This window comes from Hibiscus syriacus, unplaced genomic scaffold, assembly GCF_006381635.1.
Source record: "Hibiscus syriacus cultivar Baekdansim isolate YM2019G1 unplaced genomic scaffold, ASM638163v2 tig00111276_pilon, whole genome shotgun sequence".
In the NCBI taxonomy this organism is placed as follows: domain Eukaryota; kingdom Viridiplantae; phylum Streptophyta; class Magnoliopsida; order Malvales; family Malvaceae; genus Hibiscus; species Hibiscus syriacus.
In genome coordinates, this window is record NW_024063043.1 from 778,945 (window position 1) to 900,840 (window position 121,896).

Genomic DNA, 121,896 nt, shown 5'->3' on the forward strand with positions numbered 1-121,896 from the left:
CGAATTATAAAAAAATAATATAAAATGGAATCAAGTGATTGTGACGGTGCCATTTGAATTTGCACATTCAAATTAGCTAATTTCGTTTCGTACAGTATATATATGTATATATATTAAGGGTGCGTTTGGTTCACGGAATGTAAGATTACCAGTGGGAATAAAAGATTACCAGGGAATATGATTATTGGAATGTTGTATTTTGTGTTTGGTTGGTTTAGCAGGAATGTAAGATTACCGTGTTTGGTTAAAGGAATAAAAGATTATTGAAATGTATATTTAACCAAATTGTCCTTATTATATATTTGTATAATATTACAAATTGTAAAATATTTATATATTTTCTTTAAAAAATTAAATTCATAATATTTATATAATTTTTTTTTACAAAATTAAAAATATAAAAAAGGTTTAATGAAAGGGTAAAAAAAACTTTAACCCCTGAACTTCATATAAAATTTTAATTATAGATTTTTTTTGTAAATCTAAAATAATTTAAGGATAAATTTGTAATTTAACCTTCGTAGAATTTTTATTATTCAATGACAGAAGAATGATATTTTTGAGAAAAAAAAAATTAAGGGCATTTTAGTCCAAAACGCTGGTAATGTTACAATACCTAAGGGAAGGGAGGTAATGACATTCCCGGTAATATACCCCAAAAAATCTACTACTGGTAATAAAACATTACCGGGAATGAGATTCCCGGCCAACCAAACATGGGAATCCTATAATCCTTGAACCAAACACCCCCTAAGGGTGATAAATCTAACGAAGGGACGATTAAATAATATGCATCGGTTAAGATTTATTAAACCATGAATCATTTCGATGTAAGAAGTGAATCCAAATCACCTCGACATCAATCGAATTACATTGGACCTAATACTTGTTGGGACATGGAAAGAGTGTTTCTCGTTAAATAAGCGGATTTCAAATTTTCTAAGTGTGTGTCTTTTTCCCATCAATGTATAAATATTATCAAATTACGTTTGTAGGATATTAGTGTATATGTGTCTCTTTCCCTTGATTTAGAGTTAAATTAATTATTTGTATATTCGTAAGTCCGTATAGTTTAATAAGAGTATATTTTCTCATGTTAGTGTTTCATAAATTTTTTAAATTAATAATTGTTATGTTTGACGTTTGGGTGAAAATATGAAGCATGGTTAAATTATTTATATGTCCATAGAAGCATGTGGTGTTGATTGTTATAATATGAAATTCTAAATTGTTAAGGCTTGTTATATCTTGTGGTGGATATATTAATTTATATATGTTGAAACTTGAAATGCATACATATATATCAGAGTTTGGGGATGTAGATTAGAGTTTTAATTATTGGAGTCGTTGTTAATGGAGTATCGAGGGTTATGAGATTGTATTTTATTAACGGAGTCGTTGTTGTTAGAGATGCTACCAGAGATATTGATAAATTTAAATTACATAAGTGTTGGATGTGGTGTTTTGGTAATGTTTGTTAAATGCATAATTGCTCATATATGAAGTTCATCATATATTTCTTATATGATATCATCATATATATTTCGACTGTAGGGTCCATATATATTTCAAACAAGTAATAAAATTTGTAACAAAACACACATTTAATCATGATAGCATAAATATCAAGATGTGTTATTTTGATATTATATTATGTGTATTCATAGAACCTTATTGTACTGTAGCTTGGGCAGTTCGTGGAGCACTGTTGTTGTAGGACTTCCAACATCTCCTTCAAAGTATTGTACTGTAGTTTTAGTGGGCATGTGTATTCATAGAACTTTACTTATGCATTTGAGTTATAAATATCAAGATGTATTATTTTAATTTTAAATTATGTATCATGGAGTTTTGGTTTGTAAAATATTTTAATAATTGTTTTATATGTTGTAAGATATCATTAAGTATGTTTTATAAGAAAATGAATAGATTCCGAAATTTAATTAAGAGTGTTACACTTTTCGTGAGGAGAGAGAGAGAGAGAGAGAGAGAGAGAGAGAGAGGGGAGAGAGAGAGAGAGAGAGAGGGAGAGAGAGAGGGAGAGAGAGCGAGAGAGAGAGAGAGGGAGAGAGAGAGAGAGAGAGGGAGGGAGAGGGAGGGAGAGAGAAGTTGCGACTGAAAATAGGCTAAGAATTCTGGAAAAATTAAGACAGGGGAAATTTGATTTAGTTAAAAATAATTAAGTCATTTAAATTCCTTGAATTCTTCTTTCTTAATACGTACAGGGAAATCTAGGATCGTAAACGAGCTGAGTTGAATTTGAGTATTGTTAAGTTTGACTCGATTCAAAAATTTTGCAATGGGATTCAAATTAGCTCAAAACTCACGAGCCTAAAATTTTTAAGCTCGACTCGAGCTTGAAACAATGAATTAAAACTCATAAATGCACGGAAAAGCTCGAAATAAAAAAATTCTTAAATTTAACTAGACCGAAGTTTAAACTCAAACTTGACATGAACCTTAAATATATGAAAACTTTATATTGCATTTAAAAAATCTGCACATAAATGCTAATATTAATATTATTAAAATTTATATTTTTAAAAATAAAATCTTAATGTATTATATTTTCGAGTTGCTCGTGAGTCTTTCGAGTCAAATATCAAGTAATTCGTTTTAACTCGTTAAGAACTCGAGTCGTGTTCATTCCAATTGAGTATTTATCGAACTTTGACTAAGTCAATCTCGAATAACTCATGATCTGTCTCGAAATTTACAATCCTACGGAAATCCATTGGTTTGCACTACACTAACTGTTTAGACCCGCTTCTCCTATCTAGCACCTCAGTTTGGATCTATAAGTTTAATTAAATATAATAACTTATAAATAAGGGTAAGAAGATTTTCATAACAAATGTGAGATATTTCTTCTTTACGTGACCAACATTTTTCTATTCATGTAAAAAAAATAAAGGAAGAAGTAATAGAGAAATAAAATATAATTTAAATCTGATATTTTGAAATTTGAAATTTGCTTAGTTATGATCTTATAAAGCATTGTACACAAACTGATTAGTCGAAATTGTGTTATCCTCGTAGGAACTTCCACTTTAGGAATTAACACTAAAAGTGTTCTATTTGCCCATTTGTCTAGAACCTCCCTTTCGGAAAAAAAAATCTTTCACAAATTGGAACACACAGCACCAACCAATTTTTTTTTATAGAACTCAGCCTGATATCCAGTCTTCTTCCCCACAGTCTAACTATGAGCGAAGTTGATAGTTTCTCGTCTATGGATTGATGAACCCTATCTGAGAACCTTATCTCTGGTATGTTACCATCTATATCAAGATGAATATCCTCTTCTGTCAACTCCACATCCAAATCGCTAATGAAATCCTCCTTTGGAGTGGCCCCTAGGTCTCTAGCAACCATGTCTTAGAACGAAGGTTTGGTTTTCCTGCACTCATTTCATTCATCACCGCTTCCCCTGCAAGGCCGAACTCATCTGATTCTTGATTCATACTCTCTCCGCCCACATCATTCATAACAATGTTTGTTCCTTCTGGTTCTGACACCATCGAAGCTCCCCCATCCTTCTGTGGTTTCTTCCCGAAAGGGTTGGGAGTCACCGTTATCTTATCACTGGCTCGCTTCAGGGTCAGTAGTACCGAAACCATAACCATTCCATCCGACGGCTGGCTCATCAGATTAAAAGGAACGCTAACAATAGATTGTTGGGAAATAAACGAGTAAACAAGTAATTTCACTATAACCAGATTAGTGAGAATGTGAAATAAAAATGGAAAAAACAATACCCGAAATTGATAACGGAGTTCAGCCAATTATGTCTACGTCTCCGGACTGCTGCAGATCTTTTACTAAGAGAGAAAATTTATAGGTGTTTACAAAACACTCACTACTCACAAGAAAGCTCTCTAGTATTGGGAAAAAGAAATGATTTGGGATGATTTTGAAGCTAAATGGGCTAGGGTATTTATAGTTGAAGCTTAGGGACTAATCTTGTAAATACCCTAAAATGCAATGACTAAAGTTATAATTACCCCAAAAAAATTCAACAAAACATTTATGGCACCGAATTCGGTGCACCCCTTAGCAGCCATACATGTTGAGCCGCACATGTTGACTTTGAGTATTTTTACTCTAGCATGCCAACTGAAGCTGAACACAACTTCAGTTTTTCCGTGGTCACCGTCTTTGTCAACATGTCTGCCGGATTTTGAGCTCCACTAATCTTTTCAAGTTTCAAAATCCCATCTTTCAGAAGAGACCGGATAAAATGATATCGTAATTGTATGTGCTTCGTCCTGGAATGAAAGGATGAATTCTTTGCTAGATGGATAGCACTTTGACTGTCGCAATACAAAACAGTGTTTTCTTATTTCTTGCCTAACTCTTCCAAGAAACTTTGGAGCCAAACCATCTCCTTGCTGGCTTCCGTAACAGCGACATATTCTGCTTCAGTTGTGGAGAGAGCAACTATCTTCTGTAGTTGAGAAACCCAACTCACTGCGGTTCCTCCTAGAGTATAGACATACCCTATAGTGCTTCTTCTGATGTCAACATTTCCGGCTATGTCAGCATCTACATAGCATGTTAGTATTGTATCTCTACCTTTGAAACAAAGTATTTTGTTTGTAGTACCCTGCAGATATCTGAGGATCCATTTGACAGCTTCCCATTGTACCTTGCCTGGATTATTCATGTACCTGCTAACAACTCCCACTGCATGAGCAATATCTGGTCTGGTAAAAACCATGACATGCAGCAGACTTTCAATTGCTGAGGCATACGACACATTCACCATGTGTGCACGTTCTTCCTCCGTCTTTGGTGACTGTTCTTTGGAGAGTCTAAAGTGAACACTTAAAGGTGTACTTACTGGTTTAGCATCTTGCATGTTGAACCTGGAAAGTACTTTGTTGATGTACTCAGCATGTGATAACATCAAAGTCCCCGACTTTGTGTCTCTCTTAATCCTCATTCCAAGAATCTGCTTTACAGCGCCCAGATCCTTTATAGCAAACTGCTTCGACAATTCTTGATTCAAGTGTATAATCTCTTGCATGTCTGAGCATGCAACGAGCATGTCATCAACGTACAATAATAATATAATGAAGTTGTTGTCGAACCTCTTGATGTAGCAACAATGATCTTCTTAGCACCTGGTAAAAGCACTGCTACTCATGAAGCTACCGAACTTCTTGTACCACTGTCTAGGAGATTGTTTTAAACCATACAAACTCTTCTTCAAACTGCATACCAGGTTTTTGTTTGCTGCCATAGATTTCTTCCTCAAAATCAACATGAAGGAAAGCTATATTTACATCTAACTGCTCAAGTTGTAAATTCTCTGCAGCTACAATTTTCAACATCAGTCTGATTGTAGACAATTTTACGACTGGAGAGAAAATTTCATTATAGTCAATACCTTCTTTTTGCTGAAAACCTTTGACAACCAATCTTGCTTTGTAGCGTTTGCTCCCATCGTGCTCTTCTTTGATCATGTAAATCCACTTGTTATGAAGCGCTTTCTTTCCTGGTGGTAATTCAGCTCATTCCCACATCTGATTTAACATAAGCGAGTCCATCTTATCTTTCATGGAAGACTCCCACTTGACTGAATACTCCATCTGCATTGCTTCATCATAACACTCTGGTTCACCATTGTCAGTCAACAAGAAGTAGTACAAAGAAGGCGAATAACGCTGGGTAGGTTTAGGAATTCTGGAGGAACGACTTAGTTCTAGTGTGTCTGGTTCTTCTTGAACTGTTTCAGGACTGATCTGAACATCATTTCCAGAAATCTCCTCGAACTCAGCAAATTCCTTTGTTTCATCTTCGGTATTGGAGTTACTTGATTCTATGGTTGACCTGTCTTTGTACATCACATTCTCATTAAAAATGGCATCTCTACTTTTGATGATCTTCCAATTTTCGTAGTCCCAAAACCGGTAACCGAACTCATCACCACCATAACCAACAAAGACACATTTGTTGGACTTGGCATCAAGTTTACTTCTTTCAGCAGAGTTTATGTGTACATAAGAAATACAACCAAACACTCTTAAGTGTGAAAGGTTTATTTCTTTCTTTCTTTAAAATTCTACTGGTATTCCACCATCCAAGGGAACTGAGGGCCCACGGTTGATCAGGTAAGTTACCGTGTTGATAGCTTCAGCCCATAGCATTTTGGGCAAGCCGACATGTATCCTCATACTTCTGGCACGTTCATTAAGAGTTCTATTCATGTGCTCTGTTACGCCATTCTTCAATGGTGTCATGAGAACTATTATCTCCATCTTTATAACCCCCTTAGACCGATGCGGATAACCCGATCCGATCTGGAGTGTCACATTAGGGCCACCGGAGTGACCCACTGTAAAAATAGCAAAAAAATTAAAACTTTTATTAAAACATGTAAACTCATAAAATCATTTATCAATATGCAGAAATAGAATAGATTTTCAGACTCGTATATAAAACAAAATACAATTACATGCTCCCTAATCACATGTACAATACTCTGCAAGCAACCCCGGAAGAACTTCTTTACTGATGTTGATAGATGAACTGGTACGATTCTTTTAACCTAAAAAGGTGAGTAACAGAGTGAGATTTGAAAAGCTCAATAATACAGAACTACCAGATGATACTGAAGAACGTACAGATACAGATAAACAACTATTTCCTTATTAATTTCGAACATCCATAGATTTTTATGTTGAGCGGAGATCCTACTGTATTTCAGGTAGTAACAAACAGTGAGCTTTCAGTTCAGAGAAATAATTCGAATGACTGAGTTCAGGAGATCAGAATAGGTTATCTAGTGTGTTCCTGTAAAACTAGTAAAAAGATACAGATCTTTTAAAACATATATATATATATATACCCCCTCCGTCACGTACAAAATGTGTAGGTTCCCCAGAACCATACAACCCCGTCACGTCCAGTAAGGCCCTGAGCACACAGCCGAGGAACCGGTAAGTAAGGCCCTGAGCACACAGCCTAGAAGCCTCCAGGTATACTTCCTCCAACATTACCCCCATGTAAAACATGTCCGTCCGTAAACGGATAAATCAAAAATCAAAACATAATCCAGGTCAAATATGAGATCAAAATCCAGGTCAAGTATTAGATCAGAATCCAAGTCAAATATCATATCAGAATCCATGTCAGATATCAGATCAAATCCATGTCAAGTATCATATCAGAATTCAAATTGAAAATCAGATAAAATATTCATGTGAGTAGGGAACACACCAGAATTTACAGATATTATTCAAAGATATTGGATAATCTTAACAGGTAGAGGAAAATGGATCTTCAGTATACCGATAGAATATCGAAATTCAGAATCACTATTGGAAGAGTTCAATAACTGACGGAATCATCAGTTATTCAGAATATGACTTGAGCTAGTAAGGAAGAAATGAAGATTCAGGACATTTACAGTCTATGTCGATTAATCAGATTGTCTAACAACTCCAGATGAATAGCCCCCAGAACTAATATTTGCCAACTTGTCAATTCATTAATCTTCCAGGGTATTTACTCTTTAATACCAAATATTTTTATCCATAGATTATCTTATGAATCACACTGAACAGATCTTAAGGAGACGATCATATATTCTAATGGTCTTTGTTTCATTTCCATGTTTCAACTATACCAGAAAATACTGGCGTACTTGATTTATGGTTCATAATTCATAGGGATGATACATCACGTAAGTTCATCCGATTTTTCAGGCTATTATAATCTCTTACTTAATCCACAGTCCTTGAAGTTACCTAGTTCATTTAGCAGTCAAGTCTATTTCAGTTACTTCAGAATTTTACAGAGTAATTCAGACATTTCTGAATTTCATATACATATTGTACTTCCGTTGAATTCAATTTGGTCTTCGTGGTTGAGTTGTCGAACAAATATTCAATTCTTAGTACTGAATACGATCTAGAGTTGAGCTAAGCTGAATACTTCCAAAATCATTATGCTAAACTTGAGAAGACGAACATACATTCAAATGAAACCTATGTCTTTCAGGTACTGACGTATCATTACGATTGATTGGCTCACTTAAGTTATTCCATAACTTTTAAGGGTAGTACAACACCCATATTTACTTGGATTCCTTAATTAATCCAAAACATCTGCTTAGTCTAAGCCATAAGGGTATCTTAGTCTTCTGGTGTTCAATTTTATTCCATTCATTTCAAAGCTCAAGGATATCCAGTCATTCCTGAGCTTGGTGATATTCTTGGGTCATTTTCATTCCAAAGGTATTTTGGTCATTTTACATATTCAGAGTATTTAAATCATTTCCTTCCGTCTGATCTTATTATTTAATTCCAACTTATCATTTACTTAGTTCTTTCAAACAATTCTGACAAAAGAGCACCCTCGATAAATTATTCTTCAGGTATTTGCTCATAACTCAGAGATTTACGGATTATCAGGAATTTTCTGTATAAATGTATGAACTTAACGATGAAACTAGAAATTCATCGTTTTAGGCATGACTTCTTAATTATTTTTCCATTCAGGGTCAATTCGAGTTATTTTTCCCTCTCAAGGGTAATATCGTAATTTCTTAACCATATAATTTCGGTATTAAAAGTCTTAACAAGAATAATTATAATTTAGAGATTCTAGGGTTAATCGCTTTTCCGGATAATCTCTAAACTTTAAATTATTCATTAACAAACCTCTTATCCAACTTCCAGTGTCAATTCTTGTCTTTTTACAACATAAGGATATTTTCATAATTTTACTCAATCGAAATATTCTCATAATTTATCATCCAAGTACCTTTAATGAGATAAATATAATTTACATATTCAAGATTGATTCCTTTATCACTCAATAACAGAATTTGTAATTCAATAGAGTCTTAACTAATTTATCACTTAAACTGTATTCGGTTCGAATCCATCCATAATCAAACAGACATAATAGACCAATCATATATATGTCCATACATTTATACATTATCAACATGTTCCATAAAGCATAAAGAGGTAGTAATGTATTACTTCGGTTTCTGTGCCATACTGATCGACCATAAAAATTCCATTCGAACGCCCTCAATCTTGAAATTAACTTCCAATAATTCCTCAAATACATAACAATAGAAGTTTCATCAAAAACGGGCCTTAATTCCCAAAAATAGATCGAATAGGGTGATTAATCAGTGAAAACCAACTTATCGAGTTCGAATTTGGTGAAACGAACCCCAAAAACAGATTTAGGACGTCAAAAAATGTCAGAATAGGTATACCCGGTCAAAGGTCGTTCAACGCCCGATCAACACCGGTCAAAGTTCTGGTTAACAGTGGTCAACGCCGGTCAATGGTCAACAGTCGACCGTTTTACACAAATATCACCTAACCGTAATTAATTACAAAATTATCCACCTTCTACAAATATTTACAAAACTAACACCCAAGTTTTTACACAAATAACACTCAAACAGAAATTAATTACAAAATTAACACGATGCGGCCAAACGATGCCCACTCTCAGGGGGTGGCGCGTGTGACGTGTGAATAGTGATTCGGTGTCGAAAAATTCCCGGAAAAATTTCTAAAAATTATTTTAAGTGATTTTGAGGTACTTACAAAGCTCAGTTCATAATTTTGAATGGTGGAAAGCTCGATTTCAACAAATCCAAAACTTTGACCGCTTCACCTCCTCACGCATAGCCGCTGACGGAGACAAGGAGGACACCGACAGACTCGAAACAAAATGGTGCGGGAGGTTTCGAAAACAGATGGCCAGATCGTCGTGAATCGACGAAAAACCAACAGAAATCAAGTTAAAACCGATGATACTTCCAACTGAAATTAACGACGAACGATGATGATTCACGATGAAAGGCTTGAGAGGTTTTGTTCATCGGTCGACAATGAACATGATGGTGGTTTCGGTTCTTCGATCGGAGGTCGGACGATGAGTAGATCGGAGTTGAAAGAAGGGTTGAGGGGAAGAGAAAAACTGGGAAAAATGCAATCTGTAACTAGAGGAGAGAGTTTATAATTCTCTCCTAAAGAAAAATAATTAAACTATGAGTTTAGCCACTGAACTTCCTGCACTTCTTAAAATAGTCTGACAACTTTACGATTTTACAAATTAATCCTCAATTTTCTTCCAAAATACCAATTAAATCTAATACTTTATAATTTCTAAAATTTAACCCCTAAATTGGGGTGTTACAATCTTGATCTCATTGTTTGCGCAGAAATATCTGAATCTTCTATTTTTGTACTCTCATCCATTATCAGACCTCAACCGCTTGACTTTCAAACCAGTTTCATTTTCCACCATGGTCTTCCATTTTCTGAATGTATCAAAGACTTCTGATTTCTTCTTCAGAAATAAACCTACACCTTACTTGTAGAATCATCGATGAAGGTGACATAATATAGTGGCCTGCAGGAGATGGAACTGGAGATGGTCCCCATACATCAGTATGAACCAACTCTAACTTTTCTGCCCTGGGTGTCTTGCCAATCTTTGTAAAACTGACTTTCTTTTATTTGCCAAAGATGCAATCCTCGCATAGTCCGACATCTACCCTCTTTAGATCCGGCAGCTTCCCTTTTGATAAAAATGTCTTCATCAATTTCTCGCTCATATGGCCAAGCTTTTAGTGCCATAGGTTTGATTTTCCATCAGCATCTGCTACTGTAATTATATTCTCTAAATTTGAGGTTACATAGAGAGTATCAGTCTTCTTACCACAAGCAATGACGAGTGCTCATTTGGTAATATTCCATTCACATCTTGAAAAGGTTGTGTTATATCCTTCTCCATCAAGCTGTCCTACAAAAATCAAATTTCTTTTGAGGCCAGAAATATGTCTCACTCCTTTCAGCGTCCAAGTGGTCTGGTTTGACAACTTTAATCGGATGTCTCCTTTTCCGACGATCTTCAAGGTTTCATCATCAGCTAGATGAACCCTCCCAAAATTACTACTGATATAGTTCTCCATGATTTCTTGGCATGGGGTGGAGTGAAAAGATGCCCCTGAATCCAAGATCCATGATTCAATCGGACTATTGACGCTTAGAATCATGGCATCACCTGTCTCCTCTGTCATGTTGGCAGATTCATGTGCATTAGTATCTTTTTTCAGTACTCAGCAATCTCTTTTAAAGTGACCATTCTTGCCACAATTATAACAGGTAAAATCTTTCTTTCCTGTTTTTGATTTGCCCCTTCTGGATTTCGATCTGCCACGATTTAAATTTCTTTCTGAAGTTCTCTCTCTAAACTCGGTGTGCAAGGCTGATGAGGTTGATGCTTCACCCGATTCTCTCCGTCGAATTTCTTCGCTCAATACCAGATCCCGAACATCATCTAATTTTAATTTGTTGTTTTCTGACGAGCTGCTGACTGCTGTAACAGTAGCATTCCAACTGTCTGGTAGAGATGATAAGAGAATTAAAGCTCGAACTTCATCATCGAATTCAATTTCCACGGAACTCAACTGAGTTGTGATTGTGTTGAGTTCATTCAAGTGTTGAGTCATTAATGTCCCTTCTGCCATCCGCAAATTGAATAATCGCCTCATTAAGTGCACTTTGTTTGAGGCCGATGACTTCTCATACATAATGTAGAGAGCCACCATAAGACCCGCCGTGGTCTTTTCCTTTGCTATGTTGAAAGTAACATTGTAGGATAACGTCAGTCAAATAACTCCGAGGGCTTGTATGTCGAGAAGAACTCAGTCTTTATTCTTCATGCCCTCTAGTTGCTTTCCTAAGAGAGGTTGATATAAATTTTTTTTGTTACATAAAATCTTCAATATGTATCTTCCAAAAGTCAAAGTCCGCACCATCGAACTTCTCAATTTTCACCTTCCCTTCGTCTGCAGCCACCGCTCCCACTCGAATCTGGCTTCGTTTGGATCGTTTCTGACAATTCTTGCGAACCACCGTATATTATAACACATCCGTCGATAAATTCGTATCGCCAACAAAATTTACTAATCACTATTTACGTGAATAGTAATGAATAGTAACCCCGCAAAAAATTGACAAAATTCACAACCAAAAGCTTTGATACCAGTTGTTGGGAAATAAACGAGTAAACAAGTAATTTCACTATAACCAGATTAGTGAGAATACGAAATAAAAACGAAAAAATAATACCCGAAATTGATATCGGAGTTCAGTCAATTATGCATACGTCTCCGGACTGCTGCAAATCTTTTACTAAGAGAGAAAATTTGCAGGTGTTTACATAACACTTACTACTCATAAGCAAGCTCTCTAGTATTGAGAGAAAGAAACGATTTGGGATGATTTTGAAGCTAAATGAGCTAGGGTATTTATAGTTGAAGCTTAGGGATTAATCTTATAAATACCCTAAAAAATACAATGACTAAAATTACAATTACCCAAAAAAAAATTAACAAAACATTTATGGCACCGAATTCTGACATCACTTTTTAAATTCTTCTTTATTATAATTCTTTAGTGTCATTGTTTGTATATAGTATTAGTAATTATCTCACGCGTAGAATATTATTATTTTTTAATTCAAAATTTTTAAATCTTCTTGTTAAAATGTTTATACTCAAATTATTAGTTTATTAAATCTTAATCTTACAACTTGTATATTGGAATTTAGCATATTAAAAAAGATATATTTATTTGCGGGTAATATGGTAAATCAATTTGCTAGCATATGGCCAACCTTTTTATGCATTCACAGACGAAATTTTGGGTGTATATTGATGAATTTTGGAACCTGAATAAATCATTATGCAACACAAATATTAATTTTGTTTAGGGTTTCACTTAATTTATTGTTAGAATGTTGGAATTTTTTTTGGTGACAAAAACATATGCGTACGATAGTATTTATTTATTTATTTATTTATTTTGTGACTATATTTCTCAAAAAAATTGACTAAAATAATTATTTTGGTTACATACTACAATAAAAAATTTCAAATTATTATATGTAAGAAACTTTGTTTTATTTAATTATTAAAAAATAAGAATCAAATACAAAGAATATTTGTCAAGAATATATAATATTCTTCTGTTAATCCCATTGAAAACACATGCATATCAAATCCAACTCATCCCAACTAAATACCAATCTCACGTTTAATCATGTTCCAGATTTAATTTTTTTTAATGAAATTAAAAAATTTCTTATTGAAAAATATTATAGTATATTCTTCCGGCGTAGCAATCTGGGAGGGCATGATCCCCAAACATATATCCTTCAGAGCCCATGCGTGTCAATTGAGACGATTGTATGCCTTGAAGCTCATGGAAATAACTGCCTCACCTACTTGAAATTAATAAGCATGTAATTTTATTATTATTACTATTATTTTATTTGACCTATTAAATTAAATTTCACATATTTTCTTAGGGATACACTTATCCCTAGGAGCTTAGTGCATCCACCCCTCTAGAGATTTTGAAAGAAAGAAAGAAAGAGCCTCCTCATGTAGTCTATCGTCATCATAACACCAGAACTCATCACAAATATTAACAGCATAGATTTTGTTAAAGTTTCGTCGAGTCATGGTATTACAGTGAAAATATCTTGTATTTCGGTCATTCTGTTCAATCCATTCATTACGGAACTTCTGTTTCCAATGCAATTCTTCCTGCTCAAGAATCTTTTCCATTATGCTTTTAGATAAATTTCAATACCATATAATGCCTCATGCCAGATTCACAAGCAAGTTTCTGGATATCTTCAATGTGACGGATTTAGTCTAAATAAGTACTTCCTAACCAACCATTCTTTTTCCTTGATAGAAATATAACCGATAATCAAAAGGCGAATACACTAAGTCCCATAAGAGTCAAGTGTATTCCTATTATTTTAAAAAAAATATTAAATTTAGTTTAATATGTTAAGAAAAAAAAAAGAAAAAAATATTTTTTTTGCATCCCAGTTACTTTTAAAAAAAATTAAAATTTTAATCTTAAATTTTTTAGAACTGTCATTGCAGGTAATACTATTATTGCACATGAACTTATCCATTCTATGTGATGTAAGACGGGAAGAAAAGGGTGAATGACTATTAAGATAGAACTTACAAACCTTACAGTTTTATCTCTACTGTGTTAATCTTGTTCATCCTATGATCAATGTGGTCCAACAGATGCCATAAATACCCAATGAGATTGCAATGCTTCAAATTATTTGATTGAGAAAAAAGTGGAATCTGTGAACCCCAACAATCTGCCACATCAATCTATATTTTCCCCTCGATGGGGGGGTTCTTTTAAAGTAGATTTGTGGGAAGCAGTTGAGATTTTGCATGTTGCCCAACCCCCTCAAAATCTTTCACCTTTTCTACATTTTATCGACATTTACTGACACGTGGCTTAAGATTAAGATAGATAGTATGAAGGAGATGACGTCTAAAGGTATTGTATTGTAATTAAACCAAGGCTAGCTGAACTTGGTAAGCTACTACTTCCACGTGGGCCATTCAAAACTCTCCACGTATATGATCCCGAACGTTGACATCTCCAAGTTGATAAGGTCATGGGACAATGTTTGACACATTCTTTCCTTTTTTTTTTTTTTCTAAATTTCATAAAAGAAAAAAAATGTACAAAGATAGTTAATATGTTTGGGAAGTGAATAAAGTAAATTGAGAATGTTTCTCTCATAATAAATTTTCTATAAAACTCGATTAAATATAATTGATTAAAAAAATTAATTAGTGCAGTAATCTAATTAAAGAACCTAAGCTTCAGGTCAAATAGTTTACAGTGGTTAACGAAGGAATTAATGCAATGGGAAAGTGGTTGACTTTTGACGAGCCGATAGCCAATTGAAATCGAAGAAGAGAGTGGTTAATGGAATGCACGAGCTTCATCACTTTGCATTGTACATAAGCAAAACTCTCCCATTGTCCAACGCATCAGCTTGTACTATGACCAGCTATCATATTGCTTAGCTATCACATAGCCTCACTACCCTATTTAAACCCAACCCCTGCTTCGATTCCCCATCGGAGAACTATCTTCCACAAACCAACAATGTCAACCACTTTCTTATTCATCATGTTTTTCTTCTACATCTTCCTTCTTTTATCTCCCTCATCTCGGATAACCAGATCGAGTTCTGGAATTGTAGCTGCAAGTGCCACGAGACCATTAGTATCCAAAGCTCAAGATTTGGTCACATTCTATCTAAAACCTGGAATGGAACATGGTTTTCATAAACAAGACGTGAAGGGTTGCTTGCCTAAAGGGTTTCATCGTACATCATCACCTAGTCGGTATATAAATGATCGTACTTTCAATTTGACAATATGTTCAATGACTTCATATGTTTCGACCAGACCATGAGAAATTTGATCATATATGAAGTTCGTTCGTGTTGGGTATAGTATATACATAGTGTCCTTCAAACTAACTATATATGTAGGTAGATGATGAAGTTTAAAGGTTATGTAAGGAAGAAATTAACGGAGATGTAACTCTGTGTATGTATGTATGTATATATATATATATATATATATATGATGAATGATATGGTAGGGAATAAGAAATCAATTTGTTTGAATTTCTATCATCACTATTCTTTCAATTGGTATTAATCAAATTATATAGAAATATTTGTTATATCCCTCATGATTTATCCAAGAGTTGATTCATGTATTGAGTCATGTGAAAGAAGAAAATATTTCCAGTTCAGATAGGCTTGAATAGGTATTGATTACTCACTAAAAATTTTCAATAAAATTGAATGTCAAATTAAACAAATATATCTAAATATGTGTTCACGTTGGACATAATTAATTTATTAAGAAGGATAAAAGTTAAGAACTAATTAGTTCTTTAATCTTCAATACAACTAGCAGTTGTTGGCCTCTGGAGGTTGATGGTAGACTTGTATTCCAATAAGGTATTTGTACTGTATTTTTTGTTAATATAATCCTATTTAAATTGTTATATGTTAAAATAAAAATTAGTACTTCAATTATTCATCCTATGTGTTGATATCTGTATCTATATCTAACTAACCCTCCCTGAAAATTCCTGAAACCTTTTAGAAATAAATCCAGCATCTACTCCAATGATTTCTCAGCGCTTCTCCTCACGATTCTCCCCTTTTCTCAAAACCTTGATTAATTCCAATTTTCCAGAACACAATTCTGGTTTTTTTCTGCAACCTGTTTGAAAATTCCATGTTCAAGCTGTGATGGGTTTCCTTCGAAGTGAAAATCAATGGGCTTGGAGAGATGAAGAGTTGGATGATGCGCAGTTGACAGTAGAACAGCTGCAAATTTGTTGCGAGTCAGTTTTATATGGATTTCTCTGTTTTTTTTTTTGGTTGAATTCCATAAAATTAGATTTTGCAGAAAAATTGTGAATGCTTTGTTGAAAATCTGATTTCTTATTATCTTTTCTCATCCGCTATTTCTTATTATGTTTGGAACCAGAATTATGTTCATTGGAAAGAGCTTTCAAGTCCTTTCACTTTTGGTGCCAAGAATAGTAAGATTATTGTGACAACCTGTGATGATAATGTAGCAGCAATCGTGAGGAACGTTCCGACTTATTATCTTGATGTCTTATCAGATGATGATTGTTGGAAGTTGTTTGTAAATCATGCATTTGATGCTACCAGCCCCAGCAAACATCCAAATATGATGGAAATCGGTAAAGCGATCGTTAATAGATGCAATGGTCTCCCTTTGGCTGCAAAAACACTTGGAGGTCTTCTGCGTTGTAAATTAGACCCTGATGATTGGAGTAAACTATTACATAGCAACTTTTGGGACATACTACCAGATGATGCATCCAATATTCTTCCGGCATTTAGATTGAGTTACTATTATCTTCCTTCACATTTGAAACGTTGTTTTGCGTATTATTCTATTTTTCCTAAAGATTATGAATTCCATAAAGAAGAGCTCATTCATTTATGAATGGCTGAAGGTCTTTTAGAGTTTTCCAAAAACAATGGTGATGCAGAAGATCGAGGTAACGAGTACTTCAGAGATTTGAGATTGAGGTCATTTTTCAACAATGGAAGGGGAAGAAAAGTGGTTTTGTCATACATGATCTAATTAGTGACTTGGCTAAATCCATCACTGGAGAATTTGTTTGCAGATTGGAAGGTAGTGGTGGTTCATGTGAAGTAATTGAAAGGGCTCGTCACCTGTCCTGTGTCCAAGAAAATATGATGTGCGAAAGAAATTCAAGAGATTACCTGAAGGTGGTGGTGGTTATGTGAAAAAACTCGTCATTTATCCAATGTCCAAGAAGAATATGATGTGCAAAAGAAATTTGAGGCTTTACCTAAAGCAAAAGGTTAAGGCAAAAGGTTTAAGTACATTCCTAAACATGAGGTCTTCTTATGCTAGCAATGTGCTAATTCATGATTTGCTGGTTAAATCAAGCTTTCGAGTGCTTTCTTTGGCCAAGTACGAAAATATCGGTGAATTACCAGAAGAAATTGGTAATCTGAAGCATCTGCGAAGTCTGGATCTCTCAGAAACATCGATTAGAAGGTTGCCGAACTCTTTGAGTACACTGTATAATTTGCAAACTTTAACGTTGGTTAAATTCAAAAACCTTGATGAGACATGGAGTAATTTGCAAACTTTAACGTTGGATCTCTCAAATGTCGTATCTTTGGAGTTATGGAATTGTAAATTTTGCATTTCCTTGCCATCACTTGGGCAATTATAATCTCTCAAATCTCTCCTTATTTCTAGGTTCAGCGGAGTGGTAACAGTGGGTGATGAGTTCTACGGGAATGGGCACGCTTCAGATAAATCATTTGGATCTCTTGAAATTCTATGCTTTGAGGATATGGCAGAGTGGGAAGAATGGTTTTGTTCGAGTGATGAAGTTTTCTCTCTTTTGCAAGAGCTGTTCCTAAGAAGCTGTTCCAAGATTGTGAGAAGCTTGGAGGCTCGCTTCCAACAGCACCAAGCCTTTTCAAACTAAAGTTAGAAAAATGCAATGCATTGCAATTGGAGCCATTGCCCTGCCGGCTTCGAGAGTTGGTGATCATAGATTCAAATATTGACAGTTCCATATTGGAACAGATGTTGCAACAATGCACTCATCTTGAAAAGTTGTCCATGCGGGATTGTTCTGGTATCGCATCCCTTCCCGACTCTAGTGTGCCTATTAGGCTGAAGCAATTGTGCATCATAAGCTGCAAAGTCTTGAATTGTTCCAAATCCTTGTTGTTTACATCCCTTAAATCCTTGCAGATAAGAAGCAAGAAGTGTCATCCGCTAGAATCTTTCCCATTAGGATCATTCCCTATGTTAAATAATGTTTCTTTCTAGGGATGTGAAGACTTGAACTTCATTTGTGCTTCAAAGGACTCTCACCAGCAGCATCTAGCAAGCCTCAGTTCTTTGAGTATACATTCGTGCCAAGATTTTATATCTTTTCAAACCCAAGGCGGATTGCTCATCACGAATTTGACCAAACTTCGTCTTTGGGATTGTCCAAGTTTAAAATCATTGCCAGAGCAAATGCAGTCCGTCTTCCCATCCCTTGTGATGTTGGCAATAGGAGATTGTCAGAAATAGTCATTTCCAGAAGAAGGTTTGCCCTCCAAATTAAAATACATCACTATCTTCGGAAGTGATAAGATCATTGCGGGGTTGGTCGCGAAAAGGGAACGTTGTTTGCAAACACACCCTTCACTTACATATTTCGAAGTCTCAGATACAGAGTTAGAGATGAAGAGTTTTCCGGATGAAAATCTGCCCTCTTCGCTTACATCTCTCACTATCTCTGATCTTCCAAATCTTAAGTCTTTGGACTTTAAGGGCTTTCAACACCTCACATCCCTTCAACGATTGTATATCTACCATTGTCCAAAGCTCCAAGCGCCAACAAAGATGCTCCCACGTTCTCTTTTGTATCTCTTCATTGTGACTTGTCCATTGCTGAAGGAACATTGCCAGGAGGAGAAGGGAAAAGATTGGCACAACATTTCCCATATCCTTGTCATTAAAATTGACAATGAAGTCATTCTATAGAAGGGACAGTTGAGTAGTTGACTGAGGATAGGAATGCCTAAATGAGTCCCTTACCATCCTCACGCAGGTATTCCCTTCATTTTCCTTAACCATCCATTTCTGTTTTTACTTCCGTTACTCAAGGTTTGACTTGTGCATTTTTTTTTCTCTTGATTGAGTTAGATATGCAACTTTTGTGTTTTTCCTGGAAACCACCAATAAAACCAAAAAATCATTCACCTTAGCTTCTCTCCATCCCTCAGAACTTTGACAAATTCCAATTTTCTTGGGGACAACTCTCCTTTTTTTCAGCACCTTTTTTGAAAATCCCATCTTCCAGCTTTGATGGGTTTTTTCTGAAGAGAAAACATTGGTTTTGATGAGAAATTAATGGGTTTGTGGGGTGGGGGAATTTGGAATCATTAGTGCTTGGAGAGGAGGAGGGAATTTGGAACAGTTGGATGTTGCGCCATTGACAGTTGAATTGCGGCAAATTTCCAGTGAGAGTCAATTTGATAGAGTCATTGCTGAAGCTCAACAACTTGAGGAGTCTTAGATTATTCTTTGGTTTGATTATTCTTTGATTTGATATGAATTTGTATGCTTTATTTTGTCGTTTGATGCATCGGAGAAAGAGTTTAATTTTTCCGGCCAACGCACGAAAGGCTTTGTTGAGAATCGGATTTCTTTATAGGCTTAATATCAAAATAAGTGCTCAAACTATATCGTTTTTTTCAAATAGATGCATAAACTAATTTTCGTCACATTCAGATGTCTAACTTTATAAACGTTACTTATTTAGGTGTCTTGGCTGGTAACGGTGTTAATTTCCCGTTAAAAGACACATTTCACAACTTGGTAATTTTAAAATTTTTATTTAAAATTAAAAAAATTAAAATTATATATTTAAAAAAAACACAAATTTTGAAATAAATTCAAAACTTTGAAAACCTCCATTTTAACCCCTAAACCCACATCATCCATCGACGAAGTTCCACCCGACCTCCCCTCCTCTCGGCAACCAAAACTCCCATGAAATCATGATCGGTCGACAGCTTATCTACAATGAATCAACGTTTTAAATTGCTCGAACGCTAGAATTAAAATTGCGATTCCACGTGATTCATACGGCCAATCGACGAAAAATATGACAGTGTATGTGTAGGAGGATGGTAGGGACTATGTCGATGGCGGTGGTCGTGGTCAGAAAGGGCAGCAACGGCGGATTAAGGTTATGATTTGGGATTTTTGGGTTGTTTTATAATATAAGAAAAGTTAGTATTTTTTATAATTATCATAATATTTTTACTATTTTTATTTTAAAAGATTCATAATCACCAGATTATGACACGTATCACTTAACGGTGGAAATTAGCGCCGTTGACGACCCGAGCACCTAAATAGGTAATGATCGTAACGTTAGGCACCTGGATGAGAAGAAAATTAGTTTAGGTACCTATTTGGGAAAATTGGTATAGTTTGGGTACTTATTTTGGAATTAATCCTTTCCCATTTAATGTTATCATTCTAAGCATTGAGATTTCGAGTTTGATCAAAGTTGTTTTAGAGATCCATTGAGCATTGAAATTAATTTCCAAAAAGTCTTTCTCGTTGTAGAATCCAGATCAACATGTTTTAGCGTTCCATTTTCTTATTGATATTTCGAGTTTGATCCTAAAACAAAGTAGATTGAACTTGAAGGATGGCAAGCTGGTGCAGAGAATGTATATATTTGAAGCCGAAATTGGAAAAATTGGCAGCTGATTACTATCCGAGGTTAGATAAGTTCCTTTTTAAACTCTGACACTATTAGTCCGGTCTATCACAACGAACCTAGCGTGGTTCCCTTGTGTGTCAAATCATTCTGGTTTGTCATTTGAATTCTGCATTTTTCTTGAAATACTCATGGTGTACATTCAAATATGGATATGTAAAAATGACCTTCCAAAGACTTCTGAATATCCTTTAAATGCTTAGAAAAACTTTGGAAAACTGAATATTTCCATGTTGGACACATTCAACATCTGGAACGTGTAACTATAAATGCATCTATGTTCCTACATGTGTAGTTGGACGTATAACCCCTTTTTTGTTATTAACTTTTTCATCTGTCAAAAGGAGTGTACTTGGGAGATTTTTGGCTCAAGTTGATAGAGAGATTTAGGAGATCAACCTCATGCATCTCATTGCAAAATCCATAAGCTGTATACAAGTGTTTCTCCCTGTTGTGGCTTTAATTTGAAGTCCATTGGGGGATATGAATCTTTTCCTACCATTCATTAAGACCATGATCTCTCGACTCGTTTAGTGTAGAAAGAGTTGTTTTCTTCATCATTCCATGGAACTATGTAACTAAAAATGTCATCAATAGTTTACAGCTAGTTTGAAGGAATTCAGCATCTCATGATGTTCATATGCTCGGCTCCTTTCTTCTAATCCTTGTTACTACGGATGACAGATGACGGAGTCGAGCAGCCGCTTTTCTGAATTCTTATCATTTCTTCATCTGATACTCCAACTTCAATTTTCTTGAAATACTTGTGCCTAACACATTTTCGGATACAAATATGAGGATATGATACTCCAAAGACCTTTAGAATATATGAAAAGGCTTAGAAGAAATTGTATGCACGTGTATCGTACATGTGCATGTATCTGATACTCTTAAACAGAGAAAGAAAAGCATCTAACATACAGTTACCCTATCCTTGAATCTTGAGATTTTTATTTTATTTTATGTTTTTGCACTTCCCACTATTGGATCTCTTCTAATACACGCATGATCTGCTATATTTATATAGTTATGAGTTTATGATTGAGCTGAACTGATTATTCCTTTATGCATGTTTCGATTCAACGTCAACTCTCCAGAAAAGGCTAATAATACAGGTTAGTATCATTTCTTTGGAAAACATAATTTCTACATTCAAGCTGTTCATTTTTTTCAACCCATATTCTTCAGTGCTACAACTACAAGTACATGAAAAAATTGAACACAAAAACTGCATATCGGACGCATGCTTGTATCTGGTAATGGTGCACTTTGATAGTTTGATTTGCTTACAGTGTTGGTCGCACTTGTTTTCAACTGATAATGGTTTTAGTATTACAGTTACGAAGAGAGCAAGAAACAGGCTGAGGCGATTAGTGGCCACAGAGCATATTTGGTTGTTAATGATTGATAGAAAATGAATGTACCTCGTGAGTTTTAAGGACATTTTTTCTGTCTCTATTAACCTTTCATGTTCAGATATAAGATTTAGCGGATCATGATTACATTTGCATGCCTCCAGAATTCAATTACTTTGTAAGAATAAATAAATAAATAAATAAACAGAAGGAATCAGAGAACCACAACGAACTTACAATGAAGATGCTATGCTGTTAAACTACTTCCCTAACACCAATTGGAAAATTAGAAAATAAAGTAAAAGGGTTTCGAAAAGGTCACATATATACACACATGAAAATTGCATGTACAAAGAAAAAAAGAATAGTTAGTTGCACCTTTCTCCAAGGTACTACTAGCAAAAGCAGACTAAAGCCATCCCCAAAGGAAATCTACAACCTTTTGAAAGAGACCAGAAGCCATATAAAATGCCCTTTGGAAGAGGTTTATATCTAAATTTATGGTCGACATGGTTAGCCATCCTCCCTTCAAAGTATCCACCATTTTTTCCTTTTCTTGCTCTCTAGCATCGGTTGTTCTGGACATTAGACGTAAAACGTAAAATATTGTGTCAATGGGCCATGATTTGTAAATAACTCCGCTCAATATGAATATGAATATGATAATAAGTTAATAACTACATGATCTTGTATGATGAGAAAAAATAAATCTTGAATACTAGTACATGTCTGGCACGGTTGAGAACACCAACTTCTTTTCTTTTTTTTTGAAGTTTTTCAGGATACTTGGGGTGATTATACCTTATACCCATGTCCGAATATTAGGTATCCTACTCGGGTTAAATTAAGAATCACAATGAAGTTCAAATAGATGCATGTTGATGTGTTTAGGGTTACCTTCTTCAGGATAAATCGAATTATAGTGCACCTCAGCCCAGAAACTCAAGAAAATAACTGCAAAATCACCACACACAAACAAGCAAAATGGAAGTGAGTATTAAGTGAAGTACACACAAAATCAAACATCCAGAACGGCCATGTTAGACAAATATAGCACTACGTAATCCAATTCTACAAGGTGGAGTTCCTCGATGGTGCTATTCTCAGTCCTAGATTCATGATGGAAATCTCTAAACAACTACACAGTACTATAATTTACAGCAAATGCAGACAACTCAAAAATACTATTTTACACAAATTCAAGGAGTACAAATGGATCATGGTGTGAGAAAGAAAATCTCACAAAACTGCATACAAATGTAGTTTATATAAAGATCAGTAAGATTAAGGATCCACGAATTCCACAACCAATGCCGTTCACTAAGAGAGAACACTTGTATACTTTTCTTTTACATATCTGAATTTGTGGTTTTTCGTTTTTATACAGCAGAAAATATTGTATGTGCAAGAAACAAGTATTATAACCTGAATATTTCCCTTGAAATTTTAAAAACCAATGCCTGAACATCTTACCTATAAGAACCATGATCTAATTATATTATTACCACTTCCAATAATAAACCCAATAAAAAGATAGGGATGTAAAGCATTGAGATCTTACTTCGTTCAGACTTTGGATGATGTGGAAGGATCTCAATATAGCATGTATCCTTAAAGGAAGTTAATACAAATATCTTTACGCCATACTGCAATCAAACAGAAAATTTACATTAGTTATCTATTAAATGGTCCAGACCAGAATATACAAAACTGTTATTGCAAAAACATTCCAAGATATGAAATGTTAAGTCTTAATTTTATTTACATATATCTGTAAAAATCGCTCTTCATAGAAACTCGTCAAGCATACCGTGCATGAAGCTACAAACTAAATCATTTCACAATTAGTAATTGCAAAAATAAATAAATAAATAAATAAATAAAGTCCAATACTTTCTACAATAGAACTTTAAATTGCATGGTATATTTTATACTATGGGATATATTTTATTACCCAAGCTTGAAAGCCTTAAGAATCTAACGAATAGGAATGAGACACAAAATAAATTACTTGGATTCAGGTGTGTCTAACATGGGTATGCGTCCAACACAAGCATATACAATTTTTTCGAAGATTTCCATGTATTCGGATAGTCCTTGGAGGTTGGATACGGATGTTGGACTCAGGTGTATGTCTAACATGGGTATGTGTCCAACACAGATGTGTTCAATTTTTTCCAAGATTCCCATATACTCTAAGAGACCTTGGAAGTTGGACACAGGTGTCAGACATTGGAATTTCAAGAAAAATAAAGACTTGGAGTAACATAGTCCACAAATTGTGACCATTTTCATCTATTTAGACAATGTGAACAAAACTTTGCTCTCAGATAATTTTCCTTGTGATAACTGAGTTCACCAGCACAGGTACATGTAAGTATTTCTTTCAGAAGCTAAACATCCATATAGAACTGAAGTGGAAAATATTCATAAAACGTTGTGTAAAAGAAAAAAACATTTCACATACTAACGAAGTTTAAGCCTTATGGTGGTACAAAAGTTATGGTATAGATTCAAGTCCTTGCAATTCAACAGTCTCTTGGAAAAAAGTAGTAAAACCACGTTAGAAATTAGAGAGTTTGGTCATTGACATACCAAATCTGCAGCTGCTTGCAAGGTAACGTGATCACCCCATTCACCATTCCTGCTTCATCAATGGAAATAACTATACTAAGCATGAAAGTGTTCTTAGAAAGTTTTCTAGTCAAATCATAGAACGGAAATGAATTTTTTACTTGCTCATTTTCTTCAAATAGTCACCATAAGCCATTGGAACATAACCCCCGTAAATCTCTGAATTCGATGTAAGCTAATGAAATCAACATATCACGAGAGTAAAAAAAACATAAGACCAACAGGTTGAACCATGCGCCAAAGAAACTAAATTAGCTAAAATAAAGTGGAACTTACAAAAAAGCCAACCAACCTGGTAAACAACTTGCTGCCTCACAAACTTGTGGTGATCTTGAGAACGGTAAAGTTGATCTGATAATGAACGAAACTGGAACATATGAAATAAGAAAAGTTACTTAAGGTAATAACAAAGTGGTCTAATAAAAACTACAAGGCTACGCAGTCTTAACTAAATTTTGTAAAATGGTGTATCAATTCAATTTTGCTTTAATAAAAGTTAAGCATCAATCACTGACGATATTCTAGAGAACATAAGCCCTCAACAGAGTTTCATAACTAAATTTTGTAAAATGGTGTATCAGTTCAATTGGAAAATAAAGCCAAATTAAATGGAACCGAGAACTGCAAACTAATTCCTCTAAATATATATATATATATATATATTTCCATGTGCTTCAGTTTGTTGGATGCATAATCTGAGTAACTAATGACCAGAAGAATCACCATACTTATTGTGCAAGGTTTTAAAACACATAAAAGCTTTTCAACCAAATAGAAAAGAATCAGTGAGGAAGACAAATGAAAAGGATTTTTCCACATTTCATTACTTTAGAAGTCCATACAAACTTGGGGCCAAACTATTCACATTTCAATACTGAGCATTTTTACCACATCCACTAAGTTATGAACTGTAAAATGATTGCTAGAAGACCTGATTTCCATCATCCTATAATAACTCTAAGCAGACACTACAGAATTACCATGAATATTACAAACAGTGAAGTACTGCAAGAAATTCATGTTATATCTATTAGCACAATAGGTTTTCAAAAGAATCTACATCCAATATGTTCATATGCCTTATTAAGGCCCCTTTCAACCAATATGTTTATGTGTGGGGATCTATATCTCACAAATTCAGAAGAGAAAGCACCTGTTCATACTATTATCCAGTACTACATATCTTTCTACCGGACAAATAAAATGAAAACCAACCTGACAGTTACCGTCTCCTTGAACCTTATTCTCAACCAGACCATACAACTGCAACCTGAATGGTAAAACAATTAATCCTAAATTAAAATGCTATTAAAACATAACATTTATAAAATCAGAAAAAAATTGACCTAATAAATTTACTGCAAAAGTATTTCTTTTAAGAAAATGGAGAAAAAAACAAAATGAACCATTTTGGTAAAACAACTTAATCAATAACATGTTGGCTAAAGATACTACCGAAAAAATGATTGAGGGAAGGGGAAAAATAATTACTAAAATGGACCAATACAAGAGTTGGAACATTTTACAAAATTACAATAAAAAACCCCTAACAAATAAATTTATAATCCTACTATTTTAAAAGAAAAAAGGAATAAGGTGCAAAGGGCCCCTCCATCAATGGAAAATAGTTAGGGTGATGAAATTTATTTGCCACAAAATAATAGTTTAAAAAAAATAGATATGCCATTAACTACATAAAGGAAATTTTCAAGCCGAACCTATTAAGCAGCCTTTGATGGTCTGAAGTTTCTTCATCAACTGATGGTATTTCTCCATTAATTTTAGGTACATGCTGGACAATGCAAATCGTCAAAGTTTATACAAAGGAAATATATCATATGAGTTAATTTCAGCACGTGATAAACAGTGATCTTTCCATTTCCACAACATTGTGTACCACAAATCATACACCAACTTAAATATAGATTTCATAACATTCATCAGAAAATTTGGTAACCAATTTGCAAAATTGCAATCATCATTAAACTAAACATGTTATACACATGTTTTTTCAATAAACAATAGAGAAAAAGAAACAAATGGGCAAATCCTAACTAAAAAACACAATGACTGCAACAAAATTATAATAAATATAAAATCAACTAGAGATTGAAAGAGAATCCCAATAAATAACAAAACCTTCCAAGACTGTACTTACAGGAATAGCAACCATGTCATTCAACCTCTTCTCTACTTGACCATCGAGAACAGATGACTGATCGATTATATCAATACACAACATGTCTTCACCTTGACAAATTTTGTCTCCCATGCCAGAGTCACCACCTTGTTCGCAACTACTAATTATAGGATCATCTAAATCCGACTTTCCATGATTAACTTCATTTCCACGTCTTTGGTTAAGATCTTCTATGATTTTCTGCCCACGTTCATGATCTATACAATAGCACCATTTGTACATTAATAAAAGCCAATACAAGCATTGAGTCAGAATGCCAACTTCAGAAGTTCCAACTACCAGAACTATGTTGTCTTCCGGGAATAACATTCCAATCTTGAGCAAGAATGGAATCTTGGCTAAGATTGTTAAATCCAGATGCCTCTGCAGCAGCAAGTCGCGAAAGTTCCTCTTGAAGGGCATGTGCGATAACCACATCATTCTCCACATTTACATGTTCAGGTTCAGGTTCTTGATAACCCTCTCTAATATATCCAGTTTGACTATCGTCTTTGTCATACTGCATGACACTTCCACTGGCACCAGAATGGCCAAATACACAAACTTGTAGATCTTGGAGACCCCATCGAACAACGTCAGGATCTATATCACATGTAATCATTATTAAATTTATAAGACAACACCATCCACGTTCCTAACTGAATGTGTAGACTCCACAAAAGGAATTCTGCAGACAAGAACATAAAAGTAAATTAATCACAATTAGCACATGATAATATAACCATACAATAACAACAATAATAATATGCAAAATGTCCAAAGAAACTAGCATAGAAATTTCTTAAAATAGATTCTGGAAGAACACAATAACCTAAACCTAGAAAACAGAGAGAGTAATCATTCACGTGAGAACAAAAAGACCAAAAAGAAAACAAAAACCAAATTCCATATTCCAATTTCTTAAAAAAGGCTTATGGTTTTACAGATATAACAATCACAACAAATATCGTTACAACAAAAATTCTATAACATGATATAGTTGATTTGAATTAAGTTGCAACAACCGATATCCAGTAAAAAATTCCTCATATTACTTAAAAAGAACCAGTGAAAATTAACATATACAATGAATATCAATATCAAACAGTTTATATTTTCACTGTCTTTGTATTAGACTATATTTTAATCTCATTCAACAACTCATTGTGATGAATGAAATTTTAAATCCAGATTCATGTCTCCATTTCAATTACAATAATGAGATTATATATAATCTAATCGATAAATTTTTTTTCTTACATTTGGTTCTAGATTCTTTTCATTTCTCACAATCTTGTTCATCATTATTTTCCTCACATCTTTATATTATATAAGTTTTAAAATTAACAAGAGACAAATAAATTCCACCAGATTTTCTGATATTTTTCTTGAACCGATTCTTTCACAGATCATTGAATAAAATATCATTAATTTTCCTTACATATCTCTAAATATAGCATGCTTCAAAGGTTCCTATATACAATCACTCTTTTCTCATGCCTTCAGAAATCCAGTTCATCTTCTAAGTTTCCATGAAAAGTAACGAATATTTCCAATATCGGAGATTTTAAGGGATATTTAAAATATATAAAATAGAACAATGTATGAACAACAAATCAGGAAAAACTACATGGTGAAATTAGGGATTTTAAAAAAAAATCAGGAAATCAGGAAAAAGATAAATAATTGATTACAATCCTACCTGAAGAGGTTGAAGAGATTGTAAGCCTGGAGGAGAAGCCAAAGCCGAAGCCGAGACCTTTATACTTATCTTCTATTGCTTTACCCACCCTTGGGTAAACTGCAGGTTTGGTACCTAAACTTTATTTTGTTTCAAAACCATATCTAACATTTAGTTTAGGTTTCATTTTCGTACCAGTCATTAAAATCTTAACATAATTGTTGTTCGTGGAATTTTTATGGGTATATTATATCATTCATTACTCAACTAGCTTCTTATTCCTATTCTGGTCACTAAAGTTTAAATATTTTAATTTAACTACACAACTTTCAATTTTCTCATATTTTAATCACTCTAGTTTATTTTATTAATAATTTTGTGACATTAAATTTTTATTATTATTTTATTTATATATAATTAAAATAAAAAAATTTGAAAGTTAGAGTGATTAAATTAAGATTAATTAGTAATTAAATTAAAAAATTTAAACTTTAATAACCAAAATAGGGGCGATAAAATAGTTGAGTGATGAATAATGTAATTTTCCCATAATAAAGTGCCACGCCCAATAGTTTCGTTAAATTTTTAACGGCAAGGTACCAAAACGGAAAAAAAAGTAAATATTAAGTATGATTTTGAAAAGAAACGAAAGTTTAGATATCAAAACAAGATAAAAGTATTAGTTTAGGTACTAAACATGTAGTTTACTATTTATTTTTTAGGTTAAATTACACCACAGGTTATTAGTAAAATTATAGATGACACATTATATTTTAAAGGTTATAAACGGGTCATTGATTGTAACAAATTAGTTATTTTAATGTTAAATAAGTAAAGGATGTTAATTTTTTAGTTGAAATTAAAAAATTTGAAGGCTTTCTAACGACAAAATAAATTAATTATAATCGATTAATTGAATGATTTGTTCGTAAATATTTTGAAGGCTTTCTAACTTTTTTCTTTTATTGGAATTATTGAGAAATCTAAATTTTAATTTGGAGATCCTAATATAATAATTGGATTATTATATAGTTTTAATAAGCGTGCTTTTGCATCAGTCTTTATTATTTAAAGCATTACATTATTTAATGTATGTTTTTCAAATTTCCACTCTAAAAATATATTATATTTTAACGATTTTTTATATGATTATAAAAATATCCGCAACCTCTTTCAAATTTATATTAGTCAGATTGATTCAACTTGGATAATGATTTAATTATAAAATATGAATAAATTCTAATATTTTAAACGAAGGTTTCAAAACTCAAACAAATAAAAATGATATTTACCATACAAACCTAATCCAATGAAGAAAAGCAACGTTGAAAACTAAATACACCTAAAACACAACAAACAACGTGTGAACAACTTGGTACTTAATTCTTGGCTTATTCCGCTGTTCCTTGCCATCTTTCCAACCAAAAGCAAAACTTGAGGCGATTGTCAAGCAATTATTAAAGAATTGGTGGTCCATGTGTTACTTATTGTCTTCCATGGGAAACTTGGTAATAAAGGAATGTTTAAAAAGGGAATTCCGTGACGCATTGCATTACATGCCTTTTGTTATACTATTCTAACTTATCACGCATGATGTCTGCAAATCTACCTGTGGACTCTTTACTGGTCTGACTCTTGTGATTGGTCAAATTGGGGCGGTTCGTTTATACCTACAAGATAAAGCTACCTGTCCATGATCCATCGGAAAAGTAAAACACAAATTGGGTATTGGTTTCTGTTACAATTTCGGAATTCTGGTGAAAGGCTACAAGATTTGGCAAACAGGGAGTCGTACAACTCGGTTTGAAAAATACCATCTTGATATCGACTTCTAATCTTCAATGGCGTTTCCTCCTCCATCCGACTGTTTTTCTTGCTCTTGTTGCTCTGTAAAACAAAATATTTGACACCACTGGACGTTAAGTAATCAGACTCAGACAATTACAGGATAGCACATGATCCCAGAAGTTCAACTATTCAAGTATAAATAAAGGACTATGTCCATGGGGTCTGGGGAATGTCCCAATGTACCCAGCTATGTTGTCCCAACTCTTTTTTCTTTAGGTATGGGATATAATCTCCAAGGATCCTCCAAATATGTGGGATATCATGAAAAGAATCTAACATTACCCGTATCAGATTCATATCCATATCCGAATAAATTGGGCCCACAACCTTCCCCCCGTCTGCAAAAGAGGATGTTTCCGGGTTTGACCCCATGATTAAGCGTATAACACCAGACCATTACACTGTTAAACCATATAACTAAATGTGAAAACTAAAACTAAAAAACACACCAACTTCCTTTATATATATATATATGTATGTGTGTGCATTTCACATGGTACACAACTCTTTAACTGGCAATAAGCTATATTACTAGGGTGTGAATGTTAGAATACAAGTATTTATCCATGGGTATCTTCGATTTTATTTTCAAACTTTTACACGTAATTGGATGGTCAATTGGTCATATCCCCATCCATGTCCAAAAATGTGTCCAACATAAGTGTCAGCTGATATATGATGAATCCGATCAAACGGCATAGGTAATCAGACTTTAAAGCAGATTCGGAGCATGAATCTCATTTTTTTGGCTAATATTAAGGTTCCCATGAAAATTGAATCTAATTTGAATAGTCTGTATGTGTAGAAGAAATAGGTCGATTTGCTTACCCATAAGTTTGAATATTGCCTTCTGTGTGCGCCTTTCAAGCTTATCGAGCTTCTTCTGGACATCCCTTCGAAGATCCCAGTTTGGTTTCTTGGGACCAATGTTGACAAATGGATCCTACACCATTTGATCCACAATTAGAACAAACAGAAAGAAACACCGTTTGGTTAAACATGATATTGACAATAAACAAGCACCTCTTTTTCTTCAGGTGCTGGAGGTGCTGCTGCAACAGGGTCTTCAAACTTCAGCAGCACGGGAGGAGCAACCTTACCATCCTGAAGCTGTTTATCATGAGGTTAGTAATTTCGGAACTTCATGCTAGGGTTACTGCATAACAAAAAGACAAGGTACGCATGTTAATGATGACAATTGTCCGTGAAAGAGAAACAAGCAGAGATCCAAGTCAACAAACATTCTATAACTTTATGCTGAAAACTCTATGGTATGAAAAAAGACCAGCAGCGAAGTTGTACGTTTTGATGATCAGAATTTTTGGTTCAAGGAAAGTAAACAGATAGCCCTCTTAATATAAGTTATGTGATTCATCTTGGTACAAGTAGTAAACAACAAATACCTAAAATATATTGAGATCTACGAGTAGGCCGGAAAGTGGAAGGAATTAAGGAAGAACACTGTTGTTCATTTTTCAGGAAGGCAATGAAGAACAAGGGTTACACGTCTCAAGAATACCTTACAATCCCACATTTGTTCAACTTGCAAAAGCTGAGATGACATGAATGGATAGGATCATTGCCCTCATCCTTAATTTTCCTTTCAACTTATACAACTTTGGTTCAACGGAAAAATCAGAAGGATACAAAAATTTTCAGCAGAACTTTATGTTAACCTCGTTCCTACCACACTAGAAAGCATATCCCTTGGAATAAAAATTCCCCGGTCCGCCCAACTTCTCATCCTTCTTAACAAGCAAAGCCTCTTAGAAACAGAGGCAATCCGGGGTCCTTTCCACCACACAACCAAAAGCCTTCCTGACCTTCCTCTTTTTCCAAATTATCCGTAAAAAAGGAAACACTAGCATCTCCTTGCTGGTCTAATTCTGAAAAAGGACACCCAAAACCAGCAAGCAGCTTCATGCGGAAATAATTTTTCACACAAAGTCCTATTTGGTGCAAGCAAGCGACCAATCCATACCCCAATATCTTAGTACTTGAATGCATATTTTATTTAACACTCCAAGGTGTGTTTGTGCGTGTATAAAACAAAATTTTAAAGAAAAAAATAACAATCCAACATAATCAAGACTAATGAAGTTGAAATTGAGAGAACTGTTGAGGCTCAAGTTTCTAGCATACTGTTTCTACTCAGCTCGAATCATTTAAACCCTAGGTATATTAGTCAATTTTAAATATGAAACATGATATTCCTATACCCTTAGTCCAAAACAACCATATTTCACAAGATAAACAAAACCCATCATTAAACCAATGGTTAAAACATAGTTAATATTAAATTTATGCTCAATAAAAAAGGAGAACGAAAAAAATCAATTTCTGGGTTGGAAATTAAACAAAATATGTAAGCTTTCATGCTATTCCTGTGCATGTTGTACAAAACAGCCATATCTCCACAAGATAAACAAAACCCATTATTATAGCATAATGCATACTAATTTTATGTTGATAAACAAAGAAAAACGGAAAAAATAAATAAGACGTTTTAGTTTCATCCGTTTGATTCTCAGCAGCTTCAATAGAATCTTCATCTGGGGCATTCAATAGTTCCTGAGCTGCTTTAAGAGCCTTAAGCCTCTCTCGACGTGACGCAGCTGCTTGTTCTATCGACTCCTCTTCCTTAGCCATATCTCGTCGTTTTCAGTGAAGTCGAGCTGGGGTTTCTCTTATATAAATGGGGGATTACTTGATTTTAACTTCTTAGCGAGTTTTCTTGGACCTTTAAACCATTTCAAATACTAAAATCGAGAGTGTGAATTTCATTTTCATTACTTGATCGGTCAATGAATTTTCTCCTGCAAAGAAAACCTTTAACCTCTAAAAAAACCTAATTTATCCATTACAAATTTAAATATTTTTTATATTCTTTTTTAATAAGTAAAAGCAAAATAATATACACGAACGTTAAGTTTTTTTTATTTATTTAGAAGGGTTATAAAATAATATTTATTTAAATATTCTTAATCATTTAAACATAAATGTTTAAATATATTAATAAACAACATACTTAAATTTAGGACATCTAAAAATAAAAATCATTCATTTTAACCAATGGTATTGTGCTAGGTAATATCATAATTCAAATTAATTGATACAATGGGAAGTGTCTTTTTTTTAAATATACAATTTTCTTTAAAAAAAAATAGAATAGTAAAATGAAAGGTTTTTTTTCATATTTAGATGATATAATATTAAAATTAGTCCTCAATATTTATTAAAATAATTATTTTGGTCTCTATTTTTTTTTAGTATTTTAGAATTTTATTTTAGGGCAAAAGGCCTACAACATTTTACTAAATAGTCACTTTAACCCTTATTCTTTTATTTTGAAATATTTTGATCCTCAAAATTTCATTTTAAGATAAAATCCTATTTTTTGTATTAATCATTTGTTAATTAATAGTTTTCATCTATGGATAAGTCTTTTTGTCTCCAAAATAAAATATTGGAGGTCAAAATATTTTAAAAAGAATAATGATTAAAATAATTATTTTGATAAATGTTGGAGGTTAATTTTGATGCTATGCCTTTTTTGATATCTAAATAGAAATTATAAAAAAAATCAAATTCTGTCAAAAAAAAATAAAAAATAAAAAATAAAAAAGAAGAAGAGAAAATTCAAGGAGTTGAGAAAAAATAGTTCAATTTTTAGAAGATATAAAAATATCTTATCTCAATGGTTTTTACCAAGATTGTAAGAATTCAACCAAATGCAAACCACGGTCTGTTAACAAGTTCTCACAATGTTCGGCTACCATGTTCGCCAAATCAAACATCCATTATCCCCACTTATCACATCAAAAAACCTTCTTTTCCAGCCATCTCTTTTCGATATATTCGAACTCTTCGAATCCAATTGAGGGCTCACCATATCACTTGATTCAACAATCATGTTCACCATTTCCATAACTTCACTCATTTTGGGACGTAGTTTGGGTTGACGAGCCAAGCATTTGTTAGCCACAGCAGCAAGTTTATGAGCTGACTTGATCGAATACTTGCCATTGAGCCTAGGGTCGATGATCAGCCTGAACTTTTTTAGATCGGAGATGTGTGGTCGGACCCATTCCAAGAGCTTTTCTTCACCTTTGGGGCGGTTCCTATCCAATGGACACCTTCCGGTTATGAGTTCGTAAAGGAAAACTCCATAGCTCCAAACGTCACTTTTGACCGTGAGGCGTCCGGTTTGAATGTACTCAGGCGCTGCATATCCAATGGTTCCCACAACCTGCTCAGCAAAGTGCACCAACTGATACATCCGCGAAGAAAAACTACAATGTTAAAAACATAATTTATAGCAACTTTGAACCTACTGCAGTTGAGACGTGGCTTAATCCATCTGAAGGTCCCAATCTGGCTAACCCGAAATCTGAAAGCTTTGAATTCCAATTTTCATCCAAAAGAATATTTGACGACTTGAAATCTCTGAAGATTATCTGTAGCGATCATAAAATAAAATTCTTTGAAACAGAGGTCATACAAATATCTCATTTACACCTTAGTTCAGTCTATTTGCATTATACAACCTTTAAGAGTACCTGAAAATCCATTCCTTCATGGAGGAATGCTAAGCCTCGAGCAGCATCCCGGGCGATTGTCAACCTGGTTGCCCAAGGAAGAGTTGTTTGAAACCGAGTTGACAAATGATCCTGCACACTCCTGTTGGGCATATATTCATATATCAGTAGTCTCTGTATTCCTCTTTCATCATCCTCTGCACAGTAACCCAATAATTTCACCAGATTTTGGTGCTCAACTACCCCTAACACATTCACTTCAGTCACCCATTCTTTGTGCCCCTGCGAACATGAAGTGGAAACAAATTTGACAACCATATGTTACATAAAAGAACATACAACATGAATAATTTCTTTTCTCAGTATGAGATATTATCTGCTTCCGACATCAAAGGACTGTTGTTTGTCCTTCACGTGTCGATCATGGAGGTCTAAATTGTTGGCTTCTCGGTACAGAATAAAGCCTATGTGAAATGAATGGTACATCATGCACAGAAATGAAGACAAATTTGCAGGCATGTTATCCATAAAGAATTCGCCCCGAACTAGAGCTTCTATCGAAGTATCAGAAGCCGTTTTTGTTACCAGTGGTTAAAAATTCAGGAAGCTGACCTGAAACCCTCTTCGGTTGAGCTGTTTAACAGCAATGTCGATTTTCTTGTGGGAATCTTCTGAGTTTCGGATTGTACCCCTATAAACACAACCAAACCCGCCTTCACCAATCATCAGGGATAGACTAAAGTTCTTTGTTGCAGTCTTCAACTCCGAGAACATGAACTCTCTGAGATTACTTTGTCTTTGAGACATAACAGCAAACGAGTTCTTGGTGGAAGAATTTGAGCTAAAATCCGAGACATTCCTGGAACTAGACTCCGACCCAGATTTTCCCATTTCGTTTTCGGTTGTCATGGAAACAGATGTGGAAGATTGCATTGAAACCGACTTAGTAGTTTTTGGTTCACCATTCTTCACTTTACTATTGAAATAGAAACACTTCATTGCCGCAAAGAATCGAACAGCTTCACTGCAATATTCACAATATCTACAAGGAATTAGTTTCGGTGGAGCAAAACAACCTTATCAATGCAAACTAAACTTTCCAGCTAATATTCATAACATGAGACAAAACAGCCTTATCAACTCAAACGACGTTAGCCTTACAAGTCAAACATGGCAGCTAAATACCATTGTTCTTTGTCTGCATTTCTTCTTCTTTTTTCCCAACAAGACTCCATAAAAAAATCTTCATCTTTGACACAAAATAATCAAAACCCAATCGCCATATCCACAACTAAATTGTAGCAAAGCCTCAAATGGGACCAATTTCTAGTGCAATAAGTTTTCAAACACCCAACAAACCAGTAAACCATGAAAAATATGTAAATTCTTACATCTGCAGTAAAGATATTCAGCAACATTTTGAACTATAAAAGACCAAAAATAACAATTGAAGACACTTTTGTGAAAAAATTCAAGAAAGAACTCACCTTTTAATAATGTTTCAAACAAACAAAAAATCAATAACAAAGTAGTCAAATTTACTGGTTCTGATGTTATACAAATACCCAGAAATCCGAAAAAAAGAAGAAGGTAAAATTAAGAACAATGATCTAATAGCTTACCAACCAAGAACCATCCACAGAATATAAGAAGCACCAAAATCAGATTATGGTATTATGTCTAGGAATTCAAGAACAATGCAGTTAAAGTGGGAAAAATGAAAAGATTTGGTTGTCATCTTCAAAAAAAGGATTTTGAACCAATTGAAGAGAATTCAATTCATCCAACGCATATTCGAATATATATATATATATATATATATATATATATATATATATATATAGTATAATTCTTTGAACATAAATATATAAGACACGTACCATCTAGAATACAATAAAGCATAGGGAAAAATATGTAAATAGTCCCCTTTGTTTTTAGTTTGGTCGACTTTGGTCACTAATTTTTTAATTAAGTGTTTTTGGTCTCATACATTATCGATACGTTCGATTTAAGTCCCTCGGAGGTTTAACAGATGTGTGACATGCCAATTATAAGATAATAAAAAATTCCACATTCACCAGCTGTGTACATTTTATTCTTCCTCTCATTTCTTCTCCTTCATCTATTATTATTTTCTTTTTATTCCTCTGCACATGGGTATAAAAATAAAAAAAAATAGTTTTTAGCTCATTTATCTCCCCTCTCAAAATTAGAAGAGAGAGAAGCTTTAGAATCTCGTTAGTTATCCGTCTCTCACCACTGACGTTAGGCATCGCTGACAACCATTTGCCACTGCCCTCTACGTGTATCTTCTTCTTCTTTCACATTAAACCACACATGACCGACCATTTCAATTCTACAAACTCATTTCTGATCTTTTAGTGTTTTACCTCGTCCTCCATCCGATGTTAGAAATCCAACACAACCCTCGCCTTGCCCATAAGCTTCCACGGTAACCCATTTAATAGCAACATTACCTGCCTCATTAGGAGACCTCAATCGTCGCCCCATGGCTGCAGTGATTGAGTGTTGGTCCAGTCGAGCCACCACCGCCATCACCACTGATGACGACATGGTTGAGTAGGCTTTCATACGCTCTAATGATCGATTCGAAGACACCTCTACCTCCTGATGGAAAATGAGTGAATTTATTGATGGGTTTAATATTTAAATTAAACTCATATTCCTTTTAATATTGCAAATTAAGATATATTCTTTTATTTGAATATTAGTAGGATAATTATTCTTTTAAATATGTCAAATTAATAGGTATTTATTATATATTTAACTTTGAATATTAAAAGATAATTATATACTTTGAATATTTCAAATTAAAATAATGTCTATTTAAATTTGAATAATAAAAGGAGTTTAAATCTTTTGGATATTTCAAATTAAAAGATAACATTATATGTTTAAATTTGAATATTAAGAGATATTTAATTGGAGTAAATCTCTCCTGAAAATCCCCTATAAATAGATAACTAATCTTCCAGGTTTTACACATCTCAGAATCCAAGAACTTCATAAATCTTGAAAAAATATTTTTCTATCGTTAGTTTTCGGTGATAGACAAAGTCAAGAAGTAATTTGTGATCTCGAAAGTTGTGCAACTATTCAAAGATCATCTAGTTGTTGTATCATGGGAGACAGACGACCAATGATCTCAAGCACCAAAGGAATGGCCGAAAATCTGTCTTAAGGAAACTGTGTAGCGACATGCCTCAACTGTTTCCGATCAAAAGAACAATCAAGGGAAGAGTATTTTTCTTTCAAGTTATTTTTATTTATTTATTAAGAAGTTTAATCTGGTTCATTTTATCTTCTCAGGTGTAATTATGGTCTCGGATTGTTATAATTCTTACAATCCTAAGACAAGTAAACTCATTATTTATCATTAATTAGGTATAATGATATTTTATAGTTATTATCATTATATTATTTTTATATATCATTCTCGGATTAATGACTTTTGTCAAACAATCTTAAGACAAATTCTAATCTTATTTTTTTCGAGATGATATAGATTTGTTTCAGTTTAATCCTTGTTGTATACAAGGGACGTGCCAGAAATTCGAAAGAACAAATATTGAGCCAAAATTAAGAGGAATTTGCGCAAACGATAAGTTTCCTTCAATTCTGAATTCTGAATTCTAAAATCTTTTGTGTTTAATTTTTTTGTGGGACATGTTTCCACCAATTACTGTGTAGGAATTCAAATAATTAAGTTTCAAAATCTTTGCAAGGTCTTTGTGGTTGCGCACTTTGTGAGGGCACATATTGAGTTTTGATAGTTCAAGTTTTTATTGATAATGATGAAATCAATCAGGTAGGTGAAATTTTAATATTTCCTTATAATATGAGGTGATTCGAAACTCTTTCTTCTACCTTTCTTTAATATGAAACGGTTCAGATATCATGGTGAAAATGAGATAGCAAATAAATTTGTTTCGGGATTTATCCTGTTGTTTTAACGGGTTTGGAAAAATCTCAGAGTTGACAAATCTGTTCAACAGAAATTGTCGTGAAAGTAACGTTACTAATTTTGTTTCAAAACGTTGTTTCTGTACGATAACAAAATCGAAAATAAACAAGAATCACTTTTATGTTTATTAGAATCTTTGATTTCATGTTGGAAATCAATTGAGGTTTTAATTCTGTTGTCTAACAGAATTACTTGATTACTATTTATAATAGAAAACATTTGAAAGTAACAATTTTGTTACTCATTTAGTTTGTAACTAAATTTTTTTGGGAGAATAAACCAGAATTTACTTTTGGTTTATTGTTGGAATTATTATTAATTCTAATTTCGTGTGCTAAACGAAATCATGATTTTCGATGGCCATGAGTCACAATGAGAAACCTTTAAAATTCTCTTAACATAAGATGTTATTTTATTTGGTAAATTAGACCAAATATCAGATGATCCTTCTATTATTAGAGATGATGAGGTAAACGTTGTTTCCATATTTATTGATGTTAAAGCTTGGGAGTATTCTAACTTCCTCTATTGAAAATATATCCTAAATGAATTATCGAATACACAATATAAAGTGTATATTATCCATAAGATGTATAAAATAATGGATGACTTTAGACCATAAATACGAAATAGAAGATGCTGACACTAAGTAAGTTTTAGAGGTCAAGTTCTTAAAATTCGTAATAATAGCACAAACGATGAGAATAAATATTTCATTACCTCTATTAATATAGCAAAAGTATTGCTATGTGTATTTGCTAAAAGAGCAAAAGCGAATTTATAGAGAAAATTATTTTATGTAAATATGAAGTTGAAAACCAACTTAAAAGATTAAGATGGTAAAAAGTGATTGTGCACAAACATGATATTACTCATGAAGTGACATCACTATATTCTCCTAAAGTAAACGTAGTAGCAAAGTGGAACAATTGAACAATGAACGCAATGCTAAGAAGTTATGAGTTGTCACAAAACATGTAAGGGAGAGAGAAGTTGTTTTGTCAACTAATAACCTTTTAAATAAGGTCCCTAGGAAAGTGAAAAAACACCATATGGGTTATGAAAAGATTGGAAACCTGTGTCATACAAACACTTGAAAATGTGTGGGTCTCTTGAGAAGGTAATTGTCATATTACCAAAATAAATGAAAATAAATCCTAAATGATGGATTGTATTTTCATTGACTATCCTACTATCTTAGAATGATAGATCGATGCTAGTTGGAATTTGATATTTAAAATATCAATGGCACAAGTGAATATGTTTCATATTGGAAAGAAAAAGTGATATGGAAATCCTTAAGAAAATGGTTAAACCAGATTCATAGTGAAATCTGAGTTTGAAGCTCTAGACAGGTCTGAGTTATCTATGTTAATTTTGTAAGATCAAAGGATAAAATTGTGGAACCACTAACCAAAGGGTTAAATTGAGATCAAGTTAAGAAAACATCTAAAGGAATGTGACTAAAACCCATGAAATTTAAAGGCTTTATGTGAAGGAAAACCCTACCTTGTTGACTGGAGATCCCAAGATCTAGGTTCAAAGGGACAACCTAATTTCATAAACCGTGTACGGTCACTATGAGATTTTTTTCCCCAATTTCATTCATATGATGTAAACAGTGATCAAAGTGGTATATGATAAGCAAAGCTTTTAATGATCATTGTGTGCTTCGGTGAGCCGAGCAACATAAGTCACCTATGTGAGAGTGAAGTGGGGCCGCTTCAAGAAGACCATTGGGCATAGTTCTTTCAAACACTTGCAGAACTAGACGATGTCCATGGCTTTAAGGACATACCCATGAGAACTAAATTCTTGTCAGATAGGTAGTCGTGTAAAGTATGTCATCGTTTACATAAACGAAAAAACAGTTCAAAGACATCGTTTACAACTATCGATCGTAGAGGCTATCACCACATTGAGTCAAAATGTTTTTGATAAAATCATCAATTTCATTCATATGGGGGATTGTTGGAAAATGAATGAATTTATTGATGGATTTAATATTTAAATTAAATTCATATTCCTTTTAAATATTGCAAATTAAGAGATATTCTTTTATTTAAATATTAGTAGATAATTATTCTTTTAAATATGTCAAATTAATAGGTATTTATTATCTATTTAACATTGAATATTAAAAGATAATTATATACTTTGAATATTTCAAATTAAAATAATATCTATTTAAATTTGAATAAAAAAATGAGTTTAAATCTTTTGGATATTTCAAATTAAAAGATAATATTATATGTTTAAATTTGAATATTAAAACATATTTAGTTGGAGTAAATCTCTCCTGAAAATCCCTTATAAATAGATAACTAATCTTCCAGGTTTTACACATCTCAGAATTCAAGAACTTCATAAATTTTGAAAAAAATTATTTTTCTCTCCTTAGTTTTTCCGGTGATAGAAAAAGTCAAGAAGTAGTTTGTGATCTTCGAAAGTTGTGCTACTGTTCGAAGATCATCTAGTTATTGTATCATGGGAGACATATGACCAACGATCTCAAGCACTAAAGGAGTGACTGAAAATTTGTCTTAAGGAAACTGTGTAGTGACAAGCCTCAACTGTTTCCGATCAAAAGATTAATCAAAGAAAGAGTATTTTTCTTTCAAGTTATTATTTATTTATTTATTAAGAAGTTAATACGGTTCGTTTTATTTTCTCAGGTGTGATTATGATCTCGGATTGTTATAATTCTTACAATCCTAAACCAAGTAAACTCATTCTTTATCATTAATTAGGTATAATGATATTTTATAATTATTGTCATTATATTATTTTTCTATATCATTATTGGATTAACGACTTTTATCCAACGCCTTTTTCTTCTCCAATGCTACTTTCGCCATGCTCGAAGCTCTATCCACCATTATAATGTTGGTGAGAGTTTCCTTTCAGTTATGGGTTTTATTTTTCTTGGCTTCTAAACAGTAAAAATTTGAGTTTCTGATTATATTTTATTATTATGATGCTAATATGTTGTTATTTCTTCTCCCCAATTTTGTTGTATAAATAACACAACTATAAGTGTAACATCCTCAATACCGGGTTAGTGACTAAATTGTAAAACTTTAGAATTTAGTGACTAGAGTAGAATAATTGAATAGTTCAAGGACTTATATGAGAAATGTTGTGTAGAATTAAATTATAAAGAAGAAAGAATTGAATGACAAAATGGTCATTTGAAAGGAAAATAATTAAATTTGGTTATGGATTATATTAATCCACATGGAGTAAAGGGGGAAACACACAAAAGTTTCTAGAGTTCTCATCTTCTTCATCTTCCTTCTTACGTGAGAATCAAGCAAAAGGTGAGATTTCTTGTTAGTTAATTTCTTGTTGAATTTAAGGTTGGTTTATGATCATTAGAAGATAATTAAGCTTAAGGGAAGCTTAATTTGTTTTAAAACAACAAGATGAGAGGAATAGGAAGGATTAAAGAAAGGAAGTGAATAAGTGAAATCTTGGTAGAAAGATGTAAATTAGATTTCCAGACCAAATTTGACTTGTCATTAATCTAATTAAGGAGTATGAAGTGTTAGAATTATATTTAGAACATGTTGAAATTTGAGTATGATTCTTGAATTCTATGTAGAGGATTGGATTTTGAAGTTAAGAATGTATTGAATGACTAGAAAATAAGTTAAGTATAGGTAGATGAGTTAATGATATAAAAAAGGTTGAAATATGACACAATTGAGCTAGAATGAAGTGATTTTCATGCTAAAAATGTGGTTTTTGGGTTAGGGGTATCGGTACCCATTCAACAGGTACCGATACCTCAAGAGTAAAATTAAAGAAGGAATTCAAGGGGTATCGATGCCTTGAAGGACAGTATCGATACCCTCTTTTAACGATAATTTATCGAATGTAATTTAGGTACTGATACCTTAAGGGAGGTATCGATACTAGGGTGATATCAAATGTAAATTAGGAACCGATACCTGTATGGGTATCAATACCCTCAGCTAAGGTGGTACCGGTACCCTATAGTGGGTATCGATACATCTTCAAATGGAAATTTAAAATAGACTTTTCCTTTAGTATAAGAAATGAAAGATTAGAGTATAACAGTTAAAATACTGATTTATATATCAATGTATGATTATGTAGATATTGAACGTAACCCTGTTCTGGAACAATCAAAGAATTAAAAACGGTCGAGAGAGAGAAAAAGTGCTAGAATCAAGCCAGGCTAAGGTGAGTGCATACCCCAGATAGAGTTGTATGGAGATAATACTTGTGATAAGTTTATCTTTTATAGTTGAATTTATGATTTTATATTCATGTACATGTATATATATATATATATATATATTAAAAATTCAATTTCAAGAACTGTTGGACAAAGAATTTATTAGACCAAGTGTATCACAGTGGGAGCTCCAATTTTGTTTGTCAAGAAGAAAGATGGTTCAATGCGTCTCTGTATTGATTATAGGCAGCTCAATAAAGTGATCATCAAGAACAAATATCCCCTTCCTCGAATCAACGATTTATTTGGCCAGTTAGAGGGAGCTTCAGTGTTCTCGAAGATTGATTTATGTTCTGGTTATCATCAATTGAAGATTCAAGATAATGATAATCTAAAGACGACATTTAGAACGAGGTATGGTCACTATGAGTTTATCGTGATGCCTTACGAATGCACCGACTGCTTTCATGAACTTGATGAACAGAATATTCCAACCCTATTTTGATCAGTTCGTAGTGGTGTTCATTGATGATATTTTGGTGTATTCGAAGTCAGAAGAAGAACATAATACACATTTGAAGATAGTTTTGCAGATTTTACGAGATAAGGAGTTATATGCTAAATTATCTAAATGTGAATTCTGGTTGAATGAAGTGACATTCCTTGGACATGTAATTTCTGCAGAAGGAATTTGAGTGGATCCCCAAAAGATTAAGGCTATTTTGGGGTGGGAAGTTCCAAAGAATGTGTCAGAAGTTTAAAGTTTTCTGGGGTTAGCTGGTTATTATCGAATGTTCGTTAAAAACTTTTCGATGGTAGCGTTACCCCTAACTAAGTTATTGAGGAAAGAGGTAAAATTTTCTTGCACTCCGGAATACCAAGAGAGTTTTGAAAGGTTAAAGAAGATTTTGATAGAAGCTCCAGTCTTGGTTCAACTCGAATCTGGCAAGAATTTTGTAATATATAGTGATGCGTCCCATAACAGTTTGGGATGCATATTGATGCAAGAGGGTAAAGTAGTGGCTTATGCGTTGAGATAATTAAAATCGTATGAGAAAAACTATCCAACGCACGATCTTGAGATGGTTGCAGTAGTGTTCGCTCTTAAGATCCGGCGTCATTACTTGTATGGTGAAAGATGCTACTTGTATACGGATCATAAGAGTTTGAAATATTTGATGATTCAGAAGGAGTTGAACTTAAGACAAAGAAGATTGATGGAATTTCTCAAATATTACGATGTAGTGATTGATTTCTATCCAAGAAATACAAATGTGGTAACGGATTTCTTAAGTCGGAAAACGTTTACAGCCTTGCGAGCTTTAGATGTCAGACTATCGTTAAGTGGAGATGGTGAAATATGTACGGAGTTGACTATCAAGCCATCATGGCTAGATTGAATTAAAGAATTGCAAGCAAAAGATGAAAAGTGTCTGAAGAATCTACAACAAGTAAAGAACGAAGAGATAAAAGATTATGAGATCAAGTCTGATGTGAACTTGTATTATCAAGGGAGATTGGTAATTCTGGATGATGATGAGTTAAAGGAAGAATTATTATTGGAAGCTCATTGTAGTCCATTCACTATGCATCCAGGAGGTAACAAGATGTATATGGACCTCAAGAGTCGATATTGGTGGCCTGGAATGAAGAGGAATATTATGGAATTCGTATCCAAATGTTTGACCTGCCAGTAAGTCAAAGCTGAGCATCAGGTTCCGTCAGGACTGTTGTAACCAATGTCTATTCCTCAGTTGAAATGGGAGAACGTAACAATGGATTTTGTAACGGGGTTGCCTTTAACTCCTAACAAAAGTGATTCAAAATGGGTGATTTTAGACAGATTGACTAAGTCAGCTCATTTCATTCCAGTGCGAGATGATTTCTCCATGGATAAATATGTTGAGTTATATATTAGAGAGATTATTAGTTTGCATGGAGTGTCTATTTCCATAGTTTATGATCGAGACCCTCGATTTACTTCGAGATTCTGGAAGACCATGCATGGAGCGTTAGGCACTCGAATGAACTTCAGCACATCATTTCATCCTCAGACAGATGGACAGCCTGAGCATACTATCTAAATCCTAGAGGATATGTTGAGAGCTTATGTAATCGAGTTCAAAGGATCTTGGGAAAGATATTTACCACTTGTCGAATTCGCTTACAACAATAGTTACCAGTCAAGTATCAAAATGACACCCTATTAAGCTCTTTATGTAAGAAGATGGCGTACGCCCTTGAATTGGTTCGAGCTTAAAGATAGAGAAGTCCTCAGTCCTGAGTTGATTCAGGAAGTGGAAGAAATATCCAAGTGATTCAGAGTAATCTCAAAGCAGCAGCTAATCGACAGAAGTCCTATGCAGATCTGAAGAAGAATGAGATAAAATATCACATTGGAGACAAAGTGTTTTTAAAAGTATCTCATTGGAAGAAGGTTTTGAGGTTAGGACATAAGGAAAAACTTAGTCCCAGGTTTATTGGACCTTATGAGATCATTAAGAGAGTTGGAGCAGTGACATATTAATTAGCTTTGCCACCTGAAATGGAGAAGATACACGATGTCTTTCATGTCTCAATGCTTCAGAAGTATTGATCTGATCCTTCCCATATCATGTCACCGGAAGAGATTGAGGTTCAACCGGATTTGACTTATGAGGAAGAACCGGTCCAAATCTTAGCCCACGATGTGGAGGAATCACAAGGTATAGGAAGCAACGTGGGAGCGTGAAGAGGACATGAGGAAGCAGTACCTCCCATCTTTTTGCGCAATGAAAATTTGAGGACGAATTTTCTTAAAGGGGGATATTTGTAACATCCTCAATATCGAGTTAGTGACTAAATTATAAAACTTTAGAATTTGGTGACTAGAGTAGAACAATTGAATAGTTCAAGGACTTATATGAGAAATGTTGTGTAAGATTAAATTATAAAGAAGAAAGAATTAAAGGACAAAATGGTAATTTACAAGGAAAATAATTAAATTTGGTTATGGATTATATTAACCCACGTGGACTGAAGAGGAAAACACACAAGTTTCCAGAGTTCTCCTCTTCTTCATCTTCCTTCGTATGTGAGAATCAAGCCAAAGGTGAGATTTCTTGTTAGTTAATTTCTTGTTGAATTTAAGGTTGGTTTATGATCATTAGATGATAATTAAGCTTAAGGGAAACTTAATTTGTTTTAAAACAACAAGATGAGAGGAATAGGAAGGATTAAAGAAAGGTAGTGAATAAGTGAAATCCTGGTAGAAATATGTTAATTAGATTTCTTGACCAAATTTGACTTGTCATCAATCTTAAGGAGTATGAAGTGTTAGAATTGGATTTAGAACATGTTGAAATTTGAGAATGATTCTTGAATTCTATGTAGAGGATTGGATTTTGAAGTTAAGAATGTATTGAATGAGTAGAAAATAAGTTAAGTATGGGTAGATGAGTTAATGATATAAAAAGGGTTGAAATATGACACAATTGAGCTAGAATGAAGTGATTTTCGTACTAATAATGTGGTTTTTGGGTTAGGGGGTATCGGTACCCATTCAACAGGTACCGATACCTCAAGAATAAAATTAAAGAAGAAATTCAAGGGGTACCAATACCTTGAAGGACAGTATCGATACCCTATTTGAAAGATAATTTATCGAATATAATTTATCGAATATATCAATGTATGATTATGTAGATATTGAACGTAACCCTATTCTGGAACAATCGAAGAATTAGAAACGGTCGAGAGAGAGAGAAAGTGTTAGAATCAAGCAAGGCTAAGGTGAGTGCATACCCCAGATAGAGTTGTATGGAGATAAGACTTGCGATAAGTCTATCTCTTATAGTTGAATTTATGATTTTATATTCATGTACATGTATATATATATATATATATATTAAAAATTCAATTTCAAGAACTGTTGGACAAAGAATTTATTAGACCAAGTGTATCACCGTGGGAGCTCTAATTTGGTTTATCAAGAAGAAAGATGGTTCAATGCATCTCTGCATTGATTATAGGCAGCTCAATAAAGTGACCATCAAGAACAAATATCCCTTTCCCCGAATCAACAATTTATTTGGCCAGTTAGAGGGAGCTTCAGTGTTCTCGAAGATTGATTTATGTTCCGGTTATCATCAATTGAAGATTCAAGATAAAGATAATCTAACGACGACATTTAGAACGAGGTATGGTCACTATGAGTTTATCGTGATGCCTTAAGAATACACCGGCTTCTTTCATGGACTTGATGAACAGAATATTCCAACCCTATTTGGATCAATTCGTAGTGGTGTTCATTGATGATATTTTGGTGTATTCGAAGTCAGAAGAAGAGCATAATACACATTTGAAGATAGTTTTGCAGATTTTACGAGATAAGAAGCTATATGCTAAATTATCTAAATATGAATTCTGGTTGAATGAAGTGACATTCCTTGGACATGTAATTTCTGCAGAAGGAATTCGAGTGGATCCCCAAAAGATTAAGGCTATTTTTGAGTGGGAAGTTCCAAAGAATGTGTTAGAAGTTCGAAGTTTTCTGGGGTTAGTTGGTTATTATCGAAGGTTCGTTAAAAACTTTTCGATGGTAGTGTTACCCCTAACTAAGTTATTGAGGAAAGAGGTAAAATTTGCTTACACTCCGGAGTGCCAAAAGAGTTTTGAAAGGTTAAAGAAGATTTTGATAGAAGCTCCAGTCTTGGTTCAACCCGAATCTGGCAAGAATTTTGTAATATATAGTGATGCGTCCCATAACGGTTTGGGATGCATATTGATGCAAGAGGGTAAAGTAGTGGCTTATGCGTTGAGATAATTAAAATCGCATGAGAAAAACTATCCAACGCATGATCTTGAGATGGCTGCAGTAGTTTTCGCTCTTAAGATCCGACGTCATTACTTGTATGGTGAAAGATGCTACTTGTATACGAATCATAAGAGTTTGAAATATTTGATGACTAAGAAGGAGTTGAATTTAAGACAAAGAAAATGGATGGAATTTCTCAAAGATTATGATGTAGTGATTGATTTCTATCTAAGAAAAACAAATGTGGTAGCGGATTCCTTAAGTCGGAAAATGTTTGCAGCCTTGCGAGCTTTAGATGACAGACTATCGTTAAGTAGAGATGGTGCAATATGTGCGAAGTTGACTATCCAAATGTTTGACCTGCCAGCAAGTCAAAGCTGAGCATCAAGTTCCGTCAGGATTGTTGCAACCAATGTGTATTCCTCAGTGGAAATGGGAGAACGTAACGATGGATTTTGTAACGGGGTTGCCTTTAACTCATAACAAAAGAGATTCAATATGGGTGATTTTAGACAGATTGACTAAGTTAGCTCATTTCATTCCAGTGCGAGCTGATTTCTCCATGGATAAATATGATGAGTTACATATTAAAGAGATTATTAGTTTGCATGGAGTGTTATTTCCATAGTTTCTGATCGAGACCCTTGATTTACTTCGAGATTCTGGAAGACCTTGCATGGAGCGTTAGGCACTCGAATGAACTTCAGCACATCATTTCATCCTCAGACAGATGGACAGTCTGAGCAGACTATCTAAATCCTGGAGGATATGTTGAGAGCTTATGTAATCGAGTTCAAAGGAGCTTGGGAAAGATATTTACCACTTGCCGAATTTGCTTACAACAATAGTTACTAGTCAAGTATCAAAATGGCGCCCTATGAAGCTCTTTATGGAAGAAGATGTCGTACGCCCCTTAATTGGTTCGAACTTAAAGATAGAGAAGTCCTCGGTCCTGAGTTGATTCAGGAAGTGGAAGAAAAGGTCCAAGTGATTTAGAGTAATCTCAAAGCAGCGACTAATCGACAGAAATCCTATACAGATCTAAAGAAGGATGAGATAATATATCATATTGGAGTCAAAGAGTTTTTAAAAGTATCTCCTTGGAAGAATGTTTTGAGGTTTAGACGTAAGGGAAAACTTAGTCCCAGGTTTATTGGACCTTATGAGATCATTAATAGAGTTGGAGCAGTGACATATTAATTAGCTTTGCCACCTGAAATGGAGAAGATACACGATGTCTTTCATGTCTCAATGCTTCGAAAGTATCGATCTGATCCTTCACATATCGTGTCACCGGAAGAGATTGAGATTCAACTGGATTTGACTTATGAGGAAGAAGCGGTCCAAATCTTAGCTCACGAGGTTAAGCAACTAAGAAACAAGATTATTCCATTAGTCAAAGTCTTGTGGAGAAATCACAAGGTAGAGGAAGCAACGTGCGAGAGTGAAGAGGACATGAGGAAGCAGTACCCCCATCGTTTTGCGCAATGAAAATTCGAGGATGAATTTTCTTATAGGAGAGATTTGTAACATGCTTAATATCGGGTTAGTGACTAAATTATAAAACTTTAGAATTTGGTGACTAGTGTAAAATAATTAAATAGCTCAAAGACTTATATGAGAAATATTATGTAGGATTAAATTATAAAAAAGAAAGAATTGAAGGATAAAATGGTCATTTGCAAGGAAAATAATTAAATTTAGTTATGGATTATATTAACCCACGTGGAGTGAATGAGAAAACACACAAGTTTCCAGAGTTCTCCTCTTCTTCATCTTCCTTCGTACGTGAGAATCAAGCCAAAGGTGAGATTTCTTGTTAGTTAATTTCTTGTTGAATTTAAGGTTGATTTATGATCATTAGATGATAATTAAGCTTAAGGGAAGCTTAATTTGTTTTAAAACAACAAGATGAAAGGAATAGGAAGGATTAAAGAAAGATTTTAATTAGATTTCCAGACCAAATTTGACTTGTCATCAATCTAATTAAGGAGTATGAAGTGTTCAGAATGTATTGAATGAGTAGAAAGTAAGTTAAGTATGGGTAGGTGAGTTAATGATATAAAAGGGGTTGAAATATGACACATTTGAAGTGATTTTCGTGATAAAAATGTGGTTTCTGGGTTAGAGGGTATCGGTACCCATTCAACAAGTACCGATACCTCAAGAGTAAAATTAAAGAAGAAATTCAAGGGTTACTGATACCTTGAAGGATAGTATCGATACCCTCTTTGAACGATAATTTATCGAATGTAATTTAGGTATCGATACCTTAAGGGAGGTATCGATACCAGGGTGATATCGAATGTAAATTAGGTACTGATACCCGTATGGGTATCGATACCCTCGCTAGGGTGGTACCGATACCCTATAGTGGGTATTGATACCTCTTCAAATGGAAATTTAAAATAAATTTTTCCTTTAGTATAAGAAATGAAAGATTAGAGTATAATAATTAAAATAATGATTTATATTTTAATATATGATTATGTAGATATTGAACGTAACCCTGTTCTGAAATAATCGAATAATTAAAAATGGTCGAGAGAGAGAGAAAGTGTTAGAATCAAGCAAGGCTAAGGTGAGTGCATACCCCATATAGAGTTGTATGGAGATAAGACTTGCGATAAGTCTATCTCTTATAGTTAACTTTATGATTTTATATTCATGTACATGTATATATATATTATGGTTATAGTGATTCCATGCATAATTCATCCATGCCTTAATATGAGATTATATGAATGGATGTCATTATAAGAGAATCAATCTAGATTTGTGAAATAATTGAAGTGATCATATATATGCATGTGAAGTGAATTATGTGCTTATATGAAAAGTGATAAAAGAGATATGAAAATGAGAAATGTATTCATATTTAAACCCATGTTATTTAATATAAGAGCTGTAGGCATAATTGGCATGCCAAGAGTCGTGGGATTATCAATGGTCCTTCGGGACATAGTGGTTCTTCAGGACATAGTGGTCCTTCAGGACAAATATTCAGTGCCCCTAGTGGGAATTTATTCGAGCTGTGGTGACAACATTCGTGCACAACCTCAGTGTATTCACGTACATTATGTTCTCAATAATGTACATGGGCATCCAAAGATAAATTGAATGAAAATTATTATAAGAAGTTAAAGTTTAATTATGCATATCATAATTATATATGTCATAGTTTATTAAATATATGTACATTGCAATGTTATTATGAATTGATAATAGTGCATGTTCATGAATCTATTATTATATGTTCATTTTATGCCTCACTAAAGTCTGTGACTTAGCGTGTAAGTGATTTACACGTAGGTACTAAGGAACCAGAAGATCAGAATTAGGAGTGGCAAGGACAACATCACTACTAGAAGATCATATCAGAAGTAATTGGCAAAGTATGTGTTTTGTTGTATTTAGTGTGTTGGCATGTAAACAATTTGTTAATTACGAATGTTCTGATCGATTTTGTATTGATCTGGTTAAACTTTTGTAAATGAACACTTTTTATTTTAATGAAAGTTTAAAATTTCTTTGATAATCTTTAAGAGTCAAAGTTTGAAAAGTCAATGTGACACCTCAGACTCGTATTCGGGTCTGGTACGGGTAGGGAGTGTTACAATAGGCTCTCTCTATATATATATACACACACTAAACTTATAATTTAGCATAGTTCATGTCAACGGTGAAAGGGATGGAGATTTCAAATATATAGTTTGTTTTACATTGTTTTGTTTGTGGGAAGAAAGAGAATAATAAGAGACACTTAAGGGAGGAGGAGCATTTCAAATAGTTTGTTTTGCATGATTTTTTCTGTGGGAAGAAGAAAGAAAAAAAGAAAATCAAATTGTCGTCAAAGGGCTTAATTAAATAAAGAGTGTGAAACGAAAAAAAAAACGAGATTGAAGCGAAAAAATGGAAAAATGGATATCATGGGATTTTAAGAAGAATAAGGTAAACTTTTTGGATTTTTTTATTTTTAATAAATTTTTATTTCCACGTCATTTAAAGGTAATTTGTATGGATTTCTTTATTATTTTTAAATTATCAAATCAGACTTCTGCTAATGAGTTAATAGAAGTTAAAGGCCGAGGGACTTGAATTGGATGGACCGATAACACTAAGGACCAAGTGCACTTAATTAAAAATTGGTGACCAAAATCGATTAGATAAAAAACAAAGAGAACTATTGGTATAGTTTACCCTAAAACATATTATTTGTAGTCTTTTCTATGGCAAAAAGGTAGTTTAGAAGGTGGAAGCCATTAACATTGCTTAAAGCTGTTGGCTTGAATTGTTGAATACTTTATTTGCACTATAAATTCAAGGGTAAATTACATGTTTATTCATTGCATTTTATTTTCTTTCATATTTTATTCACCGTACTTTTAATTTTTTCAATTTACTCATTGAACTTTAGACATTGAACTTTTTTTGTCACTCGACCGTTTACTCAGTAACAGGGTGTTTACGTGGCTTATTTTTATAATAAAACATTCCACATGTTTATTCACTGAACTTTATCATCTCTCTTATTTCATTCACTGTACTTTTAATTTTTTTAATTTTAATTTAATGCCGTTAGAAATTTAACGGTCGAGTGATCAAAAAAGTTTAACGTCTAAAGTTCAGTAAACAAATTGAAAAAATTGAAAGTATAATGAGTAAAATAAGAGAGAATAAAATTTAGTGAGTAAACGTGTAATATATCCTAAATTCAAAAGTGGATGCAAAAAGAAAAATCATAAGTCAAGATTTATAAAAATCTTCTTGCTGTGTAAGCATAAGCTGTAGTAAACAATCATTTTGATATGAGGGAAAGTCAATGCGTCATTGATTAGGATTTCTATGATTGTTTTGAGTTTCATAATTAAACATTTTCTCCAACCCATGTCATGTTCATATTCATATCTGCTCATTTTTTTTTATTGTTTTTTATATTTTAATTAACATAATTCTCAGCTTTAGATAGCAATAAATAATGTTGTAAGATGGTAAATATTTTGGTTTAATCAGTAGTATACACGGCATTGATCGATTATTTTGAATTGAAACAATTTATTATGAGACAAACATTTCAACTCAATTTATTCTATTCATAAATATCAAAATTTAAACTCCTAACTTTATTTAAAACCTACTATAACGACTCATTGTTGGTGTATAATGAATATTTTAATTCGTGGAAATATGATTCACGAAGCTCAACTGGCAACAGAACTATTCAAAAGGACATAAAAATCTCTATAATATTAATTACTACATTTTATTGCACTCGGAATTAGCTTTCGTAGGAAATCAAACATCAGCTGCTAATAATTTATTGGGATTCAGTTTGAATAGAAATTAGAATTATTTGATCACTTTGAGTTAGATTATTCCGAAATATTGAATGAATTAGATTTGAATATTTTAGTGTTTAATTTGAATCAATTAAGTTTAAGAAATTTGCTGTTAATCTTTAAAATCGTATTTTTTTTTATAAAACTAGTAAGTTTTATTAAAATAAAAATATATAGAAGTACAATAAATGTTTACAACACAATCGTATCTTAAACACATAATAAGGTATTTTATTATAATCATTAACACAATATACGAGTCACATAAGATCATACAATGACCATGTAAGGAAAATATTAAAAATCTAACCAAAAATACTCGAACAAAGATAATTACAAAACAAATAAATCTGACTGCATCGATAACGAACCATAAAAGGAGATGTAAACTACTGAAAGACCACTGACAAACCATATATCATAGTCGAGCGACATGAGAAAAGTATTAACGAAATCAACTGCATATCCTAATCTAATCCAAGGGTCGAAAGCAGGGAAGATCATCAAGATATAACAAATAAGTGTTATCTTGATCATTCAAGACGTCGTCAAATACTAAAATCCAACAATGAGAAAAAAAGATAAAAACATAAAGAATGTCCAAACAAATAAAAAATTGATAAAAAATAGAAGAAAATATGTCATAAAAACATAGAACAACGTGTCATAAATGTAAAAATATGAAAATTAAAAATAAAAAAAGAAGCAAAGAAATAATATGAGAAAATAAGTAAAAATAATAAGTACTGGCGGTCAAAGCGAACACTAAGATTGGTGTCATCTTCGGTCAAGTGAAAATAAAAAGAACGAGCGACGCAAAGGAAAAAAATATAGGAAATGAGTAGTGAGGAGGTGCTGGATATTACGAGCTTTAAGATAGGCCAACTACCGGTTCATTTAGTGCTATGATTGTTGTTTGTAATTTAAAATAGAGTTCGATTTGATTAAAAAACTCACGAGCTTAAAATTTTCAAGTTCGACTCGAACTCGAAACCATAAATTAAAGCTCTAAAAGCTCAAAATGAAAAAAAAAATTAAACTTAACTCAATTGAAGTAGCTCGTTTCGGCTCGTTAAGAACTAGAGTCGAGTCCATGCAAATTGAATATTAATTAAACTTTGACCGAATCAATCTCAATTAACTCACAATCTGTCTCGTCTCATTTACAATACTCCTATCTTTATAAATATATCTAAATATACATCAAATATAAATATTAAATATGAATATTTAAAGAAAAATAAGGAACGGAACAATGTAAAAGTAAACCATTATTGATAAGTGCTCTGCTTTTGAGGTTTCTAATTTTGATAAGTTGAGATATAAGAGTTATTTATTTTTCGCTTTTCTATTTTGACATTTCATGAATCCTCTAAGCAATAGATATTTTGTATTACTGTGAATATTACAAGGCTTAAATAAAAGTACCTAAATTTATGCTTTCACGAATAGGTTTCTAAAGTTTTTTTTGTATTACTGTGAATATTACAAGGCTTAAATATAAAATAAGTACCTAAATTGTATTGCTTTTCACGAATAGGTTTCTAAAGTATTTTTTTAATTTATCCTGGTGACTAACATTATAAATGTTACCATTTAGGTGTCCATATCGTCAATGACGTTAATTCCCTCTGTTAAGTGACACATGTCACGCTCTAGTAAATTTAAAATAAATTTTTAAAATTAAAAATATATTATATTGATAAAAAAACCCTATTTTTTTCTAATTTTGAAAAAAACCAAAATCCCTAAAATCTCCAAATCCTAACTCCAACCCTAACTCCATTGTTATTTCCGGCCACGGCCGCAACCTCCGACACCTCTCTTGCCATTTCATAGTCATATGTTGCATTCCTTATTGTGGAGTCATTGTGGTCTTCTCCATGGTCATCGTTTGTCGAGTTCATCAGAGGGATTTCGTCGCTTTTATGGCGATTGTTTGTCAGGGAACAGGTCTTCGGTGGAGGCACAATCAGGTGGAAGTCCAATAAATGACAACGACATCGAGGGGCTGTAGAGGACATGGTTTTAGGGACTAGATTTAGGGTTTTTAAATTTTGGGGAGGTTTTTAAGATATTTGAAAATTTTGAGTTTTTAAATATATATTTTTAAGTTTTTTTAAAAATAAAACTTTTAAAAAATACCAGAACATGACATGTGTGACTTAACAGAGAAAATTAACGTCGTTGATGACCCAAACACCTAAAATGGTAACGTTTGAAACTTTAGATATCAGGATGAGTCAAAAATACTTTAAGAACATATTCGTGAAATGTAACACCCTAATTCGGACTAACCCAAATGTCGAACGATTAAAGTATCACTGGGACCACCGAAGTGGCTAACCCAAAGATTTTCTTTTAAAAACAACATTAAAATCATACCGAGCAATCTTGACTGTAATATCATCCCATTAAAAAGAAACGAGAAGATAGTAACAGAGTTAAAGTTTACAACGAGAAGCTCCCAAATACATCCCAAGTAACATCATAATATTTAAAACAAAATAGAGTTACAACTGAATACAAGAAGGTCTATGAATAATATATGCCCTCTAAACAAACGCAAGACGTACTCTGATTGCTCGACAAGTCTAAAACCACTGGTGATGATAATGTTCCTCGCGATATCTCCTAAGAACCTGTGCATGGAAACACGTTCCAAACGTTGAGCTTACGAGCTCAGTGTCGCAATAATAATTGTACAATACTACATGCATTCACTATATGAGCATGCTAGTGGCATGGGTACAAGCATATAAGAACACTAACATACAAAGTTGAGGTAGGCATCATGGTGTGGTTGGAGGGTCTGCATCTCGGGACACACACTCCTCTAGCTTACCTATAATACCCTTGGGTCTCTGGAGTTAGATCAAGAACTACATTAGAAACGTACACCCGACTAGCTTACTCCTGATAGTCTTGGTGCATCTGCGCTCAGCCATCAACTGAATTGTCTTGGCACTAGCTAAGATATATCCGGATATTTCTAACAAACAAGGCGATCATCATACTACTAAAGTAACTCAGGTGTCCTGACTATTTCCCAAGCATCACATAATGGTTAATTTTATTTAATTGGTATCGTTTCTTGTTGTAATTGTATTCATTATGGTTCTCGCTTATACTTTTATTTAGTGATATTCTGGTGTTATTAGACCCCTTTTCCCCAACCCTTTGATCAGTTGGGTTTCTTACCCAAACCAGTATGTTGGTACCGATACTAAGCCCTTTAGCATTGATATTAACACCTGAGGATTGATACCCTATAACACTCATAACTCGTATACGTATCAAAATACGAGTTAAAAATGTTATCTTAACATATAGACATTGGTTGTACAAAAACCCTTTAAATTTTTTTCATTATAAAATATTCCTTTTTCAACATTAAAATTTTTAGTTTAATCGCGTAAAATCATAAAAAATAATTTATCATTTAAAACAAATTCATTTTTAGGCAGTTCAGTGTTGTTTCATAAACTATATAAAATTGCATAAACTCTGCTTAATTTAAAAATCATTTAAAATATAGTATTATATAGATATCATCATTCATTCATACTTTTAGATATAATTAAAGTTGGCTAAAATAAGTTGGCTAAAATAAGATAGTCCTAATTTAATATTACAGATCATTCTAAATAAATCTGATAAAGTAAACTAACTAATTTAATATACGTGCCACTATTAAGTCAAAGGTAAGGTGTTTTACTGATATTGATAATAGATACGATTTTCTGAAGAGATGCTCGAGAGTCTCATCACTTCATGTTCTTTTCTCTATTTGAACCTACGCATGAAAATCATCACGCGCTAAGTAAAACTTAGTGAGACAGTAGTAGTTCAAGGTGAGATAAAACAATTAAAATAACATAAATGCAAAAAAAAATAATAGAAACTTAAATAAAATCTTTAAAATTTTCAAACAGATTGTTCAAGCAGATTCTTCATCGTAAACCTGAAAATCATCATCATTTCATGATTTTATCGAAATCATGGTAAACGTTATCATATAAAATATTCTTATCACATTCCTTTCCTCTTAGATGTATCTCATAATTTTCATATTTCATTTCCATGACTCAATGCATAGTTAAGAGAATACAAGGTACGTACGTGAGTGGAACATAAGGTGCACACTAGGTACTTCACGGTGCCAAATCATCATCATCATAATATGCACTCCAAGTGCAACTCATAACTTATACACCAACGATGCAATACATAATGTACACGAATGTACCATAACTTTACTCAACTTAATGGCATGTCAAATGTATCTACGACTCTCGATTAAACATGCAATGAGTTTTCATATCATATCATATTCATTTAATAATCAACATTTTCAAATCATGATTATTTCTATCGATCAACATAAAAACATAACTTGGGCAGTTCATACCCAAAAATAATTCAAGTAACATTTATAAAATCATCGAAAAAAATATTCCATTCATAAAAATATTCAGATCATTCTTTAGAATCACTTTAGAAAATTCATTTGAATATCTTTTCAAAAGATGTCATATAAAAACATTTTGAGTAATTTCATACTTAAAAATAATAATAATTCATTAATGTTAATAATTCATTTATATAACATTATGGAAATATTTTGTACTTAAAATAAAACCGTACTTTAATAATAATTCGAGGTTGACTTATCACAAGTCTTTCTCAATCAAAAATAAATAAATAAATTGCACTCACATTTGCCTCACTACCGAATCTTTTCTATAATATCCTTTTACTCAGATGCTTTACCTTTCGTTTTCGAGTCACTGAGAGCATAAGATTTGTCGTAATCTGTACAACATCATATACATGAAACCATTTTCAAACTATATGTTACTATTCCACTAACATAATCTAATCTCGATAAAATAAATTCTATAAAGCATAATCGATACTAAATCGATATAAAACTAAATCACAATTCCATCATAATTTCAAACTTTTCAAAATAGCTATTTGGTTCCATAAATGTTCATTTCCATCATCAACCCTTCAACTTTCACAAACTTTACATTCAAATCACTATTATGAATTCTTTTTAGAATTCACATCAACTTTTCCATTTAATTCACAAGGTCCTTCATCATCATGGTTACTTCAATTTAAATACTAAAATTTTCCAACACATAAATAATATCCAATCCAACACTTTAACATTCTAACACTTATAGTTTCATCCTAAATTTTCTTAACCTTTTCGAATTCAACCACCAACTTTACCAAATTTACAAATTGGGTCCCAAATAAATACTTAACTTGAAATTCAACATTCAAGTAATAATTTCCAGACTAGCAAAATGATTCTTTTACTATATCAAGGTTCCAAATTGATCCAATTCAATCTCCAAAGCATATAGAACACATCTAATATCAATTCTAGACCGTAGGGAATTTTTTTCAATATTTTTCCCATAATTTCCCCTTATGGTTGAATGTCCTTAGTAACTAGGGTAAACTTTTCTTTCAATTTCAAACATCAATTCAACCTCTAAACAACATTTCCATGAAATTCTCTTAATTTCATCATATGATAAATGCCATAATTATCATGCCAAAATGATAAAGTTATCTCATTTCAAACAGTTAAGATAGCATATAACATAAGAGTATCATAAAATACTTAACTTATCTCAATTTCTTATTCTGACAGTTTGCATTATCCTCAAAGAAATATTATTTTGTATTAATCTGGGCACTCAAAAATTATTCCCTTTTTTGAGCAAATTTTCTAATCCAATTTACACTTCTTCTAGATCAACTTGTACAATTTATGACAATTTTTCTAATCCAGCTTACAAAATCTGTTTTGAGCAGAATCTGCTATCTCAATTTCTAACCTATCATCGGTTAAAAACCCATATCTTTTTATATACACTTCCAAATTAATAGCCGCTTGTTTTATACAAAACTAGACTGGCGTATAAATCTAACGTTATAAGAATCATCTTCTATTGATTTCTATATAATTTATGGTGATTTTCCAAAGCTATTGATAACAGATTTCATTATTTTACATCTTTAGCTTTATGCTTGCTTGATTCATGACAACTTTGATAGTTGGACTAGTAAGGCATCTTGAACTATCCCAAAACCCACATGATACACCAAATGCTATTGTTCCCAAAAACATTAGAACTCCTGAATTAAGAGGTTTGCGCGGGACAATTATACGAATGCAAACAGTGAAAATCCAGCTACAACTTGCAACTTATAAAAAAAAGGTACTCTTCCGCAATATACTACAGTTAAACACTCAGTACTTGGCATTGCTCAAAACCCTACATGCAATCAGTTTTCCTACTAGATGGCTCTCAAGAGATCGTATCCTATGATGCAGACCACCTTTTATTTTATTGTTATTGTTACTTTTTTTTTTTAATATTTCATTACTGGCATAAACCACTACTGCCCTTCAACAATTCTTTGTCAACCCACATGCTAATTTCTTCAGTGTTAACAAAACGAAGAAAAAAAATTACTGACAGATTACAGAGACACTTAAACTAATTTATTAATAGAGAACCACTATAAAATAGATTTCATGTCCATAAACGTCGGGTAAAAGTAATTCAAGAACACCATGCTCTTTGTCCTGATAAACATATGACCTTTTTGATGGCTTTATATTCGTTAGTCCTTAGTAAATAAATTCATAAAATTAGTTTACTATCCTTCATGGGAGTTTCACCTTATTAAGATGTTTTACATGGGGAAAACCCAACTTGGTTCTGGTTTCAATCTTAATATTCAGTCATGTTGCTCACTAGAAACCTCAATTATTATAAGATCAATAAGCTAATCATCGATTTCACTAAAATAATTCTTACCTTTGGGAGACTTCACGTGCATGGAGAAGAGAAAGATGGCCCTCTTGATTTTTCTCAAGAAAAATCTACTAACACTTGTCTTATAATTAGTTTTTAATGAATTAAAAAATCATTTGTGCAAAAAGACCATTTTACCCTTAAAATATCATGATAATTACCACCATACCATTATTATGACATCATCTTCCCTACATAGTTTTCAAAGTCAAATATGAATAGACCTCGAAAACTTGACACGAACCCGACCCGAACCGATTTACCTAATCCAATACTCTATATTAACCCAAATATGATAATTAAATTTGATTTGATACCCGACTCATACCCGATCCAAACCATACCCGACCCAAAATTTAGCGAAACCGAAATTAACCTGAACCGAAAGAAATCTGAACTGAATTTTAACCCAATCCAAAAATAACCCAAACTAAATTTAACCCTATCCAAAAGCAACCTAAATAGAAATTAATCTGAATTGAATAATAAATTAATTTAAATAAAAATGATAATTTATTAAAAATGTTAGATTTATAATAAAAATAATAGGAAGTTTACTTATGTTATTACATGCGAGGAATATAAAAGTAAGAATCTAATTGTAAGATTGAAAATAATAATAAATAAAGTTTACTTACTTACTTGTAATAAAAATATTATATTTATAATAAAAATAATAGAAAACAACTAAAACAAAGGAAATAATGATTTATAATAAAAATAATATAAAGTTTATTTATGTTACGACTAAAACTTAACAATAAAGTTATGTATTGTTTTTTAAAATTTAATAAAAGTTTTAAATTTATAATTGGAAATAAAAAATTTATTTCTTTATCAAATAGTTCTCATTATAAATTTTTCATATAAGATCAATAGAAAATTTTGATAACAAATTCTAACACGCATTATAGGATTGTATTTGTGCCAAATTATCAATTTATCATCTCTAAATGTTTATTTAATTCAAAATATTAAGTGATTGAGAATTGAAATTAGACCTAAATGATGAGATTAACAAACAAGAAGAAATAATTTTTACAATAATAAATCAATAATTCTATATATAATTGATTAAACTCATAATCAATTCAACCCGAATTCACATGATCTAAAAGTTAACCTAAATCGAAAATCAATCGATCCAATATTGACCGACCCAAAAATCAATCGATCCAATATTGATTCGAATGGAAAAACAACCAATCCGATAATCATCTGACTCAAAAATTGACCTGCCCCGATACCTGACTCGATCCGTTCTATTATACACCTAAATCCGACCCAGATCCGATCCAAATCCGACCCGAATAAAATTAAAACGATTATAATCTAAACACGAAATAACTCGACTCAAAATGACCCAACTCAAATCCGATCTAAATGGCCCGTTTTCCACCTCTAATTTCAAAATATGGCATTACACCCATGGCTTATTGGAAATATGCTTGTAGGCAATAACCCGTGATGGAATAACATTGACTTTGCAAAATATGACATAATGACTCCATTGGAATAGGCTTGTAGGACTTAATGACTTGTAAGCAGGGCCGGATCTGAGTATAGTTTGGTCTAGGACGAAATAAAAGAAAATAGTTTTTATTTATGTTCTTTATTTTTTGATTTAAGATAAAATAAAAGAAATGAACTCTTATTTATGTGATATTAACATACATAGCTTAAATATTATTATAAAAAATATTATGAGCCTTGGGCGGGCGCCCCTCCTACCCCGGCCCAGGGCCGGCCCTGCTTGTAGGAATACAATTTTGTAATGAGCCAAGTTGAATAACTTTCAGGAATATATTTTGGCAACAAGCCATTGATAGGTAATCGCATTGACCTTGGTCAAGTTGTTCTTCCATTTTTTTCTCGTTGTAGTGTTCATAACCCGATCTTCTTTTGCTGGTTGCTTTTTCATTAATGTTATTAGAAATCTCGATTGGTAGAGCACAATGCTCTTAATCTTGGGGTCGTAGGATCAAGTCTCACGGTAGACAATTCATAATTCGGAGGTCTTTCACTGAAGCTGCTCTCAACCTGGTGTTAGGAGCAGCCTACTATCCTACCTCCCCTTACTCCATTACATATGAGAATAAAGGTCAACTAATTTTTTTTATTAGAAATCTCGATATGAATTTGAAGCTTTTCGTAGTCCCTTTTACCTTTATGAATGACCTTTAAGGTTTCTATCTTGGAGACCATATAAGCAAAAATGAAATCCATCTTAATGATGCTTACATCTCTCTCGTTGTCTGGAAATGCAAGGCCCTACTCCATTCTAGTTAGACCATGGCTGTTTCAAATTTAACAAAAACAGCTGGCATTTCTCCCCCATCCTGAGTTTCACCCTCCATTTTCTCTCTCCAAAGTTAAATACTTTATTAGATAACAAGGGGGAAAAGATACGTTTAAAAATGGTAGAATAATATTTTTCTTTTATGGGTGTTTCGTTTATCTTTTTTATTTTTATTGATCAGAGGTGACATCAATTTTAATATTAATTATCGACCATTCATATTTTTTATTATCTTTTTTATATCATATCTTTATTTTTTTTTGAATTTTTATTTTCAATAAGTCTGTTTATATTGTACGTTTTCATCTGTATTTATAGTAAGTTCTATTGTGTTTTTTGGCATTTTTTTTGTTCTTTGGTCTTTTTTTCATTTATATTTTTAAGAGTTGATTTGACATTGTTACGATTGATCAAGATGACGCTTATCTGATATTTTGTTGATCTTCCATGCTTTGGACATTCAGATTGAATTTAGATACCCATTTTATGTTCGTGGATAGTTTTTCACATCGCTCAAGTCTGATTTGCAGTTTATTGGTGATCTTTCAATAGTTTGATCTCCTTTTGTGCTTCATTTGCCGATGCGATTAGATTTATTTGTATCTATCTTTGTTTGAGTTTCTTGGTTAGATTAATCTTTTATTGTATGGTTTTTATGCGATCTTAAGTTGTTAATTTTATTTCAATGATTATAATAAATTTTTTTAGTTACATATTTAATTTATAATTATTATTGTAAATTTTTATTATAATTTAAGATAATTCTTATTTTGAATAAAATTAATTGGATGTATCAAAAAAATTATTTAACAAAACTCAAAGAAATTAATATAAAATTAGGAACAAATACGAAACATCTATACAATTCAAGCCCGAAGGAAACACAAATTTGGATTGGCGAATTAGGCAAAGTTGATTATAATATTTCTATCCAAGTTTTCTCTGTTTCAATACAATGACACCTCATTGACGTGTTTTAACTACTTAGAACAGCTTGAAAGGAAAAAAGAAACAGGCGAAAATGGCGAAGCAGCAGCTTGGCATGCTTCGTTTACTTCATATTCTTCATCATCTTCTTTTGCAAGGAATCCCATGGTACCTGTTGGATTTTTTCTTTCATTTTCACCCAGATTCCACACTTTATCTTCGGTTTTTCCTTCACTTTCCATCAAACCAAAAAGACCCAACAACTCTTTTCAAGGTAATTCCTTTACCTTGTTTTACCTACCTCCTAGATTGATTGTATCTTTCTGGGGGCTCGCTTTGTTTTCCTTATTTGTTTGCATTTTTTTAAAAAGTTTTTTGTATTAATTATTATTTTTTGGTTATTGTAATGGTTTTTGAATTGGGTAGTTTTAAACTTTTAATTTACAAGTAGTGAGATTATTGAGCGATGTCGAATTTAATACATTTTTGTTAAATACAAAGGAAAAGTTTTGAATTCTTTTTAAGTTTTTCATCAGATTGTAGTGGATGTTCCACTGGTTAGTTAAATTCACAAATAATAAAATTTTATGTAATATGAAGTATGTAAGCTATTGAGAATTGTTGTAGATATAAAATTGAAAAGGTTGTTAAAAACAAGCTAAGGAAATGATAGTTTTAGTGGATAAGAGGAGTACATTACGGGAAATTGAAAGATGATGATAGGATACTTCATATTATTTTAATTTTCTTCATGAATTTGGAGATCCTTGGAGGGTGATACCCTTTTGCTAGCATCTGGAAATGTGTTGGAGACAGATACTTACAATAAAATAATGAAGAATTGGAGCAAATGTCACAAAAAAATGAAGAGTCACAGCAACATAGAAAGAAAGTCAGTTCATTCTTGCTGGAATGCTTTTGGTGAATACATTTTTGTAGTTAAAAGTCTTTTCCCCCCTGAAATTTTATAGGAGGCAATAAGATGACAGTTGAAATTCTTTTTATGAGATGTTTCTTAGTGTTTTAGGGAATTGTGTTCAATGGAGTAGTGCATCAGGCCCGTGTTATCATGACTCCTCATTTTCATGAAATATTTGTGCTTGAAACGTTCAAACACGGTGTTGGATGAGTTCCTTCAAATATATGGAAAAACTCAAAATTTGAGCATACCAGTATTAAACATATAACTGAATCCAATACTCACTCGTCTCGAGTCTGAGCAAAGCAGTTTTAGGTCACCATGACATTTTCCTTGGATTAAACCTAGCTTATGGCTGCTGAATGATTCATCTCAATACTTTTTGTGGCAGTGAGATCTGTGGCTGCTCCTGCAGAAGATATTGCAGGATTTGACGAAATGGATTCCGGGACCGAATGCAAGTATTATATGTTAGGTGGCAAGGGTGGTGTAGGGAAAACAAGTTGTGCAGCTTCTCTAGCAGTTAAATTCGCCAATAATGGACACCATACTTTGGTGGTTTCGACTGATCCGGCTCATTCATTGAGTGATTCTTTTGCTCAGGTTTAACCCACTACCTTGTTTTTTGTTTCGTTGCTTTCAATCCTACGATTATCTTCGTTTGTGCTCAGTCTATGTGTTTATCTTTGATATAGGATTTGACTGGAGGGATGCTAATACCGGTTGAAGGACCTGATTTTCCGTTGTTTGCTCTTGAGGTACATGGAATAAACTTCCTGAATGTCTGTTAATTTTTCTTTGGGACGTTATTTTGTGTTTGTTGCACGTAATCCTTGAGATCATGTATTCCATTGGAGACAGCTATCTGTGAGCTATTATTTTGATGGTTTTTTATTGACTTCTATGCTCTGTAAATGTATGTTAAATTTATAGCTTTGTCACAGATAAACCCGGAGAAGGCTAGGGAAGAGTTTCGAGATGCAAGCAAGAATAGTGGTGGAACTGGGGTCAAAGAATTCATGGATGGCATGGGTCTTGGGATGCTTGTAGAACAGGTGAAGCTTTATTTACTAATTTTGCTCTGTGTAATGCACTAATGCCATGTATGGCTTCACTGTTTAAGTTTTGGCCATTCATCTTTTAAATAAGCTAACTTTCTTCTAAATGGCCAATGCATCATTTTGTGTTTCATGCGGAAGACACTCACAGCACGCATGCCTGTATGTACCCATGCTCATACTCATGCATATGCTGAGACATGAAACCAAATTAACATTGCCAAGTATACAATGCTAACCATAGGAGAAATGAGAAAATTTTGCTGCATGAATTTCCTGATTGTATGTGGGTCGTAATCCTTAACGTAAGCTGCTTTTTCCTATGGTCTCTGTAGACAACCGTTTTTGTCCGGGATCCAGACCCGGTTACAACACCACAACCGAGCTGCCCACGTGAAATCTGCAACAAATCCACCAAATTCAAAGAATCATTCATCCACCGAAAGTTTAAGCAATTTTCCAAGTCAAAAGCAAAATACCTAATCCATTACCTACCCTCACTATTCCTACCTAATGATGCAACAAATGAAGAAAAAAGGGAAAAAGATAAAATGACATTCAATGATAAAATGGAGATGCAATTATGAGAGACCATAGACAGAGAGGAGGCCAAAACGTGAGAGGGAGAAAAAAAAAATAGAAAACAACACTTCTCGTAATCTGTCGGATTCTCGCCGGAGATCAGGATCTCCGATCAATATTCTGAACAGTCAAAAGTTGCGGAAGGCCATCACGAACAACATATTGAAAAATCAGGACGATCAGACGGTGGACGGTGACGGATCGGAGAAAACAAATCCGGGCGGTTTTTAGCCTCTTGCCGGTGATCGGAATATTTGATCAATATTCCGAACGATCAAAAGTTGCGGAAGGCCATCACGAACAACATATTGAAAAATCAGGACGATCAGACGGTGGAAGGTGACGGATCGGAGAAAACAAATCCGGGCAGTTTTTAGCCTCTTGCCGGTTATCAGAATCTTTGATCAATATTTCAAACAGTCAAAAGTTGCGGAAGGCCATCACGAACAACATATTGAAAAATCAGGACGATCGGACGGTGGACGGTGATGGATCGGAGAAAATAAATCCGGACGGTTTTTAGCCTCTTGCCGGTGATCGGAATCTGCGATCAATATTCCGAACGGTGAAAAGTTGCGCGATACCAACACAAACAACCTATTGAAAAATCAGGTCAATCGGACGGTGGATGACGGCAGATCAAAGAAAATACATCCGGACGGTTATCTTTGTATCTTTTCTGATTTTCACACTTTAATTTCTGTTATTTTATTTTAGCCTTTTATTTTCTGTTTTTACCATTTTAATCCTTAAGGTTCATGTTTTGCGCTTGGGTCATTTTCCATATGAGTCATTTTCATTTGCAGCTTAATACATTTTAGTCCTTAAATAGGTGTTTTTGTGTTTCTGATTTCGTCTCCATATTTTACGCGTATTCAATTTTAGTCCTGAGTGGTATTGTATTTAGCTTCTGTTCTTTATACATTGAACTGTTAATTTTCGCATGTTTCATTTTAGTCCCTAGGTCGAAGTTTGCATGTTTTTAATTCTGTCTATTTATTTTATGGTTCATTTAATTTTCGTCCTAGTATTGATTTGTTTATTTTCTGTTGTTTAGATATTTGACCTTCATATTTTTGCATGTTGCACTTTAGTCATGAGTGTGTTGGGATTTATTTTGTTTTTAGTCCCCTGCAATAGGAATAGTTTCATTTCAGTTCTTAGTATTTAATATGGTATAATACTAGCATTTCTACCTTAATTCGTATTTTATTTATAATTAGGTTATTAAAGTTTTATTTGATATCATTTAGTCCTCGTTTTAATAAATATATTTATTTTCTGAAATTTATAATTTGTTGCATTATGTTTTCGTTTGTTTTGTTTAGGTCATATTTGTTCATTAAATATAACTATGTATATAGTATATATTTTTAGTTATAAAATGTGTATATAATTTTTATGGAAATGTCACATTGCATGATATTTTAAAATATTGGTTTAATTAATTTTTATATGACATCATTTTAGTATGGTTTGCATGTTAGCCTCACGTGCATAAACTCAATGTATTTACATAATTTAATTAAAGGTAATATCTTTTTAATTTAAAATTATTTTAAGTGAGTTGTCTTAACTGATTAGATATCCGCTTTTGATAATTTTAAATTAAAAGTATATTCCATCAGTGACACCTAAGAAATTAATTTATCGCTTTTAAAATTTGGGAACGGAAGAAAAAGAAATATTCGGCTATTTAAATTTATCGAGAAAAGATAGTTAGAACTTATCTAAGATCTGGTCTCGATATTTGTAAATAATCGAATATTCTTTATCTTTCTAAAGGCCTGGTAATTTTAATTCAATCTATTTTGGGTGCTTTTGAATTTTGTAAAATTCATGTGGTGTTTTGTCGGGGATCATAAATCAAATTAAACTCGAATTTGTAAATTTCATTGCAAAGACATTAATTAATCGACAAGTACCGATTTAGGGCGCTGTGGGGGTGCTAATCCTTCCCCACACGTAACCGACTCCCGAACTCGAATTTTGGTAATGCAGACCTAAATTTGTTGTTTTAATTAAAATTAATTTTTTTTATTTAAAATGGCAAAACATTTTTGGGTGCCCAATCACACCCTAATCAAAGATTGGTGGCGACTCTTCGAACCCGTATTTTTATCGTGAATGAATTCCCAAATTTTTGAAACAAGAGGTTTTCTAAAATCACATTGTTTTTAATTAAAATTCAATCGTAAAGAGAATAATTAAAAATTGGTGTGGTTTCCAAAATCTCACCCGGGACAAAAACCGTTTCGACAGCTTGGCGACTCTGCTGGGGACCTTCTTTTAGAGAGTCAGGCCTATAGTCGGTTAATTAAGTGTCTTTGCAATTGAAAGTTATAAATTCGCTATAATTTGGTTTTTGATCCCCTGTTTGATTTTAATTTGATTAATCAATAAATAGTTGTACTGATCTGTTTGTTAATGGTTTCAGATTAATTGTGTTGAAAGAGGATTGATCTTTTAAGTATTTTGAGAATATGTGTTGTTTTATTTTTGCTTTTCCTCACACATTGCACAGCTGCATTTACATAACATGAGCTAAAACCCCGCTCCGTCCTATTTAAGTAGGAGTGAGAGGCTACTCCCTCGTGAGGTTTTCACTTCCGCATGGGATAGTGGATCACTTCTGGAGCTCACGCCTTATGGTCCTCGTGATGGTATTCACCTCCGCATGGACATAAGGAGGTGTGTTCCCTCGAAATTGAACTCGGTCCCAAAAGCCTGTGATGGGCCAGGATTGAGGGTTCGACAGCCCAAGGGGGCACCGACAAGGACAATTCGAGAACCTAATGCTTTAGAACCAAACCCAACATGTAGTGAACATAGAGCTTGAACTTAGGTTGAGCCTAACCCGAACCTTAAGAGTTCCGTGAGGAGTGTACACAAGGAAAAGTTTTCGAGTCATTTATTTTCGCTTTTTGAATAAATGTATGTGAACTAGAAATCATGCGGTTAGGTATATTTTCTCGAACAAAGCATGCGAACTAGAAATCATGCGGTTATGTTTATTTTCTCGAACAAGCATGCGAATTAGATATCATGCGATTAGGTTTTCTTTTTGTGAATGACAAAGCATGGGGTAGATATCATGTTGGGTAGGATCTACTAAGCATGATTGGGTAGTCAACATGTGAGGGTAGGTTTTATTTGTTACTATACTCATCATTTTGTTGTTTATATTATGTGTACTAACCCATTTTCTGTTTTATGTCTATTTTGTTTTGGATTTATTGCATTTTGCATCTTCATGTCATTAAAAGGTGTTAATTCGCAAGTGATTGACTAATAAGAAGGCTGGTCATATTGAGGCAAGAAATTCTTAACCATGTAGTCGAAATCGGGAGATCCAGAGACATTCAAGCGATTCATGAAGATGGACATCTGATGAATGAAGAAATCTGAAACTGATTGAAGACCGATCCGCAAAGAAAGACATCCGGTGAATGAAGTTAGAAGTCGATCGAAGACTCTTTTCAAATGAGCGAAGGCCGAAGATGTTCCCTCAGGAGATAGATGCAGTAATACCAAGGACGAGAAGACGCTTCAAAAAGACATGAAGATTATTTTGCATTGAAAGTGAAGATAGAGATCCCAAGATTCAATTTAAGGACGTTCAACTTCATCAAAGATGATAAAGTATGTCGATAATTTTGGAGGTGCAATGTCAGATTCCATGAAGAGTACGACTCAAGGAAATGAAGAGACGAAGAATCACAATTGTATTTTGGTTGTATGGTGTAATGAAATCTTGTTGTCTAAATGAAATGTTGTTCTATAGTGGTCACTTTTGGAATTAACACCTTTTGCATTTGCATTTGGCATTTGCATTTGCATTTGCATTGCATGTATTTGTTTAAGCATTTTACATGCATTAATTATGAAACCATGGAAGTAACTTATGTGAGGTTATGTGACAGTAATGACAAGATCATTCATTCATTTTGCTCCTCATCATCATGAGCAAACAAATGGAAGCAATGGAGCAAACTAATGAGAAATCACAAGATCAGTTGCAAGAGCAGTTGGTCGAATTACAACAAGATACGATGAATCAAGCATCAGGTTCTCTACAAGTCGTATCGAATCAAGTGATCCAGGTGCTGGCACCACGAGCTGTTGATAAAGAGAAAATGGAGGATAAAGGAAAGCAATCTCATCAGACTGGTACATCAAGAGCGATACTTTGCCCCAGAGTATCTAACTCAAACCAAGGGAAGAGCCTCGTCAATTTTGAGCTATTTGAAAGCGAATTCAAGTGGTTGAGTGAATCCGTGAAAAATATGAAGGTTGTTAATGCCACTCACAAGGAGTTAGAAGCCAGAGAACTCAGTTTGATCCCTGATTTGGTCATCCCACGTGAATTTAGGGTACCTAATTTTGAGAAATATGATGGCACCAGTTGCCCCTTACTTCATCTGAAAATGTTTTGCAGAAAAATGGAAGGGTACTTAGATGATGATAATCTGTTGATCCATTACTTCCATGATAGTCTTGATGGGCCAGCTGTGGTGTGGTACAACCGTTTGAACAAAGAGCAGATCAAGACATGGATCAACCTAGTTGATGCTTTTCTGGGGCAATATCAATGTGTTACAGGCTTGGCCCCAAAACGTCATCACCTTTAAAAGATAAGGATGAAAGCTACCGAGAGCTTTAAAGAATATGCCCTAAAATGGAGAGGAGTGGCAACACAAGTTCAACCTCCTTTGCTAGAAGAAGAAATATCATGTATATTTCATGATTCTCTCCCAGCTCCCTACTTTGAGTTAATGCTGGGAAATTCGATGAATGGCTTCAAGGATCTTATAGTGGCTGGAGAAGCAATTGAAGATGCAATCAGCAAATGAAACTTGAAATTCACTTCCAAAAGCCAAAAAAATCAAGAGGGAAAAGTTTATGAGGTGAATGAATGTCACTTTAAGAGCTCTCACAGCCGTAAGAGAAAAGGGGCAGCTGGTTGCTCAAGTCGTCCAAAGAAGGTCCTAAGATTGAAAAATACTTTGAAAGTGTTCCAAACCTCTATCTCGGATCTGTATCCCCATTTGGTTAAAGGTCAATACCTCACACCAAGGCCAATGAAAGTGCAACCAGACCCTTCTGCTCATAGTTATGATCAGGATAGTGTTTATGATTTCCACTGGGGGGCATTGGGCATTCTACGGGAAATTGTAGGCCGTTGTTAAAAGAGATAGAGATGCTTGTGGAAAAAGGGACATTGACTCAGGAATTGGTGAAACAATGGATGACGAGCTCAAGTGGGACACCAGAGCGCAATGTGTAACACCCGATCGAGTCAAACTCCACTGCAGCAGAAGAATAATGGGGCATCCTGACTGCGTAAAAATCATTTTGTTCATCAAGAAACTTTTTGTCATTTGTAACATCTTGTTTGAACACGTTTTTTTTTCGTTTTTCTCAACATTTTTAAAGGATTTTTAAATGAACTTACGTCATTTTTCAAAGGTCATGAGCAATGAATCAAGTTTTGATCTTGTAATTTTTTTTTAGTTAAAGGTTGTTTTACTACTTCATTAATTATATGCTTTTGAAAAAAGGCAAGATTAGACCTTTCATGTCCCATCTAAAGCCGAAAGAACCATTGGGGGACTCCTTACCCGAAACAACACAGAGACTAATCATTGACATCAATTCCCCAACCTCAATAAATCCCAGGGGCATGACGAGGACCTTTCCTGTAAGAAAGACAAGATGGAGCTTAACATATCAAAGGCATGCTAGGACCACAAAGAAGAAGAAGAAATAAAGAAAATCATTGAAATAATTCTATCATGCATTAATTATATTGCTTTCACGTAAATAAGGTTAATCCTGAATATACGTCCCCCTGGGGATACCTCTTTTACGAAGACTTCTATGTATGAGATGATGAACGGCTTTGTTTCATTTATCCCTTCAAATATATATATATATATACCCCTTGTTGTCCCATTTTGAGCCTATAATATTTTTCTTTGGATTCAACCCAAACCAAAGATCACCCTCCACACTGGGGGGCAAAGGTGAATAACATCTGCTTGCACGAGTGAAGATTATCAGTCCGGATTTCGCTATAGAAGCAAGTCATGACACCATGAGGCAGACCAAATACAAAGCGCTCTAAGATCAAACTGAGTTGACATCATGAAGAGAAAGAAGAGAAATATAGAAAGAGAAAAAGAAAAGATGAAAAAAAAAATTGTAAATGAAAAAATGAAAACAAAAAAAAAGGAAGGAAATGAGACTCACCCAAAACTTCAAGACGAGCGGTTCAAACATCTCAAGTCTATCGTGAAACATTGAAGGAAAAAAGAAGAATAGAAGATGCACGAGCAGATTCGAATCAGGCAGAGCAAGGTTGAAGACAACAAAACAAGTTGATCCTTGGTTCGATCACCCTTAAACACTTGTTTGAGCCTATTTATCCATTTCTTTCATAACTGTGAGCCCTAGCCTACATTACGTGCCTGGAAAGTCCCTTCTAATCATACATGAATTTCTAAGTGGAGAGGCTATCTTCAGATTTCATTCCGCCCCTCAGGTTTAATTTTATTTGTAAATAGTTTTTTGAAAAAAAATCTTTAATGCATGATAGGAAAAAATAAAAGGAGGGTTCAAGACGTAAAATTTTAGATGACGTCTTGAAACCAAAGGAGAATTCGAGTTGAAAACCTGAAAAGGCTGCTCGAACATAAAGATCATCAACCACTGTACAGAAGGGTGATATTATATATCTCTTGACAAAGCATTGCACAGTCCAAAGGCGCTCACGAAGGTTGAGAACCAGTGAACATTTCGAGAAGAGAAGCAAAATGGTCATCAGATCAATAAAACGCCATAATCAAGGATACAAGAAGCTAACTGGAAACACATTACCTTCCCAAGTCAGCCTAAGCCTTTTATCAGCATTAATCTTTACTCTTTTCAAATGTATATAATTTTTGAAGGATTAAAAGAGAATTTGACTTATTTGATATTCATTGAACTCTTGTTTTACAATTTGTTTTGATTGTGAGTCTGAAGAAAATGACAATATTTTTGAAATTTATTCATAAATTTTTTACATTCCCTAAAAATAAGAGAAAGGGAAAAACATTTTCAAACAGGACAGTTCAAATGTAAAAGGTCCTTGAAGTTGGTGAGGCTCATTGTGCCTCTATTGGAGAAAAAGAATAAGCGGTGCCAGAACAAGAAGCGTTCCGCAATCTTGAAGCAGATGGTCCAAGAGATCAGAATGGATGAAGACTAAGAACTGGTAACATTTCTTTATGATGTTGTCGATAACCCTTCAAGAAAAAGATAATCTCATTATTCATAAGGGGCACATATCTCAGCCCGAATAAAAATGCAAGACATTGTGTTAGAAGGGTTGATCACTTCTTAATTAGCATGAAGAAAAGCCCTCAAACTATTTGACAACACTACTGTGTAGAGACACCAGAATGAGAGCATTTAAGTTAGGATATGTTGGGGCACGACTGAACCCCTATCATGTTGAGATGACAAAACCCAGACCAAAGAGGCATGAAGAACGAGCCTTACAAATAGAGGTGATGGGGCATTTCGAAGGCCTGCACCAGTATGAGATGATGATGGGGTACGACTGAACCCACATCATGTTGAGATGATGAGATTAAGACCAAGAAGGCATTGAGAATGAGCCTTACAATTTGAGGTGTTGGGGCGTTTTGAAGGCCCATATCAGTATAAGATAATGTTGTGGCACTGGTGACGACATGTTTCAACTGGATGTATTAATGAGGGGTATCTTTGGAAGCCTATGAAGACCTGCAGAAAAATTGTTGAATTGAACAGATAGTTTCCAATGAGATAGAAAAGTACGAGGAATGAAAATGGTGAAACTATGACAGTGGAGTTTATCATATATGATCATTGTTTTCATCATCGGTTGCAGTATTCTGGCGATTTCACATGCATTAATATTGGTAAGCCGAAATATCCCAATTTAATTTCCACTGAGTTTTGGTATCCTTGTAATACCATGCGAAAACTCTGAGTGCTACGCAAAGAGCTTCCCTGGTTGAAAGATATGGGCAGAGGCCCCGTGAAAAGATGAATGTGTTGCCAAATATTTTACGAACCAGTAAGTATGGTGATGAATCAGTGTTGCAATCATATGTTGTTTCCATTACCCTGGATGAAGGTTGTCTTACGCAACTCCAAGGTTAAAATGAGAAATGATTTGGTGACATGAAAAATTGGGATAGAGCCTCCTTGTGATGTGTTTCAAGAGTCAAATCAGAATATATGCATATCTCCCTTTGATCTTTACGGAGTTTGACATAGCCATATGTATAGTCTCCGAAAATGGGGCAACACAGTCATATTTATGACCATAGCAAGAAGTTGAGAAAAAAAAAACACTTTCTTCAAAATGAAGACTGAAGACAAAGGCGATAGAAGAAGATCAGAGGGCTCTTCAGAAATGCCAGTTGGAAATTATGAGTCATTGCATGGGTGTCTAAAGCAAACCCTGGAAAAGAATGATCAAACGGAAGAAGACCGAGCTCACCACTCTGGAGCCAAGTGAAGATTGATTCAACGTTTATGCATTCATGAGAACATCATTTGCATAAAAGATAATGCATTACACTGATACATTTAATTGTATTCATGTTTCATGCATAAACACATGATTTTGACAGGTTTTCCATTGAAAAGAGAAGATGCAGGATGTTAAAATCCCAAGTTGAAATGAAGATTTCAAGCCTCAAATACAAGGAGTTGCGTTTAAAGAGGCATACCCTGAAGAACAGAGAGGTCTAATCCATAGAAGAAGCATTGCTTTGAAGTGAAGACCATCAGATGTAGAAGAAAAACGAAGATTTTCGTGTATGAAGAAAGACTTGCACACATGAGATTGGAGCAAAGTCAATCTTAAGCCTTCACTAAAGAGTAGTGAAGCAAACCGTCTTAAGCATGCACCAAAGAATAATGAAGCAAACCATCTTGTGTCTTCATCAAAGAGTCGTGAAGGAAATCCATTTTAAGCCTTCTCATAAGAGTGTTGGAGCAAACTATCAGACCATCAGATGTAGGAGAAAAAGTAAAAGTTTTCGAGTACAAATAAACTGGTCAAGTGATTAAAAAGAAACGCACGTGATGAGTCATTAACCGATTCAAGGTCTCAGGAAGGGAGAGGTTCAAATGGCAGTCAAGTCAAGGAAGACTCTCGCAATTAATTGCGGCGAGACAAGCTCTCACCAGAGAAATGAATTCGAAAAGATTCTCTTAAATTCTAAATTTTTGAGTATAATGTTTTTCGAATCATCAAGCATACATTAATGATTGATAATATTTGATTTTCAGGTTCAACCTTTGAAGCAAATCAAACTAAAGCCTTCACAAAAAAAATAGTGAAGCAAAAGAAGATTTTCGAGTTCCATACTCCCTAGAGAAAAAGAGAGCGAACCCGTTTGAAGATTGTTCGAGTTTCATACTCCCTAGAGAAAGAGGGAGCGAACCCGTTTGAAGAAGATGTCCGAGTTCTATACTCCCTAGAGAAAGAGGGAGCGAACCCGTTTGAAGAAGATGTCCGAGTTCCATACTCCCTAGAGAAAGAGGGAGCGAATCCGTTTGAAGAAGATGTCCGAGTTCCATACTCCCTAGAGAAAGAGGGAGCGAACCCGTTTGAAGAAGATTTTCGAGTTCCATACTTCCTAGAGAAAGAGGGAGCGAACCCATTTGAAGAAGATATCCGAGTTCCATACTCCCTAGAGAAAGAGGGAGCGAACCCGTTTGAAGAAGATTTCTGAGTTCCATACTTCCTAGAGAAAGAGGGAGTGAACCCGTGTGAAGATATCAGAGTTCCATACTCCTTAAAGAAAGAAGGATCGAACCCGTTTGAAGAGATGTTTGAGTTCCATACTCCCTAGAGAAAGAGGGAGCGAACCCGTTTGAAGAAGATTTTCGAGTTCCATACTTCCTAGAGAAAGAGGGAGTGAACCCCGTAAGAAGATTATTCGAGTTCTATACTGCCTGAAAGAAAGAGGGAGCGGACCCGATTGTTGAAGATTGTTCGAGTCTTATACTCTCTCTGAAGAAATAGGGAGTAGACACGACTGTTGAAGATTGTTCGAGTCTTATACTCTCTGAAGAAATAGGGAGCAGACACGATCGTTGAAGATTGTTCGAGTCTTATACTCTTTGAAGGAATAGGGAGCGGACACGATTGTTGAAGATTGTTCGAGTCTTATACTCTCTGAATGAATAGAGAGCAGACACGATTGTTGAAGAATGTTTGAGTATTATACTCTCTGAAGGAATAGGGAGAAAACACGGTTGTTGAAGGTTGTTCGAGTCTTATACTCTCTGAAGGAATAGGGAGCAGACACGATTGTTGAAGATTGTTCGAGTCTTATACTCTCTGAAGGAATAGGGAGCAGACACGATTGTTGAAGATGTTCGAGTTCTATACTTCCTAAAAAAAGAAGGAGCGAACCCGATTTCAGAAGATTTGCGAGTTCTATACTCCCTAAAGAAAGAGGGAGCAAACCCGAAGGCATAAGATTGTTCGAGTTCCTACTCCCTAAAGAAATAGGGAGCGAACCCATTGGCAGAAGATTATTCGAGTTTCATACTCTCTGAAGCAAGAGAGAACAAACCCGTAGGCAGAAGATTTGTTCAAAGAAGAGCGAACATATCACTCATCGAGTTTCAAAGCACGAAGGCGGAATTGGACAAAAACGCACTGTCTTTTTTATCTTTGCCCCATTCTTGTGTTAACAAGAATGGGCAAAGAGGGGCAGCTGTAAACACCCGTTTTTGTCCGGGATCCAGACCCGGTTACAACACCACAACCGAGCTGCCCACGTGAAATCTGCAACAAATCCACCAAATTCAAAGAATCATTCATCCACCAAAAGTTTAAGCAATTTTCCAAGTCAAAAGCAAAATACCTAATCCATTACCTACCCTCACTATTCCTACCTAATGATGCAACAAATGAAGAAAAAAGGGAAAAAGACAAAATGACATTCAATGATAAAATGGAGATGCAATTATGAGAGACCATAGACAGAGAGGAGGCCAAAACGTGAGAGGGAGAAAAAAAAATAGAAAACAACACTTCTCGTAATCTGTCGGATTCTCACCGGAGATCAGGATCTCCGATCAATATTCTGAACAGTCAAAAGTTGCGGAAGGCCATCACGAACAACATATTGAAAAATCAGGACGATCAGACGGTGGACGGTGACGGATCGAAGAAAACAAATCCGGGCGGTTTTTAGCCTCTTGCCGGTGATCGGAATATTTGATCAATATTCCGAACGGTCAAAAGTTGCGGAAGGCCATCACGAACAACATATTGAAAAATCAGGACGATCAGACGGTGGAAGGTGACGGATCGGAGAAAACAAATCCGGGCAGTTTTTAGCCTCTTGCCGGTTATCAGAATCTGTGATCAATATTTCGAACAGTCAAAAGTTGCGGAAGGCCATCACGAACAACATATTGAAAAATTAGGACGATCGGACGGTGGACGGTGATGGATCGGAGAAAATAAATCCGGACGGTTTTTAACCTCTTGCCGGTGATCGGAATCTGCGATCAATATTCCGAACGGTGAAAAGTTGCGCGATACCAACACAAACAACCTATTGAAAAATCAGGTCAATCGGACGGTGGATGACGGCAGATCAAAGAAAATACATCCGGACGGTTATCTTTGTATCTTTCCTGATTTTCACACTTTAATTTCTGTTATTTTATTTTAACCTTTTATTTTCTGTTTTTACCATTTTAATCCTTAAGGTTCATGTTTTGCGCTTGGGTCATTTTCCATATGAGTCATTTTCATTTGCAGCTTAATACATTTTAGTCCTTAAATAGGTGTTTTTGTGTTTCTGATTTCGTCTCCATATTTTACGCGTATTCAATTTTAGTCCTGAGTGGTATTGTATTTAGCTTCTGTTCTTTATACATTGAACTGTTAATTTTCGCATGTTTCATTTTAGTCCCTAGGTCGAAGTTTGCATGTTTTTAATTCTGTCTATTTATTTTATGGTTCATTTAATTTTCGTCCTAGTGTTGATTTGTTTATTTTCTGTTGTTTAGATATTTGACCTTCATATTTTTGCATGTTGCACTTTAGTCATGAGTGTGTTGGGATTTATTTTGTTTTTAGTCCCCTGCAATAGGAATAGTTTCATTTCAGTTCTTAGTATTTAATATGGTATAATACTAGCATTTCTACCTTAATTCGTATTTTATTTATAATTAGGTTATTAAAGTTTTATTTGATATCATTTAGTCCTCGTTTTAATAAATATATTTATTTTCTGAAATTTATAATTTGTTGCATTATGTTTTCGTTTGTTTTGTTTAGGTCATATTTGTTCATTAAATATAACTATGTATATAGTATATATTTTTAGTTATAAAATGTGTATATAATTTTTATGGAAATGTCACATTGCATGATATTTTAAAATATTGTTTTAATTAATTTTTATATGACATCATTTTAGTATGATTTGCATGTTAGCCTCACGTGCATAAACTCAATGTATTTACATAATTTAATTAAAGGTAATATCTTTTTAATTTAAAATTATTTTAAGTGGGTTGTCTTAACTGATTAGATATCCGCTTTTGATAATTTTAAATTAAAAGTATATTCCATCAGTGACACCTAAGAAATTAATTTATCGCTTTTAAAATTTGGGAACGGAAGAAAAAGAAATATTCGACTATTTAAATTTATCGAGAAAAGATAGTTAGAACTTATCTAAGATCTGGTCTCGATATTTGTAAATAATCGAATATTCTTTATCTTTCTAAAGGCCTGGTAATTTTAATTCAATCTATTTTGGGTGCTTTTGAATTTTGTAAAATTCATGTGGTGTTTTGTCGGGGATCATAAATCAAATTAAACTCGAATTTGTAAATTTCATTGCAAAGACATTAATTAATCGACAAGTACCGATTTAGGGCGCTGTAGGGGTGCTAATCCTTCCCCACACGTAACCGACTCCCGAACTCGAATTTTGGTAATGCAGACCTAAATTTGTTGTTTTAATTAAAATTAATTTTTTTATTTAAAATGGCAAAACATTTTTGGGTGCCCAATCACACCCTAATTAAAGATTGGTGGCGACTCTTCGAACCCGTATTTTTATCGTGAATGAATTCCCAAATTTTTGAAACAAGAGGTTTTCTAAAATCACATTATTTTTAATTAAAATTCAATCGTAAAGAGAATAATTAAAAATTGGTGTGGTTTCCAAAATCTCACCCGGGACAAAAATCGTTTCGACAGTCTCAGCTTGTTTATTCTTTTGACATTTTCTGATATATAAAATTATGATATGTGCTTCTCATGCTTCTTTTAACTTCAAAGTTAGGAGAGCTGAAATTGGGTGAGCTGCTCGACACTCCGCCTCCTGGTTTAGATGAAGCTATTGCAATTTCAAAGGTAGCACTATTTTCCCGGCTTATTTCCTTGTTTTATTGCAGCTTTCATATCTTTGGACGTATACTGACCGCGAAAGATCTTGCTAGGTGATGCAATTTCTTGAATCACCACAATATAATATGTTTACTCGAATAGTTTTCGACACCGCTCCAACGGTGAGTCATGAGTTTATTCTTCCTATTTTGCGGCACTTCATATTCAAAATCAACCCAAGGACCCCTAATTGATGGGGGAGTTCTTTTCAGGGACATACGTTGCGACTTTTGTCTTTGCCTGACTTCTTGGATGCATCAATAGGCAAGATATTGAAGGTGAGACTGCCATCATCTATGTTACTCAGATTCAAGTTTGTTTGTTGGATACAAATGTGTACGGGCATGAAAAATGATCGACAAGTAACATCTTCCCACTACTATATTTAGAGATGCTTTTAAGATAGATGATTTCTCATGTGATTGACTCACAGAGTTGGCATGTCTAACTGATGTCACATCTAAAGCTAAGTTACTCAGTATTTGTGTGCGAGTGTTGGATATGCTTATGCGTCCGACATGGGTATGTTCATGTCTTCTTAAGGTTTTTCCGATGTATTTAGTGGGGTCTTCAGAGGGTCATATCTTCATACCCACAGCCTAGTATGTATTAGACTTGGATACTTGAAAGAAAAATTTAGAGTCTTAGCAACATAGTTTTAAAGCCCTTCCATTCCTCGAGAGTGGTGAGGTTGAGTTGGTTGACAATGTAAGCAGAAGATTTGTCCTTTTTTTGACATAGATGTCTTATAAATCGAATCAGTATTTGATGAGTAATTTAGGATCATTGGATGAGTGTAAACGAATGACTAAGATTAAGACTTTGTGCATTTCCATTATCCGCCTCTTTTTCTTTTACCTGTAAAAATCTCATCTTCAACCATATATCTCAGCCATCCATTTATACTCATCCAATGATATACGCATCCAATGATCCTAAATCATTGTAAAACTTTTTATATATATGTTTTCTTATCTAGTTCTAAAGGAACTAATTTCTTTTCTTTCACCGTCATTTACATATTCAGCTTCGACAGAAGATTGCTTCAGCCACCTCCACCATAAAATCTGTTTTTGGGCAAGAAGAAACCCAACAGAATGCTGTAAGACTGATTTAGATAAGATCGGCATCTTGTTTTCTTTTTTAATCATTTTATTTTATTCTTCAATACTATTTATCCATATATTATTTGTGCAGGCTGGCAAGTTGGAGAAATTGAGGGAGAGGATGGTAAAAGTGAGAGACCTTTTCCGCGATGCAGATTCTACGGAGTTTGTCATCGTCACAATCCCGACGGTATTGCCATTTACAATTGTAGTTCAGCCTCAATTTCAGTACTCAATTATTTAGCATTATTTACAATATCCTTTCCTTCCATTACATATAAGGTTTGCTAAGCTTGATCTGAATGGAGGACCATTTTTTTCCTCGAAAAGCAAGGGTGTGGTGGAACGGATTGGTTTCGGCAAATGCTTATATTTATTGCAATTAAATCGCTTATATTTTATGTACTTTTGCTTAGGTGATGGCGGTTAGTGAGTCCTCCAGGTTAAGTGCCTCCTTGAGGAAGGAAAATGTTCCCGTGAAGAGACTAATTGTCAATCAGATTCTTCCTCCATCTAACTCTGACTGCAAGTTTTGTGCAATCAGAAGGAAGGTATATTTATCTTTTACTTTTATAAAAGATTATGAGTAGGCAAAATAAATTGAATTCATTGGATGTCGACCTGATCTGATCTTATAAGGATGAATCTTTTTTTCAATATCGGGTTTATGGTAGGGTGGATCTGTTTTCTATTGTTTAATCAGACCCTTTCTCTACAAACATGGAGTGGTTTAAGTGGTAAGCAGTTTGATATCGCTTAAGCAGATATCAAGTTTGAGTCTCTGTGTATGCAAAAAATCTCCGTTGGGAGATTCACCCACCAAAGCCAGTTGTGCGACATGGGTCGGTCCGGATTAGTTATGGCAAAGCCTTAGGGTTTATATCTGATTTGACCTTATATGCTATGAATATTACCATTGACATTCTCCTTTTCGGCTTACTCTCCCTCAAAGTACTCGTTCAATAATATTTCAGGATCAGATGCGTGCTCTTGACATGGTCCGGACCAATCCTGAGCTATCGAGCTTGAAGTTGATCCAGTCACCCTTAGTTGACATGGAGATTAGAGGTGTTCCAGCCCTTAAATTTATGGGTGACATTGTCTGGAAATAAGTCATCACTATGGTAATTCTCTCTTCTGAACTTTCTATTATCATGGCAAAAAGTCTTAAAGGAATTCGTTCATCTTTGTTATTCCGAATCTTCATTTTCCTTGATGTATTTATGGTTACTATATATCTGTTGTGCACTCGTCTCCGGTACTCACGAATTTGAATAACATCGATCTTGACTATGCTCTGTATTGTACCCAGAATTATTAGAGGCCCTATCTATGAACTGGTAGTTATACTTCCTATTAGATGTGTTCATGAACCGGGTTAGGTCAGGCTTTGATTACTGAAACACATTCAAGTCGGGTTTGAGCTGGCTTGATTTGAATAATCCATGTTATTATTTAAAGATCTGAAGACCTCTAAAACATGAAGAAACTTGGAAAAATAATGAACATAAACACATCGGTATCTAGCATTAAAACCCGGACTTCATAACCGTTGGATCACAGTTATGCAATCTGATACTAATCTGTGGATGTGAATTTGACAATGGCAGGTACATTGAACAATGAATCCGGATCTGGAATTTTCAGGCAGCCATGTAAATGGTAGTTCATAAATGGAATTGAAGAAGCTTGAGATTTTGGATAAAGAAGCTATGAGAGCTCAAAAGCTTGAAATGGGGTGATGTAAAGGGAAAACCTTCAAGTTTTGTACAACCCCAAATCTTATATACATGCACACTGTTCTTTTTATTACTTTCTGTATGAGAACAATGAAATAACAGACATAATATTGTTCAAAAAAATTAGGTTCAAAATTAAAACAATTTTCAAAAAAGTTTTTAAAAAATATTCATGAAGTAGATCACTTATGCTGGAAGAGCCTGACACGTAATTTTACTGACCAAGAAAAGCATTGAACAAAGGAACATAAGAGAAGGTGGTCACGTATATTTTTTAAAAGTATTATTCTTTGTTGATATAATAGAAATGCGCTTTTGTTTACTTTCGTGTTAGTGTTTTGTAATGAAATCAAACAATTGTTTACTCATTGAGGCTGCTTTCATTTAAGAAAGAAGTGAAATTGAAATTTGCTTGTGATTTAATATTCTTTTCTTTTCTCGTACGACAATCTAATTTATGGAAAATTTTATAATGAGATAGTCTAATTTAAAGATAAAGAATATATACAATTGAAAATATTTAAAAATAATATTTTTAGTTAAGCACAATCTAAAATATTTATTTTTAATATTTTTAGTTGAATTAAAAATATTATAAAGAATAATATTTTTATTATAAACTAAAAATATTAATTTTTTAATATTTTTAATTACGTATTTATTTAATTTTAATTTATGTTCACATCCTTTAAACATTTCACAAATTTTGGTGTTACGGGTGAGTTACATTTATCCTCTCATGTATATTAAAAAGAGGAAGAAAAAAAAACTCCTGAGAAAAAACACCCTCCCATTTCTACACAAATTACATTTCTACCACAAATACCCCACCTATAAATACCTTTTCGACCACCAACTCCACCCTCCATTCCCCACATCGCGTTCTCTAGAGCTACTAAATTTCACTTCTCTTTTAACTCGCAAACACCTTCAAGTCAAATGGCCGCCGCAGCTCCACCGCCGCCACCATCCGATGTTCCAGAACCACGCATGGCACCACCGGAAACAACCCCGATAGGCCACCCTGTGTTCACCAGGATCCGCCTAGCCACCCCTTTGGACGTCCCTTTCATCCACAAACTAATCCACCAAATGGCCGTCTTTGAAAAGCTGACCCACCTCTTCTCCGCCACGGAGTCATCCCTCTCTTCCACCCTCTTCCTCTCCCCTCCTTTCCAGTCCTTCACGATTTTCCTCCTCGAACTTTCCTCTTCCCCTATTCCTCCACTCCTTTCCCCTTCCCCTTCTTTTACCCCCGTAGAGAAAACTTTCTACTTCGACCTGGCCTTGAACGACCCTGAAAAGGATGCCTTTTCGGTTCATTACGGGAGTGATCAAGTTGTAATCGCTGGGTTCGTTTTGTTCTTTCCCAACTACTCGACATTTCTAGGGAAACCAGGGTTTTATGTTGAGGATTTGTTCGTCAGGGAATGTTACCGGGGGAAAGGGTTTGGGAGAATGTTGCTGTCGGCGGTGGCGAAACAGGCCGTGAAAATGGGGTACGGGAGAGTTGAATGGGTGGTCTTGGATTGGAATGTAAATGCCATCAAGTTTTATGAACAAATGGGTGCTCAAATTTTGCCTGAATGGAGGATTTGCAGGCTTACCGGTGATTCTCTTCAAGCTTACCAGAATGCCAATGTTTAGCTGTTTTATGTGAGCTTTAAGAAAGTTAAAAAAGGGTTCCCCCCCCCCCCTTTAGTTGGATTCTCAGTTAGCCAAAGACTGAAATTTTATCTTCAGAAGTTTCGTTTTTTTAAATGAGATTTGTATTTTGCTTGTTTCAGAAGATGAAAAATGATGGATTTGTATGTTATTGTGGTGTAGATTTACTGTTTTCTTTTGTCATCTGCTTTTTTAAATGAAATACGGATCAATTCCGCAGTTTTATCGGATTGAACTTTTATTATTATAAAATTAGTTTAAATATTTCAAAAAAGAAATCAAAAAAATTGTGAGTAATTTCGACAAGGATTGCCATAGCACAAACGACAGAAAACATAAGATGAGGAGGATCTTCCACTCCTAATAGCATTCAAATGATTGGGAAATGCCAATCTACAAAAGGATCAGTTTAGTCCTAAGCTATGTCTAATCAGAATCTTCCAGTTTGTACATGTTTCCGTTAGACCTGTTACGGCCCCGGAACCCATATCCTGGTGCATTACAGATGAAACCCAACTATAATGACAAACTTTCAGGCCGAAGAGTTCATGTAATGCCCGGTTTTCCGTCTATACCGACTATAGTCAGACACAAACTTGAAAGAAAGGCCGCAACCTTCAACCTTGCACTGATATGGGAGTTCTCCGGTATGCACCCGTATATGCTCGATCCTCGCCCATGCCCACTTGAATGACATGGAACAACCCTTCCATGGGCACTTGAGGGGCCTATCATCATCATGGACTCGTTGATGAAGGATTGCATATTTGTGGGAACGGAATTTCTTACCACAGCCATCGTATGAGCACCAATTCCGTTTGTGCAACCTCAACTCATCCTTTGTCTCGAAACTCATATGGCAGCCTACAAGGTCACATCCATGAGACCCATTTTCCATTTTCCATTTTCTTCTTACTCTGGGTATGAACTGAAGGCTTTCTCATATCTTTTGTTGGCAGCCTCTCAGAAGATGCTTTACCTGCATTAAGACCGCTGGTAGCATCTTTCCGAGCCCTCCGCCTTAACCCTTCACATGGACTTCTAATAAAGCCATCGCCGTCAACCTTTTCATGTGTTTACTCCAGTTCCGTCTTCCTCTTTCTTCCATACATAACACTTGATTTACAATCTGCCATAACAGACTCATGATCTCCATTCTCTTCCAACGAACAATCTCCGTTGCCATCATTTACATTCAAGGTAGTACCAGTCTCTCTAGCGATAGTTTTCTGATACAAAGAAACAGTTTCCTCATCTGCTGTTCCAGCAGCACACGGCTTGTCCTGAGAACTGCTATCTTGGTGAACCTCAGAGCAATCTTCTATCACCACGTGAGTAGGATGCTTTTCTTGGATTGGCAAATCGGAACCAGTTATAACTTCATCCCCAACGGTTCTTTTTGTAGCTTGCGTTTCTTGCAATACTTCATCATCTAAGGTCACATCAGTATGCCAATCTTCTTCGGCACGAGGATTCTTGGGAATTGGGGAATATTTTTCAACAGAGGTTAGAAGACTGATCAATGCCCCCTTCCTTGCTCGCATTAATCTGGATTTCCTGCTTCTGTGCTTTATTCTCGTAAGTTATACCATCAAAAGAATCTGCTGCAACACTGGGCTCCTTCTGATCTTCAGATCTTAACATCGCCTTGTAGTTATTTTTGCTGGTAGATTCAGTTTCTTGCTGCACTTCGTTCTCAGATGTCATACATGAGTTTATGGAAAACTTTTGAATAGTTATGTCCTCCAATCCTTTATCAAATGTTCCATTACATCGCTGAGCAGATCTTGAACTTGCTGAATTACCAAGATTCATCAAACCGTAACCGGAAGCCAGTTTCTCAACCTGTCCTTCAGAAAGTGAATTGCAGACCTGGGTACCAGTGGCAGTGTTCTCCACATATCTTTCATGATCCACAGAAATGCAGTGTTTAGAACACTCGGCGGCAGGAAAAATCTCATCACTCGCAATGTTACTCTCCGTGAGCTTGATCTCGCATTCCTTTTGAAAACTAGCACAGGCTGTCAAACTCCGAGTTTCATGGTCCAGATCCAATTCCTCCAAAATTTTATTCTGGTCCTTTTGTACCACTGAGGTAGTCAGGACCTCAAGTTGAGTCCGAATTGACTCACTTCTGGTATTTATCTTGGATTTATTTCCACCATGTTCATCAAGAAGTTGACTTGAAGCAGCCAGATCTTCTTTTGGCAGGTCATTCTTCAACGGTTCACTGACCCCACCAGCTCCAGTTGAAAAATCCGGTTTTCTTTTCTTCCTTCTTGAATACTGAATAATTTTCAGCCCATATTTAGAGATGTTGCTATCAAGTTTTTCCACCAATATTTCATCTACTTCCATTTCAACACTTTCATGTGGTTTAGACGGTGATGGATGGTCTAACTTGCCTTTGGAACGGTATTTTCTCGACTTCCATTTGTCGTTCAATAACTCCGAACTGCTGTACTTGTCATTGAAAAGACCACTCAATGGCAGCGCATGCTGAACTTGCTTAAATGGAGAGTTCTTTTGAACTTTGACACAGTACCGCAAGTTAACACCAAGTTCGGTCGTCCAGTCTTCCTGAATTTGATCATGTTCATCATCAATCGCAAAATTGATCAAATTCAGATCCTCCTCGGATGAGGAATCTAGTGGAACATCATTAAAATTGAAAGGGATACCAATAGCGTCCGCAACAGGTATTGCTTGTGCCTTTATTTTCTGATAATCTAACAGATCAGAGAATAGATGTTAAGAACTAATTCAAAACTACAACACAAGCAAATATATGAAATGATTGAATAGTAGATAGTAGAAAATAGCTAAATACTACAGACCTATGTTAACTCAGATTTGAGTGTTTCAGATACGGGTACGAATCCAACAGGGATGGGTTCAAATTTTAATAAATTTTCATGTATTTGGAGGATCTTTAGAAGATCATATTTCCATACTCGTGTCCAAATATGATTTGGAAACAGATGTTGGGAATGGATACTTGCCCCCCACAGGTTTGCTTTTCTTTTCTACTTTTTGATCGGTTGTTGATAACAGGAGGAATGTCGCCTAAATACAGATAAACTGATCTGATGTATAGAATAAAGGGGGCAGATAGATCTAAAGTCCATCTTACCTGAATGGCAAATTACCAGCATTTTCGCTCCACCTTTGGACTGCAAAAGCTCATCAACTTGAACAGCATGCTCCAGGCAGAAAATCCGAGGTCTCAGATATTTGTTACAGGTGTTCCATCCTTCGTAAATCTTAGTTATTGATGGAAATGGTGAATCCAGGCAGAAAATCCGAGGTCTCAGATATTTGTTACAGGTGTTCTATCCTTCGGAAACCTTAGTTATTGATGGAAATGGTGAATCCTTGGAAGGAAGTGATAGATCCACATGATTAAAATTGTCTGCAGAACAAAGCACGAGATTTACATTAATACTCATTTCAGAAACCCGAAAATATGGTGAATCAAACTTCTTCGGTTCAAAGCAACATAGGTTCCAACCTCCCAGTTTATGGCAACAGATATTTAACTTGCAGGAAAATAATCCAACCATGTGACAGTTTGAGTGATGAACAACATGAAGTCAAAAATGAATTGATGATACAATTGAGAAACAAAAATTTATTAGAAAGGGGTCCCATACCCGAAATTGATCCCTCAACAGGGCAAGAATGGATATTGTTAGGTTTCAAGACTGTCGGACTTTGACATGAAAGATGATTCGCAGGTATAAGTTCCATAGTTGCTCCCTCACATGGTTGTACCACGGACATAAATGGATAGCCTAAAATTCCGCAGGCCACACAAGCCAATGTCCCCGAATCAACTTGTAAATCACATGTCAAATCGTCATCATTAGAATATAAATAATTCAGATTTTCCATGTAGAAGCTCATCTCATCTAAGAGATTCTTTTGATTAGATTTATCTTCACTGTGAATGTCGGAAACATTTTCTTGCAGCATTGTAGAATCTGTAGCAGTTCCGCTGGGCAATTCTGAATCTTTTCTCACACAAGGAAGTAACAAAGGGTCCCACATTATTGCACGATAAGTCGATTCACTTTTTAGAAGAAGAGATAACAATTTATTTTCGGTTAACAAATCTTCTATAAAAGCCTTCTTTATTAACAAATCTCGTTCTTCCTTCAACCGATCTCTCAGACGAGAACTGCGAGCACCAGGTAGCAAGGATCGTGGTATCCTGGAATGGAAACGAATTAACTGAAACATACTTGAGAAACAACTAAACAGCTCAATAGATATTATTACAACTAAATTTTAGAAAATAATGTAAAGAACTACAAAGATTTATGTAGAACTCTATGTTCATTAAGCTTGATATTCAAAAAAAAAAAAAAAAAAAACAGATGGCATAATTGGTGAGTTACGGATTAACTTCAGTTGATTAAAGAACAGAAATAATGCCATGATTTTGGTAGCAGATTGTTCTAGAAACTAAAAACACAGTTCATTTTGTATCAAAATTTGATATAAAAGAATAAACTAACTGCAAAAACAAAGATGGCATAATTGGTGAGTTATTAGGGATTAACTGCAGGTGATTAAACCATATAAACGAAAATGATGCCATAATTATTGTTACAGATATTCTAAAAACTAAAAACATGGGTGTCAACCATAAGGAGTCAACAAATAAAGTGTCAGATCAACATGGTATATTACTATACTGAGCCTTAAATTTATTAAATTTAAATTAGAAACAGAAACAGCGGCCTGAAGTGCCAAATCCTAGCCTTGTCAAGGACTTCAGGCCTATATCATGCTGCACAGTGATATATAAGACCATTACAAGGATTTTAGTGAGACGATTGTCTACTGTGTTCCCTAGCATGGTTTTAAAGAATCAAACTGCTTTTGTTAAAGGTAGGAGTATAGTGGATAATACCCTCCTTGCCCAAGAGGTTGTTAGGGGCTATAGTAGAAAGAACATTTCCCCTAGATGTGCCTTGAAGTTGGATCTACAGAAAGCGTTTGATTCTCTCAATTGGGATTTCTTAGTTGTTGTTCTCACTGCTCTTGGCCTTCCTGCTAGATTTATTAGCTGGATTTATGCTTGTTTTACCAAGCCTAGCTATTCGATTGTAATAAATGGTAGTTTAGTTGGTTATTTTAGGGGGGCTCGTGGTGTTAGGCAAGGTGACCCCCTTTCACCTTATCTCTTTGTGCTTGCCATGAATGTATTATCAAATCTATTGAACCTGGCTGCTCTTAAGGGGATTTTCAATTATCATCCCAAGTGTAAAAGGATTGGTTTAACCCATCTTTGCTTTGCGGATGATCTCCTCATCTTTTGCAAGCCCTCTGTTGACTCTATTAGTGGTGTCAAAGCTGTTCTGGAAGTTTTCTATCTCATGTCTGGGTTGAAGCTCAATATTAACAAAAGTGAGATTTTTGTAGCGGGGTTAACTACTGCTCAATGCACTGCCATCAGTGAGGGCACTGGTTTTAAATTAGGCAAATTCCCTGTTCGCTACTTAGGAATTCCTTTGGTGACTAAGTAGCTCACGGAGAGAGACTGCCTTAGTCTCATTGATAAAATCAGAGCTAGGTTGACCTTGTGGGAAAATAAACATTTGAGTTTTGCTGGCAGGCTCCAGTTAGTGCGTTCTGTTTTGTTCAGCCTAACTAATTATTGGTGTAGGCAAGTTATGCTTCCTCGGGGGGTAATCAAGAAAGTTGAGCAGTTATGCTCTCGGTATTTCTAGAAGGGTGCTGATCTTCCTGCTAAGGGAGCTAGGGTGAGCTGGAGACAGATCTGTCTTCCAAAGTCTGAAGGGGGCCTTGGTGTTATTGATATACAAGGATGGAATAGGGCTTGTTCTGTGAGGTTGATTCAAAACTTATTGGCTGATGAGGGTTCCTTGTGGGTGGCTTGGACTCGGTCTTATGTTATTAAAAATGCATATTTTTGGCATATGGTTCCTCCTACTGATGCTAGCTAGAATTTCAAAAAGCTGTTGAAGATGAGACATTCGGTTAATCATCTCTTTGTTAACCGTGATTGTGCCCTCAGTACTAGGCAGATATAGGAGGACTTGCGCATCGTGGCTCCAAAGGTTGCTTGGCATCATTTGGTTTGGTTTTCCGGGCGCATCCCTAAGCACAACATAATTCTGTGGATGGCCATTTTGGATAGGCTTCCCACCCGGGTTAGACTGATGCGAATGAGACTAGTAATAGAGAATGATCGATGTCTCTTCTGTGATTTGGTGCCTGAGACTAGAAAACACATTTTCTTTGAATGTGATTATGCTAAAAGCCTGTGGAAGGCCATCTTTATGCTTTGTGGAGTTAACCGAAGAGTAAGCCACTGGGAAGGCGAGCTTTCATGGGCTGCTCACTGCCTTAAAGGAAAGTCCCTTCTCACGAGAGTGTTTAAGCTTGCTTTGACAAGCTATGTGTATGTCATATGGAGAGAAAGGAACAACAGACTGTATGGTGGATTGCTTAGGCCGATGAGTGATATCCTGCTGAGCATTAAAACTGATATCCAAATTCGACTCGATGGTTGGCCAATTAACAGAAGTGACTCTAGGAACATTGCCCTTTGTGTTAGCTGGGGTATTTCATAATTGTGATGTTGTTTTCTCTGTTCCTTGTTAGCCTTTGTTTAGCCTTTGTTTTGCATCTGTTCTCTTTGGTAATGCTTTGCTATTAGATGGATGATATGTTGTAATGAGTTGATTTTTTTTTTGTAATAAAATTTTGTTTTCTTGGATAATGAAATTGATTATTCAAAAAAAAGAAAAAGAAACAGCTGCCTGTAGGCCCACTGTTTCTGTTCTTGACATGTTATCTCCACCGGACAACCCTCATTCGTTAAGCTACGAAATATCGTTACTATAAATCTTCATAGCACCAGGTTTCCACACTAACAGGTGGCATGACTTGGTCCATTCTTGGCTTAAATTAATAAAAACTGACCTTGACAAAAAGGACATGATCAAAAGGTATAACAGCTGGTGATGAGAAAGCATTGGAAGATAGTTCATAGCCGCTCTACGCACAGCTAGGGTTGTGCAAATTTGGGTGTCCGGATTTTCGGGTATCCGGAATATTTGGGTCGGTAATTTTTCGGTCTGTGTCTCATCTGAATGTTTCGGGTATCTGATACCCGGATTTTTTTTTCAAATTATTAAATTAAAAAAACACACAAATTTAAATGTTTGAAATTTTAAATTACACAGTCCAACATTCAAACACAAAATTTAAAAGTTCGAAATACAAAATTGATACTATGATAAAAATTATTTGAAATGTAAAATTTTTAAATCTAAACTAATTTAATAAGAATACTTAGAATAAATATTGATAATATAAATATATGATAATAAAAACATGTTAGTATAGTTACATGTATGAGATAAAGTGCATAATACGTGTAGTGATTGTTGATATGTTTATTAAATTATGAACATGCCAGCTTTGTTAATTTAACTACTATGAATTGATTTAACTTGTCTTTTTGTCTATATGTTACATGTACATATTATAAATACTATATGATAAATTGATAATGTTATTATATAATATTTGAACTAAATGATATATTTTAATCATTTTTAATGTGAAAAGTTATAAGACTATAAGTATTTTATAAATTAAATATATATATAAAATTTAAAAACAAACTTAACCGGGCCCGGAAAAATTAATTTTGGTGACTCGGGCCCGACCCGGAAAATATCGGGTCGGGTAGTTTTTTTAAGAAAAATACCCGATTTTTTTAGATCCTAATCGGCGGGTCGGATAAAGTCAACCAGGTCGGATATTTTTACACACCCCTACACACAGCAGCTTCCTTAGCGACTTGAAGCCACTGTGGAGTTCCAAAGTTTGCAGCTTCCCCGCAATTAAAACCTGTTTAGTAAAACAATTGACCATGACAATTGATGAGAATTAGAATAAGCGAGCAAAGTCTACTGTAAATGTATGTTCAATTTTTTCCCCACAGATTTCAATGTATTTGGAGGGTTCAGGGAGGATCACATCTCCATAAATATTTTCGGATATGCACTGGACATTGGTACTTCCAAAACAATGAAGTGAAGCAACATTGTCTGAGACAAAATTCAGATGTGTCGGTTTATGAAATATCGATACACACGGATAACATCTTTTGGTCCTAATTCTAGTTCCCTGGTAAAAATCCAATACATCAAAAATCTTCTCCGATAAGAAGTCGGAACTCATTTTAAATAACTTCAAACACGCTCATTAATTAGATCACCAGCAGCAAGATCTTGATAACTAATGATAAATATATAACCTCATACCCGACCCAACCCAAATAAAAATGATTTGACAAGGAAATCCTTCCACGTCCCCTCCCTTATAGTTGTTCTCCCAAAGAAAGAAAAATTAAAAAGGAAAAAGATAACTATTATTATCGTAATTACGATAGTCATTAATTACCAAAACTGCCAGAGGAAGTGAGGTGTAATCGGGCCAAGCTCGAATAGTGGTCAGCTCAAGCTTGAGCTCGACCCATAACTCGGGGTTCGACCTCGACCGAACATCAAATTCTAAGATCAAGATCAGCTCAAGGTATAATCGAACAACTCAAGCTCGACCAAGCTCAATTACTAATCTTCTTATTCAAACTCAAAATTGAGCTTGATTAAGCCAAGATAGAAATTGTCGAGACGTTTCTCTGCCCGGGAACGAAAAAACAAATAGTACACCTAAGTGTAATTGTCTCGAAAAAGCAAGTGTTTTTTTTTCCTTGAATCAGATAAAACACTATTTTGAGAAGTCGCCACCAATCATTTATTAAGGTGTTATTGGTCACTAAAATGTTATGTCATTTTAATAAAATTCCAGAGAATAATATTAAATTAACACAACAAGGGTCTAATTACCAGAAAATGAGTTCGGGAGTCAGTTACGTGTGGGGAAGGATTAGCATCCCACAACGCCCAAAATTAATACTGGTGTTTATTAATTAATGTCTTTGCAATAAAAATAATAAATTTATATTTAATTTTAATATATAATCCTATCGAAAAAAAAATTAGGCATATTATTTTATACCAACAACTATTCAAAATATCTCCCTAATCAATTAAGGAGATATTTTACAATTCATTGTTTAAAATAAAATAACCCAAATTTATGTAATACACTTAATGATTAAAACTTAAAAAATATCAAGATACTAGGTTACTAGTGCCAATATTATGTATTTTAGGTACTAAAATAAGAATAAAATAATAATATTATTAAAAATTAAAGATATCAAAATATGGTGATTAAATTGTAAAATAACAAAAGTAACATCACTAATTTGAAATATTATAAAAAATTGGATACTAGTAATGTAATTTAACCAAATTATTAATACGGGATTAAAAATATAAATTACTAAAATAATAGGGACTCAAATAGATATTTACCCTAAATATCTATAAGTATACTCACAATAACTAAAATATAACAAAACAAAATGTGAAAACCGAATTAAAATATGCAAAACTTGATTTCGGGACCAAAATAAAAGGTTTACAAATTACATGGATCGTAAGAGAGGTTTACCCATCTTCGAATTACACAAATAGGCCTTAACTCGGCCATTAAGGCCATTTCCCTCATTTCCCTCAAAATGCTTCTCTCACTTAGAGAGAAGCTCTCAACTCTCTCTAGAATTCCCTCACCGAAGGGAATTCGTCCCTGGTCGGCTGCCTATCATCGGCATCGACAGCCGCCGCCGACCACCACTCATGGTGGCCGAAATTTTGCAAACTCTTCCAAAACGTAGATCGTAGCACCCCTTACCCGAATCCAAGCCTCTTCTTTGCTAAAAGTTGGTAAATTGCCTAGATCTACAAGTTTACCTTCGGTTTTTCAACTTTCCGGCGACGTTGAGGACTCCTCGGTAAGTTTCTCTTTCTTTTCTTTTCTGTTTTTTGCTGGCTATTGGTTGCTCGTACCTCGTTTCAACCTTGCTATAAGTTTTTGTCTTTGTTTTCTCTCGTTCTCCCGTTGTTTTCTTACTCTCTCATCTGTTTCTCTGTTTTTTCATATATATGGTTGTTTTCTTCCTCTTGCTTGCAGGTTTGGCCTTTTATAGGCCTCAGAGACTCAGCCGAAATGATGATATTTTGGTGAGTCACCGGACCTACGGTGGTGACTCACCATAGACCGATATGTTGTGCGATCCTTGTTACTCTTCTAGAGCCTTCGGGAGAGCTCTAGTGAGGTGGTGGAGGCGTGGCAATCGTGGGTTGAAGAAGCTAGAGGCGGCAGCCGAAATAGGCCATAGGGTGTAATGAAACCTTAGGGTTTCAGCTGGATGATATGTGGACCGTTGATCTGCGTCTTGATCAGACGGTTGAGAGCTACTGGCGGCGCTAGAGAAGCAAGGAAAATCGTAGCTGCATTCAGGCCAATTTGGGCCTACTGTGTTATTAGGCTTTGGTTGATCTGGGCCTGGGCCTGGATATGCTTGGGTTTGGTTGTAATCGGGCCTAGATCTTGCTTTGTAATTGGGCCTTCAGGTCTTTTAATAAATTAATAATAATAGATAATAGTATATTAATATAATAAATATATTATATAAAAACGACACTCAGACGAAAACAATTGTCGACAGCTGCCATCTTTGCTTATTTTTATGTTAACAAGAATAGAGCAAAGATAAAAAGAAAAAAAGTTTACGTCGAGTGGACTTGATGTTTTGATGGGAAATTCATTCCACTACTCTTTCATGGAGATTGAATTTTGATCTGATCTTGATTCACTACTCTTCTGTGAAGGCTGGATGATTTACTTCACTACTCTTCCGTGAAGGTTAAAAATAACTAACTTCACTACTCTTCCGTGAATGTTGAAAATAACTAACTTCACTACTCTTCCGTGAAGGTTGAAAATGATGAACTTCACTACTCTTCCGTGAAGGTTGAAAAGGATGAACTTCACTACTCTTCCGTGAAGGTTGAAAATAACTAACTTCACTACTCTTTTGTGAAGGTTGAAAATAACTAACTTCACTACTCTTCCGTGAAGGTTGAAAATAACTAACTTCACTACTATTTCGTGAAGGTCTTATGAATAGCCCTAAGGACTTATCATCTTGCTCGAAAGACTGACAGATAACCCTAAGGTTTTACAAATTTACCCGAAGGTTTTACAAATTACTTGGAGGATTTACAAATGACCCGAAGGTTTTACAAATGAATGAGAAACTTTGAAAATCGTTTTCTCATTTTCAAAACAAATTGTTGGTTGGGCATGCCCAAAAAATAATGTTTCCTTTGTGGATTGCATACATCATATGTTTGTCTTTCCAAACATGACTCCTGTATTTGAGCCCTGAATTCTACCTTATACTTGTAAGGTATGTTTTCTGTATCTTTATGTGAAAATGTATTTATGCAAATGCAGTCAAATGTATTAATGAAATGCATGATCTTTTATGCAAATGATGTTCTTATGAATGCATGAATGTCGATTCAATTTTCATTTGATTCTAAAGTGGTGAATTCAATCGTCTTCCACTTGATCATTCCTTTTCAAGGCTTATTTCAAACATTAGTGTAGCAACTTATGCTATCAAACTTGTTTTTCTGAATAGTCATCTGGTCAACTTGCATTTTCATGTCTTCTTTTCCTCCATTTATATTAAAGTCTCAGAAGAACTATTTCATTTATGGAACTCTTTTCATACTCAGAATCATGACTTAATTGTCCCCATTTTATTTTTTTACAATACCGACTTTCTTTACATGAACTTGTGTAGAAATCCAATAAAGCTTTTCATCTTTGAAAAGAGTATATCATCTTTGCAGAGCATCGTGTTCTAATTTGACTCTTGAAACACATCACAAGGAGGATTTATCTTAATTCCTTTCATGTCTCCACATCTATTCAGATCTCGAACAAGGTTATTTGTACCATATTATGTAGAGATGTTTTAACAACAACCCATCGTTCAATCTTAATTGGCTTCACTAGTTTATTGTTGTTAAAATTTCAACTCCCTTTCTTTGGAAAGAAATTTTCATCATTTCTCACTTTTATCCTTGGGGTTGAAGACAAACTTCATCTTAAATCAACAACTGAGAATGCAACATTGGTTCAGCACCATAATTACTGGTTCGTAAAATATTCGACAACACATTCATCTTTTCATGTGGATTCTGTTCAAATTTATCATCCAAGGAAATCTTTGTATTTTGCTCAGAGTTTTTGTATTTCGTCATAAGGACATTAAAGAACAAAGCTTATTGGGAATATAAGTGGGATGCCTTAACTTGTCAGCATCAATGTAGGTGAAATCACCAAGATAATGCAACTGTCATTGTTTCACCATTTTCATTCTTCATACCTTACTGTCTTATTGGAAATATTTACTTAAATCAATGATCTTTCATAAGGATGATACGAGCTTTCAGCATGCCTCAACACTTGCTTCTTCTTGTTGTGAGCCTTCAAAATGCCCACTTGGATTATTTCTGACTGAAATGGGCTTTCAATATGCCCCAACATTTCGAGTTATAAGGCTTACTCTCAATGTCTGATTGATTTAAATCTCATGATCCTCACGAGGTCAAACTTTGATAGGTACTTGTAGCTTTATTCGTGCCCAAACTCTTAATCTTGAATGCTCTCATAGAAATGTCTGAGATATGTATCTCTTCTGAATGAGATGATCATCTTTTTCTTGACTGGTTGTTACAAAGGAAATGTTATAAGAGAGTGTTACAAGTTCAATTCTCAAGACTTTCTGGTTTCTTGGGCTACTTGCTTTCAAAAACGTGAAGTGCTTCATCATTCTGGCATTGCTCATTCTTTTTCTACAATAGAGGTAGATTATGTATCAACTTGCTTCAAGAACGTTTCTCATTTGAGACTGTAATGTTTGAGAATGTTTTCCCTCATTTCTTATCAAAGAATGAAAGAATTTTGTAAGATATTGCCTCTTACAGGTTAAGAATAGAATCAAATTGCAAGCATGAGTTCAAAGAATATCAAAATAATTAACATTTCTTTAATGTTTCAAAGTTATAGTTCTTTAACAAGTATCAAGATTTATGGGTTAGTTCCAGGTTGGCTTTCCTATTTTCTAAGGTTTCATCTTATTGAAGATGTCACTCATCTCTCACTCTTTGTGAAAATTATCACATGCCTCACTTTCTTGACTTGGTATTTTTAACCAGATGCGGACAAAATGACGCAACTAGCACAACCAGTTACTAGTCCTTCTAGAATACCTTTATTTCAGTTCTCTGAAATCTTTTATTTAACCAAAGCAGTGCGAAAATATCGGTCTAAAAACAAATTTTTTGTGTGCACGTGTGTGAAGTTTGATTATAACAGGTATTATTTAACAACTTCTTATTTAGTAACCTTTTGCCATTTTAGCTAGCTGAATTCAGCTTTATTAACATTAGCATTCATTGGGCTAGTTGAAACTTATCCATAAAGCCAAGACTATTAACCAATTGCTCTAGATGGACAGTTTTATTGCATATAATAATATGACATGGGTATACAACTCCAATTTCTTAATCTTGTTAAGAAAAACCTATTATAGTCTAGGTGTTTTGGTGGAATTCAGAAAATCTTATTGTTAGAGTTCAATTTCCAAGCAACTGACTTAGATCTATTTGTGAAAATTTCATCATCGAACATCATCAATAGAAAAGTAGTCTAGCCAGTTTTGTAATGTTACATAAAAGATGCCCCATGTTGTATGCTCCTATATGTAAATACCAAACCATTTATCTAATTCCTTATACTGGAGAAGGCTCTCTCATATTTTTAAGAGGGTACAGTGTTTGGGTATATTTTTTCTGAGGTAAGGTCAAGGTCCTTGTTTTACCAGTTTTCAATCTTGATACTTTGTCAAAGGTGTATAACTCTAACCATAAAGAGTTTTTAATCCAGTGATATTCAAAAACTACAAGATTGCAAAATTGATTCAATGCTCATAACCTTAAAAGCAACACAAATTTATTTATTACACAAAAAGGCGGAGAAAGGAAAAAAACATGTTCAAACAAGATGCTGAAAATGAAAGGTACTATAGTGGTAGATAACAACTTCCATTTTTTTATCTAACTGCCCCATTACTCCTTAGATGTTGGGTGTGTAATCAGACCAGAATCTTTGTCCTTATTTACCCTACATTTCTTAATAATTTCTTGGGTAACTTCTTTGGATAAACCTTTAGATGTACAAATCTCTGCTTTCCCCTTATCAGTCATTTGGTCAAATCCCATCATCATCTTTTCCTTCATTGACTGGAAATTGGGTTCAAATTTAGTTCCAGAATAATTTTCCTTGGTGATGAAATTTTTGACCTGGTTTTGAACGCTCATGATGGTTGGGGTAGCATTTAATAGATTCTCTAAGTTGCCCTCTGTCTTTCTTGCTTTCAAAACATCTGATATAGGTGTTTGAGGTGTCTTAAGTGTTGTATTTGCCCCATTCCTTCATAAACCTATAGGTCAGTCTCGAATTACTTCTTCTTAGCTTTGTATTTTTCCTTTTCAATACCATCAATAGTGTGAACTTCACTTACTTTGATCCTAACTTTAGTTTGGGGATTAACTCCCATTTGTTTGATCAAAATGGATTGATACATCCATTTCTATAAATCCATGAGTTACAAGATCTTGGATTCATCTTTTGAAGTTACCGTAATTCTCAATATAATGTCCTTGAATTTCAGCATGATATTCACAAAAGACTTTCTCATTATACCAACTTGGGTATGGAGGCAACAAAAGTTTAGCTAGACATGGAGCAATAAGTTGGGCTTGAAGTAACCTGGGATATAACTTGCTACACGAAACTAAAGGAAAATTGGGTAGAAGTTCTTTTAACTTCATTGTTTCTTTGCAATTATTTACTTAGTTTTCTTGAAGACCCTCAAGATGTTTGCTTTAAATGTTTGACTCTTGACCAGCATTATAAGAAAGACAATGATTTGAAGATTTATCTTCCTTGACTAACTTTGAATTTCTGAGGAGCTTAGGTTTCCCTTCTTCAAAACATAACAACCCTTATGCTATAAGATCTTGGACTTTTAATCTAAGAATTATGCAATTTTCCGTAGAGTACTGAAATATCCAGAATGATAATTGCATGAATTTTTTATATCTTGATACTCCGGGCGCAAGTAAGTACTATAAGAAATGGGTGTCACAAGACCACTTTCAAATAGAAAGGGTAACAAGTCTGAATGTGAGATTAGAATTGGAATAAGATGTGTTTTCCTTTTTTTTCCTTCTTGCTCTTTTTAGCGTTCTTCAATGGCATTTGATTCTCTTCCATGCTTCTTTTTTTTTATGACAACTCAACTGATTCTTGGATTTGTATTGGATTTCCACATTTTTCTACAAGTTCCTGATCATTTATCTTCCTTGCCTTGGTTACAATACCAGCGTTTATAATCTTATCCAAATTCTTTGTAATTAGATCCTCTAAGGGTTTTTCTCAATGAATCATGATATTCATCATGTCCATTAACTTGATCATTTGTTCTCTTGACTCATTCTGGAACTTTTTTGCTTGATCAATCATCTTCTGTTGGGTTTTTACCAGTTGTATTTGAATTTTCTCGATACCGCTCACTTGTGTTGATATTTCATTCATTGCTTTCAATCTTTTAAAGACTTGCCCCGAATGACTTGAATGAAATTTCAAAATTGATTCATAAAATCCTTCATAAATTACTCTCATTTTTCATGATTGACACATGTTAAAAGACCATGCAAAATATAAACATAAATGCACAAATAAAAATGCAAATACAAATGCATACATGAATGAAAAAGGTATGTGTAAAACCCCCAACCCGTATCCGACCTGGATCCGAGTCAGAGGTATCACATTGACTTTTCAAAACTTTTGCTTGTACAAAATTAGTGAATAATTTAAAACTTTTATAATATATAACTTATTCAAAACGTTTACAAAACTATTCAGAGCTAATACAATACATTATTTTGAATACATGCCAACTAAAACTTTAGTTGTTAACATACATATTATTCATCTTTCTTCTGATCTGACCTTCGGTAAGGAGAACTGACCTGTCTTGCTCCACATTGCTCTTTACTATTCTCACTTCTGTAACCTACGTGTGAAACAATCACACGCTAAGTCTATGACTTAGTGAGGCAATAAACATATAATGTAAACATTTACTAGTAATCATTTCTTACAACTCATATACTGTTATATGTAACAAATACATACATACATACATATATGTCATTATCATTCATATCTCTTATCTCATGTTCCTATGATCTTTTATGCCCATATTATATATCTGATAGACTTGTTATTATATCATCATGTCAATCAATTATACTCATTCACATATACCTTAACATGTACTCACGTATACCATATAACATATATATATATATATATATATATATATATATATATATATATATATATATATATATATATCATGTCATGTAAAACATATATCCTATCGTAAATCAAATACACACAAGCAACTATATCATCATCTTCATTCTTATCACTATCATTGATTCCTTTTATCATATAATCTTATAATTACCATTTGTTCCATCATATATCACACATAACATTTCATAAGGAAACAAACATATCATCATATCCAGTTTATTAATATTATCTCTTTATTAGCCCATGGTAAACATGTGAGAACTGTAGATACGTGAGTCTATTGAGGTTGTGCACCAATATGCTATCACCACAGCTCGTATAAATGTCCCGAATGGCCTATCCAGAGGTCACAAAGACCCCGACAACTATCCAGAGGTCATAAAGAACCTCGGTAACTATCCATAGGTCCCAAAGAACCTAGGTAAATTATCCATATGTCTCGAAAGACGTAGGTAAACCCTCGACTCTTGGCATGCCAACTATACCCCTAGCTCTCATATCACATAACATGGGCATTATCATTTATAACATTTCATATCACTTGTTATTTCTCTTCTATCACATACCACATGTATGTGTAACCATATATCTCATATCATATCACATGTATCACAAGTGCATGTATTCACGTAGATCGTTTCATATGACTTATACCATTTCTCATTTGTTCATATAACTTGCATGCCACATCATGTAACATATAACACATAATCATATAGGCTCACGGTTTTATCACCTATCATGTTATTTCACATATACACTTTTATATCATATAAAACTCATATATATCATGTCACATATAATAACATATGACACATATACCCATAACTTCATATCACATACTTATATTAATTCACACTTAGTCACATGGGTCATTTCTCATAACATATATCACATCACATATGTTCATAGGTATATCCCATAACATATAAAATAACATATAAACTTATATATGTATTCATGTGTATACTTTCATCTAGCCTATATATCAATGTCATATAACTTATCTCATAACTTATTTGATATTCCTATATATTCTCATCTTATAACTTATATTACCTATGCATATAACTTTATGACTTATTATCAAGTTCTCAATTAATGTTCCTATATGGTTCCATCTTTATCATATAACCTATGAGCTATTCTTATATTACCCTATGTCAACCATACTTTGTTTATCTCACTTTTCATATCATTCATTTATCATATATATGTCACTTTGCTTATAACACTTCTCTGGTTTTCATATGACATGTTAATCATTATCATCTCTTATTCTCATATAATTCCATATAGTCACTTTATCACTTATCACATAGTTTACATCCTATGATCATAGAATCATATCAATAACACATATACTCATGCACACATATAAATCATAACAAACAAATACCTCTATGAATTCATGCATTTTGCTATTGGAAATAGACTTATCATAAGTCTTATTTTCTATTTAACATCATATACTAAATAATGTGCACTCACCTTGGCCTCACTAAGTTTCAATCCACTTTATGATTTCCTCTCTTTCGATCGAATCTTAACTTGATACACAACCTGGAACTTGTTCGTGTTCGATATCTACATAATTATACATTGATACATATCAGTATCCCATTGTTATAATATAATCTATCATTTCTTAGACCAGAAGAAATGTCTATTTCAATTTCCCCTTGAAGTGCATCGATGCATGCTACTGTGCATCGATGCATTCTTTAACATGTGCATCGATGCACTACCCATGCATCGATACACAAATTACCTTTGATGTTTTCATTTTAAAGGGATACATCGATGTACTCCTTATGCATCGATGCACCATTTGCATTCGATGTTTCTTCTTTAAAGAGTGCATCGATGCACATTGAATGTGCATCGATACACCTTGCCCAGAATTTATATTTTAAGCCTGAAAATCCATTTAATATAACTCAAATGCTTCATATTTCACCCCTTTTCATATTCCTTACTTACATATACATATTTGCCCTCATTTCTACTTAATAATCACTTATTTAACCTCCATATCCTATTCTCCTTAAGAAATTCAAGAATCATACCCAAATTTTAACATGTTACAAATCCAATTCTAATACTTCATACATGTTAATTATATTGATGACAAGTCAAATTCACTCTAAAACCTCATTAAAGAACCCTCTTTCAAGATTTCACTTATTCCTCTCTTTTCTTTAATCCCATCTATTCTCTTCATCTTATTGTTTCAAGATAATTTAAGCTCTTCTTATGCTTAATTATCACCTAATAATCAAAACTTAACCTTAAATTTCAGCCAATAATCAACAAATAAAGAAACTCACCTTTGCCTAGTTTGGGCACGTTGGAGAAGAAGAAAACAAGTGAAGAAGAAAAGAGTTTTCATCTTCCTCTCCCCCACGTGTTAATCTCCTAATAAAGGGGATAAAATATCTTTCCTTGTCAATTGACCATTTTACCCTTTACTTCATTTAATAATTACCAACAACTTTTATGATTTATTTCCAAATAAATCATTGAACTAATCCATGGTTCTACTCTAGTCACCAAATTATGAAACTTTACAATTTGATCACTAACCCGTTATTGAGGATGTTACAGTATGATTTAAGAGTGATCGTCTTAAAACAACTTTCATTGAACACAAAAGTTTTGATACAAGACTTTACATATAAGGGATAACTTTCACTCCTAACTTCTCTATCTCCTTAAAAAGCCAATTTAATTTCCATTTGTGCTCCAGAGTCGAGTTGTCCATCTGTTTCAATTCCCTTGTAAAACCACATAAGTCTACCAGCTTGTGGGCTACATTGATTTCTTGGATAGAGACTGTCTTCATGTCATTGTCTTTTTCCTGAATCTTACCTGCTTTCTCCTGAAGTTGTAGATAATATTGCTCATTTTCTTTAATAAGAGAGCCTTTGTGTTCAATAAGTTCTTGTACAAGATCTCCATAGTCTTCTACCATCTTGTGGGCTACATTGATTGCTTGGATAGAGATTGTCTTCATGTCATTGTCTTTTTCCTGAATCTTATCTGCTATCTCCTGAAGTTGTAGACAATATTTCTCATTTTCTTTAATAAGAGAGCCTTTGTGTTCAAGAAGTTCTTGTACAAGATCTTCATAGTCTTCTACCATATTTGTTAATGTATGGTTCATGGCTCTAGTGGATTCTAGTTTAGCATTAATTTCACGTTGGTAGAATTGATAAGAAGTTTCTATATTGGCTATAGTCTTTTTCAATATCTGATTTTCATCTTGACATTTTCCAAAATTGATAATGGTTGTATTGTACATTTATTCTGCAATTTGTAAATCATAGGAAAATTTCCTTGCTTGTTCTTCATGTATCTTTTCATTTTTTTCTCCATTGCTCAGCATCATTTTTCAGTTTAATGATCCCTATTATCCATTCTTCTGGGGTATTTCCTAGGCCAGCATTTTCAAAGGCTTGAATGATTCTTCGAAAATCATTAAGCATGGCTTAAACTTCCGTGCTTAATTTATTGTTTTCATTTTTCCAAAAACAGACTTGAGCTTCATAAAAACTTTTTCCTTTCTGAATGCTTCTATTGATGCTCTTACCATAAAATGCTTTTGGTACAAATCTAACAGGATCTTTGGGTACATAGCTTTCAACTTTTTTGAGAGCTTCTTCAAGATACCAGTTTTTAGCTGCATTATAGTTCACTTGGTCATAAGACCCTTTATCTATAATGAAAACAATCGATGACCACTCTTGAATCAAAACTTTTGATTATGCCATGATTATGCAATGCAATCAAAAGAAATTAATATAAACAAGTTAGAGCAAAATGAAATGTATTTACAGAAAAATAAAAAATGATTAGTATCAATCAATGGAAAGAAATGATCTTATTTATCATAGTATATATATATCCTAACCTCATGTTTTCTAGTTCCATGCTTTGTTTGGTAAAATAACCTAACATCATGATCTCTAGTTCGCTTGCATTTATTAGAAAAGTAAAGTAATGCTAAGTAAATTAAAAATACTAACATGCTTTCCTCGTGTACTAACCTTACGAGACTCACTTGGGTTAGGCTTCACCTAAACTTAAGTTCTAGGTCCACTATATGCTGAGTGTAGGCTCTAAGGTAAGAAGATTCAACAAATTGTCCTTTGTTGGTGCCCCATTAGACTGCTAAGCCCTCAATCATGGTCCATTACAGATTTTCATATTGAGTTCAATTCGAAGGAACACACTTCTTTATGTCCATACGGAGGTGAAAACCACACGTGGAACATAAGGTGTGAGCTCAAGGAATGGTCCCCTATCCCATATAGAGGTGAAAACCATACAAGGGAGCAGTTTCTCATTCAAGCTAAACATGATAAAAACGGGGTTTTAGCTCATGTCATGAAATACAGTGCATAGTGGGTGAGGAAAAGCATAAACAAATAAAATAATATACACCATGTAAATTTATTCTAAAAACTTTAATTAAATTTGTAAACATAAAAAACAAGTTAGTATAATTATTAAAATAATTAAAAGATTAAAACAAAATTAACACAAATTTATAATGTTATTGCAAAGACAATTAATTAATAAATTGGTGGATTGACTCTCTTTAAAAATATCCCAAGCAGAGTCGCCAAGCTGTCGAGTCGTTTCTCTGCTTGGTGACAAAAAAAACAAATAGTATACCAAAGTGTAACTGTCTCGAAAAAGTAAGTGTTTTTTCTTTCTTGAATCAGCTAAAACACCATTTTGAGGAGTCGCCGCCAATCATTTATTAAGCTATGATTGGTCACCAAAATGTTATGTCATTTTAATAAATTTCCTGAGAATAATATTAAATTAACACAACAAGGGTCTGCTTACCAGAAAATGAGTTCGGGAGTCAGTTACGTGTAGGGAATGATTAGCACTCCCACAACACCCAAAATTGGTACAGGTCTTTATTAATTAATGTCTTTGTAATAAAATAAATAAATTTGTATTGAATTTTAATTTATAATCATATCGACAAAATATTAGGCATATTATTTTATACCAACAATTATTTAAAATATCTTCCTAATCAGTTAAGGAGATATTTTACAATTCATTGTATAAAATAAAATAACCCAAATTTATGTAATACACTTAATGATTAAAACTTGAAAATATAAAAAATACTAGGTTACTAGTGCAAATATTATGTATTTTAGGTACTAAAATAAGAATAAAATAATATTAAAAATTAAAGATATCAAAATATGGTGATTAAATTGTAAAATAACAAAAGTAACATCACTAAATCGAAATATTATAAAAAATAGGTACTAGTAATGTAATTTAACCAAATTATTAATACGGGATTAAAATATAAATTACTAAAATAATAGGGACTCAAATAAATATTTACCATAAATATATATAAGTATACTGACAATGACTAAAATATAACAAAACAAAATGTGAAAACTGAATTGAAATATGCAAAAACCTGATTTCGGGACCAAAATGAAAGGTTTACAAATTACAGAGACCATATGAGAGGTTTACCCATCTTCGAATTACACAACAACCCCTTCCCCAAAACGACGCTGTATGGGAGAGGGTATAAATAGGCCCTAACTCGGCTATTAAGGCAATTTCCCTCATTTATCTCAAAATGTTTCTCTCTCAACTCTCTCTAAAATTCCCTCATCTGATGGACTTCATTCCCAGCCGCTCGCCTATCGGAGCAGCCTATCGCCGGCACCGATAGCCGCCGCCAACCACCACCCACGATGGCCGAAAATTTGTAAACTCTCTAAAAACGTAGATCGTAGCACCCCTACCTGAATCCAAGCATTTTCTTTGCTAAAAGTTGGTAAATTGGCCTAGATCTACAAGTTTACCTTCGGCTTGTCAACTTTTCGGCGACGTTGAGGACTCCTCAGTAAGTTTCTCTTTATTTTCTTTTCGGTTTGTTGCTGGCTATTGGTTGCTCGTACCTCGTTTCAACCTTACTATCTGTTTTTGTCTTTGTTTTTCTCTCGTTCTCCCACTGTTTTCTTTCTCTCTCATCTGTCTCTCTATTTTTCGTATAAATATTTGTTTTCTTCCTCTTGCTTGTAGGTTTGGCCTTTTATAGGCCTCAGAAACTCGGCCGAAATGATGATATTTTGGTCAGTCACCGGACCTACGGTGGTGAATCACCATAGACCGATGTATTGTGCGGTCCTTATTACTCTTCTGGAGCCTTCAGGAGAGGTATAGTGAGGCAGTAGAGGCATGTCAATTGTGGGTTGGCCGAAATAGGCCCTATGGTGTAATGAAACCCTAGGGTTTCTGCTGGATGATCTGTGGATCGTTGATATACGACTTGATTAGACGATTGAGAGCTGCTAGCAACGCTAGAGAAGCAAGGAAAACCCTAGCTGCATTCAGTCCAATTTGGGCCTGTTGGGCTTCGGTTGATCTGGGTTTAGCTTGGATATGCTTAGGTTTGGTTGTAATCGAGCCTGGATCTTGCTTTGTAATTGGGCCTTCAGGTCTTGTAATAAATTAATAGTAACAGATAATCGTATATTAATATAATAAATATATTACATAAAAACGACACTCGGACGAAAACAAGTGTCGACAGAAATCTTATGAAATACCCAAATGGGAAAAGATGTACAAAAAACCCAGAACTTTACCTAGAAAGCAAAGTCCAGAGATTACGTGTCATATGTGAAATGGAAAACTGACAAAAATGGGGGAAAACGAGGAAAAAAATTGAAATGACTCAACCACTAGACTTATCTGATGTAGAGTCGATTTAAATACACAATGTTATGTTGATGTTAGAGTTTCCCACTTGATTAAGAATTCATATTCTTACTGTTGAAGAGAGCAAGTACATGGAGTTTTAGAGTTGAAGGTTTTTTATAAGAATAGGAGGCCTTGTTAAAAACCCATTCTTAACTATCCATTCCCCCAAAAGGGTGAACAAATAATCAGTGGAAGGAGGAAAAGAGTGTCTCAAATTTTATTAAAATATGGGTTTGAATACCCAATGTTATAACTGACATATTACAATAATACCCCTACAATGGCTGAAGTTATGGGAAATGAAGAGAGTGACTGTTGGCTGAGGATGTGGGAAAGAGGTGAACGACTGAATGGTTTGGGGAAAGAACAGTTGTCGACTGAGGATATGGAAAGGGGAAAGGAGCAGTTGTCGTTAATTATTGAATCATTCAAAAAAAAAATTGATTCAAACTCGAATAGCTTGTAAATACCAATATCTCATTTACACCCCTAAGTGAAACTTATCAATGCCATATAGAGCCAAAAAAATTCACAAATATGAACACATTTGTTACATCATTCCTATCATTTTCAGATAGATTACCCCTATGAGAACCTCACTATGCATTATTACAAGATCATGTCAAGCTAGAATGTGTACCTATAAAGAATAAAGAAAGAGAGAGAGAGAGAGAGAGAGGGAGAGGGGAGGGAGAATTGTTTTCCTTTTTATATCGTGCTTCTAATGGTCAATAAAACATAAATTTGCAGGTATTAAATCCCCCCATTCAGGAGATAGACAATCAATGAAATTATCATAAACCTGAAAATCAACTATAAAGAAATTACCATGGTTGAATCTTACATGGTAGGCTCTCGGAAAAGTTATAACAAATTCACTAGGATTCTGTATTAACCTGAAGAAACAACAGAATAAACATAAGTATTACTTCAAATGTTCGGAAGAAAGCGCCAAAAGGCAGACTCGACAAGCCTCAAAAGTTCTTTGATATTGGGATGTTAACATCCTCACACCTGCAAGTTCAATATCATTATGGGATGAAGGGAGATTAGAGATACAATTAAAAGAATAACATCAACTCACCTACAACAAGGAATGCCAGATGCAACAATCAACTCAGGTAATAAAAGAGTTGTCTTCTCACCCACTAATGACAGAGCAACTGGCAAGAAAGGATACAGAAACTGAGTTACAAGAAATGCATAAAAGTTGCAATAATTAACTAAGTCTGATGGATGTCAAATGTTCCAGTCCAGGGAGGAAAAGTCTAAAACATCCTATGTAACACCCCCAACCCGTATCCGACCAGGATACGAGTCTGAAGTGTCACATTGACTTTTCGAAAATTTATTCGTATAAAATAGTGAGTAATTTAAAAACTTTTATAACATTTAAATTATTCAAAACATTTACAAAATTATTCAGAGCTTATACAATATATTCTTTTGATTACATGCCAACTAGAACTTTATATACAAAAATACATATTATTCACCTCTCTTCTGATCTGACATTCGGTAAGGAGAACTGGCCTGTCTTGTTCCTCTTTACTTTTCTTTTCGCTTTCCAAACCTACGTGTGAAACAATCATACGCTAAGTTGATGACTTAGTGAGGCATATAAAATATATAATATTTCATATAACATAAAGCATACATAAACATATACCATCATTATCATTAAGAAACACACATAACATCATATGGTTCATGTAACACATTTCAAACCACTTATAAACCCATCATATGCATATCACATTCAGTATGCTTGTTTAATCAATTTAATCAGCCCATGTACACTAGTGAGAACTTAAGGTATGTGAGTACATTGAGGTTGTGCACACATATGCTGTCACCATAGCTCGATCAGTGTCCCGAAGGACCAGTCCATAGATTCCAAAGAACCTAGGTAATCAGTCCATATGTCCCGAAGAACATAGGTAAACAGTCAATATGTCCCGAAGAACATAGGTAAACAGTCCATATGTCCCGAAGAACATAGGTAAACAATCCATATGTCCCAAAGAACATAGGTAAACCCTCGACCCTTGGCATGCCAACTATACCCCTAGCTCTCATATCACATAACATGGGCATTATCATTTATAACAGTTCACATTACTTATTCATATTCTTTCTCTTATAAACACATATCTTTTCTTTTCAGTCACATATCACATGTACGTGTAATCATTGATCTCATAATCACATGTTCATTCTCTTCTGTCACATACCACATGTATGTGTAAACATATATCTAATATCATATGTTGCACGTAATCACATAGATCATATCGTATAGCTTCTTTCACATATACATGTAATCACTTAGTCTATTTTCATGTAATTTTTTTCACTTCTCATATGATTTTATATTCATATCTCACATAGCTCATATCACCTTGCATTGTTTCATATAAACATAGATGTCATATCCTGTTCACATATATTTTCTATATAACTCATATATCTCATAGTTCTTTCACATAGCTCACTATCATATTTTCATATCATATATCTTATAATAGATTCTTATATCATCATTTGTTTCCTTTCTACCTATTCCTAATCACATAACATATACAAAGCATATCATTATCTTTAGTCATGCATATATACAATCAATGTAATACAGATAATCACATATAATTATAACAACACATAATCATGACTTCATACATATTACTCTAGGAAATAGACTCATCGCAAGTCTTATTTCTATTAAACACTACATATCACTAGTATGCACTCACCTTGGTCTCACTAGTCAATTCCCATCTCTTATCTTTTCCTTGATCGATCTTACTTGTCAAATGTTCCGGAATTGCTTTACGCGCAAAATCTACATAAATGTACATTTTGAGGCAATCATTAGATACCTACACCTTGTAATTGGATACTAACAACTTAAACAAACTTATTAAATCAATATTCACATTTTTCCTTTAGGGGGAATCAGTTCCCTACTAAGGGGGTATCGATTCCCTCATGACATTCTGGAAATTTTTGTTCGTTTGAAGGGGTATCGGTTCCCCTTGAATGGGTACCGATTCCCCTTGCCCAGAAATCATATTTTTAGCTCGAAAATCACTTCATTTTCAGCTCAACACTTCATACTTCACTCCCTTTAATATTCCTAATTTTCATACACATACTTAAACTCATTTCTACTCCATAATCACTTCTTTAAACTCAAAATTCTATCATTTACATGTCATTCAAGAATCAGACTAAATTTCCAACATGTTCTAAAACCCATTCTATCACTTCATATCTCTTAATTTAACCATTGACAAGTCAAATTTAACTTCCAATTTAAGAAATAAACTTTATTCCAAGATTTCATTTGTAAACTCTAAATCTTTAATCTCTCCTAACTCCACCATCCTTTGCTTTTAAGATGATTTAAGCTTTCATTAAGCTTAGTTATCATCTAATAATTAAAACCCAACCTTAAAAATCAACAATTCAATTATAAACAAAGAAACTTACCTTTGGCTCTTGGCTTCCACGTGAAGAAGAAGAAGAAAGGAGAATAGAACTCTGGAGAATTCTCTCCCTTTCCACGTGCATTTATCCTTACCAATCCCATTTTTAATTCATTTCTTGGTCAATTGACCCTTTTGCCCTTTATTTCCTTTAATAATTACTAAATAACCTTCATCATATATATCCAATAATCATTGAACTATTTCATTCTTATACTTTAGTCACCAAATTCTGAAACTTTACAATTTGGTCACTAACCCGGTATTGCGGATGTTACAAATCTCCCCTCCTTTTTAAGAAAATTCGTCCTCGAATTTTCACTGGACATCTTGATAGAAACATATCTTCTAAAGTTCTCATGTTGCTTCATTTAATTAATCTTTCTTGTCATCATCAGAAACTTACTTTTCAATCCTTTAGCTTTTCAATTACTATTTTCCTTTATATATATATATATATATATATATATATATATTCATATCATGTCACTTATCATTTAAACAGCAACCAGTAACTTCAATCCATTTTCATCAATCAACAACCTAAATCCATCTCTAACCAAATTCATTTTCCATCATCATTTAACCAAAACACGACCTTAAATCTTCTTTAAATATGATTCAACATACCCTTTTAAAGAATCTATTCACATAACCTTACACACTTTTCTTACTTCTATATCAAAATTATCATCTACATTTCATATAACCTTTATCGTATTTGATCCTTTAACTTAATCCCTTTTCATTTCTTTATTCCATTCTTCCTTTATTTTCCTAATTTTCATACACATACTTAAACTCATTTCTACTCCATAATCACTTCTTTAAACTCAAAATTCTATCATTTACATGTCATTCAAGAATCAGACTAAATTTCCAACATGTTCTAAAACCCATTCTATCACTTCATATCTCTTAATTTAACCATTGACAAGTCAAATTTAACTTCCAATTTAAGAAATAAACTTTATTCCAAGATTTCATTTGTAAACTCTAAATCTTTAATCTCTCCTAACTCCACCATCCTTTGCTTTTAAGATGATTTAAGCTTTCATTAAGCTTAGTTATCATCTAATAATTAAAACCCAACCTTAAAAATCAACAATTCAATTATAAACAAAGAAACTTACCTTTGGCTCTTGGCTTCCACGTGAAGAAGAAGAAGAAAGGAGAATAGAACTCTGGAGAATTCTCTCCCTTTCCACGTGCATTTATCCTTACCAATCCTATTTTTAATTCATTTCTAGGTCAATTGACCCTTTTGCCCTTTATTTCCTTTAATAATTACTAAATAACCTTCATCATATATATCCAATAATCATTGAACTATTTCATTCTTATACTTTAGTCACCAAATTCTGAAACTTTACAATTTGGTCACTAACCCGGTATTGCGGATGTTACAAATCTCCCCTCCTTTTTAAGAAAATTCGTCCTCGAATTTTCACTGGACATCTTGATAGAAACATATCTTCTAAAGTTCTCATGTTGCTTCATTTAATTAATCTTTCTTGTCATCATCAGAAACTTACTTTTAAATCCTTTAGCTTTTCAATTACTATTTTCCTTTATATATATATATATATATATATATATATTCATATCATGTCACTTATCATTTAAATAGCAACCAGTAACTTCAATCCATTTTCATCAATCAACAACCTAAATCCATCTCTAACCAAATTCATTTTCCATCATCATTTAACCAAAACACGACCTTAAATCTTCTTTAAATATGATTCAACATACCCTTTTAAAGAATCTATTCACATAACCTTACACACTTTTCATACTTCTATATCAAAATTATCATCTACATTTCATATAACCTTTATCGTATTTGATCCTTTAACTTAATCCCTTTTCATTTCTTTATTCCATTCTTCCTTTATTTATTCCTTATACACAAATCATATCTTTCCTTTCATGTTCACATACTCTTGTCTTATCACCTATATTCATCTCTGTGTAACAATCTTCATTGCATCCTCATAACTTTGATATCCCTATTTCTTATACCGAACTTTATTCTTTATCATCTCTTGTATTTGTATTTTCTTCTTTAAAGCCACTTTTTAAAACATACCAATGCTTATCTCTTTGCCTACATCATATATGTATGATCAAGATACATAACCACATCCAGATTCATATCATATTTGATTAACTCCACTTTATCTTTCCTCCAATCTTATAACTCTAGCACCTTTACTCTGACAGCTAGATAATAACTTTTGTTCAATCTAGGGCACAAGCCCTATTATACCAATCATATACATCCTTTCCAATCTAAATTATCTCAAAATTCGCTTACTCAACTTATCAAATTCACCTCTATTCTCATACATCCTGAAATTTCTTTTGCTCAAACTCAACATTCTGACTTCATGTCTCCTATAATCTGATCATCGATATACACATTCTCAAACTCTTCTTATTAATCCTCAGCTTTACTCAAATATACAAATTCTTACTTCCTTTTCCTTTACTATACCACATTACTATGATCCAAATATGCAACTTTATCCAGATCCATTTCAGATTTGGTTATCATATCCTGACAATATCTTATAATCTTATAATTCCAGTACATTTTTATCACATACTTTGGTTAGCCAACTCTAACTCTTTCCATCTTAACTGCAAACCCTTATCATAAACATACTCTTGTTTATGCTCAATACTATCACTTCATTTCAAACTCATAAGCTCTGACTTTATACATCTTATACACTTGTCACTGATGCACTTATCCTTGAGTTCTTCTATAAGTACTCACCACGTCATTAGATATTTTTAACATTCTTATGGTGACACTCGTTCACCATATTCCATCTTATCCACATAATAACAAAACTACTCTATATTGTGTTTCCGATTCAAAATAATGAAAACTTTCTATCATTATTCAGATATGATTTCAGCTTTCTGAAATCAACTTTTGATCTTACTAGGCATTTCCTGAGGTGTCCGCTCTTCATCCTGCCTGGCCAGGGCAGGTGAATATCTATCACAATTAGGAATATCACCTTTCACTTACTTCAAAATTATCACGATCGGATTTCTACTGTATTAAACTATTCTTAAGAAATGACCATCCAGCTCAGTTGGTAGAGCACGAGGTTCTAAACCTTGAGGTCGTGGGATCAAGTCCCACGGAGGGCATTTCATAATTTGGAGGTCTCCTACGGAAGCTGCTCTCAACCTGGTGTTGGGGGCAGCCTACTATCTTACCTCCCCCTTACCCCATACATATGGGAAAAAAGGGACAACCATTTTTGGACTTTGGTTTATGCCGAGAATCGGCTAAACCTTAGCTCTGATACCATTAAATGTAACACCCCCAACCCGTATCCGACCAGAATACGAGTCTGAAGTGTCATATTGACTTTTCAAAAATTTATTCGTATAAAATAGTGAGTAATTTAAAAACTTTTATAACATTTAAATTATTCAAAACATTTACAAAATTATTCAGAGCTTATACAATATATTCTTTTGATTACATGCCAACTAGAACTTTATATACAAAAAATACATATTATTCACCTCTCTTCTGATCTGACATTCGGTAAGGAGAACTGACATGTCTTGTTCCTCTTTACTTTTCTTTTCCCTTTCCAAACCTACGTGTGAAACAATCACACGCTAAGTCGATGACTTAGTGAGGCATATAAAACATATATATTTCATATAACATAAAGCATACATAAACATATACCATCATTATCATTAAGAAACACACATAACATCATATGGTTCATGTAACACATTTCAAACCACTTATAAACCCATCATATGCATATCACATTCAGTATGCTTGTTTAATCAATTTAATCAGCCCATGTACACTAGTGAGAACTTAAGGTATGTGAGTACATTGAGGTTGTGCACACATATGCTGTCACCACAGCTCGATCAGTGTCCCGAAGGACCAGTCCATAGATTCCAAAGAACCTAGGTAATCAGTCCATATGTCCCGAAGAACATAGGTAAACAGTCAATATGTCCCGAAGAACATAGGTAAACAGTCCATATGTCCCGAAGAACATAGGTAAACAATCCATATGTCCCAAAGAACATAGGTAAACAGTTCATATGTCCCGAAGAACATAGGTAAACCCTCGACCCTTGGTATGCCAACTATACCCCTAGCTCTCATATCACATAACATGGGCATTATCATTTATAACAGTTCACATTACTTATTCATATTCTTTCTCTTATAAACACATATCTTTTCTTTTCAGTCACGTATCACATGTACGTGTAATCATTGATCTCATAATCACATGTTCCTTCTCTTCTGTCACATACCACATGTATGTGTAAACATATATCTAATATCATATGTTGGATGTAATCATATAGATCGTATCATATAGCTTCTTTCACATATACATGTAATCACTTAGTCTATTTTCATGTAATTCTTTTCACTTCTCATATGATTTTATATTCATATCTCACATAGCTCATATCACCTTGCATTGTTTCATATAAACATAGATGTCATATCTTGTTCACATATATTTTCTATATAACTCATATATCTCATAGTTCTTTCACATAGCTCACTATCATATTTTCATATCATATATCTTATAATAGATTCTTATATCATTATTTGTTTCCTTTCTACCTATTCCTAATCACATAACATATACAAAGCATATCATTATCTTTAGTCATGAATACATACAATCAATGTAATACAGATAATCACATATAATTATAACAACACATAATCATGTCCATGACTTCATACATATTACTCTAGGAAATAGACTCATCGTAAGTCTTATTTCCATTAAACACTACATATCACTAGTATGCACTCACCTTGGTCTCACTAGTCAATTCCCATCTCTTATCTTTCCCTTGATCGATCTTACTTGTCAAATGTTCCGGAATTGCTTTACGCGCAGAATCTACATAAATGTACATTTTGAGGCAATCATTAGATACCTACACCTTGTAATTGGATACTAACAACTTAAACAAACTTATTAAACCAATATTCACATTTTTCCTTTAGGGGGAATCGGTTCCCTACTAAGGGGGTATCGATTCCCTCATGACATTTGGAAATTTTTGTTCGTTTGAAGGGGTATCGGTTCCCCTTGAATGGGTACCGATTCCCCTTGCCCAGAAATCATATTTTTAGCTCGAAAATCACTTCATTTTCAGCTCAACACTTCATACTTCACTCCCTTTAATATTCCTAATTTTCATACACATACTTAAACTCATTTCTACTCCATAATCACTTCTTTAAACTCAAAATTCTATCATTTACATGGCATTCAAGAATCACACTAAATTTCCAACATGTTCTAAAACCCATTCTATCACTTCATATCTCTTAATTTAACCATTGACAAGTCAAATTTAACTTCCAATTTAAGAAATGAACTTTATTCCAAGATTTCATTTGTAAACTCTAAATCTTTAACCTCTCCTAACTCCATCATCCTTTGCTTTTAAGATGATTTAAGCTTTCTTTAAGCTTAGTTATCATCTAATAATTAAAACCCAACCTTAAAAATCAACAATTCAATTATAAACAAAGAAACTTACCTTTGGCTCTTGGCTTCCACGTGAAGAAGAAGAAGAAATGAGAAGAGAACGCTGGAGAATTCTCTCCCTTTCCATGTGCATTTATCCTTACCAATCCCATTTTTAATTCATTTATTGGTCAATTGACCCTTTTGCCCTTTATTTCCTTTAATAATTACTAAATAACCTTCATCATATATATCCAATAATCATTGAACTATTTCATTCTTATACTTTAGTCACCAAATTCTGAAACTTTACAATTTGGTCACTAACTCAGTATTGCGGATGTTACATCCTAGAATTAGCAAAACCACATTTTCATAAGCCTTCATATGTTCTACTAATGGTGAGCGATAAATTGAAGCAATTCCAGATTAGAGAGTCCAACAAAATATTTATTATAATCCATAATCCATGAAATAAAATCATGCAAGCTTTTAAATGCACCCCAATATAATACACAACATATGATGACAAAAATTATCGTACCTAAGCGGTCAATGTTACCACCATAACCCTCACTGTGGATAACTTCCTCAAAAGCAAATGCATGATCTCCAGAAATAGCATACCAAGTCTTTGAAGAGCCAGTTGTCACGGTTGGGAGAGAGGAGGAGAAGCACGAAGTAGCGAAGGACATTAGGGATTCAGAAAATGAATTAGGGATTGAGAAATGCAAATTAGGAATTAAAATATGTAATGGTCAGGTGAGGATATTACCCGAAGAGCTGGAGCAGGTTGGGAAGACTCAAGTAACGCTGGAAAGGGCCAGACCAGTTGGCCAATACCTGCTGAAAAAAAGAAATGAAACAAAACCATTCTGTTATGAGTCTGTTACTGTAAATTCCAGCTGTCATAGCTAGATTCGTAGTACTACAAGTGTAACTAAATAAATTACCTGCTTGTAGAGCATGGGAGGCTTATGAAATGAATGAATGAATGAATTCTCAGCTTTCTTGAATCCCTTTTCTTCTCTTCATTAATCTCAATTCTCTCCATTCTTCGTCTAATTTTCTTCTCTAATCTCCTAGGGTCATAACAATTGGTAATCAGAGCCACCACTCTTGGCAAAGTAATGGATGAATCCTCTGCTATTTCTGTAATTCAAAACTAGATTGATGACTTATCAAAGCTGGTGAAGCAAGATCAGTAGTACCTAGAGATAAGGATTGCAAAAAATAAGGGTTATTTTGAACAGATCCTAAGATTATTGATATGAAAGACGATGTAGCAAGACCAAAACAACCCTAAAACGGAGTCGTTACCTGTGGAAATCGAAGGTACAAATGAAGGGTATCAAGTGTTTGATAAAATGCGAACAAAAGTAATTGATGCAATGTCATCAATCACTAGTACCATGAAGGTAAATTCAAGGCTGCATCAGAACACCAGTCTCGTTCGATCTATTAAACTAATCTCGAGAAAACATCAACAGTTCTGCAAACAAGTTCCTCCAAATGAACCCTACTGTGTTATTCTTGGTGATGTTAGGGATAAGTTGTATCAGACAAGTGAAAGGTTTCGCCAAATGTTATCTCATGGTATCTCTGACATTTCTGATGAAGAAATTTTCACCAACATTGAGCAGTTTCTGGAACCTCTTGAACTATATTATAGATCACTTTGCTCTTGTGGTGACCGGTCAATTGCTAATGGAAGTCTTCTTGACTTCTTAAGGCAAGTTTCAACTTTTGGGTTGTCACTTGTTAGACTTAACAATCGTCAAGAGTCTAACCTCCATACAAATATGTTAGAAGCCATTACCCAACACTTGGAAATCAGTCTCTACCGTGAGTGGTCTGAAGAACAAAGACAGAAATGGCTACTATATGAACTAAGTGGAAAGTGTTCGTTGTTTGGTGTTAATCTTCCTAAAACAGAAGAAATTATTGATGTTTTGGATACATTTAGTGTCTTGGTAGAGCTTCTAGCAGACAACTTTAGAGCATACATCATTTCAATGGCAACTGCCCCTTCAAATGTTCTTGCTGTTGAGCTCCTGCAGCATAAATGCCATGTGAAGCAACCCTTAATAGTTTTTCCACTATTTGAGAAGACAAGTTTGCCTATATCAGTTCAAATTGCTACTTTTACGCCCTTTATAGTTGATTTTTCTCTGGGTAACTCAAATAATTCCAACTATCTAGTTTCATCCGCTTTTAGAGAAAATTGTTCCAAGATGTTTAGGGATGTCAACAAATATGTTAAAATCGATGATCCTTTTTTGTTTTGACTTTTGTTGATGAGATGGAAGATGGTTCAAATTGATAGGAGTTTGAGTGTGCCTAAAAGAGAAATTAGTTTATTCTGTAGACCAATAATTGTTCTGCTCGCTACAAAATGGCGGGTTATATACAGAAATGAATTCCTTCAGGCTATACATATGTGGGGGTTTATAAGTTGCTATACTACACATAGCGAGATTGGTTCTTATGTGTATAACATACTAAAGTAGACTAAATATAACTCTACTTCTCTCGGTAATGGAACTCAGAGGTTGGCTCAAGTATTTGTGAATGACCTTGAGGCATGCTTGGATGGTAGTGAAACTGTAATACAAAATTTTTATGCATCTCTAGTTTCCAAGAAGACAACATTTGATGATATGTTGAAGTCTTACAAAGGATACCTTAGTGCTTATCAGTTTAAGAAGCTACCAATTATGTATGGAGACAAAATGATTTACCACATGGTTGGGAACACAAGTTCCCTTCATATTGTAGATTTCAGTATCCTATATAGTTTTCAGTGGCCTATTTTTATTCAACATCTCTCGAAGAGACCTGGTAGGCCTCCTAAGCTATGCATAACTGGAATCGTGCTTCCCAAATGTGGTTTCCAACCAAAACAAAGGATTGAGGTAACATGTCGTTGCTTGGGAAATTATTGCAAGCTCTTTATTGTTCCATTTCAGTACAAGGCTATGACAGCTCAAAATTGGGAAACTCTTCGCGTAGAGGACATCAGGATTAATAGTAATGAATTCCTTATTGTAATTTTTTTTTCAATTTGAGAATCGGCTTGATGAGACTGCTGAGGTGGGTTGTCTGAGGAATGTCGTACAAGAGTTGAGGTAAGTAAAATAGAAGGCTAGTACTATGGCTGGAAAGCTAGCAGAGGCCTAAACGATAATTGATTATTGTCAGTCTACCAAGACACATATTGAACGAGAGTTGAGGGAAGTAAAGGAAGAGGCTAGCATCCTGGTTGGCAAGTTAACAGAGACCCAACCAACTATGAAATTACTTGAAGACTCATTGGCTATTACAAAGGATGATTTGTCCCAACTTTCAGAAGAGAAAAATGATATAAATCAGAAGTTTTCACAACAGGTTTTAGTTAGGCATGGCAATAAGGTTAGTTTCGATGAGCTAAATTCGTTTGTCAATGAAGTCGACGAAGTGGATTCTGTTGATAGGTATAGAAGGTGGAAGTTTGATAATGATATGTAGTTAGATGCTCGATGTGAGATTCAGAGTGTTGTTGATGTTAATAACCAGAAGTCTTTCCTTACTTTGAATGCACTTAATTAGTTTCATTCCAAGTACTTTGGTGTTAATTGGAGGCAGAAGTTGGAGACTCAAAGAGGTGCGGTTTTGGCTACTGAGTTAAAGAACAATGCGAATACGTTGCATGAATGGACTGCACAAGAGATTTTAGCCAATGCTGAATTGATGAAATTAGGACATGTTTCGAGGGTGCATCCTAGAGATCATTTTATCCATGTGATATTGAGTGTTGTTGGTTACAAGCAATGGCTAATTAGTTGGGATGGACTTTCTTCTTTTACAACTTGGAAGGATTTTGTGGTCTTGCTATCACAAATTCAATACTTTGATCCTTGGGGACAAGGATCGTCTAAAGGGGGAGGAATTGTCACGGTTGAGAGAGAGGAGGAGAAGAACAAAGCAGCGAAGGAAATTGGGGATTCAGAAAATGAATTAGGGATTAAGAAATACGAATTGGGAATTAAAACATATAATGGTCAGGTGAGGATATTACCCGAAGAGCTGGAGCAGGTTGGGAAGACTCAAGTAACGCTGGAAAGGGCCAGACCAGTTGGCCAATACCTGCTGAAAATAAGAAATAAAACAAAACCATTCTGTTATGAGTCTGTTATTGTAAATGCCAGCTGGCATAGCTAGATTCGCAGTACTACAAGTGTAACTAAATAAATTACCTGCTTGTAGAGCATGGGAGGCTTATGAAATGAATGAATGAATTCTCAGCTTTCTTGAATCCCTTTTCTTCTTTTCTTTAATCTCAATTCTCTCCATTCTTCGTCTAATTTTCTTCTCTAATCTCCTAGGGTCATAACACCAGTGTGAAGAAAATTCATGCTATTAAGCTCATGATCTTCAACATGCCATGCAAACCAGCTAAACAACATGCCAAGATAAACCATGGGAGAAGTAACACCAGGAATATCATCAGGCATAAAACGTGTAAGCGAGCAATCACTTGAAGATTCCAAGGACTATTTGAAAGCTTCCAACCAGAGGAATATTCCATATCATTGCCAGTATTTACATTCTTTCTTTTAGAATGAGAATTTCCATCTAATACCATGGTTGACAATGTCGTTGATGACTTGGGTGTTTCTATAAATGAATCTAGGTTAATTTTAGCGGAAGTATATTTAATATCATCCCTGTGTGAGTTATTTACAGTGTCAATCTCATATTTCTTGCATTCAGAGTTTTTCCTCCTGTATGACATCCTCTTCCTCATTCTCCTATAGAAATACATAAATTGACCGTTTAATTCCCCAAAACCTGATATGGGAACATCATTAGCATATTCCACATATACATACTTTTCTGAAGTAGCATTCCAAAATAATGCCTCGATGTGAAATTGTGATACTTCCTTAAGCACACCCAATAAACTCTTGGCCAATGTCTTAGACTTGGATTCAAACTGCTCTAATGTATAAATCTCATCACTTTACCACAGCTGCTTCTACACACAGCGGTGTGGACTATTAGTCACCCCTTTCATTCTCCTCCTACTTTGTCCCAACTCCTGATGTCGAGTCGTAAACACCACCCTCCTTTCCCCCTCATCACCACCATTATCCCCAAAACTTGAAACAGAACCAACATTCACATCACTTCCTAATTCTGGACACTTGGACAACGACTTATACTAATTGTTAAAAACATACTTTTTCGATGGTTTTAGAAATAGTGAAATAATCTTACATATACCATACAAATCATATTCTTTTTTAATCTTTGATATATATGCAATGGGGTCAGCAAACTCAGTATCTGTCGGCCGAAATTCAGGTGCCAACGGTAATCGTTTAAGCCATTTTAGTATTTCCACATTTCCCATTTACAACAAATGACAACATGAACCAATCAAATCATTAACCCTTAACATATATTGCTTATTGATGTTTCAATAACCCAATTTTACAAACCACTAAATAAAATTATTCTAACACGTTTCCCAAGATGAGTTTCTCTCGTTTCTTTTTTTTTTCTTCAGCTGAAACTACATAAAACTCCAAAGTTTTAGGGTAAAAGTTCCAAACTTGTCGCTTGAAAAATATATCAAATAAATTAGGGGGAGAACAAAAACTTGGAGAACCGCCAGAAGCCACTTGAAAATCTCGACACTAGTCTTCAGAAAACGACAAACAATAGGGAGAGGAAGCTAGGTTTTGATCAAGCCATCTGGCGCAAGTTAGCAGGCGAGGGTGGAAAAGTGCTAGCGTACGAGGAGATGTTGATGCATATTGTGTGGA

At 34.1% G+C, this 121,896-nt stretch overlaps 4 protein-coding genes, 1 long non-coding RNA gene and 2 pseudogenes across 6 annotated transcripts; 3 read left to right on the forward strand and 4 right to left on the reverse strand.

Moving 5' to 3' along the window:
* The first annotated feature begins 16,015 nt into the window (after positions 1–16,015).
* LOC120157827 lies at positions 16,016–20,786 on the forward strand. Its single transcript, XR_005519173.1, has 3 exons — positions 16,016–16,253; positions 16,400–19,516; positions 20,651–20,786. It is a non-coding gene; the product is annotated as an uncharacterized LOC120157827 (long non-coding RNA).
* Positions 20,787–22,253: 1,467 nt separating this feature from the next.
* On the reverse strand, positions 22,254–27,588 carry LOC120157788 (OVARIAN TUMOR DOMAIN-containing deubiquitinating enzyme 9-like). 2 transcript variants are annotated; one of them, XM_039168809.1, is made up of 10 exons: positions 27,192–27,588; positions 26,871–27,109; positions 26,431–26,504; positions 25,928–25,982; positions 25,005–25,079; positions 24,814–24,887; positions 24,674–24,725; positions 23,640–23,724; positions 22,976–23,032; positions 22,254–22,656 (listed from the first exon to the last, which is right to left on the reverse strand). In XM_039168809.1, exons 1-10 carry the CDS (start codon positions 27,511–27,513, stop codon positions 22,607–22,609), a joined length of 1,083 nt encoding a protein of 360 aa, XP_039024740.1. In that variant the 5' UTR covers positions 27,514–27,588; the 3' UTR covers positions 22,254–22,606. The 2 variants fall into 2 exon arrangements, with proteins under 2 accessions (XP_039024740.1, XP_039024741.1); XM_039168810.1 differs by having other exon boundaries at positions 24,674–24,722; positions 27,192–27,579.
* Positions 27,589–30,140: 2,552 nt separating this feature from the next.
* LOC120157782 lies at positions 30,141–33,225 on the reverse strand (annotated as a pseudogene).
* Positions 33,226–34,067: 842 nt separating this feature from the next.
* LOC120157818 (serine/threonine-protein kinase PCRK1-like) lies at positions 34,068–36,781 on the reverse strand. The gene is made up of 5 exons (XM_039168830.1): positions 36,581–36,781; positions 35,571–35,982; positions 34,980–35,240; positions 34,755–34,877; positions 34,068–34,669 (listed from the first exon to the last, which is right to left on the reverse strand). Exons 1-5 carry the CDS (start codon positions 36,592–36,594, stop codon positions 34,193–34,195), a joined length of 1,287 nt encoding a protein of 428 aa, XP_039024761.1. The 5' UTR covers positions 36,595–36,781; the 3' UTR covers positions 34,068–34,192.
* Positions 36,782–63,422: 26,641 nt separating this feature from the next.
* LOC120157796 (ATPase GET3B-like) lies at positions 63,423–82,164 on the forward strand. Its single transcript, XM_039168817.1, has 12 exons — positions 63,423–63,629; positions 64,666–64,877; positions 64,970–65,032; positions 65,219–65,329; positions 79,281–79,355; positions 79,442–79,510; positions 79,601–79,666; positions 80,416–80,490; positions 80,586–80,684; positions 80,911–81,045; positions 81,469–81,616; positions 82,130–82,164. The coding sequence occupies exons 1-11, from the start codon at positions 63,521–63,523 to the stop codon at positions 81,604–81,606; spliced, it is 1,152 nt and encodes a 383-aa protein (XP_039024748.1). The 5' UTR covers positions 63,423–63,520; the 3' UTR covers positions 81,607–81,616; positions 82,130–82,164.
* Positions 82,165–83,090: 926 nt separating this feature from the next.
* LOC120157792 (probable acetyltransferase NATA1-like) lies at positions 83,091–84,049 on the forward strand. The gene has a single exon (XM_039168813.1). The coding sequence runs from the start codon at positions 83,173–83,175 to the stop codon at positions 83,878–83,880; it is 708 nt and encodes a 235-aa protein (XP_039024744.1). The 5' UTR covers positions 83,091–83,172; the 3' UTR covers positions 83,881–84,049.
* A 323-nt stretch (positions 84,050–84,372) lies between these two features.
* LOC120157840 lies at positions 84,373–121,549 on the reverse strand (annotated as a pseudogene).
* Positions 121,550–121,896: the final 347 nt, after the last annotated feature.

Coding starts and splice junctions, on each gene's coding strand:
- LOC120157818 (XM_039168830.1), bottom strand. Junction 35,241..35,570: donor TCAACCGAAGAGGGTTTCAG/GTCAGCTTCCTG, acceptor TCATGTTCGCAG/GGGCACAAAGAATGGGTGAC. Junction 34,878..34,979: donor ATGAAGGAATGGATTTTCAG/GTACTCTTAAAG, acceptor TGATCGCTACAG/ATAATCTTCAGAGATTTCAA.
- LOC120157792 (XM_039168813.1), top strand. CDS start 83,173: ATGGCCGCCGCAGCTCCACCGCCGCCACCATCCGATGTTCCAGAACCA.
- LOC120157788 (XM_039168809.1), bottom strand. CDS start 27,513: ATGATTACATGTGATATAGATCCTGACGTTGTTCGATGGGGTCTCCAA. Junction 24,726..24,813: donor TATTTGAAGAAAATGAGCAA/GTAAAAAATTCA, acceptor CCATTGATGAAG/CAGGAATGGTGAATGGGGTG. Junction 23,725..24,673: donor TGCAAGCAGCTGCAGATTTG/GTATGTCAATGA, acceptor GTTTGATTGCAG/TATGGCGTAAAGATATTTGT.
- LOC120157796 (XM_039168817.1), top strand. CDS start 63,521: ATGGTACCTGTTGGATTTTTTCTTTCATTTTCACCCAGATTCCACACT. Junction 65,330..79,280: donor TTGGGATGCTTGTAGAACAG/GTGAAGCTTTAT, acceptor TTAACTTCAAAG/TTAGGAGAGCTGAAATTGGG. Junction 79,511..79,600: donor TTTTCGACACCGCTCCAACG/GTGAGTCATGAG, acceptor AGTTCTTTTCAG/GGACATACGTTGCGACTTTT.